The sequence below is a fragment of the Leucopleurus acutus genome (assembly GCF_964270905.1).
Source record: "Leucopleurus acutus genome assembly, chromosome: 5".
In the NCBI taxonomy this organism is placed as follows: Eukaryota; Metazoa; Chordata; class Mammalia; order Artiodactyla; family Delphinidae; genus Leucopleurus; species Leucopleurus acutus.
The window spans coordinates 18,218,124-18,362,302 of NC_139147.1; the positions used below are offsets into that span (position 1 = coordinate 18,218,124).

At 38.0% G+C, this 144,179-nt stretch overlaps 1 protein-coding gene across 1 annotated transcript; it reads left to right on the plus strand.

Annotated features, from left to right (window-relative positions):
- Positions 1–2,218: 2,218 nt before the first annotated feature.
- On the plus strand, positions 2,219–106,190 carry CYYR1 (cysteine and tyrosine rich 1; the record flags this gene model as incomplete). Its single annotated transcript, XM_082839491.1, has 4 exons — positions 2,219–2,291; positions 7,523–7,625; positions 92,692–92,849; positions 105,445–106,190. 4 exons carry the CDS (start codon positions 2,219–2,221, stop codon positions 105,567–105,569), a joined length of 459 nt encoding a protein of 152 aa, XP_082695617.1. The 3' UTR covers positions 105,570–106,190.
- Positions 106,191–144,179: the final 37,989 nt, after the last annotated feature.

Consider the following 144,179-nt stretch of genomic DNA (forward strand, 5'->3'; position numbering starts at 1 on the left):
TCTCTTCCTACACACACCCTCAGGCAACCATTCATCTGCTTTCTGTCACTATAGATTAATTGTGCCTTTCTAGAATTTCATATAAACAAAATAACACAGTAATTTGTTTGTGTCTGGCTTCTTTGCTCAGCATATTGTTAGCAGAGATTTATCCGTGTTGTTGCATGTACTTCAAACTTTCTTTTATTGCTGAGTAGCGTTTCATTGTATGGATATAGCACAATCTGTTTATGCATGGGTTACTTCCAGTTTTCCTTTCCCATTTTTCCTCTTAACTATATATCTTATGGATTTTCCCCATCATTTTAAAGTTCATATATAACATGCACATATCCTAATTTACTTAATTGTTTTACCTCTGTTGGACATGTAGGCTTTTTACTGTGTTTTAAAATGATAATAAACACTGTTATAAATATCTTCATGAATTCAAATATTAATGGAATCCAATTTGGGAATATGATTCTTGGACTATAGTCTTTATCTTTCAATGGTTTAGAAATATTTTCACTCTCTTTTAAATTCCAAGGTTGCAAATGAGAAGTTTAATGTCTGTCTGATTCTTTTTCTAAGAGACTTTTTTAAAATTATATATGAAAATTTATATGATTTTAATTTATACAAGTTCAAGTAGGTCTCAGGGATATGTATATATGCATGCCTCTTTAAAAGAAATTTTGGAACTCACCATTTTACATCAGAAAATTCAAATATTATTATAGCTCAGAATTTTAAAAAATATCTTTGCTGTTTGCTTCTTCATTTTTGTTTCTTCAAAAACTGCTTCAAGCCTGCATATTATTCTCATTTGGGGCCTCCTCTCTCTATGTACCTTGGAGTTTATTTAATATTTTTATCCATGATTTCCTCATCTTTATACTTCTTCTCTATGTTACGAATATGTGCTCTATTTGATTGAACAGTCTAAGTTGTTTTTGAACGTGATCATTTTATAATTTTTCTGTAATTTAAAAAAAAAAAAAACTCAAGTCAAGCTTTATTTTACTTTCCAGAAACTGTGAGGCTGTAGGACCAAGGGATGAAGTTTCTCAGAAGCCAAGGATTAAATGTTTGGATTCTAACTTAAGGGCAACAGAAAGCCACTGAGTTTTAAACAGGTGAATGAATGTGATTAAATCTGTAGTTTAAGAAGAAATAATCTAGCTTCAGTCTGGCTGATCTCCCTTGAGGCAGGAGAGTGGTTATCATGGAGACTACAAGAGCCTATATTAGGGCAGAAATGGAGGCCAAAATGCAAATTCATTTGAGTGGGTATTAGGTGTACAATCAGTGGTACTTGGTGATAGACTGGTTATTGCGGCTGAGGGAGAAGGAGAAATTGACCAGGCTTCTTGTTGGACCTGGTGGATGGTTAGCTCTGCAATGATGCATAAAACACAGTAGGAAGCTCAAGTGATGTTTATTTTGGAGGCGATGTATCCTTGCATCCTCTAATACACATGTAGCAGTATATTTATAAACTCCTAGAGGAGGACTGACTAAAGTGTTTGTGCATTTGAATTTTGATACATATTGCCACAGTGCTCTCCTTAAACCATTCACTGTTTCTGTACTTTCCAATTCTCCTAGGTTTTCCTCACTGGTTTTCTTTGTCTAACATCTTAAACCCTGAAAATTCCCTTCATTTGTGTAAAGATAAAATACAAAGCTTTTCTTCATCCATTACTTCCAAAGGAAAAATTGGAGTGGAGAGCAGGGCGATAAAGGAGCTTATTAAACTACGTGTCGATAGCCAAAGCAAAGGGTTAGAAAAAGTTCCTTCAGGAGAGGACCAAGCTCCTCGAGTCACTCTATAGAAGGAAGAACTGGAGCGTGGGGAGGAGTCGGGGCCACCCCCGCCCCCAGCCTCGCGTAGGTGCCACCCGCGGAGATGAAATGTGAGCCCGGGTGGCCGAGGACGCTGGATCGGCCGCTTAGCCCGCCGCCCGAGCGCCGCGGGGACAGACAAAGAGACCTCCGCCCCAGCGCAGCCCCGCGCGGCGGCCCGGGCTCCCCTCGAAAGCTCCCAGGGCGATGGCCAGGTCTCCGCGCCACCCGGCTCTCCAGAGCGCTGCCCTGTCCATCTGACCGCCCTCCAGCTCCCCCATCCCCTCCCGGTGCCGGGCTCTCCCTTGGCTCCCAGCCCTCTCTACAGACTGGTCTGTCTGTCTCTCTGTCCATCTCTGTCCAGGCGCGCAACCTCCGGCCACCGGCTTGGATGGACGCGCGGAGGGTCCCCGGGTGTCCAGGGGTCTTGCTTCCGAAGTTGGTCCTGCTCTTTGTCTACGCAGGTCAGTGACCTAGGGCGGCGGGAGAGGGGAAGGGGGCTCGGGGCGGCGCTGGGGTCACACTCCGAGCAAACACGGGTTGCGCGGGATGCACGGGACCATGGTGGGAGGTCAGAGCCTGTGTGGTCCCCGCAGGCAGGAGCAGAAGCCCGCGCCCGCGCTCTGCAGCCCTGGGCTTGACCTCCACGCGGTTGTTTCGTCCCTTTCCTTACACGTTTCCTTTTTTTTTCTTTTCCTTTCTCTCTCTCCGCGAAGCAGCTACCCCCAACCCCACATTTAGGGGTTATTGTTTTTATTTTCTGGATAGCGTGCATTTTTTCCAGTCGTATCCAGGACTCGGGAATTTGGGGTGAGGGTGGAGACTGAGCTGTGCGAGGAAAGCATGTTTTTTGAAAAGCACCTGAAGTTAGGGAGGCATCGCTGAGGTTTCAAATAAACTAATCTGATGACTTTTCCATTTCAGTAAATGCTACCCACTGGCCCCTCCACCTCCACATTACGAATATTCCGGATTTTCCCTTTCAGAAATAAAAAAGCCTTAGACCTCTGTTTTTCTTCTTTAGAAGATGATCCTCAAGTGTGGTGGACAGGGTAATTGGAAGCTCTGAGTTGAAATATAGGGTTTTCGAGAGGCATAAATTCACCCAGAATCTGATCTGTTTTCGCTGAATTTGTTAAGCGCTTGCTTATAGGTGAAGGGCATCTCATTTCCCTCATCCTAATTATTCTTAGAGAGAATTGCTAATAATTGATGAAGCAAAGCAGTTTTCTTGTTTTGTGATGCTGAGCCCAAAATGGCCTTTCATTGGTTATTCATGTATAAAGTTAATTACACATGAGGCTTTGCATCCGCTTCATATTTTTAAAAAACAGGATAAAAGCAGAGTTCTTTGTAAATGTTTTCATGTCTCTAACTTCCTATGACAAACACCACAGGCTTACCTATGACCTTGCAGTAGTAAGTTTATGTATAGCACTGTGCTGGCCTTTTGATACTTACAATGATATTGCAACCAAAATGAAGACATTCTTCAACATTCTTACCTGAGCATCAGTAGAACTGAATTTCTCATTCAACCTTGCCAGAAATGAATCACAATAACTTCTATAGAAGTTTCCAATCTGTTTATTAAAATGTAAATTAGTGTCTGTCTATAAGTTGTTTTAAAGATATTTTATTGTAGGGGAATAGCTGACCTTCAAATACAGAAATTTATAAAATAGAAAAAGTACTTTCTATTTAATGAGGAGAGTCCACATTATAATGTTTTTCCAGCACTACTTAAGTCATATAATGTTTTTAGAATTTGAGAGTCTAACAGAATCAATTGCATTAATATTTGTGTTATATTAAAATCTTAATGTTAAATTAAAATGTTAAATTAAAATTAGTTCATTTGAAACAATAATTCTTTCCACTTCCTCTGTTTACCGAAAGAAAACAAAAATAAGAAAATAGAACACAGCAAATGAAACTTTAATTCCCTTACTCATCTTTAGTCACACCACTGAACAACTTTTTCTTGTTCTTTTGTCCATTTTATTCTCTTTGGTGAGCCGAACGCTTCTAATTTGCACTTTTCCTTCCCTTCTTCCTGTTCCCCCAATGTTAAGTGCACAGCACCCCCAGGATTCAGGAAACCCACCCAGCTGGCCAGCAGCAAGCTTGATCAGTTTAAAAAGTTTTTGTTCCATTCATTTCTTCTCTCCATCCGCATCCCTCCCTAGTACACTACAAAGTCATTGCAAGCCAATACTAGGTCACGTTATCATCTTTGATAAGAAATGATTAGCTAATGTGCTTTTGATATTAATTTCTGAACTCTATTTCAGAGGCCTTTTTATGCTTGCCGTATTCACTCAACTAATATTTATGGAATGAGACGTGTTGAATGATATGTAGGACAAAGGCCATGCTTTGAGTCTTGTCTGGGAGATCAGGTGTGCCCTCTACTCTAAGGTATAAAAAGCTGTATTATAGGAGAGATACACCATGTGCTCTAGGTGTTTGAAGAAGACCTTATTTCTGGCTTAGGAGGATATGCTCCATGAAGATGATGTCTATTTTGTTTAGCATAATATTCTCAGAGACTAGTGAAACACCTGGCCCATAAGAGGAACTCAGGAAATATTTGCTCAGAGAAATTAAATTGAGGAGGACATTTTAGGACCTACACCTTTGAAGTAGAGGAAGCCTTGGACATAGGAGATATAGTAGGATAGATGTGAACAAAGGCAAAAATCATGAGATTTGTATATGCAAAAACAGATAACACAGTTGGGTTGGAACTAAGAGATAAGGCTGGAAGTGAGGATTGGGATGAGACGGGGGAACACGGAAGACATAGAATTAATCCAGATATGCTGTTAAATAAATTGCCAGCTTTAATGGGACAAAAACCTATGCAGATGCACTGTCCGTAACCTGAATTATTTTCTCCAAGGAAAATGCATTAAATACAGGTTCCATTCGTTAAGGAAATAACAGCAAGGTTTCTATACCTGAAGCATCGTGTCTGACTGTGGAGTCACTTTGGGGAAGGGATTCAATGAAGTGTTTATATTATTATCCAACTCCCACTGCAGGCTACAAAGACAGGATTTGGCCAAGGTTTTAACCTTCCCAACCCTAGCCAGTGATTTCTGTCTCCTCCTTTTCCTTCCTTTCTGATCCTTAGCTATAGATTACAAGAGCCAATTCTGAGCAAGTGCTTCGAGCCAGATGCTTTCCTGTACTACACATTTCTTAAGATGGGAGTAGGGAAGCTTCTTCCAGATGCTACCTTTAACTAAAGTCATTGACGAAAATTGGAACTAGCTAATTTTCAAGGATGTTAACTTGAATATTAATAATAATATTATTTATCTTCTGAGGGCCATTGGGATGTTTCATTCTTTCACACGTGAGAAAATGCTTCTGTACTGTCCAAACTGTGATCTTTATAGGATTGTTCTCAAATAAACCGGAGAAAGCAACTAACATATCAAAATAAGTTTGAGGTGTGGTTGACCCCCCAATTTGGAAATGTTGTGATTGTGAATGTATTTGCCATACTATTAAACCTTCCCTTTTCAGTTGTTTAATTCTGGGAAGTAGACAAGAGTGCTGGAAAATGCCATAAAAATAATGAACAATGTGTGGCAGGATCTAGATGTTTGCTGCAGGTATAATCCAGCTTCTTGGCTACAAGATTTGGGGCTTGGTTTCCTGTAACATTGGCTCAAAATATTTTGATAACACCATGTCCTTACAATAGCAGTAATTGAATCTTCGATAATCATGGAGAGCTTAATAAGATGTCACTGTCTTGGGCATTATGCAAAAGGCACCCCATGAAGCTATTTAAAAATCACTTGTCCTGCTCTGACAGAATAAGGCGGGGGTGTCAGCTCTCCCACTATCTGAACGGCTTTTAAAAGCATAAAGCAAAACATCCCAGCTAAGCTCTTGAGATAACTGACTAGTCTAAATATTTGACTTAATTAAACAGTACTAAAAATAAAAGCTATAGAAATTCCCTGGGAAAATGATAAAATAAACTGCAAAAAGCAGACACTGTCAATAAATCATTAGATCATGTTTTCTGCCCTCAAAATTTTGGATTTAAGTAGAGTTACTGAATCTTACAAAGGTAGTTATTTTTCCCTTTCATGTCTTCTTACCACATCCCAGAAGAAAACATTAAGGTTTGTTCATTTATGAAGTAGAATAAAATTGAGGAAAAGAAAACATGAACTTTTGACTTGTTCCACAGAGGCCATGCATTATTGATAAAGGTGAAAGAACTTTGCTGGGTTTTGATCGCATCAATTTGTAAAGAATCATCTTGTCAGGGAGGTGATTTAAAAGCAAAATCTGTATTTTCCTCTCTAGACAAATCAATTACATGGACATGTAGGCATATATATAACATTTGCACTTCTATGTTATGACTTTGACAGAAAAGCAAAAGTCTTACATAATTTAGATAGTAGTTATTGCCTTCAGAGATTGAGTTGGAAATGACCTATTTTGTGATTCTTGAACATGTACCTTAAATTATCAGACTGTACTTAATGTTTTCCTACATGTACCTGAAACTCACATATCCATTGTAATTTATACCACTGATTATAACTAAATGATAACCTTAACTTGTTAAACATAAATCATTTAGGAAGAATAAATAATTTTTTAAAGGTAGGGTAATTTTTATTTAACATTTTGGTATAATTTTCCTTGCCAAAAACATGGAAAAAAGACAGTAATTTGGTTTTGTCAGCTCTGGTATGTCCTTTTTAATCAGAAAATACATTTCCCTTTTCACATAGTGCTGTTTCATAGCTTATTGATTCTTTTTTTTTTTTTTTTTTTTTTTTTTTTTTTGCGGTACACGGGCCTCTCACTGTCGTGGCCTCTCTCGTTGTGGAGCACAGGCTCCGGACATGCAGGCTCAGCGGCCATGGCTCACGGGCCCAGCCCCTCCGCAGCACGTAGGATCCTCCCGGACCGGGGCCCGAACCCGTGTCCCCTGAATCGGCAGGCAGACTCTCAACCACTGCGCCACCAGGGAAGCCCTCATAGCTTATTGATTCTTAAATCTGGCGTCAAATAAACTCTTAATTATTCACCAGTGAATTATCTATAGGAACTTTCCCCCACAGCTAACTAACTCATTATCTTCCAATCCAAATGGATTAACAGGATATGCAGACTCATCTGTGGTACCTTATATATACAAACTGTAATTACGAAGGTAAAAAAATGGTAGGGAAAGGGAAGCATATAATGCATTGTGGTGAAAAATATACATTACTTAAATATTATCTCCAGTTGATATTATTCATGTCAACAACACTTTCCATTAAATGTAGTTGAGAGTAGCACCCTAAAGTCAAAAGACTTTATCATTTAAAAATTATTGCAAAAACTCTGTTGACGAATTTAATGTCTGATTAGTTGGATCACTCATTCCTCCCTTCAATGTCTCATTCAACCAACTCTGACTACCAATTATGGTGCTCGATGGAGGAGGTTCAAAGACTGGTCTTTGCCTTTTCCAGATTTACGTCTAATAAGGAAGGAAGACTAATTTAGGTGCTTCCAAATGTTTTAGAATTGTGAGCACATAAAATGAAAGTCTAAATGTGCTAAAGAGTGGTGGTTGACCGATCAAGATGTGAAATAGAGTGATTTATCATGAAGGTGGGATTTTCAGAAATGTAACTGCACGGATATGGTTTTTATTTTGTAGAGGATTGCCTTGCTCAGTGTGGCAAAGACTGCAAATCTTACTGCTGTGATGGAACCACGCCCTACTGTTGCTCCTACTATGCCTATATTGGGAATATTCTCTCGTGAGTATTAATCGAATTTGGCCATATTGATATTTTCCCTTGCCCGGTTATGTTTTCAAAAAGTACTAAGTTATAGCTATGAGTAGGAAATTCTAAGATTGGTTGTTGACATAAAATCTTTACTGGAGACACTCAACACTCATCACTATCTAGTGTATTGTATTATTTAACTAAATGTGCAAATTAGTATACAAAATAAATTGCTTTTGTTAGAAGGGAGTTTAAAGAATATTTTTATTGTCTAATTTGTTTTATGATAATAATAATGTAATAGTAATAATAATGTTTTAACTAGACCATATTCATATATTGATCATTTTTTAACATTGTAAACTATATTTTTTGTCCGTTTGTTGAAGGATTAGTAAGTTAGAATTTGTCATTTAATGATAGCCAGTTTATTTTGCCATGCATATATTTGTCTGACTCAGCCAGTAGATATCAGGGAAAAGAGACATTATGAATAAAAAACAGTTGAGATATGAAACGTCAGTTTTCTACATGATGCATCTAAAGCAACTTTGGGAAACAAGATTAGATCCCAAGAAATCTAGCCTCAACAGGGTAAAGTGATAACCAACTACAAAAATCAATGAAACATACATGCAGAGAAGGTGTTAAGTATTTCTCTCTAACAAATTAAGGATTTATTTTAGAGATGCTTCTAGGCGAAGGGAAATGGACGAGCAGAAGTTGTCTTCAGGGTTGTATGTCTGAGGACTGTGCAACTGTCTGTTCCTCTACACACACCTTCAAGTTGAGAAATAGAAGGTAGAGAATAGGAACATAAGAATTTCACCCATGGGTGACCATCACCCATGGCTTTCAGGAGTCTGCATTTTGTATTTTTCAAGTGACTGTCAGGATGATTTGAAGGCTGCTCCATTGTGACTTAACTTGTGTTTTATGAAGGTTTACGTGGAGCCAGGAAAGATTAGGCAATAAGTGATGTGTGTCTGGCTATTTTAAGCATATACCCATTGAGATGGCTTATAAGTCATCCTCGGTTTCCTGAGAATAGAAAACCTGGCATCGCATAGACTTTCTAGAATCAAAGTGGGGCTGATCTTAGAGATCATGTCTCCATGAATAAGGCCAGAAAGAATCATACTTCAGGATATTCTTGAAGACTGTCATGGCGATGGAAGAAATGTCAGGCTGTAATAAAGATTGATGAACAGAATTTAAGCGTTCTTTGAAATGCAAATAAACTCTAAAATGTTTTAATTTTTTCTCATAGAAGATTTGGTGGAAAAACATTAAGTCTCTTTACATTTAGAAAACAGTCAGAATCAGCTTAGAATATAAATACATAATGATGTTTTTCATTTGTATATCACTTCATACTTTTTAAGTAAATTAAAATACTTCATTACTAAATTCAAATTTGATTCTTCCAATGATCTCCACATGCCAGAGGCTGTTGTTACAGGTAGATGTGTGAGTGGGCCCCAAAGGTGGTATAGATTTGAAGAACCTGGTGTCAGAATGACTCTGATTCTTTGGTCCTGTGGCTCCTGGCCCATTTCTCTGCCCACTAACTACATCACAATGTGTGTGTTGTGCCCTTTTTCTCACCTCATAGATACCTCCAACCTGATAAATATATATAGAAGACATAATTACTTACTAATCAAAGTAGTTAAATATTTTTTAATTTACAGTTGTGCTTTACATGTTTTATATTTGCAATCAGATTCATTTTTTATGGTACCTATTCTTAGAACTAATTTTATCACTTGGTTAAAGTAAAGAATTCGTTGAGTTATATCTTTATCTGGGTTATTAGGGCCATGTACTTGCTATGTTTGAAAAAAAGAATTGTGTTTTTTGGAGGGCGGAAATAAACACAGATGGCATTATATTTCAGGCAGCTAAACTGAATTTTCTGTTCAAAATAGAAACCACTAAGTAAATCCCTTGCTAAACAATTCTTAGAGAAAAAAAAAGAGCTTTAAAGTGTTTTCCCCACTGGATAAAGGAGAATACATTTTCAGGATTTCCAGTTATTGTTTAAGATTTGAAAAGAGTTAACTCCACCCAAAGCTTTTCTCTTTTTTGAGTTAGGGTGGGTGTGTGGGGTAGAGAAAGAGAAAATAATTCCAAGAATGCTTACAAAAGTTCTTTCATACACATGTTTTCAAATATTGCTATTTTGGAACTCATACGCTATGCTTCTTCTCTTCCAAGCATCCAGGCACATTCTTAGTAAAATCATTTTAATCATCTTAACAGAGAACTTAATCTTCATGGTCATCAGTAAGGTAATAGGGAAGAAAGCAATAAACAGAGTGGAATGTTTTGTATCCTAAATGAATAATTTTATAAATCTGGCTTCGAGTCTTGTTTATTTTCAAATAGAAAATGTCTTGGCTTAGCCTAAAATGAGCTAAAGAAAATACAAAACACGATTTGGGTCATTCTAGACTGTGTGTAAATTGGTAAGGTAAGGCACACTTGATCCTTCTTGCTGAGGCCTCTCTAAAATAATGAGTAGAGGTATTTAGCCCTTAATTCCATTTACTTCAACTGCTCTTTCTAAACTTCTGCAAATTAATCGTTAAGATTTGTTTTCAAAGATATCACAAGAGCTATCTTTCAATTTACCTTTTATATAGTTGAAAAGTATTATTTTACTCAGGTCTCTCCCTTTTACCCCCTTTCTATCAGTTAGGAATTTGAAAATTTATTTGTGTCTTGTGAAAACAATTTAAAAATTAAACTTTAAAAATAACATATATACTTTTTAAAATTAAGATGTAATTGATGTGTAACATTATATTGGTTTCAGATGTACAACATAATGATTTGATATTTGTATATACTGCAAAATGAGCAATACAATAAGTCTATTTGACATAAATCTATTTAAAATGGCATGCCTACTTTTGCTCATTATGGTCACAGACATTGACTTCCATATAGAAAAGTAACAGTATTATTTTCCAGAATTTAAGAATAATTTTTGCAAAAGTCAGCATATACTATGCAATCAGTTATTTACAAATTCATATTGAGTGCCTGTTACCATGGCAGCATAGGATCCAAAGATGAATAAATGATGTTCCCTGACCTTTACAATCTCACAATCTTGTAAGAGAAGAAAATGTAGACAAATAATTCTTCATAGAATTAATCTATGAAGTGTTATTGAAGGGCTGAGAAGAGAGAAAGCAGCTAAATGTGTGTGTGTGTGTTTAGAAAGAGATGTTTAGAGAAAGTCTCATAAATATGAAATTTGAACAGAGTTTTAAAGAAAGAGTAGATATTTACATAAGTGGACAGTGAAGAAAGGGAAGAGCATTCCAGACAGAGACAGTGTCCCCTACAAAGGCAAAGATTTAAGAAAGAAAATGGTCAGTTTGGGAAAACCCATGTTGTTCAGTGTTGCTGGAAAAGGAAGGTTAAACTTTGAATATAACATACAAATAAATAGGTAAGACAAAGATACATCCTTATTTTACAAACTTTTATTGGTAGACTACATTCTTTTATTGGTCATGTCTAACAAAACTAAAATAAAATAGTTCAGTATTTTTCTGGAAATAAGAGCTGGTTTTATGTAAAACGGACTCACTCTTAGATACCACTAAGAAAAGGGACAAAGGTGAGAAGGCATCAAATGAAGATTATTTTTACTTATTCCATAGAGAAAATATTTAGAGTGAACACTTTGAGATGTTACACTATTTAATACCATTTATGACAGAATATGTGACTGGAAATTTTTCCTCCATTTTTGATCAGGAGTGTAACTACCTGACAATTAGAAACCTCACTGTGTTTGAAAATGAGAATTGGGCCAATTTACAAAGTAAACAATTTCTCATCAAACTGATTCTCAAACATTTCATCCAGCCACTTTTCTCCATGGAAAATAAACATTCTGTCATGAATATGGAAATGGGTATTTCAGTTTTGCTGTTGATGAAATTTGACTGACATTTCCTAGAGATAGGATCCAACATAAAGATAAGGTTTATGGAGTATTCTTTAGAACTAGTAGAATTCAAGGGCTCAGAGGGTGCAATTGAGTGGCTAATTACCATTAGTAATGGGACAGACTAAAAGCAGGACTTTACTGAAAACAAAGAAAGACTGTTATGTGAATAGGAGAATAATTGTACAATATTGAACATGAACCAAATAATGACTGGGTTGGACGTGGTGAGCCAGATGATAAGATATAAAATTTAATCCCCTCATTCAGAAATAGATTTTTGCTTTTCCATGTTGCTTTCATAGAATGCAGATATGTCTAGGGATCCTTCAGTGTGCCATCTGGCCAACACAAAATTCCCACGGGGAAAAATCAAAAGAAAGAACTAATAATGGAGATGCTGGTAGGATTAAGTTTCTTTTCTTCTCAACGAAATGTAAAAGATGTATTGCCCAAAGTTTTGCAAAGACAGCTAATAAATATCACAACTGTGATGTTAGAACCATGTTATTCATGAAAGCAAAACTGAGTTAAAAGATAAAGGTTTCATATTTCCAAATGGCATTTGAGGTCCCAATACTCACTAAGTAGCTGAGCATTCCGAATAAAATAAGTGAGGCTGTTCAAATAAGGACAGAAACGTAATACAGTTTGAAAGGCCTTTGGCATTGGTAAGAACATCATTTAAATTAAATGAATTAAAATGTTCTTAGGACTTAGATATGATAAAACACCTCTAAAAGGTACATTCTGAGCAAATCAAAGTTTGTGGGAGTCTTGTTTTTGTTTTAATAATGACAGAATGATAAATAACTAATATAATGTTAAAATGAATATGAACTTGATTTTAATGTTAATGAGGTGACTTTTGGAAAGCACCTGGGGATGGGGGCTGGTTACCAGGGAAACCAACCATGTGATTAGGGGGTTGGGACTTTCAATCCCAACCCCTGGACCTCTAGGGAGGGAAGAGGGGCTGGAGATTGATTTCAGTATCAATGGCCAATGATTTAATCAATCGTGCCTTTGTAATGAAACCTCCATGAAAATGCAAAAGGACAGGGTTTGGAAAGCTGCCAGACTGGTGAATACATGGAGATTTGTAGAGAATGGCGTGCTCAGAGAACATTTTTTTTAGTTTAAGTAATTGAATTAAAAAAAAGTTAATGTAGTAACAGATAATGTTTGCTATAAGAAGAAAGTCATTGTTTCTCAGAAGACATGTATTTTATGTATTACATAAATACATTTTATGTACTATTAAGAGCAAATATAAAGGTGTAGACATCTAAATATTTTTGAATCTACTCTATTCAATCATAATTGCCTTTGTAAATTAAGCTTCATTGTTAAAAACATAATTTGTTTTTAGGAAGGGCTAGATAAGTTTCTAGAACATGTTCCCAGCAATTTATTTCTATAATATGTACAGAGATATTCTATGTTCTACAGCTGGTAATGGAGGACATAGCCATGAATCAAACACAGTACCTGCCCTTGAATTGCTTATAAGCTACTGTGAAACATGAACTTAGAAAACAGACAGTTTAGTAGGCTGTGGAAAGGACTAGATGTAGTGGAATCAGAGAGAAGGAGTTTTTAGTCCAACTTTAGGGTGCTAGGAAGACTTCTTGAAGGAGAGCAATTCTAAGAAGATCCTTGAAAGAAACGACAATTGATGAAATCCATCACTCACTTGAGTTAAAAAAACACTTAGCAAACTATGAATAGAGGAAAATTTCTTAACTGAATAAAGATCTCAAAAGAAAAAACAAAACCTACCTCAAGAACCATACTCAATACTACACTGTTATGACCATTCCCTTTTAAGGCAACTATAAGACAAGCTAGCACCACTCTATTCAGCATCTTACTGGCTTGGTCAGTGTAACCAACAAGACAAGTTAAAAAGAGATGATTCCAATTGGAAATGAAAGAACTAAATTGTTATTATTTACCAATGATATGATTGCCTATACTCCTCAGACTATAAAAACAAATAAGAGAATTCATCAACATTGCAGGATGTAAGATCAGTGTACAAAAATTAGTGCATCCCTATACATCAACAACACTCAGAAAACGTAATATATATGTGTGTACACAAATCTCACAACACCAGAAACAAAGTACCTAATAAGAAATCCAATAATATGTGCATGGCACTTATGGAGTAATATAAATACATAAAAGTTTCAAGAGATTAAAGGGAGACTTAAAGAAATTAAGAGATACCGAATTGTGGATGGGAAAATATTGTAAGGTTGTCAATATTGGGATATGTCAATTCTTCCCGAACTATATGTAAAATCAATACAATTCTAATAAAAACCCACGGAACCATTTTTTATTGAGTTTGACAGACTGAGCCTAAAATGTATATGAGCAAGAAAAGGGTGTAGACAAAAGAAAACAGTTATGAAAAACAACAAAGTGAAAAGACATGCCTAGGAGACATCAAGATTTATTATAAAGTTATGGAAAATAAATAGTGTGATACTGGTTCACAGATATATATACTATATTTATATACTATATATATATACACTATATATACTTTTATTCTATATACTGATATAGATATATATATATGTCTATATATATATATTTGATATATAATATAAAGTTGACTCATGTGATAATGGAGATGATTACTGATTACAAACCAGTAGAGGTGGGTGGATTATTTAATAAATGGTGCCAAGACAATTAACTATCCATACAGATAAACGTTAAACTAGATCACTCCATCACACCACACCCCAAAATCTATCCTAATGGGTTAATTACATAAAGGCAAGAAGCAAACATTTACAACATTTTTAAAAAGAGTAGAATGGCATCATAGTATCAGAATAGGAAAGATTTCTAAAATAAAAGCTAGAAAGCACACACTGTAAAAGAAGAGGTATACTAAATCACTGAACTCTACACTTTAAAACAATGAATTTTATGGTATGTGAATTATATCTCAATCTTTAAATTTTTTTAAAATATATAAGGCAACAATTCCATAGGCGAAGTGTCAAGCAAATTCCCCACTTGGAGAAGATACTTGCAGTTCATATGATTCACAAAAGATTAGTATCCATAATGCCTCAATAGGAAAATGGGCAATGTGTGTGCTCAAAAGTAGTAGAGAAGAAAACCAGAAGGGCAATAAACACACGGAAGATGCTCCCCCTGGCTAGCTAAAGCAGGGAAATGCATTTCAAAACAGTACAAGACTGTTCAGAGCTGTCAGGCTGGCAATACTCTGTAAGTCTGATAGCACCTAGCACTGTGGGCCAACGTGAAAAGGAACTCACACTGCTGGTGGGAAAACACAAACCGTTATCAACACTTGGGAGCAATTTGACCACATGCAGAAAAGATGAAGATGGGCATCCTTTAGGACTTGGCAATTTACCCCTTCTACATATATTCCCTAGAAAATCCTCAAATATGCACGGGAGACATCGTAATGTTGGTTGATATTATTTAAAATAGCATAATATTGGAAGCAACCTAAATTTCTATCAGAGGAGAATGGATAAGTAAATTAGAGTATATTCATACAGTAGAATGGGATATAGCAATTAAATCCACGCATGTTAGTGTATCATTAGAGTAAATCTCAAAACTGTAATTCTGTGTGAAAAAGAGCTAACAGGAAAAGAATGTGCCAAACATGATGCTATTTGCATAAAGCTAAACACATAAAATAATTCTGTATATTATAGAAACATGCACATGTGGTAAATGTGTGGTAAATTTGTGGGGGAGGGAAAAGTACAGATGAATTTCAGTATTTCCCAGAACTGAGGGGTTTCCTGGGGTGCAGGACTTTCAGTGCTACAATTTGGGACAGTCCTGGGACAAGTTTGTCACCTTAGGCACAGGAGTAGGAAGGAGACCTTCAACTCTAATATTTTATTACTTAAAAAATACAAATCTGAAACATATTATAAATTATTAACATGCAATAAGTATAGGTAGTGGGTATGTAGGTGTTTTATACTAGTATCTGTAATTCTTATGTTTTGGAAAATCCTTATAATTAAAAGAAAGAAAGCAATGGAAAGGTTTGATGAAGACAGTAAGAGATCACGTGGACACCTAAGATTTTAAGACCAATTTCATTGTGTGGGTTTTCCAACACCACAAGCAATTAACTCAGTTCTGACACTATGTACCTGGAGAGAACATCAGATCCACAGGTTACTGGTCCAGTCCTATAAAACTGCTCCCACCTTCCCCAACTTTAGCCACCAGTTGCAAGTCCATGGTGTCACCTGAGCTTTTGAACTATAAATTAGAGGTTTCAATGACCCTAGGATTCAATAAATTTGCTAGAGCACTCACAGAAGTCAAAGAAACATTTTACTTACTAGAATAAAACATTGTAACTAAGAGACAGCCAGATGGAAGAGCTGCATAGGGCAAAGTATGGGGAAAGGTTTGAAGCTTCAGTGCTGTCTCCAGTCATGTCCCTCTCCCTAATTCTCCACATGTTCACCAACCCAGGAAGCTCTCTGAACCCTGTCCTTTTGGGGTTTTATGGAGGCTTCATTACATAGACATGATTGATTAAATCATTGACTGTTAATGATTTAACTCAACCTCCAGCCCCTCTCCCCTCCTTGGAGGTCTGGAGGTTGGAATGAAAGTTTCAACCCTCTAACCACAAGGTTGGTTTCCCTGGCAACCAGCCTCCATCCTCAGGTGATTTCTAAAATTCACCTCATTAACATAAACTCAGATGTGGTTGAAAGGGGTTTGTTATGAATATTAAGACACCTTTATTATTCTTATCACTTAGGAAATTCCAGGGGTTTTAGGATCTCTGTGCCAGAAATGGGACAAAGATCAAATATTTATTTGTTAATATAAATATCACAGCATCTTGTTAACATGTGGATTCTGATTTGGTTAGGTCTGGTGTAGAACCTGAAATTCTGCATTTTTAACAAACTCCCAGGGGGTCTGATGCTGCCCATCCTTCAGGCATGCTTGTAGAGAGGGCTGGTGCTCTTTGACAATGTCCTGTACTGCAGGGCAAAGTGATAAAAGAGACAAAGAATTGGGGCTAAACAAGAGGAACAAGTACAAATCAAGTCTGAAGTTCTGAATGTTTGTGTAGATAATGTGTTCTGGGAACTAATGAGGAACATTCAAGAAGGTTCAGAGAGGGAGATGAATTCCATTTTTAATATGTTGAGTGGTGGGGAGTGGGGGTAATAGGCTTTATAGCCTATAAGACAATTTCAGTGAACCTTTAGTGGGTGGGATGCACCAATTGAACCTCATTGGAGAGCCTGGAGCATCACATCTAGATTTGGGAGTAAAAAGCCTAGAGGTGCTGGTTGAAACAGGTGTGGGGGGAGTGAATGGGATGTTCCGAAGAGAAGTGTAAGAAAGAGAACAGCAAGCCCACCATGGAGCCCGTGACAATTCGGGAATACACTGTATTTCTCCCCTTTCTAGATCTGATCAGCCTCCTGAAAAGTGTTCTACATCTATTTCAGCTTCCCTAAAAGTGTTCTCCAGCCCTTCAAAATTCCTTCACTGTTAAAATTGATCTTTCCTTCACTAATCAGCCTGAATATACCTTTCATGGTGGCAGGAACAGTGAATCCCTTAATTCTCTTCTACATGCTTTTTGTATTTTAAATTATGTAAAAGATAGGATTTGTGGTATTTTGGTTCATTCTGAATTGAATATGTTGCCATAACAAAGCAGTTTATGTGAGGATCCATCTTTATTTATTCATCCATGAGATTGTGTCCCAAACAACTCACAGCTGGTCATATATTCCAGGTTTTAGGGGCTACCTTCATTTGATAGAAGTCAGAGTTGGATATTAAAAGGGAAAGAGTGTTTAGCAGTGGCAGAAATTATTAGAGTGAAGGGAATTATCATTTATTTAATGCAATCTCTGTCCCAGATGCTTAAAATATATTAGTTTATTAATCTTCAGAATAGCCCCCATTACCTGGGTATTATTAGTCTTCTCTGTACAGATGAGGAAGTTGAGACTCAGAGTTAAGTAATTTGTCTAATTTCACACAGCTACTGTGTAATAAGCTGGCATTTAAAACTATGTGTGCTTGACCTTTTTCTGCTACTCCCCACTGTCTCCTGAAGAACTGATGATTTCAAGATGGTAAGAATGAAAACTATTTATTGCTATAAGAACTTATGAATATCTAAACATCATATTTTGGGGGGAGCTTTTTCTTAACTTCAATCTGGATTAAATTCCCTCCTATATGTTGCCATATTAGTATCCTTTCTCTGCCCTGCTATTATTTATCACTTTATTCAAGTTCCTAAGTGATCTGTCTGTCCTTCCAAGAGGACAAGAAGCAGGTCTGCCAACCTACCATGGAAGGTACGGGGCCTGAACAACTGAATGATCCAGAGTGGATCATTTAAACACAAGTAATCCTCCATTTAAGGATGAAAAAGCTGACATTTTGTGAGTTCTAAATAAATATGTATCATCTGGGTAAATATTTGCTTAGAAATATCAACTCATAATTCAAATATTTTATTGATTTCAGAGAATTTCTTTCATGGGGTAAAAATCAGGTATGATTACAAAATAAAAGGAGTGATTTCTAGGGAGTCAGCCATCACTTTCGAATCACACTGTTTATAATAAATTATAATCAGATGATAGGAATTAGAACTCAAAAGGCAATTTGATTATAATGATTTAACTTCTTGTCGTATTTCATTGTACAGCACATATTTGAATGTGCTCTATCAATGCTCAGTGTTTCAGTGGAAAAATTTGAAAAATAGCTCCACTACAGAAGATCCAGAACGCAAAGGTAGAAGGTGCTTTGCACTGAAGTTTGCCTCAGGTATATACTAGGAGGCCTAGTTTTGGTCCTACCTACCTCCCATCCAGGCTTTCGCACAATTCACATGTTTGAATATGTTCTATCAATGAGACAGTATGATCTGCCAGCCTGTGACTCATCAGGCAACAGGCTCCTGTACAACTCCATTCAGTTGCATAATTTTTAGAGATAAAATATTTTATCGATAAAATTGAGGAGGCAAGATTATGCACACACAGTGATTTTTATTCCATTATATTGGAAGAATTCTGATGGACAGCTGCTGGACAGAGCACACTATCTTCCAGCTGTCTCCCAATTGCCAAATGTTAGGATGAACACACTCATAACTAATGCAAATTTCAGAGGGAGATGATAACCACATAAAGTATAATAGGATTCCATCAGAATGTTCCATGGGTGAAAGCTTTGGCTGTTTAACCCACAGTAGCTCAGAGATAAATAGAATTTATAGTTTGGATATGCATTCTTAAGGAAAGAGAAAGAAGAAAGAAAATCTTACAGATAACAAAAAGAATGTTTTTTATGCCTTTGGCCAAATCTGACAAAAATAAAGAAAAACATGACAAATTACTTCAAACATACTCTGTATGAATTCACAGTCAAAAAAGGTAAACAGAATGTTATCTCTCTGTGCTTCACTTTGCAAAAAATGAGTGATACCAGTGCTTGCAAATAACCAACTGTACAGGGAGACCTTCAAGATGGCAGAGGAGTAAGACGTGGAGTTCACTTCCTCCCCACAAATACATCAGAAATACATCTACATGTGGACCAACTCCTACAGAACACCTACTGAACACTGGCAGAAGACCTCAGACTTTCAACAAGGCAAGAAAGTCCCCAAGTACCTGGCCATGTGGCTGAAAGTGTCTTGGTGCTCCGGCCAAGTGTTAGGCCTGTGCCTCTGAGGTGGGAGAGCAGAGTTCAGGACATTGGTCCACCAGAGACCTCTCGGCTACATATAATATCAAACGGCGAAAGCTCTCCCAGAGATCTCCATCTCAACAGTAAGAGCCAGCTCCACTCAACAACTAGCAAGCTACAGTGCTGGACACCTTATGTCAAACAACTGGCAAGACAGGGACACAACCCCACCCATTAACAGAGAGGCTGCCTAAAATCATAATAATTTCACAGACACCACAAAACACACCACCAGACGTGGTCCTGCCCACCAGAAAAACAATATCCAGCCTCATCCACCAGAACACAGGCAACAGTCACCTCCACCAGGAAGCCTACACAACCCACTGAACCAAACTTAGCCACTGGGGGCAGATACCAAAAACAAGGGGAACTATGAACCTGCAGCCTGCAAAAAGGAGACCCCAAACACAGTAAGTTAAGCAAAATGAGAAGACAGAGAAACACACAGCAGATGAAGGAGCAAGGTAAAAACCCACCAGATCAAACAAATGAAGAGGAAATAGGCAGTCTACCTAAAATAATTCAGAGTAATCATAGAAAAGATAATCCAAAATCTTGGAAATAGAATGGAGAAAATACAAGAAATGTTTAACAAGGACCTAGAAGAACTAAAGAGCAAACAAACAATGATGAACAACACAATAAATGAAATTAAAAATTCTCTAGAAGGAATCAATAGCAGAATAACTGAGGCAGAAGAATGGATAAGTGACCTGGAAGATAAAATAGTGGAAATAACTACTGCAAAGCAGAATAAAGAAAAAAGAATGAAAAGAACTGAGGACAGTCTCAGAGACCTCTGGGACAATATTATATACACCAACATTCAACTTATAGGTGTCCCAGAAGGAGAAGAAAAAAAGGGATTGAGAAAATATTTGAAGAGATTATATTAGAAAACTTCCCTAATATGGGAAAGGAAATAGTCAATCAAGGCCAGGAAGAGCAGAGAGTCCCATACAGGATAAATCCAAGGAGAAACACGACAAGACACATATTAATCAAACTATCAAAAATTAAATATAAAGAAAGATATTAAAAGCAGCAAGGAAAAAGCAATAATTAACATACAAGGGAATCCCCATAAGGTTAACAGCTGATCTCTCAGAAGAAACTCCGCAAGCCAGAAGGGAGTGGCAAGACATATTTAAAGTGATGAAAGGGAAAAACCTACAACCAAGATTACTCTACCCAAAAAGGATCTCATTCAGATTTGACAGAAAAATTAAAATCTTTACAGACAAGCAAAAGCTAAGAGGATTCAGCAACACCAAACCAGCTTTACAACAAATGCTAAAGGAACTTCTCTAGGCAGGAAACACAAGAGTAGGAAAAGATTTACAGTAACAAACCCAAAACAATTAAGAAAATGGTAATAGGAACATACATATCAATAACTACCTTAAATGTAAATGGATTAAACGCGCCAACCAAAAGACATCAACTAGCTGAATGGATAAAAAAACAAGACCCGTATATATCTTATATACAAGAGACCCACTTCAGACCCAGGAACACATACAGACTGAAAGTGAGGGGATGGAAAAAGGTACTCCATGCAAATGGAAATCAAAAGAAAGCTACAGCAGCAATTCTAATATCAGACAAAATAGATTTGAAATAAAGACCATTATCAGAGACAAAGAAGGACACAACATAATGATCAAGAGTTCAATCCAAGAAGAAGATATAACAATTGTAAATATTTATGCACCCAACATAGGAGAACCACAATACATAAGGCAAATGCTAACAGCCATAAAAGGGGAAATCGACAGTAACACAATCATAGTAGGGGTCTTTAACACCGCACTTTCACCAATGGACAGATCAACGAAACTGAAAATCAATAAGGAAACACAAGCTTTAAATGGCATGTTAAACAAGATGGACTTAATTGATATTTATAGGACATTCCAGCCAAAAACAACAGAATACACTTTCTTCTCAAGTGGTCATGGAACATTCTCCAGAATAGATCATATCTTTGGTCACAAATCAAGCAAGGCTTGGTAAATTTAAGAAAAATGAAACTGTATCAAGTATCTTTTCCAACCACAATGCTATGAGACTAGATATCAATTAGAGGAAAAAATCTGTAAAAAAATACAAATACATGGAGGATAAACAATACACAACTAAATAACCAAGAGATCACTGAAGAAATCAAAGAGGAAATAAAAAAATACGTAGAAACAAATGACAATGAAAACATGATGACCCAAAACCTATGGGATGCAGCAAAAGCAGTTCTAAGAGGGAAGTTTATAGCAATACAATCCTACCTCAAGAAACAGAAAACATCTCAAATAAACAACCTAACCTTACACCTAAAGCAATTAGAGAAAGAAGAACAAAAAAAACCCCAAATTTATCAGAAGGAAAGAAATCATAAAGTCAGATCAGAAATAAATGAAAAAGAAATGAAGGAAATGATAGCAAAGATCAATCAGACTAAAAGCTGGTTCTCTGAGAAGATAAACAAAATTTAGCAACTATTAGCCAGACTCATCAAGAAAAAAAGGGGGCAAGAGGAAAGAGATATGGGAACATATGTATATGTATAACTGATTCACTTTGTTATAAAGCAGAAACTAACACACCATTGTAAAACAATTATACCCCAATAAAGATGTTAAAAAAAAAAAGAAAAACAGGGGGAAGACTCAAATCAATAGAATTAGAAATGAAAAAGGAGAAGTAACAACTGATACTGCAGCAATACAAAGGATCATGACAGATTACAACAAGCAACTATATGCCATTAAAATGGACAACCTGGATGAAATGGACAAATTCTTAGAAAAGCACAACCTTACGAGACTTAACTAGGAAGAAATAGAAAATATAAACAGACCAATCACAAGTACTGGAATTGAGACTGTGATTAAAAATCTTCCAACAAACAAAAGCCAAGGACCATATGGCTTCACAGGCAAATTCTACCAAACATTTAGAGAAGAGCTAACACTTAACCTTCTCAAACTCTTCCAAAGTATAGCAGAGGGAGTAACACTCCCCAACTCATTCTACAAGGCCACCATCACCCTGATACCAAAACCAGACAAGGATGTCACAAAGAAAGAAAACTACAGGCCAATATCACTGCTGAACATAGATGCAAAAATCTTCAACAGAATACTAGCAAACAGTATCCAACAGCACATTAAAAAGATCATACACCATGATCAAGCGGGGTTTATCCCAGGAGTGCAAGGATTCTTCAATATATGCAAATCAATCAATGTGATAAACCATATGAACAAATTGCAGGAGAAAAACCATATGATCTTCGCAATAGATGTAGAAAAAGTTTTCTACAAAATTCAACACCCATTTATGATAAAAACCCTGCAGAAAGTAGGCATAAAGGGAACTTTCCTCAACATAATAAAGGCCATATATGACAAACCCAGAGCCAATATCATTCTCAATGGTGAAAAACTAAAACCATTTCCACTAAGATCAGGAACAAGACAAGGTTGCCCACTCTCACCACTATTATTCAACATAGTTTTGGAAGTTTTAGCCATAGCAGTCAGAGAAGAAAAAGAAATAAAAGGAATCCAAATCAGAAAAGAAAAAGTAAAACTGTCACTGTTTGCAGATGACATAATACAATACATAGAGAATCCTAAAGACGTAACCAGAAAACTACTAAAGCTAATCAATGAATTTGGTAAAGTAGCAGGAAACACAATTAATGCACAGAAATCTCTTTTATTCCTATACATTAATGATGAAAAATCTGAAAGAGAAATTAAGGAAACACTCCCATTTACCACTGCAACAAAAGGAACAAAATACCTAGGAATAAACCTACCTAAGGAGGCAAAAGATCTGTATGCCGAAAACTATAAGACACTGATAAAGGAAATTAAAGATGATACAAACAGAGGGGGAGATATACCTTGTTCTTGGATTGGAAGAATCAACATTTTGAAAATAACTCCACTACCCAAAGCAATCTACAGATTCCATGCAGTCCCTATCAAACTACCACTGGCATTTTTCACAGAACTTGCACAAAAAAATTCACAATTTGTATGGAAACACAAACCCCAAATAGTCAAAGCAATCTTGAGAAAGAAAAACAGAGCTAAAGGAATCAGGCTCCCTGACTTCAGACTATACTACAAAGCTACAGTAATCAAGACAGTATGGTACTGGCACAAAAACAGAAATATAGCTCAATTGTACAGGATAGAATGCCCAGAGATAAAGCCATGCACATATGGCCACCTTAGTTTTGATAAAGGATGTAAGAATATACAATGGAGAAAAGACTGCTTCTTCAGTAAGTGGTGCTGGGAAAACTGGACAGCTACATGTAAAAGAATGAAACTAGAACACTCCTTAACACCATACACAAAAATAAACTCAAAATGGATCAAAGACCTAAATGTAAAGCCAGACACTATAAAACTCTTAGAGGAAAACATAGGCAGAAAACTCTATGACATAAATCACAGCAATATCCGTTTTGACCCACCTCCTAGAGAAATGGAAATAAAAACAAAAATAAACAGATGGGACCTAATGAAACTTAAAAGATTTTGCACAACAAAGGAAACCATAAACAAGACAAAAAGCCAACCCTCAGAATAGGAGAAAATATTTGCAAATGAATCAATGGACAAAGGATTAATCTCCAAAATACATAAACAGCTCATGTAGCTCAATATTAAAGAAACAAACAACCCAATCCGAAAATGGGCAGAAGACCTAAACAGACATTTCTCCAAAGAAGATATACAGATTGCCAACAAACACATGAAAGGATGCTCAGTATCACTAATCATCAGAGAAATGCAAATCAAAGTACAATGAGGTGTCACCTCACACTAGTCAGAATGGCCATCATCCTAAACTCTACAAACAATAAATGCTGGAGAGAGTGTTGAGAAAAGGGACCCTCTTGCTCTGTTGGTGGGAATGTAAACTGATACAGCCACTATGGAGAACAGTATGGAGGTTCCTTAAAAAACTAAAAATAGAGCTACCATACGACCCAGCAATCCCACTACTGGGCATATATCCTGAGAAAACCATAATTCAAAAAGAGTCATGTACCAAAATGTTCATTGCAGCTCTATTTACAATAGCCAGGACATGGAAGTAATCTAAGTGTCCATTGACAGATGAATGGATAAAGAAGATTTGGCATATATATACAATGGAATATTACTCAGCCATATAAAGAAACAAAATTGAGTTATTTGTAGTGAGGTGGATGGACCTAGCGACTGTCATACAGAGTGAAGTAAGTCAGAAAGAGAAAAATAAATACTGTATGCTAACACATATATATGGAATCTTTAAAAAAAAAAAAACAGGTTCTGAAGAACCTAGGGGCAGGGCAGGAATAAAGGCACAGACATAGAATGGACTTGAGGACACGGGGAGGGGAAGGGTAAGCTGGGACGATGTGAGAGGCATGGACATATATATACTACCAGATGTAAAATAGATAGCTAGTGGGAAGCAGCCACATAGCACAGGGAGATCAGCTTGATGCCTTGTGACCACCTAAAGCAGTGGAATAGGGAGTGTGGAAGGGAGACGCAAGAGGGAGGAGATATGGGGATACATGTATATGTATAGCTGATTCACTTTGTTATAAAGCAGAAACTGACACACCATTGTAGAGCAATTATACTCTAATAAAGGCGTTAAAAAAAAACATAGCTACCACAAATAATGAAAAAAAAAACAACTGTACAATGTTAATACAACATTTTTCCTCTATAAACACCAGGAATAATGCAAGGTCAACTTCCAAAGTATTACATATAGGCAAATATTTGAATTTATATTTATCAAATAAATGGGGAAAACTCTTCTTTATGGTTTCAGTCTCAAGTAATTCCCATCCTCACATTAAGAAAATAGACCTTCTTGCCCTTTGTCAGGTGAAATTAAACAGGAAACAACTCTCTATGATTCTATTCTTAATTAATAGTTGTTTTAGCAATAGGGGGTGTAGAAGAACAACCAAGTTCACCAAATTGGTCTTGAATTCCTCTTCTTTTTTTGCTGTGTAAACTTTATTCTTCTAATATCATTGAGCCTCTTTATTAATTTGTTAAGAGGGTATAAGAGTAACAACTTGCCTATCTCCCAGAATAAGACTGAAGGGTATATTAGCACATAAAAGTACTTAGAAGAGTTTTGAAATATGTTCCTGACATTGGGCTTTGAAAATGTTTGGAGTCTGGGAAAAGAGGAAACAAATGGGGAGCAAAGTGACTTCTCCAAGGTCATTCAGAAAACCTATGACTGAGCTGCAGAGTGCCCCTTCATGTGCGAGGCTCTTTTTCTGGTTCTCTGGGCCAAAACATGGGCATCTCTCCTCAGGAGAGCTTTCTCAGCCTTGAGTGAAATAAACAGCCTTCTTAATCAAATGTGATTGCAGCCTGATAACTGCAAAGGCAGCTAATTAAGTACTGTTTCCTGCTGCTCAGCCATTGCTATAAGCATAATACAGCCAAAAAAGTCATGTGCCTTAAGTAGCAAATCTGCCATGTTGCCCTAGGCTGACCTGTGAATTAGAGAAGCTGACTCAAAAACAGGATAAACAAGTCTAAATAAAAATATATAAATCAGGTTTATGAAAAAATCATACATGTAATCCCAAAATCAGAGGGCAATGATTTTGCTTTACAAAAGGATTCATTGTAGAGTTCCAATTAAGTTCCTTTTCTTAATTTATTTCATTCATAACTTTTCAGAAATATGTAGTGTGCATATGACTGGTTCATCTCTATTGATGACATGCCAATAATTAATGCAGAAAAAGTATCCTAAGTGCTAGCCATTTCAGTGGAGTGATCCCAGTACACTATAGAGTTGAGCATGCCTTTGCATATAAAAGTTTAGAATTGCCCTGATTAGACTTTTTTTTTAATTGTTAATCAGCAGTTCTCTCAATATGTCAGTGTTTATGACTTACAAGAATGAAAAGGGGGATGAGTTTGCCTCCGATGATATCATACCTAACCAACCTTAGCAACTACTGCCAGACAAAGTGTTTTCAGTGCCAGCAAGTAAATGCCAGATGGCATGCTGAATACAGTCATTGATCATAGCATGGGTCAGCTGAGGTCTATCAGTTCTAAAATGAGTTTCCTTTTACTCAGCGTGTTGGCTTTAAACAGCCAGCTTACTATACATGCTATGTGTTTCACTTAGTGTTTGCTGTAAACTTGTTTTTGTCTCATTACCTTTCTTTGGGATGATTGGCTCCACTTCTGCATAAGACAGAGAGAGCACACTCCACTCTCTGCTCCCCACTGAATGCAGCTATAGAATTTGGATGGAATGAGTGGAACAGCTATTTCAGGTGGATGAAGAGCAATTTTATGCAGATTAAGGAACAAGACCAAAATTCAAAGTACTACCCAACTAGCTATGAGTTTACCAGTTTTTTCCCCTCTGTTTATTCCACTCTGGACCAAACACAGCCCAAAATACATAAGTAGGCTTCAGGACATGGGCAGAGAGAGATACAGGAAAATCTCTCTAGTTATGGCTAAATAAGCAAGATCTCTTCATGCTCAAAGACAGTGGGGGAAGTACGCCCAATAGTTTTCTTTGTTCTCTTGTGTAGCTCCTAAGTGACCTTTTGGTTGCCACAGTAGTGGCAGTGACACTGGCAGCAACAGGAGCTGACAGGAGCCTAGAACTCTGAGAATGGCGAACCTTCCTTTCTGATCAAAATGATGTAATACTAGGAGAATGGGGTGAATCCCCACAGCTTTTTTTAAGCTTTGTCCTCCAACTATTCAACCCTGGAAATGAACCCATTTGAGCAGAGTAAATAAAGCCCCTGTTTCTGACCAGAGAACCACAAAGGGTGGCCCCAGGGAACCAGATCATCAAGACAGAAGAACTTGAGAAAATGACCCCTAAAGTTGCTTGTGAACCCCTGGGCTCACCTCAGGTTGAATATGCATGGATCTGACCCTAAACAGTACACCATAGAACTTAAGAATTGAATACAGCATATACAACCACCCAAGTCCTAGATTGGCATTTGAGTGGTGTATGCATGGAACAGATCCAAACACGACTACAGAAGCTTTGAAAATGGAACCTGCATTGAAACCACAACCCACAGAAGTCTGATTGGAATTTGTGGTCTAAATTGAACCTGGCTGGTTGCCAGCTAAAACTAAATTATCAAAATTCCCCATAGATTTAAACAAATCCCAAGGTCTCATAACATAATATTCAAAAAGTTCAAGATATAGTCCAAAAATTACCCAGCATACAGTGAAACAAGGAAATCTCGACTCACAAAGGAAAACACAATCAGGCAACAAAGATGTTGGATCTATCTGATAGAGACTCAGAAGCAGCTCTTATGAAAATGACCCAGAAAGTAAGGGTGAGCACTATTAGTGAAATTAATAGTGAAAAGACTGAATTAGAAAAAAGGAAATAGAAAATATCCAATCTGAACACCATTTTTCCAACAATTGCTCATTTCATATTTCTGTATCATTCTCTCGATATTTAATGTAACTCTTTCAATATTTCAAACCTTTTCATTATTATTACATTTGTTATAGTGATCTGTGATCAATGATCTTTGATGTTACTACTACGACTTACTGAAGGATCAGATGAGGGTTAGCATTTTTCAGCAATAAAATATTTTTTAATTTAGGTAGGTATATTTTAGACATAATGCTATTGCACACTTAATAGACTAGAGTATGGTGTGAATGTAACTTTTATATGCACTTTGAAACTGAAAAATCCATGTGACTTGCTTCATTGTGATATTCACATTATTGCAGTAGTCTGGAACTGAACCCAGTCTCTCTGAGGTATGCCTATAGTCAAAAGAAGGCAGGTAAAGGGAATGAATCAAAGGAGTGAAAAATAGAGAAAATAAGCAGAAATCACTAATAAAATGATGAACCTAAATCCAAACAGATCGATAATTACATTAATGGTCAAAACAACACCAACTGAAGGACGGAGAATGGATTTTTTTTAACCGACAGAAATGTATCCTATCTACATGAAACTCACTTCAACTATAATGATATAAGTAGGTCAAAACTATGGGAGGTAGGGAAAATGGAATTGGTCAAAGGGTACAAAGTGTCAGTTATGTAAGATGAATAAATTCTGGGGAACTAATGTATAATAATGTTAACAATACCATACATGTAATTGAAATTTGCTAAGAGGGTAGATCCTACTTTTTCTCAAGACAGCACAGGCACACACACACAAGAAAAAGGTAACTGCGAGGTGGTCAATATGTTAATTACCTTGATTGCAGTGATCTATTTCACTATATATGTATATAGTCATCAAGTTGTACACCTTAAAGGTAAACAATTTTTAATTGTCAATTATACCTTAATAAAGCTGGGGGGGGGGGGTGAGCAGAGATGAGCTATCAAACCAAGAAAAGAAAAATAAATTAAATGGTTGAAAAAAGATTTACCATGCAAACATTAGCCAAAAGTAAGAGTGGTTATATTAATATAAGACAAAGTAAAGTCCAGAACAGAGACACCAGAGATAAAAAGTGATATTGCTTAATGAGAAAAGGGTCAATCAACCAAAAAGGCATAACAATCAAAAGGAGAGTTTCAAAATTTTGATATTTGGTTTTTACAAGCAGCAAATAAAGAAACTAATTTTGTTTTTTGAAACTAATCTTCCAAGAGAAAAATAACAATATGTGTATGCTGACTTACATGTAGGATTAAATGAAATTATTTACATTTTCTTTTTCTTTTTCTTCATTTTTAATTATGTCGTGTCAGTGAATTGCAGATAATAGCATGGAAGTTTAGATTTACTCTATTCTAATTCTAAACCAACCTAGAACTTAACAATCCCTGGCGTTTTTATGTGTAAACACCTCAACTAGGAAATGAGATCTTTAAGGAAATGGCCCACACATAATGCACCAAAAAGCCATTGGAGTGATGGTAGAAATATTAATTTAACTTACAGCATGGAGAGTATGCCCTGTAGATGACATAGAATAAAGATCAAGACATGAGCAGCAGAAACTTGTATTGATAACTAAATTTTGTGATGAAAATGACTAAAATGATTAATTTCAACTTAGGTTTATTTAGAGAAATATATTGTTTCATGAAATGTGGAAGAGAATTTGTGAAAAGAAAATGTAATATTAAACCCAAGACCCTTTAATCATTGGCAGGATTTCCCACCTATGTTCATACATTTTAAAAAATTCATTAAGCTTTTTAAAAGAATGGTCCTGGCTTTTTTCTTCTAATCTAAGTATTTATGAGAAGAGAGAGCTTACTCAGAACTGCAAGACCCCAAAATTCATTCTTTTCTGGGTGCAGGAAGGAAGTAGTTCATAAGGGAAAAGAGCTTATCCTCAAACAATTTTTCCAAAGCCAGTAAAATCTGTTCTACTTTTTAGATTATGCTATTAGGAAGACTAACCTCCCAGGTGTTTCAATTAATCGATGGTCTGATTTAAAGATCTGCAAAATCTTGTAGTTCTTTTTTTTCCTGTACTGCATCATTTGTTTCAAATAACGCTTTCAAGCCTATATTAGCATACAAGAAACAAAAACATATTTATTCATTTCCTAAATCACATTCAAACTTTTAAATGTCTTGTGATTATAAACACTAGACAATTAGTTATATCTGCTCACTGGAAAGTAAAGTAGAGATTTCACAGCATTTAAATTACTTTAAATTAGGGGTTCCCAAACTTCAGTATGCATTATAATTACCTAGGAGTGCTTGCTAAAAATCCATTTTCTCGGAACCTAATCTAGAAATTCAGATTCAGTAGGTCCAAAATAGGGGCAGAAAACATATTTTTATTAGTCACCTCCCATTAGGAAATTATGGAACAGATGGCCCTTGGACCACACTGGTCTAAATAAACCATACCAGGGCTTCCCTGGTGGGGCAGTGGTTAAGAATCTACCTGCCAATGCAGGGGACACAGATTCGAGCCCTGGTCCAGGAAGATCCCACATGCCAGAGAGCAACTAAGCCCGTGAGTCACAACTACTGAGCCTGCGTGCCACGACTACTGAAGCCCGAGCACCTAGAGCCCATTCTCTGCAACGAGAAGCCCACGCACCACAATGAAGAGTAGCCCCTGCTCGCCGCAACTAGAGAAAGCCTGTGTGCAGCAACAAAGACCCAACACAGCCAAAAATAAATTAATTAATTTCAAAAAACAAAACCATACGAAAAAACATTTCATTTTGGACTCCTATTATCCTGTTTAGTAATCAAATTAAGAGATATAATCTGTGCTTTCATGAACTATGACTTTTTCATACATACATAGACACATAAAGAGTTATATTACTATGGTGAATATATTCAGGAGTCTTGAAAATAAAATCTTATAAAGATTTATTTATGTTTGATCAAAGTAATTGGACATAGGAGGAGATCAATGAGTTCTCAGTGACCCCATGGACAGTCAAATTTACAAAGCTTTTAGCACTGCCCAAAACAGGGTCGTAAAAGGGTGAGAACATTAGAATCTGTCCCATAGGTGGCTACAAGGAGTAAATTTGTTAATACTTGAGAACCACTTTAGAACAGCAGCTGGTGCTCAGTAGTCATTAGCTACCATCTATTCTTCTCCAATGTGTGTTTCCATTACATCAGTTATCTCATACGTGATAGGCAAATCAGGGATTGGTATTAGTGTAACAGGAAAGTTATGTTGGTTCAAGCATGATTTTTCCTTGGCAAAGAGAGTCAAAAAAAGTGAGAGTAGAATTACAATCTTCAGCGGGTAAGGACAAGACCTTTAGTTTAAATCAGCAGTCCCCAACCTTTTTGGCACCAGGGACCAACTTGGTGGAAGATAATTTTTCCACGGACCGCTGGGGGCCGGACGGGGGGGGGAGGGGAGCGGGCGGATACGGGGCGGGGATGGTTCAGACGGTAATGCGGACGCTAGGAGCTATGGGGAACATGAAGCTTTGCTGGCTTGCCCACCACTCACCTTCTGCTGTGCGGCCTGGCTCCTAACAGGTTGTGAACCCCTGGTTTAAATGCTGCACAGGCGGGATCCTTTCTTGTACTATTTTAAGCAATATAAAAATGAGTGCTCACATCTGGGGCTCCCTAACCCAAAAAACACACCCTCAGCCTTACTCAGCCCTTGACTTCTGCCAGATGACATTTCCATCTGCATTGTCTCAGTGCTGGGAAGCTGGCATTTCCACTAGATTGTTTTTGTGCGTTTTTAATATCCTCTGAGGCAGCCTCAGGCCACAATGAGCTTCCTCCTGGAGTTGGGCAAGTTATTTCCTGAGTATCCATCCATTATTGCTGCTGGACTACTCTAAGCCCAGTAGAAGCTATTGTGACATTAATGAAGCGGTCTCTTCAGAGCTCTTATCTTGCAGGGGCCCCTACATTGTATCTAAGAGCGAGTACTCAAATGGTCATGCATTTTTGTAACACTTGCAAAGTACGATATTTTGACTGTCTCTTTTAAGACCACAGTCTCTTTCCACTTCAGTTTCTTCATCATCAGGGGCTTTGGAATGGCTGCACCATTTGGGGGTTCCAGATAGGAGAAGTGGAATTGTGGATGCATTCAGTCTAAGTTTAGTATATATTTAGGTGATTCCTAGTCACTTCCATGTGTAGCTAAATTATTGCAAGTCATTCCACTACGGGAAGGGTTCCCCAGAATCTCCCACTGCTGAGCACAGGCTCCAGACGCTCAGGCTCAGTGGCTATGGCTCACAGGCCTAGCCGCTCCACGGCATGTGGGATCCTACCACACCGGGGCACAAACCCACGTCCCCTGCATCGGCAGGCGGACTCTCAACCACTGCGCCACCAGGGAAGCCCTGCCCAGTGCTCTTGCAGGAAGGGTCAAAGCTGGAGGTCCGGTGGCAACATGAATGTGTAACTGAAGTGTATCTTACAACTATGCAGAATGGAAGTTTATGAGTAGTGATGGAGAAACAAAATTTGACATATAGGAGCCAGAAGAAAGTCTGTGGAAAATTCTTCCAAACACAGTTATACTACTTGTATATGAAAGAAACCGAATAGAAGTTGTCTTAAATTTGATGAGTCCTAAATATTTACACAACATTATCACCAACGAGTTGTGAGGCTAAAGAAAATTTTTACACCAAGAATAACCCCAAGCAAATCTCAATCCCTGCACTAGAATAAAGACTGCGTTATCCTTTTCTTCTCTGTTTGTTTCAAAGTTATTGTCATGTGAAGAAAAGCTGAAGGAATTTGCAGCCAAAAAATATAGTAAAACATATGGGAATTTACCCTGCTGAGCTGTATCAGGCAGTTAGGTAATCTAATGTATTTTCCTTAAAAAGGGTCCTCAAAATTATACAAGTGTCAGACTTCAGGAAACACTGATCCACCACTGGCTTTGATTACCAAGCTGCATAGATCTTAACTGGTCTCTCTCTAATCTGTTTTTCCCATAAGTCCTATTTTTTTTTTTTTTTTTTTGCGGTACGCGGGCCTCTCACTGTTGTGGCCTCTCCCGTTGCGGAGCACAGGCTCCGGACGCGCAGGCTCAGCGGCCATGGTTCACGGGCCCAGCCACTCCACGGCATGTGGGATCCTCCCGGACCGGGTCACAAACCCGTGTCCCCTGCATCGGCAGGCCGACCCTCAACCACTGTGCCACCAGGGAAGCCCAGTCCTATTATTTTTAATTCATGATATTGTAGAATTATTTTTTCAAGAATGCGTACATCTTGTTATAACAGAAACATCTGTTGTTGCTGTTGTTGTTATTATCATCATCGCTACAATTATTGGACCTTGGGATGAGGAGGGAGGGATACATTTAACCAAACCTCTTCAATAATAGTTTTAAAGTATGACTTTTGTATTTTACATTTTATTTTGTAGATTAAAAACTTTCCATTTTGTATTTTAAAAATTGCATTTTAAGAAAATATCAAGAGAATGAAAGCCCACAGAAATTTTGTTTTATTTATTTGATTGTTGTATTGAGGTATTGTTGATTTACAATATTATATTAGTTTTAAGTGTACAACATAGTGATTCAAAAATGTCATAGGTTATACTCCATTTAAAGTTATAAAATGTTGGCTATATTCCCTGTGCTGTACAATATATCCATGTAGTTTATTTATTTTATACATAGCAGTTTGTACCTCTTAATCCCCTACCCCTAGGAGTCTGTGAGTCTGTTTCTGTTTTGTTATATACATTTGTTCACTTTATTTTTTAGATTCCACATATAAGTGATAACACACATTATTGGCTTTCTCTGTCTGACTTATTTCACTAAGGATAATACCCTCCAGGTCCATTCATGTTGTTGCCAATGGCAGAATTCTTTCTTATGGCTGAGTAATATTCCAGTATATATATGTGTGTGTGTGTGTGTGTGTGTGTGTGTGTGTGTGTATGTGTGTGTACACACACACACACATATATATATACACACACCATATCTTTTTTATCCATTCATCTGCTGATGGACACTTAGGTAGGTTCCACATCTTGGCTATTGTAAATAATCCTGCTATAAACATTGGGGTGCATGTATCTTTTTGCATTAGTGTTTTTGTTTTCTTCATATATATACCCAGGAATGGAATTGCTGGATCACGTGGTAGTTCTATTTTAAGTCTTTTGAGGAATCCCCATACTGTTTTCCACGGTGATTGCACCAATTTACATTCCCACCAACAGTGTACAAGGGTTCCCTTTTCTCCACACCCTCACCAACATTAGCTAATTGGTAAACCCACAGAAATATTATCCCAACTTTTTCTGAAATTAGAAACTAAGCAGATCATTGTTTTCTTGATATAGTTACTGAACTTGCATTTTGTTTTAAAAGTTACAAACCATTTCTTCCAGCTCTGTTTTATAAATGTCTGATATCTAAAGGTAGCAAGGGCCATGTCCCAACTAAGGAAACACCTTATTTATGGGCTTATTTATCTGTTTAGTTTTTCATTATTGAGAAGTGAATAAAGTAAACCATCTTTAAGTTTTTTGGGAGTATCATGTTAAGCAGAAGATAGAAACTTTACAGGGCTGCTGTTTGCCTGTGCTGTCATTCATTAACTTTCCCATCTTGGAATTAAACTGACAGTTGTTTATTAGCATCTTTCTGTGAAAAAAATAAATAAAGCTGCCTAAAGGAAAGAGAGTGATGTGGGTACCCCTTTAAACTGGATGGTCAGTGATGATCAGATAAGGGTCCCAAGGAGGTGATATTTGAGCAGAGAACTCATCCAAATGGGAAAACAGCCATGTGAATATTTTGACCAATACCACTTCCCCAGGTGGGAGGCAAATCCAGAGAGTCTAAACAGGATCTGCCAAAGGAGAAAATAGAAATTTAAAAATAAAATATTTCAAAATAGCACAAATATCTTATATCTGTAATGAAATATATTATGTGATTTTAACATAAAATTATTTGCCAAATTAGAAATTTAACACAGACCAGGATTTATAGTAGAGAAATTTTGTCATTTAATGTGTCCTGGAATATTTAACCTGTTCTGAAATGGTTTTGGCATTTAAATTATTTTTTTCATGTCATTTTATAAAGTATAATTTATTTTATTCTCGAAATATTCAAACCCATAAACATTCAAATCTTTGTAATATAAACAAATAGATTTTTGTTTTAATTATAAACGTATCCTTTAAAATTTACTTAAATAATGTTAAGCAATTTTAATAAAATTATCTTTCCTTCTGACATTGTCATTAATCAGTGTATCCTAAGCATCAGCAGGGTACATCACAATGTGTACCCATCAAGAGTGTCATTAGAGATGTACCATGACTACAAAAGAATTTATAAAATTTAGTTTTTTAAGTCAGAAAGGAGATTTATAAACATTGCATTCTTATGGTAGACATTAGGCTAATAAATCCTAAATAAGTCTTGATTTATAAATCCTTTTATTGTCCTTAGGATTCAAGTGACTGATTTATGAGTCAGTATGCTAAAATCTATAATTTGATCAGGCACAAATCTTATTCTGTGATTTCTGTTTTGACATGTAATTCATAAATCCTGGTCAGTGTAGTTTTTAGTTTTCTAAGTGCTCTGTATTTAGCAGTGTGTCTTATAAGTACATATTTTAGGATGTCGATAATTAAAAGTGATAATTTGCACATAATTCAGTTAAATAAAAACAGCAGCTAAGCAGAACTTTCTCTGAAGTCTACTGGGTGCATTGGTAAAAGTGAGCTCTAAACTTATTGGTGATTTCCAAATACTTTAGCTTTAAGAAGAGTAAAATATTATAATTAAAATTATCGTTGACTGTAGCTGCCAGGTTGGGACTGGTGTGTCAAAACCCACTAGCTGTCTTCTAATATGCAATCTCTTTTTTTCTGCAATAATATAATTTCCATAGAGCACAACATCTGCCCAAGATAAACACTACATTTGGCAGCCTTCCTTGCAGCATGACCATGTGACTAACTTACAGCCAATGGTCTATGAGCAGAGGCAATAGGCACAACCTCAGTACATATACTCTGGTTGGAATGCAAAAGTAGCTCAGGAAAGAGTATGGCCTGTGACATGAGGGTACCATCCTTTGAGCCCAGATGCACTTATGCCATGACAGATAGATGAGGGAGAAAACAACTTCTCATATTTTAAGACATTAATTTAAATCTCTGTTATAGCAGACAAATGTTCTTTCATTTTTCAACAAATTTTATTAAATGTATTCTTTGTCAGCAACTCTGCTAATCATTGTGGACATAAAGGTAAATGTGATTCAATCCCTGCCTTTGTTAAATGTATTCCTAAGCAGTCATTTGTTTCTTAACGCTTGAATACATAAGAATTGTTTTTAATTTTGTTTTCTGTTTGCTGCTATAATATAAAAATATAATCAGTGTTTATATATAAATCCTTATACAATCTTGCTAATTCACTTAGTACTCCTAGTAATTATTTTGTACATTAGTCAGGATTTTCTATGTAAAAAATTGTCTTCTGCAAATAGAGTTATGCTTCTCTCTGATCTGTATGCTTTTTATTTCTTTTTCTTACTTTGTTGCCCTGGAAATATTGAATATAAATTATTAGAGTAGGCATCTTTGCCTTGTTCTAGAACTTAGGAGTAAAAATATTCCATTAAGTTATGATTAATTTAATTTTGTTTGTTGATCCTCTTTGTCAGATCGAGGAAATTCTGTACTGTTCCTGATAATTGGGTGTTGAATTTCATCAAATACTTTTTTGCATGTACTGAAATGATCATATGCTTAGTTCTCTTGTAATATGAATTATATTGGTTGATTTTCAAATTTTACACCACCCTTGCGGCCCTGGAAGAAACCCTACTTAGTCATGATTTTTAATTTTTTTTAATATATTTCTGAACTTAATTTGGTAGGATTTTGTTATGGATTTTTGCATCTATGTTCATGAGGGAACTTGGTCTGTAATTTTACTTCCTTGTAAATATTTTTAGTTTTGTTCTCAGTTACACTAACTTCATACAACTGCCAAGGAAGTGCTCATTCTTCCTCTGTTTTCTGAAAGAAAATGTGTGAAACTGATTTATTTCTGCTTTAAAAGCTGGATGGAATTCATCAGTGAAGCCTCCTGGGTCTGGAGTTCTATTGGGGGAAATATTTTTGATAATGATTTTAATTTTTAATAGGTATGGAACTATTTAGATTTTCTATTCCCACATATATTTTTTTCAAAAATCTTTTTCATTCCACCTAAGTCTTCAAACTTAATTTTATTAAGTTCATAATATTCCCTTATTGTCCTTTAATATCTCTAAGATCTGTAGTGATAAACCCTCTTTTATTCCCAGTATTGCTAATTTGTATTCTTGTTCGTTCTTTCTTTCTTTTTTAATCAGTCTACCTTATCTAGAGGTTTCTCAATTTTATTACTAGTTTCGAAGAAGCAACTTTGGGCTTTGTTGATGTTCTGTATTTTTGGTTACCTAACTCACTGATATCTGCTCTTTGTTATTTCCTCCTGTTTATTTTGTTTTCACCGCTCTTCTTTTCCTCTTAAGATGGAAGCTTAGATCATTTAATGTCAGATCTTACTTCTTCTCTAATATAATCATTTAAAGATCATAAGTTTTCTTTTAAGCATTGTATAGTTACATCCCACAAATGTTGCTATGAACTTTCATAATCACTGACATGAAAATTTGTTCTAATTTCCTTTATGATTTCTTTTTTGATTCATCAATTATTTAGAAGTGTGTTTCTTAAATTTGAGATATTTGGAGTTTTACTCAATATCTTATTACTATTGATTTCTAATTTATTTCTGTTTTTGTTGAAGAACATACTCTGGGATATTTCAAATTTTGTACTTTAATGAGATTTGTTTGGCCCAGCATATGGCCTCTTTGGTGAATATACGTGTGTACTTGAAAAGAATGTACCTTCTGCATTCCTTAGGTGTAGTGTTCTATAAATGTCAAGTAGTCAAGGTGGTTGACAATGTTCTTCACTTGGTCTGTATCCTTACTGACTTTTTATGTAGTTGTTCTATTAATTGCAAAGAGAAGTTGTTAAAATTCCAACCATAACTGTGAATTTGTCTCTTCATCTCTTTAATTCTACCAATTTTTACCTCATGGATTTTGAAACTCTTTTTGTTCCTAAGTGCGAATGTTCTTCTGAATGTTAAGTCTTCTGATGAATTGGCCTTTCAACATTATGAAAATGTGTACATATTTTCTTCCCAGCCTTTAAGGGAGTCTTTGAATTCAGGGTGCATCTAACAGAATTTTTGTATTTAAAGTACCTCGGATATACAAAACATATACTTCATGCCTTTTAAGCTATTCTGACAATCCCTGCCTTTTTATTGGAGTATTTAATTTCCATTTGATGTAATTATTGATGTGGTTGGATTCAGGTCTATCGGCTTCCTCTTTGTTTTCTATTTGTTCCTTTTTTGTGTGTTCTTCTATCCCACCTCTCCTATCATTTTGAGTTCATTGAAATTACTTTTAGAATTCCGCTTTAATTTATTGTCTTTTTCATTTACCTATTTCTATTATTTTTGTCGTGCTCTACAGATTACAATATAATCCTTAATTTTCAGTATGTTGGAAGTTAAAATGTAATAATTTTACAATCTTTATATATAAAGTGTCTTTTTTCTCTGGATACTTTCAAGATTATCTTTTGTTTTTCACATTTCCAAGGTGGGTTTTGTTTTTTGTTTTTCCTATTTATACTATGTAGGATTCTGAGTTTTTGAATCTGTTAAATTTTTGAAAATTTTGCCCATTCTTTCTTCAAATGTTGGGTTTACCCAGTTCTGTCTCTCATTTTCTAGAACTCTATATGTATATGACCTTTTGATATAGTCCCACAAATCACTGAGAGTCTGTTATTTTTTTCCTTTTCGTTTTCTTTCTGTTCTTCACATTGTATAATTTCAATTAAAAAAAATGAAAAAAAATTTTGATTGAGTTGTCTTCAAGTCACTGACTCTTCTTTTACTTGCAATATGCTATTAAGCTCACCCAGTGAATTTTTTGTTTTGGATATTGTATTTTTTTTTCTAGAATTTCCATTTGGTTCTTTTTTCTTTTCTTTTCTTTTCTTTTTTTTTTTTTTTAGTTACTATCTTTCTGCTGAGATTTTCTGTTTATCCCTTCATTGCAAACATATTTCCTTTGTATCCTTGGGCATAGTTAAAATCCTTATCAGCTAATTCTAGCATCCGGGTCATCTCAGGATCAATGTCTTTAATTGCCTTTCCTCTTGACTATGTATCCAGTAATCTGAGATGTATCCTCTTTCCTCTTGACTATGTATCCAGTAATCTGAGATGTATCCTGAACACTGTGAAAAATACATGGTAGAAACTGGATTTTGTTATTTCCTCGTGTTGATTTTTTGTATGTTTGTTTGATCAGGTAGTTAATGTGGCAAGACTCAAGTCGCAGTCCTTGTCACCTCTGCAATGGATAGTTGCTAAAATCTCTGTTCAGTTCTTTTAGCCTTATCTGACCTGCTGGGAGTTTGCCCCATGCATGTATAGCTCAGAGATGATCCTGAGATTTTCCCACAACTTATGTGCAAAATTTAATGTCTCCTTTCCTCCATCATTTCTCCTTTCCCTGATTTCCACCCTCACTTTCCATTTACTTCGATAGTCCTAAACTCTGTCTTCTGTTTCTTAAAACCAGTACACTACAAGGGTTTCTATCTAAGAGTTAGCTAATTTGCTCAATCTGATTGGGGCATGCTTTGAACAAAAAGTCTTATCAACAGGAAACACCCAATCCCATTTCCTTGCAAGTTTTGACTCAATTCCAATTTATGTCTGCTTTTGGTTTCTCTCCAGTGACTTCAGGGAGTTGCTTATTTTGGGTTTTTTTTAACATCTTTATTGGAGTATAATTGCTTTACAATGTTGTGTTGGTTTCTGCTGTACAACAAAGTGAGTCAGCTCTACGTATACATATATCCCCATATCCCCTCCCTCTTGCATCTCCCTCCCACCCTCCCTATCACACCCCTCTAGGTGGTCACAAAGCATAGTGCTTTTTATATTTTGTCAAGAATTCACAGTTGTTTTCTGTGGTAAGGTTGGACCCATAGGAGATACTCTACTTTTACCGTTCTACTGGAAGAAGAAAATGTCCACTCCCTGTTTGTTGCCTTTGAGGAACTCATAGTCTAGTGTTATAAGCAGAGAGATGAAAAGCATCTAGGCAAAGTCTAAGAAAAGTTCTTTAAAGAAATGATTTTCTTGAAACACAAAAGAGATATCTTCCTTAAAGTTGCATTGCCTATAACCTTGTTTTCTCACTTTTATATTAAATAAGAAATAAGGAGATATGCTATTATGAGAGGACAAAAAGATGTGAATCCCAGACATAATAAAATGCTCTTTATGAATGCATCAAAGCTTCTGATAAAACAGCATTGAATGCAAATGTCTGTTTCTTCCTGAAGCCTCACAAAGCAATGACAGTAAAGAAATTAAGAGACAAGGACAAAGAGAAGATAGCAGACAACAAAAGTAACATTTTGAAATCTGGGAAATAGTCTAACTGCTGGCAACTGCTTATACTAGAGAAAGCAATGATCTGAGTGTGTTGCAGCAGAAAGCCAAAAAGCTAGTCATTTCCACACGAAACTACAGAAATCTTCAGGGATTGGAGACAACTGGTGCTTGAAAAGCAGGTGTGCAAAAAAAAAAAAGCCTGAAAATTGGAATGTGGACTGAACATCTTTAAAAGAGAAGGTAGACTTCCCATATCCCCTCTCTACCCATGCTTCATCAAGAGAAAACCTGGGGTCGATTTTATCTAGAGCCTCTGGATTTGGAGACTGCAAGCACAGTTGAGATTGGAGGGTGAGTTACTGTGCTGAAAACAGAGGGATTATGGGAAAATCTTCCCACTGCAGAGAGATTTGTTCTCCACCTGGCTCCCGAAAGGCCTGCAACCAGGCCCACATACTTGAGGCTGGAGATTGGTGAACTGCCTTCTGCAAAAGAATAGACCCACCCAAAAGTAAAGACCTACAGTAGGGATTTTTTAACCAGAGAGTCTATGAACATGAACGAGAACAATAACTCATTTTTGTTTTCACTAACCTCTGAAAGTTAGCATTTCCATCATTTCTGAATGTGGGCAAGAAACCATCGTAGTATTAGCAGTATCTGTGACTTTGTCACTAACAGGAATCATAGATATGTTCTTGTCACATTACTCATTGCATATATCTTGAAAGAGTATTTACACTCATCGTTATTTCAACAGTTATTAGACACAACTCTAAAGCTTATTACATGATACATTAATAAGCACATATTACTGTATCACAGATTTAATTTTTAATATTTTGATATAATTGATTTCTTGCATTTAAAAACATTATTCTGAAACAGGCTTCACCAGACTGCTATGGCACCAAAAATGTTAAGAACCTCTAAACTATGGATACAGGCATTTGGAGATTTCCTCTAACCAAATGAATGATCTCATGATAGCAACCTTACAGTGAGACTCACAAAGTGATAAGCCACACTCATGTTTCTGAATAGGGTGTTTTTGGGACTCACTTTTAAATATGATTTGACAGTTAAGGAAGACCAGACATTTGAGTACAACTTCTGCTATGAAAGGTAAAGACAGAACAAAACAAAATAGAATCAAATCAGAAACAAAGATGGGAGAGAAACAAAGTGGTGAGAAAATGAACCCATGAAAGTAGAATCATAATTAAATCCTAAGAGAAATAAGAGACTGTATTGTGTTCATAAAAGAAGACCAGGACACTACATACAAAGGAACAAGGAACACGAGGGAGCTCTTAGAAATTCTATTAAGAGAACTTCAATAAAAAGCTCAACAGACATGCCGAAAATAATATGAAGGACATTTCTGTTTTGCTTCTTCCAGGAAGTAGAGGAAAAAGTCAAAGAGATGGAAATGGTATTTTATCCACCTTACCTATTATCCATTTACAAAACACCTCCTGATCTCCACTTCTGTACACTATCACTGCACTACAATGCCTTCACCCACACCCACCCACCCCTACAGTAGCACATGAGAGAAGGTGAGAAAATGTGTTGGTTGTAGGTAGGGCATCAGTTATTTGCTCTTTCCATAGGCTGCAATATCAGATCAACGAAGGTTCATCTCTGTAGTGATCATTACTGCTGCTCACCAAATACTTCTAATTTTCTACTTACCAGCCTCATGGTAGTAGGCTGCTCCCACTGCTGTAGTTTGAAGTTGAGCATTGCTCTGCGACTTGACTTGGCCAGTGAAATGTGCAACACTTCTGGAGAGAAGCTTCCAGAGCTGGTTTACTATTTGGCCTATGTTCTTCTTTGTATTTCAGTGAAGCCTCTGCCAGTCTGGGTCACTGAGTGCAGATACAGGACAAATACCCCTTCCTGCCAACCTCATGTTGGATATAAAGCTTGAGCACTAGATAAACCTTGCTTGGACCAAGCACTGAGAGCTTGAGGTTGTTTGTATTGAGTAAAAACTAGAATCTCTACCGTCTACCTCCCTGCATAGCTCTTTAAGTGTTCTGAGTTGTGAACCAAAGGGAAATTCTACACAGAAGAATAGGATAAAGAAAGCTGAGTTGGACCCTTTAATAGCCTTGATATTTTGCGTATGTTACCTGGGTTGCAGTGGTTTCAAGTCAAACACTGCATAGACCCATACCTGATTCCAGCACCACACAGCCACTGAGTCCCTGCACATGCCATTCTTTCTACCTGATGAACTCTCCCTAGACCTTCTCCTATACTCTTCAATCAACTAATTAACTTGTGTTCACCTATCCCAATCCCCTCCAACATCATTTCCCATGAAAACTTCTCTAAACCCAGATGCCATGCAAGGTCCCCAGGCATTATGCTCCTACACTTGTCCTTTTCCTTCACAGTGTTTACAATGATCAGGGTTTACAGTTACAAATTCTTGGCACTTTTGCTTGACTTCATGAGTGCAGCATCTCTGTCTGGGCCTGGCACACAGTAGGTGGTCAATAAATATTTTTTGAATGAAGGAACACATGAAAGTAGCATCCAGAAAGCTGAGAATAAGTCTGGAGAACACAGAAATTATGCGGTATTGGGGAAAATGCAGAAATAAAGGTCAGGGCTGGGATGAAAACAGAACCAGTTCAACGCCTGCAATTTAGTGGTGCCCCGGTAACATCAAGAAGATCCATTTCCATTCTGGTGTCTCAGGGCTGCTAGTGTTATAAAAATAGTGACTAAAAAATCAAAGGGAAAAAGTTATCATTTTCTTTCTACCTAAGTACTGAATTTTAAAAGCAAAGCTTCAGGCCCTTTGTAGTCACATTAGAGTGACTCCTGCCATGCTTTTCTAAAATGAAACTTGAGTATGGAGGAAATGGTGTTTAAAGTGTACTAAGGTGACTTACACAGTCCAAAAAACATCTTAAGTTCCTGCCATACCTGATTTTGAAATGTTATAATTTGACATTGCCTTCCTTTGATAATATACACAATTTCTTCATTCACATAGACTATACCTATACCCATACCCATTTGTTAAAAGCATAATAAATCATCATACAGAAAAGCAGTGCTTAATACCTGTAGGGATTTCAAGGATATATCACTTCTGCATTTTTCCCCCCATGTTTCTCTGGCAATTTAAGGCTTATGTGGCGAAGAAGACATACCAACTTACCGGTGGTCTATTGGATAGGCAAGTTGCCAATATCCTCTGGTGGAGATCCCTCAGAGTTCACTCAACTCCTGAACCTGATGGAGAAACTGAGGCAGCCCTTGGAGGGTGGCATCTGAGAGTGGCTACTGAATCACCATGGCATCACATGCAGAGAAAAGAACCCTCACAAAGCAGCCATTGTATGTAAAACAAATGAAATTAGAGAGTCCCCTGGATTTTAGAAAGAACTGTAATAAGACCTGGTTGCAAACCCATTAACTTCACTCCACAGCCACTGAGTGAGGTACTAGTAAAAGTTTCTCATGTCTGCTTGCCACCCACCCCCGCCCTGATCCAACAGAATGAGCAAAACTTCAACAGAACACTTCTTTATAATAGCAAAATTATTCTGAGCTGAGATGCCTCCATTCCTCCTTTCATAGTTTCCCTCCTCCCTCTTTTTGCCATCACTTAGCAAAGAGCACCTTTCAACTGTTTTATTCTTTTATCCAACATGACACCCACTCTGGGCCAGGCTGTCTCTGGGGCACGTGCTCTGGCAGGGACTACACCTCAGCTGTCGCATTGTCAGTAGACAAATTTCCAATGACTTATGGGAAACAAAACGAATGAATGGAAGTAATAAAAGTACTAGGGGTAGAATGTGTTTCTATCACAGTTATTCTGTAAAATGGGAATAGTCTTATTTTCTTTGCCACTGTGTGGAATAAAATTAAATATGTAAGACCTATGCAAGCAGCTGGTACCTGACAAGTTCCCAGAAGGAGACAACACACTCAAACTGGAAAGTGAAAAGAGTTGAGTAGAAGGACCTTCAATAAAGCTGCAAGCAGGGACTGGAGAAACCAAGAAAAGATGGCGCAGTATTATGGACTGTCAACAGCAGAGAGCTTCTATCATCCCTAACTGGAAAGGGACAAGGGGAGGGAGCAGTAACCAAAATCCAGAGAGACTAGCTCCCATCAGAACTATGGCTGCCTATCGAAGACAGCCAACTGGCAGGAACTGACTGGATGGGGAGGCAGAACATCATGGGCCCCATTCTCACGCTCCTCTCAGCCTCCAATCTCCCACATCAGGCTTCCATTGGCCAAACCCAAACAGAGGTCAGAGGGCACATTGATCTCTGATGCAGTCATTATGGGTCAGCCTTCCTGATTACTGAGCAAGATGGAGAAGGGTGGAGGGTGGGTCAGAGGGACAAGAAGATAGTATCTAGCACATTGACACATGATAGAGACTCAGTGTATGGTCACTGATGCTGCGGCTGAGAAGTGAGAATCATCGATTCACTCATTTAACATTAACCTTTTGTGAAGCCCTTATTATGTAAAGGAAGTCTGCTAGTTCCTGAGAATACAAAGAAATAAGACATCATTTCTGCCTTGAAAGAGTTGTAATGGAGAAATCAGACATGTAAACAGGCAAAGGACAATAACTCATAGTGATATTAGTGAAATATTGACAGTGTCTTCTTCTAAGGTCATTATTGTGAGATTCTGGTTGACAAATTGCCTAAACTGAATTGAAACAAACACTGACAGAGTGCCAGAAATACTGGTGAAGAGCTTACCACATGTGCTTGAGGCTCCAGGTATGTGGTGCAATGAGAATTTGATCCTGAATTTTACATTATTAGAATCAACCTTGAAGCAAATACATCTGAGTCCTAAATTCTTAACAAAAGCTTGTAGGCCTTTTGCCATGAAAGAATATGTTGGCTGGCTATGTCATGTACGCCAGTGCTGGCTGAAGTTCACTTTTACAGGTCTTTTCACTCTCAGAACCAAGCACTGAACACAAAACACACACACACACACACACACACACACACACGCACACGCACGCACACACACACACACACCCCGCCACCACCACCACCACCAGCAATGGTAATAGCAACAGCCTGGTCAATGTTTTGTGATAAGTGCTGCCTGTAGTGTGGCCAAAATAACAGGATACTCAACTTTTAGACACCAGTAAAATTTCTCCATTAAAAAAAAGTAATTTTATTATAATGAAACAATAATGCTGGATGATTATGAACAGCTTGGATCCCATAAGCAGTTTTCCAACTCCAGTGACTTCCATAACACACAAATATAGGCAAACTGGCTGACAAATCTAAGCTTCACAGCACACCCCAAACCCTAGAGCTTGGGTTTGCTCTGGTCTCCAAAGGAAGACCTGATTATTTACTTACCACGGTTATGGCATTGCTCACCAACACTAGCAAGTCAGCATTCCTGTTGCTAAATATTAGTGTGGCTACACAGTTCATCACTGTCACTGTCACTGGTAATGACGGGTTGGGCACAATAATATAAAATTGTCAAGAAAGAGCTTTCAAAGAACCTTTGTTTCCTTCATTTTGAAGATTCGCTGTTACCATACGTCTAAGGGTTAACTCCTTAGCCACTCCAAATACACCTCTGCCCTTCAGTCTTTCTAGCAAACAAACTTGTTTGTTTTAATAACATAAAATCCAATAGCACTGAACCACAGTGACCTCTGTCAAAAACAATGCTACCTATAGTTGAGATTTTAAATTAAGTGAAATAGAGACTAATGATATTGTTTATGACTATGCAACCCATGTTCCCCTTTGCCTTCAGGATCTGTGTATGGACATGCCATGCTATTGGTCTATCCATCCTCCAAGCCTGCAGTACTGTGCTCTTGTTCCCAAATTGTGCTAACAGCTGCTGCTAGCTCCAGCAAAACCATGTTTTGTATAGATTTAAGCAAAGCCAAGAGCGATCATTTGTATTTAAAATATATGTATTTAACATATATATATGTTAATATATGGCTCAATTTATATAAGGTAATTTATATCCAGTTTATCAGAGACTCAATTATTTCACAAAACTCTATATACCTTTTAAAAAATATGCGAAGGGAACATATGTAAGAAAATCTGATGTGATAGACACATGATGGGTTTTGAACTAAGCATACTTCAATTCAAACTGTCAAAAAAAATATTGCCACCTCTGCCACTTGTTAACTAGGTGACCTCAGGCAAGTTAATAAGCCCCTCTGAGCCTTTACTTTAGGTTAAGTGGCAATGACAATATGCATCTATTGTACTGTTGTGAGAAATAAGTTATATATGTGAGGTGTCTTTGTAAAGTGTCATTGAGAAGGACTCAATAATTGTTTTAATCTCACCTATGCCCCTTTGTTTGATCTTAATAGTGGATGAGATGTGTGTGAAATAGATACTAAACCAACAAAACTTTACAGTGTTAGCCTGCCTGCCCCAGAAAAACCTTTGTTGAAAAGGCTCATGAGAGATTTATTTCAATGTTCTTTCTTCTCTTGCACATTTTCTCCTCCAATGGCCACATATAATCAGTAACTGAGCGCCTCAATAACTGTAGGTCAGATTGATTTCTGATCAGGAAATTGCTTCTCTCTGAGTACATAAATAATGGTACCATCCCAACAGATTGAACTGATTCTTAGATTTTACTTACACTTTTTTCCTCATTTTAAAATCTTTCCAAAATTGCATCAACAAATTTCTGGAAAATATTACTTAACAAGAGATGTCTATAAAGAAACCAAAGGCTTTTAAATGTTAACCTTTGGCTCTGAAAGCAGAAATCTAGCTATTAATCAAAATGATAGTATTTTGGCATAAACTATTCCTATTTCTATTATGTCAAAATGGCTTTTCTGTAATGATATTTGTTTCTTTTTGATTGACACTTGACCAGATTTCTAACAGAACATTTCTGGATTTTTACTCATTTTAAGTGTTGCTGAATTTTTTCCTTGATCCTTTATAGGATTGCTAGAGTTGATTTCTTGAGCTTTCTATGTGCTGTTTTTATAAAACAATTCACTCTATAATTTGCACTTTTTTCCCCAAAAGGTAATAATAATGCCTTAACCTTCAGTACCTCTGACTTTGTTGAGTATCGTATTTCTGGAGCCCCAACAGGTGAACAGAACTTCTGATCACTGAGCTATTATATTATTTGAACAAAATATTCTCCTGGGACCTGTAAAATATTCTGATCCCTCAAACCTGAATTTAGTTTTGAAGTTGGCAGCAGAACTCTTTGTAAAATAACAGTGTTCTGGAGGAGCTGAGCTTTCTTTGTATATGATTCATCTGGCCATATTCATGCAAAATAAAAGAAATGTACAGAAGCAGCAATCAAACAGTATATTCATCCCAACTTAGGCCATTTTTACCTCATGATGAAAACAGATCTATTCAACTATCAGCAATTGTTATATAATGAAAGATTCCTAAATTTAGGGAGAATATAAAAAGCTACTTATTAGATCTTCTTTTTCAGTTGGCCTTCTAAACTTCGAGGTTTATAAAACATTCATTGGGAAAAAATAAGTGATTTGACTTCATGTGGTTATGTAGACTGGATTATTTTACATAATTAAAATATGCTGAGTTTACACAACTTCATGCCTGCAAAAACAAAACAAAACAGAAAGCCATAAAATTTCAGAAATTTGGTTAATTCCAAATTCTAAGCCCCAGTTTAATGACAGGACTACTTATTTTGGTAGTATTTTGACCTGTGGAGAAAGAAAAGAGGAAAACTGGCAGTGCTTCTGGCCTTTACTCCGGCTCTAGTTTGCTCTAAATGTACTATTATATGTTTCCTTGGCAGAATAGAGTTATGTAAGGGCAGCTACTCCCTGACATCTGATCCTTCATGTTATGAACACACTGCTATATTTGCAAGAAAAAAACCTAGAAGAGTCCAGAGCTTCTTCACCTTTAGGGTCAACTTACTTTATTGTCTAATTCATTACGAGTGATTGACCTGAACTCTTGGCTTCTTTTATACAGGGATAGGAATGCTTGGCAGAGGGCAAGAGGGCAGAGTTTGAGAATTAACAAGGCCATAGTGTTTGGAAGACATGTGATATGTTCCTAAGTGGGGTTCTTGGATTTTAAAACATGTTCACCTTGCTTATTTCCTTTAATACCTAGAACCCTGAAGTAAGGGCAGGAATTATTCTACCAAATCAAATATGAAAACAAATAAAAACCAAGAGCCAAAGAGGTAAAGAACCTTACAGAGGATTTACACAGTCCATCAGCTAATAGAAAGTTGTAGTAGGTCTCAAAAAGAAGATAAATATCTCCACAGACAAAAAAAAAAAAAAGGAATAGAAAATCACAGGTGTTTGGGCTGAAGCCTCTGGAGAGGACACAGGCAGAGATGACTAGATTGCTGATCTGAGATGGGAACTTGGTTTTCTGAACTTAACACTAGGATACCAAGGTGGAATATATGTTCGTGGAATCCTGAAGTTGGAACTGGAATTCATTTTTTCATTTAAACACTTATAAATTATTTTAAGTATAGTGGGGATTATCATATTCATCAAATAAATTATAATTAAAAATGACTGTCATAGTTTCAGGTGCACAGCAAAGCGACTCAGTCATACGTATACATGCATCCATTCTCCCCAAACTCCCCTCCCTGAAACTATCACAACATTGTTAATCAGCTATACTCCAATGTAAAATAAAAAGTTTAAAAAAATTTTTTAAATGATGATAGTTTAAAAACATGGCTGTCATGATCTTAACATGGAAGTAGCTTTTACATTACAATAAGAGGTTAAAATGTAACTTTTGTAAAACAGTTTAGCAATAAATTAGCAGCTGCCTATAGTTAACTTTCAGCAAGGTAATAAAACACCTACAAAGTTAGCAGAGTGAAATGGTTTTAAACTGTAGGCAATGATTATAGAGGTTCACGGGGGTCAGAGAGCCTAGAATAGCTTTAATGAATAAGTGGATTTCTTCAAAGAAAGGAATTAATATAATGCTATAAATCACTCATTAAATATTCCACATACACACTAGAATAACATTTTTTAAATTTAAAAGTTGTTATAGGGCTCAGAAATAAAATAAATAGCTCTCCGGATAAAAAATGAATAGAAATACACAGATGTTTAGTCAGGGCTGAAAACTTTCAGGAGGGAAGCAGGCAAGGATGTCTAGGAATTAGTTTCCAAAGTTCTGTACTCATTGTGGGGACCACAGAGCTGGGGGCTGAAACCAGACTAACTTCTTGAACCTGCAGGCTATTACGAAGCTAAGGTCAGCTCACCCATCTATCAGAGAGGCTGAAATAGCTGCAATAAAATAACATGATAGAGCCATTGAAAATGGTTCAGAATAAATATTATTTTAGAGTCTCAAAGACATGAGGAAGGACATTAAAAAATTTGGAAGAGGAACAAATACAAACAGACAGAAACAGAAAGAAAAGTGAAGAAGGTGAAGAAGGAGGAGGAGGAGGAAGAGAGGGAGGAGGGTAGGGGAAAGAAGAAATAATTAGAAATCCTGCAAGTTAATAATGTGGCATTGTCATAAAAGAAAAATTTCATAGAATAAGCTCTGTGTAGAATAAGATCTGTGTAGAATAAGATTCTGTGTAGACTAAGATCTGTGTATGGTTGAAGAGAGATTTAGTGAATTGGAAGATGGTCTGGAGGAATTTATAAGGGACACCAGAAAGGAGATGACAGAGGGAATATTCTAAAATCTTCCCATGTTGGTTATCAATTTATTGTTTCTTAGCTCCAAGTTCACCCTTCAATATATTCTCTGTGAGAACAGGTGGCATTCCTTTAAGCTTTGCCCTTATAAAGTGAGTGTGATGTTAAGCTTTCTCAGTAGAGGGCACTGGAAGTACATGGAAGTGGGAGGAGGTCAGCAGTGTGGGTGTGAGGACATAAGGTGGAGCTCTGCTCCAGCCAGCCACCCAGAATGCAAGATCACTCAATACCTCTGCAGCTTTGGCCTGACAATAACCTTTCTCTTGGGGCCTTTAACCACAGAAACCAGAGCCCTGAGAGCTTTCTGCCTGCACAAAAGTTCTCTTGCCCACACAGGTACCTGGATTTCTTCTGCAGGCTCCCTACTTGGCAGAGCATTCCCACCCACCCTCCACTCTCTCTGCAGATGCCCATGCAGCCCACCATAGAATTCCCACTTGCTCTACAAGCCCAGCCCCCGGTTTCTGATCATCTGGCCCAGTCTGCTCTCCAGAGGCGGCCTCCTCATTGCCCAGTGACTGCAGACCACCTCTGGCCAAATTACAAACTTCTCTGCTGTCCAGGGACTGAACTACACCTCCAGCAAGTGAAACTTTCCCAGTCTGTCCTTCCTGGGTACCCTCCCTCAGCCCTAGCATACCATATAGAATTTCCATATATTTTATAGCTATTATTTTATCAACCTTAATAATTCTTTATGTATATACTTCCCCTGTTTAAAATACTGTTTGGTCTCTATAACAGAATACAATCTCTGTACAGTTTTTAAAGTGAACGGAGACATGAATTAACTTTAGACTTACTTATGCCAGCTCTACATGTTAAACCCACTGAAAGAATAAAAATAGAATTTCTGAACTAGCACCAAGAAAAAGGCAATACATTGAATCAATTTAACCAACCTATGAGAAGATAAAAAGGAGGGGGAAAAGCAAAGGGGAACCATGATTATAAACACACACACACATACGTACACAATAATGCAATAGAAAGGTCCCAAATTATCATAATCACAATAAAGGTGAATCGACTAACTCACATGTTAAAGGACAGAGATGTTTAGGTTGGACTTTTTTCATTTAATCCAATGATTGGATTTTTACAAGAGAAAAAATGATGAAAAAATATTTGCATATAAAGGAAGGAAAAAGATACATCATGCAAGTGTTAATCAAAAGAAAGCTTAGCATTATAATTTTAATCAGTAAACAATCTTTAAAGCAAAGAGCACTGTTAAGCAAACTTGAAAGCAAAAGGCTCCATTTTATAAAGAGACTTATGGAAAAAAGGAACAGTGCACCATTTCAGTTATCATGAGGAAGATACACAATCCTACTCCTATGCATCTATCAACATAGGCTTAAATTATATAAAACTAAGGGTGACGGAACTACACTGATAATGCCCTATAATGACAATGGGAGATTTTAACACCCTTCTCAGAAACTAGTAGACTTTTCAGACATATAATATATAAAGATCTAGAAGATTAGAATACAGGTGAATATGTTAGAAAACAGAAAATTTACTTTCCCTTGAAGAATATATGTGAGATTTACAAAGCATGAGTACAAAGAAAATTTAAACATATGTCAAGAAATAATGTCATACAAACCACTCAAAGTACAATTAAAGTTAAATATCAAGCACATAAAGGTAGTGAAAATACAGCAACCTAAGTTTAGCATCACTCCTAAATAAATTTTGGGTTAAAGAGAGAATCTTACTGGAGATTATAAAATGATTTGTACTTAATAGCATTAAAGGTACTACAGAGTTTTCTGAAATGCAAACTAAACTACTTAGAAAAAATATATAATCTTAAAAAGATTAAAAATAATTGAGTTAAGCACTCATCTCAGGAGGTCTTAAAACAGAAATGGAGGTTCAAATAAAGTAGAAGAAAGGAAATAATAAAAAACATCTTTTCTGCACCACTAATTGGAATATAAATTGGTAGAACCTTTGACACATGGTGAAAGGGGCATATTCAAAGATGTTTCTTGGAGTCCTATTGTCATGAGAGAAAAAAACAACTAAATAAACCCCAAAATGTTCATCAAGGAGGGAAAAAGTAAATAAATTGTGGGCTATTCAGGCAATGCAATAAGCACAGTGGTTAAGAAGAAACGATTTTGAGTAAAAGAAAATAACTTGTAGAAAGATACGCATAAGTAAATTTTTAACAATGAAACACTCTATTATTTATGGATACATATCTTTTAAAAAGTATAAAATGTGAAGATCTGGCCCAGCTAGAGCCCAACCTCATAGCAAGGGTTGTCTTTGGAGAAAAACATAAAGAAATAAGACTGTGGAAGGATATATCATAGACATTATCTGCAATTATTTATTTTCTCAGAAAACTGGCTGAGGCAAAATGACAAAATGTTCATGGCATTTTATTCTGGGTGATGGGTACATGGTTGTTTGTTGAGTGACCCTCTGTATGTTTATGCAGAATGTTAAATTGACAAAATTTTTAAAATTACGGAAAATAAGAAAGGGAGAGGGGAAGGATTGGGGGAGGGGGAAGGGGAGAATAGGAGGGAAAGAGAGAGACAGAGGGAGGCAGAGGGAGACAAAGAGAGTGAGAAAAAGAGAGGGAGGTGGGGAGGAGAAAGGCATCACTGGGCTGCCGACTTCCAGGTTGATGGCCAGGCACCATAAGTTTCTAGGCATCTGGATCCAACAGAACTGCCTAAACCTCAGTTAAGCCTTTATTTCTCCACCACACAGTGCTTTGTTTCAGAATGTCTTGTAGAGTTTGTTGCTGAGGAAAGGAGACAAGGATTTTATATACATAGGCCAAATATCTTTCTGCTTTCCACAACATCAGCTAATGACTGGAGGGACCAAAACATTGAATGTAAGCTGTCTGTGAAATTGTTGGGTTAAATTCAAGAGTAGCAAATTTGAATATCCTCTTGGATTCAAGTTGAGTGTACTCACTTTTTAATGATACTGAGTTGCATTTAATTTCTGTCCAAACTTACATTTTAAGAAATAAAATGGCTAAAGAATAAGAATGTCAAACGGACTATATACAGATACATACATTGTTTGAGGTCTAAGAATACCCAAAACACAAAGGAACCCTCAGTATATGAAATGTTAAAACATAACAAGTATAGGAAACCCCTAACCTCCAAGTGGAATACAAATGTGTGTGCATTTATTTGTCTTACTGTCTAATCTGGATCTTAGAACTAAGACACCAACACACAAAGTTTTTGCCAACATTCATTGCTTTGAGGTCCTGCTAACCAAAGCAACAAATGTTGGTGAAAACTTTGTGTGTTGATGTCTTAATAAGCTTGAGCTTTTATAATAAAATATCATAGCCCAGCTCACTTAAACAACAAACATTATTTCTCACAGTTCTGGAGGTTGGGAAGTCCAAGATCAAGGTGCTGGCAGATTTGGTTCTTGGTTAAGGACATCCTGCCTGTCTTGCAGAGGGCTATCTTCCCACTGTATCCTCACATGGCAGAGAGAGGAAGCTCTGATATCTCTTCCTCTTATAAGCACACTAATTCCATCATGGAGACCCCACCCTCCTAACCTCATCTAAACCTAATTACTTCCCAAAGGTCCTTCCTCCAGATACCATCACATTGGGGGTTAGGGCTTCAACAAATGAATTTTGGGGGAACACGAGCATTCAGTCCCTGACAGTTGGATATTTATATATTAAAGGTAACAATACTAGAATCTTACAGAATTTTTCTTATTTGAGTAAGATACAGAGTTTTGATTAGTTTCTATGAAATGAGTAGCCACTTACAATGAGGTCAAGTTGAGCAGGTGCTAGTACTTTGCATTTCCCCTTCAACAATGTGTTCTTTTCACAAATATTTACTGGCTCTTTTGCAATGGTGGAGATGTTCTGTCTCTGCTCTGTCCAATATGATAAGCACATGTGGCTCTTGAGCACTTGAAATGTTGCTAGTGCAAATGAGGGACTGAATTTTTAATTATATTTAATTTTAATTAATTTTAACTAATATTTAAACACCACAGGTAGCTGGTGGTTACTGGATTGGACAGAACCACACTAGACACTCTGCCAGAAACAGAGCAAGAAACAATCCAATCAAGATTCCCTGCTTGCTATGGAGCATTTATGGGTGGGGGCACAGAGGGAGAAGAGTAGAGATATCAAACATGCAAATGAATGCACAAAAACATTTATTAAAGGCAGAAGGCTGTAAAGAGATTGGCAACTTCCTTAGAATGAGGGTCAGCAAGACTTTTCTGACAAGGGGACATTTGGTCTGGAACCTGGAAAGTCAGCCATGCAGAGGTGAAGGGCAAGAGCATTTCAGGAAGAGGATTCAGGCAGAAAAAGGTTTGGAATGGTCCAGGAATGCGAAGAATATGGGTGTGGCTGGAGCATCGTGACCCAATGCAGGGGTCCTAGGGAATGAGAAGGAGATGCAGAGCATGTTGGCATGGGTCCAATCACGTAGGGCCTGGCAGACCACAGTCAGAAGTTTGGATGTGACTCCTAAGTGTAGTGGGGATTTTACATAAGGGAATTAAATGATTTCATTTGTATTTTATTTTAAAGGTCATTTGCTGCCATGTGAATAATTGTGAGGGACAAGAGAGAAAGCAGAGACACAACTCTGGAGCTGTCTCAGGGGCAGAGGAGAGAAAAAATGGGGGCTTTTCCTCAGATAATGGTGCGGGAATAAAGAGAAGTGGACAGATTCCGTATATGTTTTGGAGGTAGAATCAATGTAATTGGGAAGGAAGTTAGAAAAAGAAAACTTCTAGCTAGAAAAAGAAAACTTCTGGATTTCTAAAATAGAGGCAGGAACAACTGTATTATTTTATTAATTTAACAAATTATCTTTTTTCCCACCAGCTTCCTATTTTCTTTTATTTATTAAACTATAGTTGATACACGATGTTGTGTTAATTTCAGGTGTACAGCTTCATATTCTTTTCCATTATAGGTTATTACGAGATATTGAATATAGTTCCATGTGCTATATAGTATATTCTTGTTGTTTATTTATTTTATATATAGTGGTATGTATCTATTAATCTCTTACTCCTAATTTAACCCTGTACCATCCCTTTCCCTTTTGGTTACCATAATTTTTCTGTCTGTGAGTCTGTTTCTGCTTTGTAAATAAGTTCATTTGTATTGTTTTTTTAGATTCCACATATAAGTTTATATCATGTAATATTTGTCTTTCTCTGCGTGACTTACTTCACTTAGTATGATAATGTCTAGGTCCATCCATGTTGCTGCAAATGGCAATATTTCATTCTTTTTATGGCTAAGTAATATTCCACTGTATATATAATACCACATCTTCTTTATCCATTCCTCTGTCGATGGACATTTAGGTTGCTTCCATGTCTCGGCTAAGCAGCTTCCTATTTTCAATCTGTCTTTATTTCATCCACCAGAGTGAGACTTCTAAAATAATCCAAATTATAGCTCTCTTTTTTCTTACCCTTTAAATACTTCCTCATCACATTACATAGACAGGTCTAGACACTTATGATGGTCCCAAGCTCTTTGCAGTCTGGTCTGACCTTCCCAGACTTCCCCTCAGCCAAGCCCCTTCCCAGCCTTTGTTCCCACCAAACTGAACATCCATACCTTCATGCCTGTTGTTCTTTGCGCCCAGGACAGTCTAGTGCTCCTCATGTACCTAGAAAAATTTACTCATCTTTCCAGTCCCAGTAATCCCTGGCAGAATTCAGTATCCCAAGGATAACACTGCCCTTGAATTCATTTCCCAAATGATGTTTTTCACCATATATGATCATTAGCTGTGTCTATTATGTCTCTCCTGATAGACTGTGAGCTTCTCATTGTCTTTTTATCTTTTTTCATCATTATATCTCCCAATGTATAATGGATATCCAAAAATATTGGCTGAAATAAAGTAAGGTCTATTCCAGTATGAAAAATTATAACAGGTAAAATAAAATATTTTCTCCAGAAAATCAAGATTTGGAAGCAAAAGGTCCATTTCAATCAAAGCAGAACTGATTTTGTGAGTAAATTGTTCACAAATTGGGAGAGTGTTCTCCTGATATATCAATAACCCTTAAAAAATACGATTTGTGCATTTTTCTAAGTCAGTGTGTCTTAAGTTCTTTTTTTTTTTTTTTCCTGAGGGGGAGTGACATCACAGGTGCTTTGAAATTGTGATCAAAACTGTTGGATAGGGCTTCCCTGGTGGCGCAGTGGTTGAGAGTCTGCCTGCCAATGCAGGGGACACGGGTTCATGCCCCGGTCCGGGAAGATCCCACATGCCGTGGAGCGGCTGGGCCTGTGAGCCATGGCCGCTGAGCCTGCACGTCCGGAGACTGTGCTCCACAACGGGAGAGGCCACAACAGTGAGAGGCCCAAGTACAGCAAAAAAAAAAAAAAAAAAAACTGTTGGATCATCTAACAGATTCATATTAATATACAACTTTGCAAATAATTTTAGAGGTTTCCAGGCCAACTAAATTATACTCTTCTGTGAGCTTTTTAAACATAATATACAGTAAATATTCTCAATAGTTGGAATATTGCCCACATTGTCAATTATTACACTACAAGTCTCATAGTGTGTATGTCTAATACTACAGTTGGTTTAAATGTGCTTTGTTCTCGATGGCATAGAGCTTTGACAGAAGACCACACAGGACAATACAACATCAATGTGAAACTGTTGGTGAATTTCACTTCAGATAGAATTCATTTGTACAATAATGACAGGGTACCTTTTCAATCCACACCACCACAGATCCTTTCCTGAAGGACAAAACAGCTAACAAGGAGCTCCGTTAAAGAGGAAAAACATTATATATGCTACCATAGCCCACTAAAGAAATGGACATAACTTATTCCTAAACATGAGCAAATATTTTATTCTGTCTCTTCATGTTTTCTTCTTTGAAATATGATGGTCCTGTTTTTGACTCCGAGGTGATGTCAGATGAGATGTGGGTAGGTATATTGAAAAGTATAGCACATATCCCTCATCCAATGAGACAATATTTTGTTGATTATTCTCTTTGGAATGAGATAAACTCAAGAGTTCAACAGAGGCAGCAGTCCATCAGAAATTCTTTTTAAAAAAATAGATGGAAATTCCATTACTTGGTCAAAATTAAAACAAATTGAAGGAGGCCATTATTTGCTATTATTGATTGATGTGAATTTGAATGTTCCTTTCAGATAAGTTAGTCCTGATGGTTTTTATTGGAAATTGTTATTGAATTCAGTGTCCATTCAGTGTACCACTGATTTACAAAATTTAAGAATTAAGAAAATACCTGAGCATATCTCCAGGTGAAAATTTATTGGCGGAGCTGTATCTATGTAACTAGATTTCATTAGTATATGTATAAGGTACTTCGAGTCTAAGCTACAGAGAATGATAGGTTAAGTCCCTCTTAACTTCATCTCCCTACTATATCCTCACTCCTGGAAGTCTCTTCTCAATCCAGCAACCAGACTGATTCCCTTGAAAAATCTAAGGTTGAATCATGTCACTTCTCTGCTCAAAACCCTTCAGCAGCTCCCCATTTTCATGCAGAATAACAGCCAAAGTCCTTAAATTGCATACAAGTCGCTCCATGACCTGACTGGCCTCTTGACATCTGACCTTGCTCCTACCATTTTTCAACTTTAGCTACCTTGACTTCCTTGCCTGAGATGTGCTTTAGGCTCCTGCTCTGGCTGTGCCATCTGCCCGGAATGCTCTTGCCCAGGTGTCTTGGCTCACTCCTTCACCACCTTCAAGTCTCTGTATCTCAATTCACCTGCATCCTTTCTCTTGATTCTCCTTATCCTGCTGACTTATTCTTTTATTCCTTGTAGAATTTAATACATTCTGACAATACTTATACTTTATTTATTATGCTTATTGTCTTTCCCCCATTCCTTCCAGAATGTAATATCTTCAAGGATGAGTATCTTATCTGATAATACATTCCAAACATCTAAAATAGGGCTTGATATATGGTAGGGTCTCAATAAATACTTGTTGAATCAAACAAATGAACGATTGGGTGTACAGCCTAAGTTTTACATATTAATTTATTCTGAGGGTACAAAAATGAATAAGAAGACATGATCCCGCTCAAAAGCTAACTGACTACCTCTAACATTTGGAACTCTGTTAAAATGTTTGCCATTGATCACAGGCCTGAGTGATAGAGCAGGGATGGTTCTACCAAATCTATTCAACTTTGGGAGAAAAGACATCTGTTACAAGGATTTCAGGGATACTCCAAAAATGTACATTACTGCCTATATTTTTTTTAACTCAGAGTGATATCCTCTTCTTGGGCCCTTTACTTTTCTTAAGGTAATCACTTGGCAAGAAGTAAATTGAACCACTGGTTTGTGTATCAGAAAGCTAAACTTTAGGTAGATGTGCTATCTGGGAGCATCGTAAAGTATGGAGCTACAAAGAATAAAGCAGCATAATTTCTGCAGAGATTAAAGCAGTAGGTTCAAGAAGTTATTGTCCTGGACAAAATTGTCAGGTGTCTAAGTCTGGATCTCAGATGGCTGCAGATACATAGGAGCTGATTTCTGCTTTCATGACCCAGACACTGTCTCAGCATTGCCCTTCCAAATGCTCAGGGAGTGGCTCCACCCCATTTGAAGTCAGCCCTTCCTTATTAAGGATCCAATGTCTTCATCATGGCTGTGTAGGTACTGAGACACAAATATTCAGTGATGTTGTGGGCCAAGACCTCAGGGCCATGTGAGAGGAATACTGATATACCTTCAGGTCACAGTCTGTTCAGGCTGCTATAGCACAATACCATAGACTGGGTGGCTTAAACAACCAATATTTCTCACAGTTTTGGAAAATAGGAAGTCAAAGATCAGTCAGCATGGTTGGGCTCTTGGTCAGGGATCTCTTCCTGGTTTACAGACAGCTGTCTTCTTGCTGCAAAGATGGAGGGCATGGCAAAGAGAGAGCCGGATCTCTGGTCTTTTTTATAAGGGCACTAATCCCATCATGGGGGCTTCATCCTCATGACCTCATCTAAACCTAATTACCTCCTAAAGGCTCCACCTCCAAATATCATCACATTGGGATTAGGGATTCAACATCTGAATCTTGAGGGGACACAAATATTAGTCCATAGCAGTACCCAAGAAATACCTGTATGTGCCTGTTTGGAAATCTTCTGGGGTCTCTTAGATGTTTAATGAAGAATTGTCTGGGCTCCCCCTTTCCCACACCCTCCAACCTCCAACATCTGTCAATATATCTGATTTCTCATCTCTCTGAATCTTCTCATTTTAGAAAAAAGAATAAAGAGAAAAATATTTTATATAAACTAAATATACCTCATGGATGAATACATTTTTCTGCTGCATTTTTCTTCCAGTTGTAAGCCACTTCTGGGAAATAATTAGGTTTATCTGACAGCAGTACTTGAAAGATTAGACATAATACTGTATTAAAACTGTATATAATAACATGAAAAGTAAAAAAAAAATGGATTCTTGAAGGAATACGTTCAGATAATCCTAGTATAGGGTGTTCTGTTTCTTCCTTGTATATCACTTTATTCATAGGTACATATTTTTAGCCTTCATCATAATCAAAATTATAATTGGATAGACTATCCTAGTAAATTTTTAAATCCTGGCTAAACATTTATTTTATTATTCCCTAAAATCCCTTCATTACTTACTAGCTTGTAGACTAATTTTAATTTAAGCAAAGAATTTTAAAGCAAATATCCCCTAAAGTATATAACATATTCTAGAGGCCAGTAAGTGGCTTTATGCTTAACCATTATCATACAGAATAGACACAGCTACTATTGTCTATTTGCAGAGATAATTAAGACTAATTATATTTGGGGAAGCCTCTGTAAATCTATCAAAACTAGGGAACTTATCATCCAGCAGTCCATTAGTTTGGTGTCCTGACATCAATATTTTTAAGCTGCAATTTTCAGAAGATATGTATTTCATGCTTTTAGCCTCAATAATGGTGAATTTTCTTGTAATCACTGCAAACTCAAGATTATTTCTTCATAATTTAGTACCCTTCAGTCATCCATTAATAAATGCATTAATATTTATCAAATGAGAAGAAAAAAGTCTCTCTTAATATGCTTGTTAAATGCCTTAAATATAAGTTTTGCCCTCCAATCCAAATCAGTTGTCAAAGGGCCCTTGTGAACTATCAGAGTGTCAGAATTATATAAATTACGTAGTAAAAGAAATCATGCAGTTATTTAAGTAGAACTTCTTGGAAGTATGTGATCGTAAGATGCAAATCAGTGTATGTCATTAAAGACTTTGAAAAACAGATTGCATACCATAGGCCTGTACGTACTATTGGTAGTGGAAAGTATTTTTAGAATCAGATCTTCACATTGGCTTTGCAAGTGGTATAAAACAAAATTTACTGTAAACCCATAGTTTACCTTCAGTACCAACTTCTTCTATTTCATACAACTGCTTCATTCTAAAGAATTCCAGTGACCAGAAAGGATTGTATTAGCTGGAAAGAACCAAGTCAAAAATAAGGGGGCGAGAGAAAGTTCTGAGGGGAAAATTGCCTACACAGAGGAGCCTAAGAACATGAAATTTCACTTACACATTATTCTTTAGTACTTACAGTTTTTTAAACACCTCTTTTGTATGACTGACACTATCAGGTACTGTGGGGAATAAAAAGATTTGTATAAACTCTAAAGTTCATAGAATTTATAGTAGGCACACAAGTATTATTTCAGATCAAATATAGAATCACATAAGTGGTATAGAAAGAAATGTAAGAGTGGGAGAGAGAGCGTGCAAGATCATTTCTGAATAAATAGATAAAGGCAGATTTTATTGGGGAGGTAACGTTTAACATAGAGGGCACAAGGTGTACAGCGGTTGATCGGAAGACAGTAAGTAGCCCAAGAGGACTGAACAAAATAAAGTAATCACGGAAAGGAAATATATACTGGTTTGTGAAAGGCTTGGAAGGCCAGAAATCCAAAGCAACCAGAAACCTAGAGCAACCAGCATGTTCTTAGATTACTGTATGTACCTGTTTGTACATGGGACACAGAAATTCCATGAGTTGTAAGTCCAATGGGCCAGTAATAAAAGAGACAAAAGCTGTGTAACTTCCAAGGAAAAAAAACTAGAGAAAACATGGGAAAAAAGATTAGTACTATCATACTTACCATGTTGAACTGTAAAAAAGACTGTCCATTCATAATTTTTCTATCTTCATTATACATTTAGTAAATATTTATTTGAGAGGCATGACGTAGTGGTGGGGAGCAGAGGGAATTGGTTTGGGTTCACTTAGATGTGCCTTCAAATCTCAGCTCCACTAATTGCTTATTTTTCTGAGCCACAGTTTCCTCATCTGTAAAATGGGGATAATGCTGCTTCCTTGTAGAGCTCCTGTGCATGTTAAATGAGATATTGTAAGCAAAAGCCTTATCATCACAGGGCCTGGGGCATGGTTAGTATTAAAGAAAAGTTAGTTCCCTCCCACCATGGCCCCTTCCAGGCTCTGTTCTGTTCCTTCCTCTGTGTCTCTTGCCTTCCCCCAGAGCTAGGGCCACTTAATCCTTCTTTATAGGCTTTCCTGCTCTATAGATCCTAGAATTAAAGCTAAACCTGGGCTTCCCTGGTGGCACAGTGGTTAAGAATCGGCCTGCCAATGCAGGGGACATGGGTTCGAGCCCTGGTCCATAAAGATCCCACATGCCACGGAGCAACTAAGCCCGTGCGCCACAACTACTGAGCCTGCACTCTAGAGCCCACAAGCCCACAACTACTGAGCCCGCACACCAGACCTACTGAAGCCTGGGTGCCTAGAGCCCACGCTCTGCAACAAGAGAAGCCACCGCAAGGAGAAGCCCATACCACGACGAAGAGTAGCCACTGCTCGCCACAACTAGAGAAAGCCCATGTGCAACAACGAAGACCCAATGCAGCCAAAAATAATATAAATAAAATACATATATTTTTAAAAAATAATAATAAGATGGGGCAATTCCCTAAAAAAAAAAAAAAAAGCTAAACCTAAGCAGGACTAATGTAAGGAGCCCTTACCCAATATTTGGGACTCAGCTCGGTCACCCTATTAGTAGGAGTTCAGCTCTGATCTTGAGTGTTGTTTCTGTCTTTGGCCTTTGGCCCAGTCACCTCCTCGGAACCCCAGTCTTTCTAAGACCAAGTCTCTATCTTCTTGCCAAACTCCACAGCCCCCACTTTATTCTCTTTTCTGTTGTCTCTACTGCCCTGGACCCTGTTCTGGTTAATAGAATCTTGCTATTTATAATGAACATCACCCAAGTTTAAGGCCTGACTGGTCTTCAGCGTGAGAATGCCTGCTTCTGGATTGGGTCTTCGGCTTGTGCCCTTCAAAGCTCTTGTTTGTTTTTTATGGAACTGAGCCACCCCTCCCCGCAGAAGCTTTTTTAGAGCACTGACTAGGGTCTTCTGCCATGCCACTGGAATTTCCCTTGGACCCTGCAACTAAGGAAGTATGTGATTGCATGTGTACTCAGCCCTGGTGTGGTTCCTGGCACTAGTCCCTTGGTCTACAGGGATCTGTACCAGGCCTGTCCACTTCCACACCATTTTTAAAGGTACAAAGATGAGCACAAGTCTTATACTTAAGAATCGTATAATAGAGTAGGGAAAATGAAACAAGTGCATGACGAAGCACAGTGCAAGGCAGGATATGGTAAGTGTGTCAGAGAAGCGAGAATTCCTAGAAGAAATCACATTAGGTTGACACATTTCTGAACTGCCATGTTGAAAACATGGGTTCTAAGTGTTAGATATCAAAGAGGAGCATGCAGCTAGAACAAAGAAGCAACATAAACAGACAAAAGGTATCAAGGAAAGGGTAAGTAGTGATGTGAAGGCTAGAGAGATCTGGTCTGGAACTAGTATTAGAGATCCAGGCTGTAGTATACAGCCATACAGGCTATGCACTGCCCAACTCCACAGGGTCCCATTCTTACACATTGGGGATTGACAAACGTTTTCTGTTTTATCTGGCCAGGTAGGAAATATTTTAGGCTTTGCAGGCCATGTAGTCTTTGTTGTAACTACTCAACTCTGCCTCTGTAGCTCAAGAGAAGGCAAAGACAATATGTAAACAAAGGAGCGTGGATGTGCTCCAATAAAACTTTATTTATGGACACTGAAATTTGAATTTCACAAAATTATTCTTTAGATTTTTTTCAACCATTTAAAAATGTAAAAAAAACTGTTCTTAGTTAATAGGCTATACAAAAATAGGCAGCAGGCCAGATTTGGCCCTCAGGTTATAGTTTGCCAACCCTGAGATAGACTCAATGTGAATGATACTCCTGGATTGTAAGACACAGTGGCCATGTGGAAAGCCATTGGTGGTGTTTATTAAAGGCAAGCATAATATTGTCAAAGCTAGATAAGAGACAGATGTGAGATAGAAAACCAATTCTTTTCTTTCTTTTTTTTTCTTTTTTTTTAAGGAGGCTAGTTCTGAGACTGCTGTCATAGTTCAAGCTGTGCGTGTGTGTGTGTGTGTGCGCATGCGTGTGCATGCACTATTTTTGACACATTTTTGAACTGCTATGTAGAAAGTGACTTTTGACCTAGACTTTGTTTTTCTACACTCTCTATTCCAAAATGACTATATGGTGTATGACCTGGCACTGTGACCAGCTCTCTGAATGTCTTTTATAAAAGAGAATGGCAGAAGTGTCTAAAGAGAATAAAAGGAGAAAAGCAGTCATTCTCAAGGTTGTAACAGTGGAGGGGGGGGGGTACCCAAACCCTTGAGTCAAAGCAGTAGTGTAAGTTGTCAGCAAGAGGAAACAAAGGAGCATTCACTTTACAATAACCTGGTCCTATTTTATCACAGCGTCACATAAAACATCTTACAAAATTCACCATGCTTTCTGTTACTCTCCATTTGAAAAGCCAGCACTTCAGCAGGTGTCAGAAATCTTGGTTCAGTTACCTTCTGCTTCAGAAAGCTTTATCTCACTGTAGATATGCTGTCTGCATTCCAGCACGTGGCCATGGGTATCTATTTGTGGCTGGCCTTATTGGATCCATCTTCTCTTGCTCATTACAGCAGAGTTATGTGGGCCAGTGACTAGGCAGGAAAACTCCACGACAAGTTTCAATTAGAAAATTCTCATAGGGATTTTTATATGTTAGTTACCCTAATACCGACTGGTTTACAGTCTTTAACATTTCAGGCTAGCAAGCTGTAATCTTTAAAAAATAGTAAAGATGTTCCTAAAAATGTTTAGTATCTGTGTGTGCAGTAATGTTACTAGCAGGAAGAAACAGCTTCTAAACTACAATAATGGGTGGAGGTCATACCTAGGCAAATATATGCTTAATATGGGAAATACTTTTCTATTAGATATAGATACATACAAATGGAATGAATTTTCTCGTAGATAGAAAACGGGATGCTAAGTCAATAAGAAATTCTCCTTAAGGACAATGTGTTAATTTGCTAGGATACTGGAACAGGTGACTTGGACTCCCCTTATCATAATGTTGTAGGAGTCCACTGACTTTTCCAGAGAACACAAAGCATATTTTAATAGTAGAATCTACATCTTTGAGTATTTTGCATTAAATGTATTTAAAAGATTACATTTGTTATTTAAAACATTTCTTTGAATAGAGGAGATGGACAAATAGGTATCATTATTAACATTTTATCATCATCAATGATCTTGAGGTACTAACAAAATAATTATGTATAAATTCAGTATCTTTTTGAAGTCTGACAACACAGGTACTCATGAATTACCCAAATCTAAAAATACCTACTAAAAGATTTTGATAACTTCCTAAATACATTCCAATGCGATGTTTCAAATAGCTGACAGTTGGCCAGTATTACACCTGATCCTCAATACACATCAGTCCTTGGAACATAGGGTTGATGTTGTCGCCCAATAGCTGATCCAAGTGTGGAGGCCACATGTGGAGACCATGGAACCATAAGATGCAAAGGGGCTGGATTACTTAGTCACTACATAGAGGAGAGCCGTCGTGGTGAGTCACCTAACTTAAGCAGACTTCAGTTAAGGAAGAAATAAACTTTCTCATTTAGTCACTGAAATTTGGGGGCTTGTCACAACGGCACAAACTCAGCCTATACTAATGTAATTCATCTAGATCTTTTCTGCAGCTCCTATCAGCACTTTACCATTATGTCCTAATACGCCATGATCTCTAATTAAGATGTTTAAGAAAGTACAAAAACTGCTCTTTGGTGCTATGGAGAAAATAAGGCAGGAGAAGGTGATAGGGACTGGTTAAGGTTTCAGTGCCTTTAGGTGTTTACACTGAGTGGTCAAGGAAGGACTCACTTAAGAGAGAACTTTTGACCAGTGACTCAAAGCCATGCAGATATCTGCAGGAAATTCATCCTAGGCAAAAGGGAATATTCAATCATCTGATGTTTTAGGAGAAACAAAGAGACCAGTGTAGCTGAAAGGCAGTGATTGGAGGAGGAGGAGAGTAATGAGAAATGAAGTTAGAGGGGGGAAAAAAAGCACATTATAGAGGGCATCGTGGGCTGTTATAAGGACTTTGGCTCTTACTCTGAGTGAAATTGGAAGCCACTGGAAAGTGTGGTGCTGTGTCGTGACATGGTTTGATTTCTATTTTTAAAGAATTGTCTTCTAAAAGCATATTTATGACACTAAAACGTTATTTACAATGGATGATGTTGTTGCAATATAATCCTGGCTTCACACATGTGTCGTTACAATCCTTGACTAATTCTCACCAGTCCAATACTGGTGGGACTAACATACAGTGCAGACTATATTGATGACAATCAGACTTCCATCTAAGTTTCCCAATGATACCCTAGGCTGCAGTGACCTGATCTGAAACACTGCCATAAAGCTATCAAAGAAATCTTTGCAAGAGTCTTTATTCTCCTGAACCTCCACTGTAAATTGTCAAAAAGAGTTGGATATAATTTCATAGCATATGAAACCAGCACTTGGAGTATCCTAGACAGAGATGCATTGATCTCACAAACTGATTACTTCGTCATTTCCACCTGGATACCCAAAAGACATCTTTTGGCTCAGTATATCTAAAAATAAAATCATTCCCCACTCCCATCTACCTACTCCAGACATTACGTTCACTGTATTCCCGTTTTCAGTTCAGAAAAACCCCATTACCACAGTAGTTCAAGTCAGAAAACCCAAATATTGGTAACCATTTCTAAAAGTTCCTTCTCCTACACACCTTTCAAATTCACCCCTTCCCCTTTCTTTCCCAACACACCTTCAAATCTAGCCCCATTCCCTCTCTTGTGAACTGCTGAATCAGCCCCTAATGCATCTCTCAGGCTCCATCCTCTCATTGGGCACTACTAAAGGGGCATCTTTCTAAAATGAAAATCTGGTTGTGGGATCCTCCTCCTTGTAAAGAATGAGCTAAACTCTTTGGACTTAAAGATCCCTGACCATCAAGTTTTTTCCTGCATTTTACCACATCTAGATTGCAATTTTTGCTGCGCCACACAAAACTGCTTGCTGTTTTCCAAACATCACAAGCAGTTTCACACATCTGTGACTTTGCGTATGCCCTCTGCTGGAATATTTCTTCACCTTGTCTAACTGCAAAATTGCTCCTGCTTTCAGCCTCTGCTTATATGCTATATCATTTGTGAAGTCTTCCCTGATGTCTCCTCCAAGGACCCTCATGTGTAACTTTATTTCAATGGTGACTTTGAGCTTACATCTGTCACCCCCATGAGACAACTCTTTGTATGTCGAGCCCCTAAGACAGAGGCATAGTAGATACATAGTAAGTGCTCAGTCCATGTTGAATGAATTAATACTCCAAAATACCAATCTGGCTCTGTTGCCTGGTGCATAAGGAAGAGGATGTCATGTCTGTACCCCAACATCCTCTGATGCTCAATGGATAGAAAGTGGCATTATGCTGTCACATTGTTTGTGAAGGAAAATGTAGTAATTTCTTTCAGCAGTTTTTTGGATAAGTTGAACGTAAATGATATTTTAATATTGAACTTGTCCTTACTGTTTTTTTTTCTGGCATTTTATTGCTCCAGATTGATTTATCTTTGTAACTCTTCTTTGGCTTGCAGCCAGTGTTATTAAATGATTACCATTCTCCTTAGGGCTGACCTCATTTTCTTGTTTACTGGATACTTTGTCTATGAAAGGGAAACGTGTTGAGAAAAATCAGCCTTTGGTTTCTTGGTTCATATGGGGATCTGAATTCTGAAATTTGTGTCAAAATAGATTTTATTTAAGAGAGCAGCTATCTAAAACTAATAATCTTTTTGATGCGATGGTAAGTGGGATTGTTCCCTTTATCTCTCTTTCTCATCTTTCATTGTTAGTGTATAGGAATGCAAGCAAATAATGGAAAAACTAAAGATGCCCGATTTTCTTAAGAAATTACATTTCAGTAATACAGCATTGTTCAGTGTTTGTATTTGGCTCTTTTATTCTTATTACAGGACAGCATATGTTCTGAGTTGGGACATTGCTGTTCTTGCCTGATCAACTTGAAAGCCCTCTCTAGTTGGCATAAGGCATGTTTGGTTGAATACTGCAATAATATGCTGATATAACTGGTGGCTGAGTCATCGGTTTTTACAGGATTGGTACTGTAAAGAGCTGAGTCATATGTCTTGTGTCAAAATGAAGTGTGAATTTTAAAGCCAAAAGTAAAATGAACGCTTGAGCGTACTCAAGTGAAAAATCACAGCAACTTGTGGGCTGAGGGTTTTCATAGCTACTATTTGATTTTTTTTTCAAGGTGCATTATTTTAGTCTTTGTATTTTCATGCAGCAAGTGGAAAAATCCAAGCTCAGAGCTCACTGTTATTGTTATGAAAAGGATTATGCTAGAAATGAGTCTAGTTCTCTGTGATTAGCTATAAACCTTGATCCCCTGTTTATCATGAGCTTCATTTGCTTATAGAGTTTCCAGTGGCCAAGTGCTCAAATGAGGGGCCAGGGTTATTTTTGCAAGTGGGCAACCACTGAGATTAGGTAGAGAGCCAACAGAGGTCTCAGAACTTATTTTCAGATAAATACCTAGAAGTGGAATTGCTGGATCTTATGGTAGTTCTATTTTTAACTTTTAGCGAAGCCTCCATACTGTTTTCCATAGGGGCTGAACCAATTACAATCCCACCAACAGTGGACAAATGTTCCCTTTTCTCCACATTCTCACCAGCTTTTGTTAGCTCGTCTTTTTGATGCCAGACATTCTAACAGGCATGAAGTGATATCTCATGATGGTTTTAATTTGTGTTTCCCTGATGATTAGTGATGTTGAGCACCTTTTCATGTACCCATTGGCAATTTGAATATCTTCTTTGGAAAAATGTCTCTTCAGGCCCTTTTCTTATTGGAGATATATATGTGTGTATACATATATATATATATATATATATTGCTGTTGAGTTGTATGAGTTCTTTATATATTTTGGATATTAACCTATTATCAGATATATTATTTGCAAATATTTTCTCTGATTCTATAGATTGCCTTTCCATTTTGTTGATGTGTGTGTGTGTGTGTGTGTGTGTGTGTGTGTGTGTGTGTGTGATATGGAATTCTTATAGCCACATTTACTGTTCCTTTATTGTTGACTTTTTTTGCAGTTGTCTTCATGCCATTTCGCTGACCTTGCTGTTCAAAAGTCCTCTAGACTAAAGAGAATGTTAATAGACAAACAAGAGCTAAAAAATACAAATATTAGAGCCTTTTAGAATAATTTTGAAAATTAATATAGATAAGCAATGGGGGGGCTTGAAAATTTCTCTTTTTTTAAAAGAAAGTGGACTTTTAATTTTTTTGCCCCATCTCCCTTTGGCATGGATTTGTAAAATTTAGAATTTTCCAAAGTTTTTTTTTTCTGTCCTTTGCACCCTACACTTTAGCTGTTATGATCATCTGAATGGGTAATATCCAGACAAGTGTTTTATTGTGACTTTAAAAAAATTTTACTTGATCGGGTGCAAGCTGATGATTTCTGTCAACTCCTTATTAGAAGTCTTAAATCTCCAAGAGGCCACGGCAGTGAATGTTCTTCAAGAGTGGTCTCTAGGCAACAGGATTCCAAGAGGATACTGCAGAGGACACAAAAGTGAACAGAAATAAGATGAGACAGTGACTTTGTAAAAAGGAAGAATTCATAGAAAATATAGATGTATTTGAGAGATACATATCAGAACATTCTAGTGTCTTGGAGAGAGGAGTTAAAATGAAAAAATATAAGGCATAATTCATTTCTTAAATTAGAACATGGGATTTTTTAGTTATTGATTCAGGACTTGTTTAATAACATTTGAATTTTTGTCAATAAAATGTAAAGCTCATTAACATACTCTTAAAATATAATTTTGGTTCAATTTTGATAGTATACCTCACATTACTGATATAAGTGGTTAAGGAAAGCAGGACTCAAATACCTGAAAGTCAAGAACAGACTCTAAGTTTTCTCACTAATATCCTAAATAAATGAGGTCCCCGAATATTCTCTCCATTATAATAGTATCTCCCAGTGCTTTTTTTTTTTGCGGTACGCGGGCCTCTCACCGCTGCGGCCTCTCCCATTGCGGAGCACAGGCTCCGGACGCACAGGCCCAGCGGCCATGGCTCACGGGCCCAGCCGCTGCGTGGCATGTGGGATCTTCCCGGACCGGGGCACGAACCCGCGTCCCCTGCATCGGCAGGCAGACTCTCAACCACTGCGCCACCAGGGAAGCCCTCCCAGTGCTTTTAATGGTGATGAAATTACCCTACTGAAATTAGAATTAATGTCATAGAGACTGTTTTTGTGAACTCCAGTGTAGCTCTAAAATTGAACCTTGTGAAAATAAGAAAAAGTAAGGTTAAGTCTGTTATGAGTTCCACCTACTTTTATCTTCCTTGTCCCACCTGCCTCCAGAATCAAGTATAAAACAGACACGTTTGACTACAGCAAATACACTCAGACCATATCTCTATGGAAGAATAAACATTTGGGCAAAAATAAACAAGCACATGGGAATCAGGAATAAAAAGAAAAAATCATCATCAAAAATATTCATCTATAGGAACAGAGCACCAGCTGTTTCACATATGGTATTAAAGATAAGAAGAACTTAAATAAAATGCCTTAGCTTTAACATTAGCAACAGCTGACTGGTGTATTACAACATAAACAATATGAAATAGAAAATATATTTGGAGTTAAATATGTTATAAATAGACTTATGACACCTGTTTTATGTGTACAAGGAATCAGAGCCTTCTAAAAAGAAAAGACAGACACTGTAATATCTTGTCCTTGTAGATACAAAGACCAAGAGAAATTGAAAGGGCCAAAATAATGTAACTATTCCCTATATGCTGGAAGGTTTACAGCCTGAAATAATTAGTGTACAGGAAGGAAACAGTGACATTAACTTTCTCTAAAAATATTTAAATTCATAAATAACTTGTTCTTTTCTTATTGCTTTACAAATGTAACTTACTCTTCTTATCAAACTTGCTATGCATTTTCATCTGCTCCCTGAATATCCTTCAAAGCAAGCAACATTCAGATCCCCATTTCATCTCTATTTGCAAGACTGAAAAAAAAAGCAGTTATCAAATTTATACATAGAGAATGAATTCTGCCCCATGCTGCATTTTGAATTGGGGAGGAAAGTATCCTTGATCTCTTAGCTTTGGCTTTATTTCTGAACATTTCTGTCTTTAGTCCTTTGCCTTCCTATATAGACTATTCTAAATTTCCGAGACATGCTGCTTGACTTCATTACATCCCGGGTGCGTAAATCAATGCTTTATTTTAAAAATTTAGCAGGATTTTTTAGAATGAAAAGAATATTTCACTATCAATGGGTTTATGGTCTTGGAATGTCAGGTTTTGTTATTGCTTTTATTTTTCTACTCAGATATTATGCATATTCCTTTCTACCCTAAGGCCTTGAGGTACTAGGGCAAGCAAGCCAAGCTCCTTTGCTGGATGTTTTTTCCATATTCATTAAAATATACTTATCCATTGACACTTAATAATCAGCTCTCTCTCAGGATGTGCTCTTCATCCTCAGTACATTTTCCTGACCATCATTAATTCTTACAACACTTCAGAGAGGTAGCTAAGTGGGCATGACTGGTCAGATTTTCATTCAGTCTAACTGGGAATCCTTCCATCAAGGTGACAAAATGAAAGTGGGACCCATTATCTCCACTGTACAGATGAAGGAAATGAGCACAAAAGATTAAGTGGTGAAGCAAGGGGAAAGAGAGAGAGGCTGTGTGAACAGAGTGGAAACGCCTTTTCAATCCCAGCTCCCAATCCTAGCTCGTTTGTGTTTGATCTTGTTACAAACCTCTCTCTCGACTGGGGAAAACAGATGGAACCAGATGGGATGCTTTAGAAACTTCTGTATAAACCATTCTCCAAGAATTAATAAGAAGTGATACAATTAAAGGAAAACAAATAATCACACCATGATTTGTGATTCTCAACTGAGCACTAGGGAATTGGTTAGCATCTATTCAGAACGGGCTTTTGCCACCTTACTGATATGGTTCTGCGGGAAAAATTGATTACTAGGATTTCTTAGAAGAAATATCCATCGTTGTTTTTGAATGTCTAAACAGTACATTGAAAAAGCACGGTCCCACTGCCATTTTACAGGAAGCTTTCCCCTCTGATGGCTGAAACTTTGGCACATCTGTGGCTTTCCCGCTCACAGGTAGTCCTTAAATCTTCTAAGTCTCAAAACACTCTCATTTGGAAAGGTTCAATGTCTAATTTGAGATGTCCGTAAGCATTTCAGATTTCATGCCAGACTTCTCCCCATCTTCTAGCTGAGAACAGTCATTGGTGGGTCACCTTTCTTAAGGGAGAGGGGCATGGCCACCTCTGGCCTTCCATCATCCACTTCACACACAGACTCAGCAGTCTCCCCTGTTGCAGCCCTGCTGCCCCCTGGGGGTTCTCTTAGGATCTAGAACAGCTCCCAGCTGACTCTATCCCACATAGCCCACATCTAGTCCATAGATAGATAGTCACATTCCTTGCCTGTTCTGGACTGAATGTTTGTCCCCTACCTCCAATTCATATGTTAAGCTCTAGTCCCCAGTGTAATGGTATTTGGAGTTGGGCCTTTGGGAGATAATTAGGGTTAGATGAGGTCATGAGCCTGGAGACCCCATGGTAGGATTAGTGCCCTTCGAAGAAGAGGAAGAGACACTAGAGCTTTCTCTCTCTGCCATGTGAGGACACAGTGAGAAGGCAGTCATCTGTAAGACAGGAAAGGGCTCCTTGATCTTGGACTTCCCAGCCTCCAGAATTGTGGGAAAATAAATGTCTGTTGTTTAAGTCACCCAATCTATGGTACTTCTTACAGCAGCCTGAGCTGGCTAAGACACTGCCCTGTGTTTGGCTGGGGTATAAATTCCCCAGCCCCAGCGCTTTTACCCCTTTTCCCTTCACTGCCATAGACCCCTCCTCTAACCAGAAAATACTGCATTCTGTTCATTTTTCCTCCCTTTCCAATTTTCCTTCAAATTGCTCAAGACCATAATTCTTCTCCTTCAGCCAGTCTGGTCCATTCACTGGTATTTTGGCATTCCATGTGCATTCAGACCAAGCAGCTTTTCACTAATACAACTTCCTGCCTGTCTGCCCAACTTCATTTCCGGTTTCACTCATGAATGCCCTTAGATCCTGCTCTACTGGATTTTTGCAGTGTCCCAAATGCCCTGTGTTCTCTCCCTCCTCCAGTGTCTTTCTCTTGCTTTAATGCATTTGTTTCCTATGGCAGCTGTTACAGATTACCAAAAACTGTAGCTTAATACAATAGAAATTTGTTCTCATAGTTCTGGGGGCAGAAGTCTCAAATCAAGGTGTCAGCAGGGCTGTGTTTCCTCTAGAGGCTTTAGGGAAAGGTTTTTTTCTCACCTTGTCCAGTGTCTAGTGTTTGTTGACATTCCTTGGCTTGTGTTCAGACTTCTGCCTCCGTGGTCACATTGCATTCTCCTCTTCCGCCTGTCAAATCTCCCCAGTGTGTCCTTCATAAGACGTTTGTCATTGGAGTTAGAGTCCACCCAGATAATCCAGGATGATCCCTTGATCTCAAGATCCTTAATTTAATTACATCTGCAAAGGCCCTTTCCAAATAAGGTAATGTTCACAGGGTCTGGGAATTAGGACATGGACATATCTTTTGGAGGACCACCATTCAACCCACTATGCTTGGCAGTGCCTTTTCTCACCTCCCAACTGGTGTCTGGCCTTCCAGACACCACTTCCAACTGTCTCCACTCTTGTCTCAGGCAATCCCTTTGTCATTGTCCCTGACATCCTCCTGCAACACAACTGTCTTCTTGCCACTGATGCCCCTGCTTTATGGTCTCCCTTTTACCATGGTTTTCAGGGCCCTTCATGACCTCATTGCTGTTTAGCTCCCCAAACCTATCTTCAGCCATTAGTCAAACACCTTCCTACCATCAAAGCTGTAGACAGTACTTGCTCTACGGATCTTGTCTCTCTTAAAATGTGCCCTACTCTCTCCCGATTTCCCACAGGTTGTTGCCTCTTCATGAATCCTTTGTTTTCTTTCTTGACTAATTCACCTTTCAAATCTCATTTTAATTACAACTTCCTTAATATTCCTAAATATCTTATTATCTGTCTTTCTTCCATGGTAGAGGTCAAAGCAGATGTTTTCTGGATCACTGTTGTGCCCACAGCTCCTAGACAAACAGATGAATAGGTACTTCATCCATAGCTGATGAATATATGAAGAGATACGTTCCTCACTCTATTTTCAATAACTTATCAAATGTAAAAGATGGGAATCTTGTCAAACTGATGCCAAATTTAGCTGCTTGGAGTTTAAAACCAAATGAAAATATATGATATAAATGAAATGGGAACTCAACTTGAGATCCAGTTTAGATATTTTAATTAGGCGGAGGGCATAAAATCAATATTTACACGTGGGTCTCCTGAAAGACGCATGTTTTGCTTGTCTTTCAGTGTAGAAAAGAATGTCTGTTTCCTACGCATTTTGAAACATGTTTAGGAGCCTTGATATTAAATTTATGAATTCCCCCAAAAGCAATTAGTTTCATATTATCATGTTGTCAGAGGGAGTATGTACGATGCTTTCTGAGGTTGGTCTTATGGACGTAAGCCACACTTCACTGAGTCCATAGCATTTAAATAACTTGAACTTAAAATAGTAAAAGATCAAATTATATTTCTTAGCCCCATGTGATACTAGAATTTCCCTAATGGAATAGTAAAGGAAGCAAAGTAATAGCAGAAGGGAAAAATAAAGGTCAAGATTTATAGAATAGAGCCCAAAGTTTCTGTGACCATTTTTCTTTGTACACATGCTTCTGATAGCCCTCTTGCTAGCTGATTTGCTTTTAAAAAATGACCTTGTCTTTCTTACAGAATCAAATCCAAATTCTTGTTAAAGGGTCTATTTTATGTTCTATGAATTGAGTAATACAAGATTGATTAAACAATCTTTGAAATCATGTACTAGTGAATTGATTGGCATAATTCCAAACAGTTTACATAAAATAAGTTATTGGAGTTGTTCCCTGGAATTTTTATGATTTAGATTTCCTGATGAGGGTCCATTGGTTAGGAAAGGCTCATTTGCAAATTAATGCTGAGCAAATGTGAGAATATTTTAAGGGCCAGTCAAAATTATTAAGACTGTTGGCTTTGATTTCAAGTAAAGAAGAAAAAAACAAAAAGCCTTGATGCCAGTAAACTGAGTACTTTTAGTAACCTTCCTACATCATCAAAACCAAGTAATTAATATGCTAGTGTCCAACAAATGCCTTTCATTACTAGTAGATATTTTCAAGTTTGTCATTCCACTGGACTGTAGCGGTCCAAAAACAGGAGAAATTTGAGGAATAGTTATTGATGACTAAAGGAAATTAAGGTACACATTGCCATTAAGATTCACTCACATCTGAAAGGAAATTAATCTTTCTTGCTGAATGTGGGGTAGGTCAGCAATAGAAAAGGGCATTGGATAAATAAGAGGTCTGAACCAACTGGCAATTTCTAGGTTGCTGAACTAAATTTTCTCCCTATTTGGGAAGCACTGATCTGCCTATTTTCACAGAATCAAACATATATCAATTGTTCAGTTTCTTTATTTCTATAACATTTTGTTAATATTTTACTAGTTTTGTATATTACCAATCAGAAATATTTTTCTATGCTGAATATTCATGTGTACACCCACGATTTCTTCCCTTATTTTAAGTGCATTTAGTAGATTGAGAATATGATATGGAATGAGGACTGAAAAGAAAATAACAGTAATATTCATAATGATATTTATTCTGTGTAAGTGCTGTAGATGGAAATGTTTAAATGTTTAAATCACTATCTCTTTTTTGTTGAGAAATTGCTGCTAAAATCACTTCTTTTGCCAATTTCACGTATCTGAGTCCACTTGGTGTTTCTTGCCCCTGAGCTCTATCCTTCGCCTCCTGAACCAATTTCAACGGAGACAGAAAGCTTTTAGGCAGTTTTAGGTCTCTTTGTTACTCCAACTCATTGATTCCTAATTCTGGCTCTATATTAGCACAACCAGGGTAACTTAAAAAATATAATATCTGGATCTCATCCCCAGAGATTCTAATTTCATTGATTTGGTTTACAGGTGTCAATATTGTTGTGTGACTTAATTTCAATCTAACATGAAGCCAGAGCTGGGGACCAGCCTTCACTCTGAGGCTCTCAACATATGACAGCCAAGATGGGATTGGCTCTCATATTCTTTACCAAATCAGGTGCCTTGTGGGGCCCATTCAGCTCTGTTACTCGAGGAGCCTGAGACCCACACCTGATTCCTTACAAGTTTCATCCGTTTTAGGAGGCAGTATTTCCAGGGCCCACCACGGGACTTATATTTTGTTGCCTGAGTTGAAACCACTTATGATGTCTCATCCTGATAACAAAATTCTTGTGCTCAAAACTGAAGCTCAGAGACGTCAGGTCACAGAGGTCGTCAGTGATGGAAACAAGATTTATACATTGGTATGCTGAATCCACATCCTGTGCTCTGAGTCACAACACCAATGCCTTAGTCAGGATAGCTAGGCTATGCTGCAGAAACAGATAAACCCTGAAATCTCAGTGGCTCAACCCAACGCCATATTATTTTTTGATCACATCAGCAGCTCACCTGTGTGGCTCTCCCTGACGCCATGGCTCAGGGACTCTGCCTCCTTCCATATTGTGGACTCACCATCCCAGAATCCTTTGCTTCCAGGCACCCAGGCTGGGGTAGTGAAAGGAGGTGAGGAAGGAACACCACCTCTTCACCGATCTTGACAGGAAGTGACGCATCTCTTCCTTCAGTATTCTGTTGGGGAGAATTAGTCACACAGCCCCTCCCTTCCAAGATGCATGGACAGCTGGGAAATGTAGAGGAGCAGGTAGCTCTTACTGTCTCCACAGCAACGCTGCTGCCAGCACTCACCTGCCTTAGATGGACCTGTGGAACTAAAGATTATGACCCCCTTAATTCTCTGTTTCTGTGTTTCTTCTTGTTGGATCCACCTCTCTGCCCACTCTGCAGTAATTTGGTCAGAAGAATCTTGACTTTATGGTGATGACCCACACTGTAATTTGCTCTTCTGCCCATCCACACAGGTAATATAAGTTACTTAAATAACTGCTGTTTACCTCATCCCACCAGACTATACAGCTTATGTTGGCTAGTTATCTTCTCCCCAGTAAGAGAACTGTCATTTTGGGGACCACTCCTCCTAAATTTTAGCTGTACTATTAGATGCAACAGGATGAAGTCTGCCTAAAGAGACAATACTGATATAATACCACTCTAGTGGTTCAAACCAGGCACAATTCCCTCCCTGTATGTTGCATGGCTATAAGAGTGGGTAGCTCCCTGGCCCATTGGAATTTCAAAGAATACAGTGAAACATTCAAGCACATTATAATAGCTGCTCCTAAAATTGCAAGAATCCATCTGATTTTTTAATCTTTTATTCTCTCCATTTTAAAAAAATCAAGTAAAATATCTTCCAAACCAACTGTTGTGTCATGGTATAGCTATTTTTGCCAAGATCTTTGAGACAAAACTATGACTTTCCAAAGTAGAAATAATTAATAAAGAGTTAGCTTGATAATATGCATGAGTGCATGCATTTATAGTTACTCACTTAAAATACTGAATACTACCTTGATGATTTTTACACCTCCACAGACTTGAGATTGTTGCTTATATTGACAATAAATGAGATAAGAATTATTGAGAAGAGGTATTCTCTTTCTGTCTCAGAATTGGAGGTGATGTTGTGGAAGAGATTTGCATGAATAAATATAGCTTAAATTACAGTTAGCCAATATTCATTTTCTTGGACCTTAATTAATTATCACACTGAATTTTAACTTGCTTCTAATCTTTCTTCAGTGTTCATTAGGTTGAGATTTCCACCTCTGTTTTGCTTTCCTTTCTTTAACTGCAGCAGCTGTATTATTAAAGTGGAACTTCTGCTAATTAGTTGTGGTACTGGGGAGCTGGAGGGGACATCGGGCATCAGCTGATCCAATTAAGATTCTAACTGCACAAAGACTTGGATCGGAAGATCAGACTGCATGAAGCAATCTAAGAATAACTCAAAGACTATTATTTTTAATTTATGTTTTACAGAGGTTTAAGGACATGCATTTCAGAGAAGGGCAATTAAGAGTTCATTGATTATACAAATAAAACAAACCTCCTATCTATGCATGCTCACTATGCAAAAAGTTTATGTAATGCAATATTAAAGAGTACACATGCTTTTTATAAACATACTCATCTTTGGAAAACACACTTGGTTGAAATCAGACCAGTAGACAACAAGGGTAAGCAAAGTTTATCTCCTGCCCTCTGACACCTTCTGGGCCTGACACTTCCCTTCTTTCCTCTGAAAGGTCAGAGCTTTCCCTCTGCAGAGGTCCCTTCTTTGAGAGAGATAAGAGATCTGGTGAACTAAATCTACTGAAGTGTCCCACAGTTATAGGGAATTATTCAGTAATGGAAAAGATGCCTCCAGACTTAGTGACTTTTAAGTGCTGGGAGTGTCCAAGAACTTTGCCTGCCTGCAGATAGCACAGAGTTATAATAATCTTTTAGGAGTTTGAATTTGATGACATGAAGGCACCGCTAACTTTACCTTCCATGTTATATGTTCTGAGTTTTTGAACTCCCTCCTCCCCACCTTCTTCCCTGCCCCACTTTCATTGTCAGGTTCAGTCTTTCACCACGGTTTGCCCGGATAATTACAATCGTCTTTCAATAGGACCACTTGGGTACGGCCTGGTACCCATTAAATCCACTCTTCACATTACTCTTAGATTGATCCATGCTTGCAGGTTTTCACTTATTTTTCCATTAACTCCAATAAAAAGGTCAAGTTCTTTACAGTGTTATTGAAGAACCTCCTAAATGCCACTCCCAAACCCCTGCTTTTACTCCAGCCTCATCTGCATCTTTTCTATTTCAGCAACTCTCAATTTTTCATGGTCCCTTAAACATGTCACAGTATCTTACATTCCTATGGCATTTATACCTTGTTCCTTTGATCTTAAATGTGTTTCTGCTCCAATCTCCTCAATCTCCATTGATTAATTCCTCATCTTCCTTTAAGATTCAGAAGGAGTTACCTCCTTTAGGAATCCACCCATCCTCAAGCACTCCCCAAACATGCATATACACCTGCACCTTCTTTCAGTGATATACATTCTCACACACACCCATCTCTACTCACACACACACTCGCACATTTTCTATCCTCTGCTGTCATAGAACCTACTCCATGCTTCCCCTGTTTGCAATCAATGCTATGCATTATAATTATTTACATACGTGCAAATGTGTCTTCCCCAGGTTCTATCTTCCTTGAAACACTAACATATATCTAGGAAATACTCAAATATGTTTAGTGTTATATAATTTAAGATTCTTTGAAATAAGGTCTTTCAAAACATGGCCACTAGAAATCCTTATAGTCCCAAACCTCTGTATTTGTCTAAAGTTACTTTTCTGACTTTCTGGTAACACGTATATATTTAGGTGAAGGATGAACAGAACTGAGATTTGTCTCTATCTGTCCTTCATTCTCTTTTTTTAATTGGAGTATAATTGCTTTACAATGGTGTGTTAGTTTCTGTTGTATAACAAAATGAATCAGCTATACGTATACATATATCCCCATATCTCCTCCCTCTTGCGTCTCCCTCCCACCCTCCCTCTCTCACCCCTCTAGGTGGTCACAAAGCACCGAGCTGATCTCTCTGTGCTATGTGGCTGCTTCCCACTAGCTATCTATTTTACATTTGGTAGTGTATACCAAATGTGTATAAGTCCATGCTACTCTCTCACTTCGTCCCAGCTTACCCTTCCCCCTCCCTGTGTCCTCAAGTACGTTCTCTACATCTGCATCTTTATTCCTGTCCTGCCCCTAGGTTCCTCAGACCTTTTTTTTTTTCCTTAGATTCCATATATACGCATTCGCATACGGTATTTGTTTTTCTCTTTCTGACTTACTTCACCCTGTATGACAGACTCTAGGTCCATCCACCTCACTACAAATAACTCAATTTCATTTCTTTTTATGGCTGAGTAATATTCCATTGTATATATGTGCCACATCTTCTTTACCCGTTCATCTGTTGATGGCCACTTAGGTTGCTTCCATGTCCTGGCTATTGTAAATAGAGTTGCAATGAACATTGTGATACATGACTCTTTTTGAATTATGTTTTTCTTCATTCTTTATTATCTTAGCTTACAGCCGTAAACTCAGACTTGGGCTTGGAATCCTAATGTCAACTATACAAAGTTATCTTGTGTGTGAATGACTGTGTCATTGTTTGCCAAATTCTTGCCTCTGCTCCTGAATTGACCAACTCTATTTCCCCCACGTGTTTCTGCATTGGTTACATAGAGCAGGTCTGGGGACAGGCATTTGACCCAAGCTGGGCTAATCGTGGTATTCTTGGCCTTGGCCAAGTGGACTGTTCTATAGGAGGGTCCCCAACTCCACCTGAGCTATTCACATTCCTTCTCTGGGATTGAATCTACTGTAATGAGACATGATTGAAATCAGTTTTCTTCTCATGTATAATTATATGGCATAAAACTCAGAAACTGTTTGTAGCTATTTGATTGATGAAGAAAGCAAGAATAACTCAAGCCAAAAAGTACCCTTTGAGAACTGGTTGGTTTGCAATTATCTCCACTGATCAAATTTTCTGAACAAATGCCCAATTCCTATGTTAGATTCGTAAAATGAGTTCAGTGAAGATCAAATGCATATAATAATAGTAATATTAATAGTAGCAATTAGATGTTTTTTCCAGATATATATGATCATATATGAACATATTTAAGTTTAATTTAGGAAAACAAGAAACTGAGTGAAGATTCCCTGAACTATCTTACTTGACATACTCTGTATACTGGGTGGATTCCAAATGTCATGATCTGATTAGCTGTGATGAGGATGTATTGCTTGTTAATGACTTTAAGAACCATTAAAGTGAGTGTGAGGCTAGATTCTCTGAGGCAGCCAAAGTGTAACAGCTCTGATCAACCACATTAGGCTGGTGCAGGTGAGGTTGTGAACAAGACTTTCAGAGAGGTGAGATCAGGCAGCCTCCCTTGGGTCTGAGCAGCCCCAGCCTGAGGGAGTTGTGTGCAGATAGTAAACGTCAGAACTGAGCAAATCATTGGCAGAACTAGAATGGAGACCTACTCGCAGATGGTGATCAGTTGCAGGTTTGTCTCGGCAGAGGATGGGGACTTTCTAGGGTCCAGGAAGGGACCACAGTTGTCTGAGTGGGCTGGCTACCTTGTAATGTATAGACTAGCAGTTGACGGAGCCACATGTGAAAATACTGTATTTGGTGGCCCATGGTCTCACTGCCAGGGGTCCATTACATCATCAAGGTCTGTTACCTGTTTCAGCAGTTAATCTGGAAAGGTTTACAACCTCCACCCCAGTCCTATGGGAACCTTATTAAATTTTCAAATGTCTAGGCCTAAAAGGTAGTTGCTGTTCTGCTAGATCAATAATTATATAAGCCTCCATATTTATTTGAAACTCTCCATGCTGGTGTCAATGGAAAGGAAATCGGATTATCCTGAGGGTTCTGATTTTCATAATCAGATTCAGTCTCTTAAATCTTACATGCTCTCAGGACTTAAATCTCAACAAATGGATTTTTAATAGAAATCTTTAGAGTTAGTGTTAAAAAAAAAACGGGTTCGTGATTTTTTTCTACTTAAAATATGATAAAAAGGTACAGGAAGAAAAAGAAGAAAGTCCTGTCTAAAGTAAACATCATAAGCAAGTTAAGGTAATTAGCTTAGTGTGAAGTTTCAGCAAAGATCACTTCAAAGGGTGAATTGTGCCAAAGCATTATAAACGTAAGTCTAGAAGTAATTGGGAAATTTTTAGGTTTAGAAGGCAGAAGGCAAGGAAACCTGTGTGGCTTGCCTTCTGCCTGTATCTACTTAAATCTAGTTTATGATTCCCTGTCTCATTTATTCTTCATTTCAAGACATTTTTAGGGACTGTATATGGTACAGCAAGGGGCAGTCATCCACATGGAAGATATTCCGCACTCCTGCCTCTCATTTACTACCCAATTCAGTCAGTCATCAGGTCTCAAGGTTTCAGTTTCCCAAACATTCCAGGAATCCTTTCTCTCCTCTTCTCTGCTTCCTAAGGAGACTTTGTTCATCTTTATATGTCTAGTGCTCACTAGAGTATCTGGCACAGCAGACAGACTCTGTAAATGTTTGGTGAGTGGATGAAAGAATATGAGCAGGGCAGTCCACTGCCATATAAACAGCTCTGGGGTGAAAATTAGGATCGCTGAGCTCTATTCTTTACCACGAAACTAACTAGAAGATCGTTATTTTAGCCTCCCATGGATTTGATTTTTTCACCCACACAACAAGTGGGTTGAATTCTATTTCACAAAAGCATCCTCTGGGTCAAAAAATTATTATATGCAAGTAAGAAGTATTAAGAAATCACTACTATTCTCTTGAGTTTATTACATTCATTAAAAAAAATGTTCTCTTTTGCTGAGTATGATCAAATTTTTAAATTATTTTATTGACTTAGTCTTCTATGCCTGGGGATAGTGGCCTTTCAAAATCTCTCTTTTTGTTTAGTATCTCGTACATGTCTCTAAAATCCTTGAAGACAGATACCATGTATCATTCAACTTTGCATCCCAGCACCCAGAATAGTGCCTAGCACATGGTAGATAACCGATATATATTTCATCAATAAAGTGATGACTCTTAATTATCTAGCGATAGCTGTTTAAAATTACAGGCATAATGACTGTGGAATAAATCAAACATCTCAAGGCCATGACTGGAAAATTCAACCAGTGTTAAGTGTGGGTCAATACTACTTTTCCAAATATTGTTGTTAAATAAACAATGAAATGAATCACATTTGTGAATATTGTGCAAAACGTTTCTGGAAACTTCTGTAATCATGAATGACTGAATTTAAATTTTGACTTACACTATGTTACGCTGTGCTATCTCACGGCTATACTGACAGCTAATCAGATCATGACATTTGGAATGCACACAGTATACAGAATATGTCAAGTAATATACTTCAGGGAATCTTCACTCAGATTCCTGTTTTTCTAAATTACAGTTAAATATGTTCATATATGATCATATATATATGGAAAAACATTTAATTGATATTATTAATATTTAAATTATTTTATTATATGCATTTGATCTTCATTGAACTCACTTTACGAATCTAACATAGGAATCTAACATAACTTGTTCAGAAAATTTGATCAGTGAAGATAAGGGCAAACCAACCAATTCTCAAAGGGTACTCTGGCTTTAGTTATTCTTGCTTTCTTCATCAATCAAATTATTTACTATCGCACTCCAGTGATAAAGCGCTATTGTGCAGGTCACCCTAGCGTTCACAGCACATTCAAGACCATTTTTTATTCTCATTTTGTATACCTCTTTGACATCTAGGCAACGTAGGGACTTTTTGACGGTCTTTCACTGAATCATACAAGTTTAACTCTACCTAAGATGGAAGATAAGTGATCCCAATTTAATAGAAGTTGAATGCAGTCTCATGCTTTCTTGGTTCTGGTATGCTTTTTTTTTTTTTTTTTTTTTTTTGCGGTAAGCGGGCCTCTCACTGCTGTGGCCTCTCCCTTTGCGGAGCACAGGCTCCGGACGCGCAGGCTCAGCGGCCATGGCTCACGGGCCCAGCCGCTCCGCGGCACGTGGGATCCTCCCGGACCGGGGCATGAACCCGTGTGCCCTGCATCGGCAGGCGGACTCCCTACCACTATGCCACCAGGGAAGCCCCCTGGTATGCTTTTTTGGAACCTTTACCCGGGGATCTCAGAGTACCTGTGTGCTCCTTAGAACTATTTCCACGTGAAATATTTCTTTTTGTTTACGCAGTGTGCTTATTGTAGCAAAGAAGTTGTATTAGGTAAGATTAGGTCAAGCAGTGTAGCTCTCTCTCACACGCACACTTAAACTAAAATAATAGAGGTTTTAATAAATTTTTTAAAAAACAGTGTGTTTCTGTCTCATGTAAAGGAAACCTAGAGATAGGCAACTTGGGAGTGATATAGCATCTCCATGTAGCTGTTAGGGATGCATACTCCATCATATTCATACCTCCTGCATCGTTACGTTGACTATCCTCATGGTTCAACATGGACACGAGAGCTCAGCCACCACACCCACATTTCAGAAAGCAGGATGGAGGGTAAGATAAGGAGGAAGGGACAAAAAACCCATCCCAGCCATCTTTCAAGGAGGTTTCTTGAGCAATAACACAAAACATTTTATTTACAACTTATTTTCTAGAAATTTACTGCTAGGTTTAAGGGTATCTAGAAAAAATAGTATTTATTTCAAGTAGTCATGTACCCAGTTAACCATCAAGAGTTCTTTTATCAAGGAAAATGTAGAGAATAGATACTGAGGTAGACAATTGTCTACCACAGGGACTGAGTCGGTAAATGAAGTAAATTTAAACATTTAGAGAAAAATTAGTTTCTAATTTTATTATTCTGAGGACTACAGAAAAGTTACCTATAAAGCCCCAAGAAGGAAGATATGTTGAATGATGTTATTAGAGAGAAGGACTAAAATGAAAAAAAAAAAAAAAGGCAAAATAAACATCTTTAACGTATCTGAATTTTACAGGATTTTTTTGCAAGTAATATAGACTTATTGGGAAAATTACATGGATTGGTGTTTCTACTCTTCATAAGCATTTAACACGTTGAATTGTAACAATATTTAGCAATAATTTAACCACTTGAAGTTATAGTCATCGTATTTGATATATATATAAATGTATATGTATATAAATAGGTAGAGATAGATACAGATTCAAAGATAGATACAGAAATAGATATATTTAGTTCTGGGGACCTACTATTATTCATTAAAGTGAAGGAACTAAATACTCTCCATATTGAAAACCATACTCCATTGAGCTTGTTTTTCTATTCTTACTCTTCTGTATTGATTTATTAAAGCAACAACGAGGAAAATGCATCATTTTTAAATTAAGCCCGTAAGAGTTTTGCTAAAGTTATAGACTTTATAAATTGTGAATAGGTGTAGAATAAAATATGGGTTTTGAAGATTTTGAGCATGAAAATATTGTATTACATATTTTAATGCACTGGCTGAAAGAACAATTATTGAGCTAATGAAAGAGTCTGAAGAAGAATTTTGCCAAGTTTTATTTTTCTCATGTGTGCTTTTTCCTTTCAGCCCTACAGTTGAAATGATATTTTTTCATTGCTTTAATTAATCACTTATGGATTATTATAAATATATAGAATTATTTAATATTTCCTCTTTAATAGATAAAATGCTTTTGCTGTATTTATGACTTATTTTTCATTCTAATAGTAAATGAACTCATTTTAAGTTTATTCTTTTGAAATTGTAGGCAGTTATTCCAGAAAATTCTCTTCTAAAAGTTTTCTCACTTAATGTACTTCTTAAAAACTCTTATGTTCATTTGAAAAGTTTCTCCTAATGGAAATATTCTATAATTCTTCCTGCATCTTATGTAGGCATCAAATATCTCTGTGGCCCTTTTATCCTATTTAATAGAGATATGTTATTAAATTATTGCATGGAATATTCATAAGTCCTTTGTATAAAATGCATTTATAAATTGGTCATGTCAGAGAAAGAACAGAAATAATCTAATGGCATTCTTTGCATATTTACTCTTTACCTTAAACATCAATTAATAGTAAAACCATGTCAAGGTATCTGTATTTTTAAGTTGCTGTATAGCAGTACCAAGGTTAAAATGTGTTGTAAATATTATTGTAAAAATTGCAACATTATCAGAATCATTTTTACTTATGAAAAGCTATTTATGGAATGAAAAATATTGTCTCTGAGCCTTGTTATAAACCCCGGGTTCATTGTATATTAAAGCCACTACATTTAATATCTTGATTATAAAGTCTCATTTTGGTACACATTTCAATCCATAATTTTGTTCCAAATTTTTTTATTATCTGCAAATGGTCAAAAACCATCCATGGAGCTAAACCATACACACTGATACTTAGATGTGTCCACAAAGACTTTTGGAGAACAGAGAAGAAAGCCTGTGGGGTGTCTTTCCTCTTGACACCAACCAATCCTCATATCAGCTGGGTGTCCTACAGTTCAATTTAATTCTGATGCACACTACCTGGAGTGAGTGTCAGACTCCACAGGTGTAACGGTTCGGTCCCATAAGCCTGCCCTTATTTAGGATGCCAGTCACAAGTACTGAGTCCCCAGGTTATACACCCATCCATGCAACTTGACTGCAAAGTCAGGGATCCCCCCAACCCCTTCCTTCAGGTTTGACTAATTGTTAGAACAACTCATAGGACTCAGAAAAATGCTTTACTTACTATTACCAGTTGATTATAAAAGATACAACTCAGGAACAGTCAAGTGGAAGCGATACATAGGGCAATGTATGTGGGGAGGGGCATGGAGCTTTCAGACCTGCTATGCCCTCTCCATGCTCTACTCTATGCTCCCTCTCTATGCTCCACTCTCTGGGCACCATGATGTGTCCATCAACCTGGAAGTTCTCTGAACCCCATCATGTAGGGGTTTTTACGGTGCTATCCTTGTGTAGGCATGATTGATTAAATCACTGACCATTGATGATTAACTCACTGACCATTGGTGATTAACTCAGCCTCCAGCCCTGCCCCCATCTCTGGAGGTCAGAAGTGGGAAAAGTTCCAACCCTCTAATTATGCTTTGGTCTTTCTGGAGACCAGTGCCCCTGTTAAAGTTATCTAGGGCCCCCCAACCACCAGTCATCTCATTAGCATACAAAAGACACTTTAATCACTTCAGAGATTCTAAGGGTTTTAAAAGCTTTGTGCCAGGATCTTGGGGCAAAGACTAAATATTTATTTTCACTATACCACAAAACATGAGTAATTTTTGTATTGAAATAGCATCAGAAATATACTAGAGTAAACAACATTAGTAGTGGTAATCAAAAAGAATATTCAGACCTTGCAACTCTTGTGAGTTTCTGATTAATGGAATTAAAAGAGCTTCCAAATACCATTAAATGTTAGATTTTTCAGTACAAATTGTCTGGCCTGTGCTACCACTTGCTTTGTTACAATATCATTACTGACATCATGTTTTAGAAAACGTCATCTAGGGAAAGGCAGCATTAATTTATTCACAAGTGAAATAAATCAGAGTTCAGTACTTTTTCTACAAAGAGCAAGATGGTAAATATTTTAGGCTTTGTGACCATGTGGTCTCTGTCACAACTACTCATCTTTGACATTATAGCACCAAAGCAGTCAAACAACAGGTAAACAAATGTGTTTGGCTTTGTTCCGATTAAACCTTATTTACTGAAACAACTTGTGGGCCCCATTTGGCCCATGGCCATAGACTGCCTACTCTTGGACTAAAAATTGATCGAAAAAAGTCATTCACTATAATAAATAATTATAATGGATAGTTTAAAAGAATAATTTGTTTATATAACCTTGGATTTTTTGCCTGGTGATTCTTGTATGTAACCAAAAACCTAAATGCTTTTGTTTAGAACTGAGCTCACACAAAATTATTAAAGGCACAAAAAGATAATTACTTGTGAAATTGTAGAATTCATAAAAGGTGTTGCAGTAGCCTCCTGAAAACAGAAATTTCTCTTTGCATATACATTTACATGAATTATGCTTTATAGTCCAAAATATCAGAAGTTAAAAAAGAAAGAATTAACAACACCAAAAAGAAGTTATATTTCGTTCTTCTCCCAACAGAAATGCCCTTTCAGGTTTCATTTGAATACACATGCCTTTAGGAAATACTTTCATTACAGAGGAAGAATTTTGTGCGTGATAGTTCCTAACAGTTTAATAATTGTGGCTAAGGTTAGCTTAATTTGTGTATTTATTAAAGATTTTTGAGCACTTTTAATACGTATAGGAAAAGGTTCAAAATCATAGGAGATATATATATATGTAGATCAATGGCAATGTTTTTCCCTAAAAACCCAACTATATTTTTAAGGATATTCATCACATTTTTTATCTCTTCTATGAAAATGTTTTTATATTATGCTTTAAAAATCACTTTACAATTTTAAACAATACCATTTATTGCAATATTTTATTTTTTCAGAGTAGATGTACATTTCCCTATTCCTCCCTCTGTGTACAACTTTAAAACCCTAAATATTATCTATAAAACAAACAAGAAAATTCTGAAAGGTGAAGAGAAGAAGGCAGAGCAGCTAGGAACTTCATGGGCTGAAGAACAACATGACATGACAGTGAGCTCCCTGGGTTTTCTTTTTGCCTCATTTCCCCCAGGTTTGTAGATAAAGAAGCTGGCAACCCATAAGCACCAATAGGAGCAGACAATAAAAACCCCAACAAAGGCCTGATCTCTGCAGCCAAAGTCCCCAGAAAGAGACAGCCTAGCAAAACAGAAAACTTTGAGACAGTAACAATTTAACTAATTTTAATATAACCAAACACCATAAGAAAAAAAAAAATACAGCCTCATCCCAATGCCTATCAGCACAGGTCAAGTGCAGAGCCTAGACAGAACAGAAAAGCTGCAAAATATATGGAACAATACTGATAGAACTGAAAGAAGAAACAAACAAATCCAAAATTATAGTTGGAAACTTCAGCATCCCTCACCAACAATTAGTAAAACTAGATAGAAAATCAACAGGATATAGCAGAACTGAACAATATCATCAACCAACAGAATCTACTCAACATTTATAAAACACCCTATCCAACAACAAGAAAATATACAGAACCCAAAAATACTCCCAGACAGCATGGCCAGCTGATTTTTGACAAAGGTGCAAAAGCAGTGCAATGAAAGAAGGATAGTGTCTTCAATAAATGTGCCAGAGCAGTTGGCTATCAATGGGCAAAATAAATGAAACTCGCTCTAAACCTGACACCATATACAAAATTAAGTCAAAGTGGATGATAGATTTAAATGTCAAACATAAAACTATAAATCTTTTAGAAGGAAACATAGGAGAAAACCTTCAGAAACTAGGGGTTGGTGAAGAGTTCTTAGACATGACAAAAAAGCACAATTCATAAAAGAAAAAATTGATAAGTTGGACTTCATTAAAATGAAAAACTTTTACTCTTGCAAAAGACTGTTAAGAGGATGAAAAGACAAGCTACAGGCTGGGAGAAAATATTTACAAACTACTTATATGATAAGGGAGTCATATCTAGAATTTACAAAGAACTCTCAAAAGTTCAACAGTAAAAACACAAATAATTCAATTAGAACATGAGTAAAAGATATGAGACATTTCACTGAAGAAGACATATAAACGGCAAATCAGTTCATGAAAAATGTTCACTAGCTTAAGGTAAATGTAAATTAATATTACAAAGTGAAATCACTATGCACCCATTAAAACAGCTAAAATAAACAATAACGACAATATCAAATGCTGACAAGGATGTATAGAAACTGGATCTCTCCTATACTGCTGGTGGGAATGTAAAATAGTACAGTCACTCTGGAAAATAGTTTGGCAATCTCTTTTAAAATAGAACATATGCTTATATATCCTAGCAATCCTACTCCTGGGCATTTATTCCAGAGAAATGAATACTTATGTCCACATAAAAACCAGTACATGATTGTTCATCGCAGCTTTATAAATGGAAAAACCAAAACTGGAAGTAAACAGAATGTCCTATAAGAAGTAATGGTTAAACAAAGAAAAAAGAAAAAAAGATTTATCAAAGGTGATAACTTGAAATTAAAAAAACTGAAAGTAATCTGGAAACTTCTTTTTTTATTGTAATTTTCAGGTCTGGTGTTATATCTATACCATGGAATACTACACAGTAATAAAAAGGAATGTATTGCTATACAGAAAAGCCAGTATGGCTTCCAAGGACATAATGCTGAGCGAAAAAAGAGCATTTCAGAAAGTCATGTACTATGTGATTCCATTTGTATAACATTCTTGAAATGACAAAGTTATAGAAATGGAGAACAGATGAATGGTGTCAGGGGTTATTGATGGTGGTAGAGGTTGGATATGACTGTAAAGGAGGAGCCCAGGGAAATATTTTGGGGTGATGGTATGGTACCTTGCTTGCTGAACTGGTTGCATGGATCTATGTATGTGTTAAAATGACATAGAACTGTACACACACTTTATACCAATGCCAATTTCCTGGTTTTAATGTTGTACTTTAGTTACCTAAGATGTAACCATTGGGGGAAACTGGGTGAAGGATACACAGGACCTCTCTGAATCTATAATTATTTCAAAATAGAAGTTTAGAGAAGAGAAAATATGCAAACCTTGTAATGCATTCTTTCCAAAAAAAAATACATTCCCTGAATAAATCTTTTCAAGGATTTTATGATGCCAAATTTCTCAACTTAATAGCTTCTCTCTTTCCAACAGTTGACTAAACCAAATTATTTATATACTGGAAGATGACTACTTATTTTTTAAATTAATAACAGGCTAAATAATGTTATAAATTTTATACTTGCCATGTCTTAAATAACTAATTTACAATTGCTAATGGGTATCAAAGGATCAAGGACATGAAAATCATGATTTAATCAAAAACCTCATTTAACACATTAGTTGCAACCTCATTATTGACCTCAAGGGCAGGTACTTTTGCTGAAGCTGCCAACAGGAAAACAAAATGTGACTGATTTTTTACTTTTCTCTATTTAAAAAGGAATTAATGAATATAAATATGTCCCAAATTGATAACTTCCATAACACATACTTTGGAAACTCTACACCTGAATAATTAGACCATCGATTATTTCTGGAACATAAATTAAGTCCTCCAATTTAGTCTTATTTAGACCTGAAAATTACAATAAAAAAGAAGTTTGCAGATTACTTTTAGTTCTTTTTAATTTCAAGTTACCACCTTTGATAAATCTTTTTTCTTGAAAAGACATATCTATTGAACTGCTAGACTCTGCCATTCTTTAATTGCTAATAGCAGCCCATCCAAATATGTCTCACGTTCTACTTTCATAATTTACTAACAAAGTTAAAATGCATGTGGGAATATTTTAAAGGAGTCTATTGGAATGCATAATGCAAAAACAGAATGTATTCTGTTTTTTTAAGTGAGTAGGGAAAAGTCAGAGAGAGAAGATTTCTTCTGAATTGTATAAATATACGTTCACAGTCCCTTATCTGCAATTCTGAAGTCCTCAAAAACTCTGAAAAGTAAAGGTTTTATACAACTCAATTGGTGGCAGGACTGAACCTGAATGAACCTGGGGCTTTTTTTATAGCTTCTATGTAATACACGAGTGTTAATATTCCTACCTTTACTGCAGAAATGTACATGTGTTATGCTCAGGATGTTGGCCCTGGGAATATCATATAATATACAGTATATGCATGTACCCTTTTCAAAATCTGAACATTCCTGACTTACAAGACACATCTAGTCCCAAGGCCTTGGGATGAGAGAGAACCTGTCCTAGAAAAGTACACGATAGATGTTCATATAGCACTTGAGAACAGGAACTTATTTATGTGGCAAATGAATCTAGGAGCACAGTTATTTCATAACATTAAATTTGGGAGGAGAGTCAGATAAGCACCAAGCTGACCTTTATTTCATTAAGAAGCAAACTGGGGCATTGAGCAACTTGCCCGAGGTTACCCAGCTACAGTTGGAACCATGGCAGTCTGGCTTTAGAAGTCATGCTTTTAAACCACAAAGATTTTGTTACTGAAGACTTAACCTGAAAGCCTCCTCTGTCACAGCAGAATGAGACTGAGTCTCTGAGCTGAAAGCAGGAGGATTTTGTGAAAGTCCATACCCTTATGGATAAAACCCCAGGCTCCAGGAAATTGGCAGCCCAGTTCATATTCCCCAAGTATGAAACTGGAGGATCCTTTTAAGGAGTAAAAATAAACAGCTACAAAGAAAAACAAAACTATGCGAACTGGCCTCAGTTGATCCTCTACTGCAGGGTTTACTTGTCCAATGCTAGCTTTGCACACTGAACTCCCAACCAGCTATTACTAAATAGCAGCTTATTACATAGGAATAGATTCAGGGATCACCAGACATTTAAGGAAAATGTCAAACATGAAACAGATTAAAGTAAACAATCAATAAGAAGGAGCCTAGACAGGACAGAGGAAACACAAAAAACAGATAAAGTTTCAAAGAATATGTCATGAGTACTGTTAGAGATTAATAGAAGAAATTACATCCATAAAAGCAGAAAAAGGACACTATAAAACAGGTGTTGCAATAAAGGATAAGATAGAGCACGTGGAAGTTAAAAATATGATAGCTGAAATTTAAAAGTTCAATAAAAGTTTGGAAGATAAAGTCAATGAAGTTCCCTGGAAAGTAGTTCAAGAAAACAGAGACAGGAAAAATTAGAGAAGTTATCCAGGAGGCTCAGAGGTTTATTTCAGAATGGCTTTCAGAAAGAGAAACAGAGAAAATGTTGCAAAGGAAATTAACTTATGGAATGGTTTCAAGAACTGAAAAACATGAGTCTTTTTTTTTTATATAAATTTATTTATTTATTTTTGGCTGTGTTGGGTCTTCGTTTCTGTGCGAGGGCTTTCTCTATTTGTGACAAGCGGGGGCCACTCTTCATCACGGTGCGCGGGCCTCTTACTGTCACGGCCTCTCTTGTTGCAGAGCACAGGCTCCGGACGCACAGGCTCAGTAGTTGTGGCTGACAGGTCCAGTTGCTCTGCAGCATGTGGGATCTTCCCAGACCAGGGCTCGAACCCGTATCCCCTGCACTGGCAGGCAGATTCTCAACCACTGCGCCACCAGGGAAGCCCAACATGAGTCTTTTTTAACATTATCCTTAAGAACATATTTAAAGGGGCACTTGTCATGTTGTCATGGAACTACAGTTGAAAGGCTGAGGAATCTTTATGAGCCTTTTCAATAAATGTACTTTCGCTTTTCCTTTTTAGGGGCACAGCAATTGCTGGCATAGTATTTGGAATCGTATTCATCATGGGGGTCATTGCTGGAATTGCCATATGTATCTGCATGTGCATGAAAAACAACCGTGGGACACGGGTGGGTGTCATCAGGACCACCCACATCAATGCCATCTCCTCCTACCCTGGTAAGCAAAACTGCTTACTCTTTCTGAAGGAAGAGTCAGATTTGTTAGTTATGCTGTCCTCCTGGGGTAGAAGACTCTCACTGGAATAATCTCCAAGTATGTAGGATATTTCTAAATTAATGTAGATTGAAGCTCTAACTTTCAATGGAGATTACTTAGATCCACATAATAAAATCTACCTCCTATTTGAATACATTCATATTTTCAGTGGTTGTCTTACTGACTACAGTTGCCAATCAGCCATAGTGAAGAGGAATAGACAATTCACACCCACTGTGTCTATTTCCTAGTGAGTTCTGACAAATAATTATAGAGAAAGAATAAGTTACATGGCTGAATTAACTGGCATCTGATTCAATAGGTATGTATGTCTTGAGAAAAAGTATTGAAGAAAGTTTTTATGTGTCCCCCTTATGCAAAGAAAACAGTCTTAACATAATAGTAAAATTATCAGCAAAAAGGTAATTTATTAATAATTTGACAAGTATTTCTTGAGAATTTACACATATAAATATATTGAACACATAAACAAAGTGCTGCATTTTGCCTTGATTTCAATAGCATTTTTAAGTCAACCTGTATATATATAATTTGATATATAAAAAGGAGTCAAGTTCTAAATTTAACAAATCCTTAGGAAGATAATTTTCTATCCATACTCATGTCCTCTCTCTCAGCCTCTATAGGAAAGGAATAAGGTAGCTTCTACGTCCAGTCTGCCCTGAGTATCAATTCCCTAGTAATGTCTCTCCTCTCTTAACTTTTTCCCTACCATCTTCAGCTTGAGGGAGCAAATTTCAGATGAGTGTGAGCATGGTCATTTTCCCTGTCCTCTTTTGTCCATTCTCCCTCTTCTCCAATATCTCCATGTTAGACTGCTTCCAGGCTCACTCTTGTGTCTTCTTCCATCCTGTATCAACACTCACTTCTTTGGTTCTATCATTTGGCCTCATGGTATTAAGTACCCTTTACATGCTAAATGCCTTCCAACGTTATATATCTCCTTTCCAAACCTCTTTCCTGAATTTCAGACTCATTTGATCCCACTGCCAGTTGAACATCTACACTCGGATGTCTAACTGATATATCTCAAATTTCACATGTCTAAAGCTGTACTTCCAAACATCCCCCCAAAGCCTCCTCCACTCACCATTCACCATCTCAGTTGATGGCATCTCCAGCCTCCCAGCAGCTCAGGCCAAAGACCTTGGCGTCATCCTGGACTCCTCTCTTTCCTTGACATCTACACGCAATCTAACAGGAACACTTCTCAGCTCTATCTTCAAAATATAAGAGTATCTGACTACTTCCCACTGTTCCTTCTCTGGTGGGAGCCACCATCAGCTCTCCTACTCATTCCTGTGAAAACATCCTAACTGCTCTGCCAGCATCCACTCGTGCCTCCCAGGGGTCTATTCCAAACACAGTAGCAAACTGAACACATTTAAGATGATTAAATGTCAAATCATATCACTTCTCTGCTCAAAATTTTCCAGCGGTTCCCCATTTCCCCCAGGGGAAGACTTAAAGCCAGTGGTTTCTCATTTTATCCAAAGTAAAAGACAAATTCTTTACCAAGGCCTGCAAGGCAATGCATGAATTGGTCCCTCTTTTTTATTTCTCTGACCTCACTTCCTTCTACTCACCCTCTTGCCACCTGGCTCCACTCATACTTTTTCCTTGCTGTGCTGAAGATACAGGGCACACTCCCATCTAGGTTTGCCTAGAACACTGACTCTCTCACTTAATTCAAGTCTTTGTCAAAGGTCACTTTCTGAATGAGGCCTTCCCTGATCTCCCTACTTAAGATTGTAATGTGTCCCTCCCCCATAGCATCCCAATCCTCCTTACTCTACTTTTTGTCCAGAGTGCTTCTTTTAATCTTCTAAGATACCACATTGTTCACCTAGTGGTTAAGTTTATTATTTATTGTCTATCCCCACTTTCTGGAACATTAGCTCCATGAGGCAGGGATTGTTGTCAATTTTATTCACCACTCAATCCTAAGCATACAAGACTGGAACTGGCATGTAACGGGCACTCAGCAGACATGGCTGAACAAATGAATATCATGACAAAATCTGATTTAATTATATCAATGCCTAGAAATTTTACCTTCAATTCCACCCTGGAATGTATAGCTTTTACTCACTACAAAAGCAATTCACTATTTTGAATCTTTCCAACTTACCAAGAATATCGTTAGGGTTAGTATAACAATGTTAAAACTATGGTATAAGGAAAAATTCGGGGGAGTTATTTTTTATTCTTCTGATCTCCCTATTTTCACCTGGCCAATCCATAACCCAAGAGAAGAAGAGGAGAGTCTGACAGAGACATTAATTGGAGAGAAGATGAGGAGAAGCAATCTGTACATAATGCTCCAGATTCACTTTTCTTGATCAAAAAGTGTAGTTAAAATTAATTTTTTAAATATTTTTATAAAACTAGACTAGAAAATGCAAAATATTTTAATGTGTTTTCTGGAGTCTGAGGTTTCTATTTCATGCATGTAAACAGGTTTTCAAAAACTTTAGTAGCATTATTATTATTATTATTATTATTATTATTATTTTGTGGTACGCGGGCCTCTCACTGTTGTGGCCTCTCCCGTTGCGGAGCACAGGCTCTGCGGCCATGGCTCACGGGCCCAGCAGCTCCACGGCCTGTGGAATCTTCCCGGACCGGGGCACGAACCCGTGTCCCCTGCATCGGCAAGCGGACTCTCAACCACTGAGCCACCAGGGAAGCCCTAGTAGCATTATTTATACTGGCAGATCACAGCACCATGTTGCATTTTCAGTAAATGCATTGTTCTGGGAACTGAATAATGCACAAACATCATAAACCTTATGATGGAAACATTTTCACTGCAAAAGACTAGGTCATCAAAAACATGATTTGCTTGATTATTTCTCATTTCCTTCTCAAAGTCCCTAATTAAGCTTTTACTTAAAGGATCAGGAAATAACACAGAGTAGTACTGACTGCTTTTCAAAATCTTTCATCTATGGAAATAAAAAATAATTTTACCCACATTAATTAATTAACCCTGTGCTAATTGAATAATCACTCAAGTTATTGAATAGTCCTACAGCCTGAAGGCCACATAAATGGGTAGAAAATAATTTAGTCAAGGTTATCTCATCCCTTGGTGAAAGCACTCAGTGGGGAACCCTACAGCAAACATGACTCTGCACTGGGAGTAGATTACCAAGAACAGGTAATATGCCACACCCAACCTAGTGTTGGACAGTGACCATCTGAAATAGTTTTTTACTCCTGCCATGTTGGGTGGCATGAACTGTGTCCTGTTTAATGACAACTATTTTTAAAACCATCAGTGTGAAAACAAGAATTATTTGTCAAGTCTTACGTTTCCCCTACTTTCCAGAACTTCAGTATAAACAAAAGAAAGTGATTATATTAACTCTTTTTTAAAAATGGGTTTGGATGACACACATCTGAAGGAAAATAACGCAGAAAAAACAGAAGAAAAGGCCTGGCAAAGATATAAAAATCAAATGCCATGAAGTACATTACTGAGTCCCTAATGGTAGGTAGGTAGGTAGGTAGGTAGATGATAGATTGATTGATTGATAGATGATAGATAGACAATATAGATAGGCAAATAGACAGATAGATGATGATGATGATGAATTTAGATAGATAGACAGATAGGTAGATAAACAATGAAGGAGGATCTGAGTTTCTTGATAACAGAAAAATGCCAAAAGATGCAGGTAGAAAGAAGTTGTGGAACTGTAAAAAAAATCATCATTTAAAACCATCATAAGAAAAATTTAGAACAAGATTCATCAATTGATGCTAAATTTGGGGGACACATTGCTGAGGAAGAGGATATTTGCATACTCTCAACCTGTCTACCTCCAGATTTCTCATTAGTTACAAGGAGAATAATAGTGACTACATAGTGGAGAAACCAGACAACATCTTGACGAAGAAGTAAAAATTAATATCAACAAAGAGGGACAGATGTACATCTTGCACCTTTGGGTGTTACTTTGAAGATCATACAATTTCACATGTGTAGTGTTCTGGCTGGAAGCTCATAGCCTGAATCTTAACATGAGAAATTATCTGACAAACCCAAGCTGAGGAACATTCTATAAAATAGCTGGCTTGTATTCTTTAAAATCTCTTGGAAATATTTCATTAAGAAACCAAGGGGCTTCCCTGGTGGCGCAGTAGTTAAGAATCCCCCTGCCAATGCAGGGGACACGGGTTCAAGCCCTGGGCCAGGAAGACCCCACATGCACGGAGAAATTAAGCCCTTGCACCACAAATACTGAGCCTGTGCTCTACAGCCCACGAGCCACAACTACTGAGCACCTAGAGCCCGTGCTCTGCAACAAGAGAAGCCACTGCAATGAGAAGCCTGCACACCACAACGAAGAGTAGTCCCCGCTCACCACAACTAGAGAAAGCCCGCGTGCAGCAATGAAGACCCAACACAGCCAAAAGTAAATAAATAAATAAATAAATTTATTTATTAAAAAAAAAAGGAATCCAATCTCCATTTGCATAATTGAATTCACAATTGAGGGCAACCACATTGAACATGAAGACTCATGCACTCAAAGGATTTGGTGATATGAGGATGGTCTCTTCTGATTGTATCTATTTTTTAGTGAAATAAGAAGCAAGTCTTAGGCTGCAAGCGGCTTGAGGAGGTGTTTGTAGCTAAAGAGAAAGAAAAAAGCATGAAACAGTAATCTCAGAGAATGGAGGGGTGGTGAAATGCCTAATGCGCAATTTCCAAGCAATGCCAAGGGCCTCCACACTTAAGAATATGGTCATGCATTTGAAGTGAAATGAGACAGCATGACTGTGCATTTTGCTCTAAGCATATTAAGCTCCTAGATACAGATCTGGGGTAGCCAAAATGCTGGACTGGAGCTTTGTGAAGCAATGGGGAGAGAAAGAGATGAGAAAGTTGATGATAGATGCACAGGAATAATTTTTGTGATGGACCATAAATCTAAGCTGAATGTAGAAAGACATGAAGACAGGAAAGAGGTGACATCAGTTTAAATAATTTTTTTTAATGCCATCAGTAAATCAGAAATCCAGGTGAGGTCCAAGATGTATTGGGATGTATATTCTAGAAAGATAAGTGGGTGGTCATATTTACAAAATGGTACCATAATTGGTTACAGTAAGGGTGAGAAAAAGATTTTTGAAGGCAAAAGGCTCAAAGGACTGAGAGGCAGGGTTACATGTGTTAAAAACGGATTAAAGAAGACAATTTAGGTGATGCAAACTTCATGAATCAAAAAGTCTTCATGGGGAGAACAGTAAAATGGACAGAAGGCAGGAAGCTTTTATAAGGTGAAGAATAAAGAACGAAGAAGAGAAAAATAGAAACTATCTGATTGGCTGGGGCCACAGAGGCAGCCTTGTTTGGGGTGAGAAGGAACCAGGAAGTTAAGTATAGTTGGCTTGGCGTTTGGGGATTAGTAGACTGGATATACTGAGTTTCTCATTAAGCGGAGCTTTTCAATGACGTGAAAGTTACCTAAGCTTCAGTTTGCTGATGTGGCAACCCAGGCAGTAGTGGCTCCATCCTGGAGCTAGAAATTTATTTCAGCAAGTAGATGTTGAAATCACCTAGAATGATAACAGAAGTCGTGATGCAGAGAAGAGTAATGGGCTTGATACTAAAATTTCAATAACTGAGGGCTTCCCTGGTGGCGCAGTGGTTGAGAGTCTGCCTGCCGATGCAGCGGACAAGGGTTCGTGCTCCGGTCCTGGAAGATCCCACATGCTGCGGAGCGGCTGGGCCCGTGAGCCATGGCCGCTGAGCCTGCGCGTCCGGAGCCTGTGCTCCGCAACGCGAGAGGCCACAACAGTGAGAGGCCCGCGTACCGCACTTCAATAAGTGAGATTTTGGGGTAGAGAGAACCACAGCTATGGATAACAAGGAGGAGCAGAAAGTAGCAGAATCTCATGGCATATGCTACAAAAGAGCTCAGGTTTTTGTTTTTGTTTTTTAACTTTTAATTTTATATTGGAATATAGTTGATTAACAATATGTTAGTTTCAGGTGTACAGCAAAGTGATTCAGTTATACATATACATGTATCTATTCTTTTTCAAATTCTTTTCCCATTTCGGTTGTTACAGAATACTGAGCAGAGTTTCCTATGCTATACAGTAGGTCATTGTTGGTTATCTATTTTAAATATAGCAGTGTGTGCATGTCAATCCCAAACTCCCTGTCTATCCCTTCCCCCCACCCTTCCCCCCTGGTAACCATAAGTTCTTTCGGATGGACCTAGAGATTGTCATACTGATTGAAGTAAGTCAGAGAAAGAGAAATATCACATGATATCGCTGATATGTGGAATCTAAAAAGAAATGGTACAAATAAACTTATTTACAAAACAGAAACAGACTTACAGACTTCAAGCTCAGGTTTTTAAAGAGGGAAATTAGTTGTTTAAAAATGGCTGAATCACAGGGAACACCCTGCATACCTCCTGGTCCCATAAAATGTAGGATGTGGGAGAGAAAAAGGATAGCTCTGATTTAATAGTGCTGCAGAGGAAGCTGTCCTCTCATGGAAAACCAGATTTTAATTAAATTAGAAAGGTGAAGCAAATGCTCCCTTTCACTCCCTGAGATAACTGTGTCATGTATTCTCTCTTCTCAAAGCTCGAAAAAAACCCAACCCTCAGCCTTTCTCTCTCTCAGCCGATGTTACTTCTCTGAGAAAACAGACACAATTGGAGAAGAACTTCCTTATATTCCGAGCTGGGGTAACATGTAAAGGGATGAAAAGAGGGTGAGGGTACAAAGGGCTCTTCTGATGACAGATTTTGTGTTCCACTGAGCACAGTGAAGGCGGTGGGGAAACTTGGGAAAATTAATTAGATTAGATATGTAAAGCCTTCCAGAGCTAAAGAGCTACACTGAAGGGTGCTCTAGGAGCTTGTCCTTCTCATGCTAACAGAGGGATGTAAACGTGACAGGACGTGTCCTGATGTTATCTGAGAGGAAGGGGGACGCTAGGTTCTAATGATGTCACCCTTTCCGGAGGTGCATCTCGGGCCATTGTAGAGGAAGAGACGGACAGGGCTGTACTGTGTGGTGAGGGGCAGGCAGTGGAGGACCTGCCAGGAGCTCTGTGGGCCTCTGCTCTGAGTGGGGTTCAGGTGAATTGTGAGTAGTGGGGTTTGGGGGAGGGTGACGAGAAGGTTTGCTCCTAGTAATAATGTTAGAAGTTGTCCTTTTTTTTTTTTTTTCTGGAGTATAATTGCTTTACAATGCTGTGTTAGTTTCTGCTGCACAGTGAACTGAATCAGCCATACGCATACACACATCCCTCCCTCTTGGACCTCCCTCCTCCACCCTCCATCCCCCCATCTAGGTCATCACGGAGCACCAAGCTGAGCTCCCTGTGCTATACAGCAGGTTCCCACTAGCTATCTATTTTACACATGGCAGTGTATTTATGTCAAACCTAATCTGCCAATTCATCCCACCCTCCCCTCTCCCCACTGTGTCCACATGTCCATTCTCTATGTCTACGTCTCTATTCCTGCCCTACAAACACGTTCATCTGTACCATTTTCCTAGATTCCACATATATGCGTTAGTGTACGATATTTGTTTTTCTCTTTCTGACTTAACTTCACTCTGTATGATAGACTCTAGGTTCATCCACATCAGGTTCCTTAAAAAACTAAAAATAGAACTATCATATGACCCAGCAATCCCACTACTGGGCATATACCCTGAGAAAACCATAATTCCAAAAGATACATGCACCCCAATGTTCATTGCAGCACTATTTACAATAGCCAGGACATGGAATCAACCTAAATGTCCATTGACAGATGAATGGATAAAGAAGACGTGGTACATATATACAATGGAATATTACCCAGCCATAAAAAGAAATGAAATTGGGTCATTCGTAGAAGTTGTCTTTTAAAATAAGTCATGAGTGATAGAAGTGTCAGCTAATGCTAAGATGTGTTAAAAGATAAACTGAGGCATATTAAAATCTTGAAGAGTTTATTTGAGCAAAAATGGGGCAGCACCCAACCCAAAGTGGTTAGGGGGGCCCTGCCTTATACAGAGGAAGCATGGAAGCAACAAAAGGAAATTATTTGATTTCCTTTAACTTAAAGCCTAGTTGGCTGTTTGTGATTGGTTGTCCTTAGCATTTTGATTTCATAACTTTGAGGCACTTGCAGCTTAGATTTTGGTTTGCTTACATAGACACCATGGCATTAGAGCCACCTCAGTCTAATAACCTCCTTGTTTAATTAATTTAACAGGTGGTAATCATATTGCAATATATAAATGTATCAAATCAATACATTGTACCCCTTGAACTTACACAATGTTATGTCAGTTGTATCTCAACTGAAAAAATAAATTTAAAAAGTGTTAAAAAATAAGTCATGAATTTCACCTGTTCTATCAGATAGTAAAATCATTGAAAATCAATAATAATTAAAATCAGGTGTTTCTGGTAAAAAAAGCTATGCCTTGGTAATTGAACAGAACAAGTGATTAAAATTTCACAAACTCTAAAGGAGAGATACAAAACAATGTGAAAAGTGAGGATTAAGAGGCAACGCTTCAATACTTTGGCTTAATCAAAATTTAAAACTTAGAAAAAATAAACTCTGATGTAAAATAACAGATGTAAGGAAGCACCAAATATATAAATTTACATGGAAAAACTCAAAAATAGATTGGTTATGAACCAGATATCTGAAAGACAAATGTTTAAACTTGGAAACAATACAGAAGAGATAAAAAGGATGAAAAGCCCACATATATTTTCTTAGATACAAGTTTTAAACTTCAGGATGTCAATAAGGTAAAAATACCATAGCTAATCATTTTGACAAAGTTATTTTTAGAAAGGTATAGAAAAGATAAATAACTTTGTATACATATTTATATCTTGTTATCTTAATTGTATCTTAATTCTAATTAAGATCCCAGTTTGTAAATTATCAGCTCAAAACAAACAAAAAAATCACAAAATATGAATTACAAATAATAAACAAGACGTAAAACTGTCAAAGAAATGTAAAATTAAGGGATATTTTAATAGTGAGATTTTTTCACTATTAAATTACCAAAATATTAAATGATAGCCAGCTAGTTGATTCCTGGAATTTTATTCTAAAAAACTAAATCAAAGTAATAAAAAGTCTATATGTAGAAAGACATTTGTCACTCCACTATTTATAATAATAAAAAATTGCTAATCTCAAAATAAGTGAATGGTAAGTGGAATAATGTACAGCTGTTAACAATAGAGTTCATGAAGAATATGCAGCAGAATGAAGAAGATTGTTACAATACAGAGTGAAAAAGCATAGACTATTTTACATAACTACAAGGATATAAAAACACAAGTGACTAGAAGGGAGTATATAAAGATATTGTTTGTTAAACTGTGGTGACAGAATTATGGATGATTTTCCTCTATTTCCACATTTTCTAATATAATGTTGTACAATTTTTATTAACACCATGCACCTTCCCTTTATATTTGTTTTAGAGATGTTATCCTGAGTGGGTAAAAAAACATTAACTTCCTCCTATGAATTTCATAGCATCCCTAAATTTTGCAAAATTCTACACAACTACATTGACATACATGATAAATGACATATTTGCCCTACTTAAGTCAGAGAATTAGAATTATTGGTTATGCAAGAATTTCAAAAGCACCATATCTCCAGCTGCATCCATGTATCTTTTAAAGATGATTTGACCTTTAAGAGAGAACAAAACCTCTTAGGGTTAATCAAGAATTCTAAAATTGATACCCTGAAAAGTTTACTTCCTAGTGAAACATTTTTATCTGTAAGAAAGATAGCACAGTCCACAGTTACACCATTATTATTTCGAAATGTCTTCCCACAGCTGGTACTATAAAAGATGTGCCGTGTTTATTTCATGATGGATATAGTCCTCCAAATACCACTTTTCAGCATTATATTATCACCTTATCAAAATAACAAAGGCTACATGAATGAAAGAACACTGTTTCATATCTTAGATTTTCATGCTCAACATGCAGCTGTATAAACCATAGGGAATCTCCCTGAAATGTCCTCCAGCAGTTTATATGCAGATGGAAAAATATAAATGCTTTGTTACTGAAGCATAAAGACACACCACAGCTTCATGACAGAGAAGGATGCAGAGTCGATCTGTAGAATCATCTGGTGTGTGCTTCTCAAGTGGGAGGCAAGGAAAAGCTTCATCATAAAAACAGCTTAGAACCCAAATGCTTATAAGAAACAGTTCAATGGGAACCCAGCTGTAACTTCCTGTTTTACATGGAGGCTGCATTTCTTGCCTTGGATAAAGTTTATTATAAATCTCTTTGTCTCAGTCCTCTTGGATATAACGAAGCAAAGGAATAGGCATAATGCAGAGGGAATGTGTGTTTAGACTCTGGCAGGAGTTATTCCATTTTGCTGTAGAAAACAAAGCTTGGAATAGGCCAGCCTCCCCAGGTCTAAAGCAGCCGTGGAGAAGCTGCCTTCTCCACAGATCTGTGTCCTCTGCTCTGAGCCCTTGGCCTGCTCAGCCCACGAGAGACTTGCAAAGCCTTTGCTCACCAGAGCATCCCTCAGAGGACATCCCACCCAGTTCTGTATCTCCATCTTTCTCTTGTGTCAGGTGCCTCAATTCTGCTTCTTCACATCCCTAAGTACAGGCAGATCAGTAATTGGTTTAAATCATCAAGCTCCTGGTAGAGAGAGCCAAGTTAACGAGATACAGATGGGAAAAGAATCTAAAAAAGAGTGGGTATATGTATAACTGATTCACTTTGCTGTACAGCAGAAACCAACACAGCACTGTAAATCAACTATACTCCAATACAAATTAATTAAATGTTTTTTTTTAAATAAAGAGATTCAGAAGAAACTTTGTGTTTGCATATAGGGTGAGGCCCTATGTTTATACATGCATATTGATCAGAATACCATCATAATCTTATTGTAAGAGTACAATTTAGAAGACGTTTTAGAAATAAGTTTGTTGAAATGTTGCTTGTTCTTTTCTTCCATTCTAGAAGTAAAAGCTTGGCTGTTTATTTGCATTACTATAACACTAGTCTTGTGGTTTAGGCTACATTCACAGTAAGCAATTAAGACATGTCAATTTCCAACTAGAATCACAATCTTGATGATAAATCAATTACTGGAAAATCATCAGAGGGGTTGCTGAGAGGTTGCTCAGATGTTGTCGAGTGATTTGGTTCTTAAAGACATGGAGTGCTCAAGGAGTACCTCTCTTCCAGCCCTGGAGACGGGGTGGAGAGCACTACAAAATAGTTGTCTATATACAGTCATAACAAATGTATTAAATGTGATTTTAAAACACATTGTCATATAATAGTACAGTAAAAAATTAAAGACACTTTTTCTAATAAGATTTAGAAAACTAAATTCTCCATCCCCATTTCTAAACCTGCTTGTCCTCCTTTTTTTTCTTATTTCTCTAATGGCTCCATGACCCTCCAAGTTACAGGAGCCCAGTACCAGGTACCCGATACCTCGACACCTTCTTACCCTCGACCCCTTTTCCACCTACCCAGTCATCACTTAAGCACTCAGCTGCTCAAGGGCTCCTATAATCCCCACCCCCAACTTCCATGAGTCCTTTATCATCCCTCACATATGCTACTACATCATCTCACCTGTTCTTTGCTCCACCTGAATCCATACTGCCGAAAGAGTCACCTTCCTAAAGCATATTCACTAGCATATTCAAAAAATCTCTGATGGCTGCATATCACACACTCCTTATGTGATATTCAAAGTGCAATGTCCATGTAGCCTATCTTACACCCAATAGTCTGTACCCCCCACTCCCCTGACCCCTATGTTATACAACATGGGAATATAGCCAATATTTTGTAATAAGTGTAAATGGAGTGTAACCTTTAAAAATGATATGAAAAAACATTTTTTTGGTTGTGCCACACAGCATGAAGGATCTTAGTTCCCTGACCAGGGGTGGAACCCATGCCCCCTGCATTGGAAGCACGGAGTCTTAACCACTGGACTGCTAGGGAGGTCCATAAAATTGTATGAAATTAAAAAAAAATAAATTAGATTTTTTTTTGAATTTTATTTTATTTATTTTATACAGCAGGTTCTTATTAGTTATCCATTTAAATTAGAATTTTGTAAAAGCCCACCATGATGGTGATACAATCAGATTCCTCAACATCTTTTCCCGTTTCTCTCCTCCATGTATCTTTTGCTTTGAACAAAAGTTCTCTCTTGCTTTGGTGCTTTTGCTCAAATTGAATCATCCTTTAGCCCCTTCTCTGTCTGCCCCTTCTATATCATCTTTCCAAGAAACTTGCCCTAAGCCACCAATTCTAAATACTTTGGCCAACGGCACCACTTTTTATAGCACTTGCCCTTCCATACATGTGTGTCGCCAGCCTGATAAAACTATGATTACTGAAAGCAAAACTTATGTCCTCCCCCAAAGTACCCAGCCTAGTGGCTCAAATATAGTGGACACTCAATTATTGCTAAATGCCTGATGCCCTTCTCCTTTTCTTTTCCAGTGGCACCACCCCCCTACAGTTACGACCATGAGATGGAACACTGTGCAGACTTGCCCCCTCCGTACTCCCCGACCCCAGCACAGCGTTCTCCACCCCCTCCATATCCTGGAAATTCAAGGAAGTAATCCTTCCCCCAGAACAGAATATGTGCCAATCAGAGATCTTGCCCGGGATGAAATGTCTCTACTCAGAAACAGACAGGAAAGGATTGCCCTAAGGAATACCTTTTTGGGTTAGACGATATGTCAAGTGGAATGTCCAGGCTAAGAGAAGAGATTCAGGGTTTCTACCCTACTCAGAGCTGATCCCATATGGGGTATTATGTTGGGTTCAACGGGACCACATTTGAAGAGTTCTACTGATCAACATAAGCACACTCAGAGAAGAGTAATGGATAGACAAAACATCGGAAATTCATGTTGCTTAAGGAACAAATGAAGGAAATTGCAATATTGATCCTGAAAAGGAAAAGATTTATGTAAGACAAGAGGATAACCTGGACTACATAAGGAAACAACTATACTCTGTAGCTTTAAAAGTCAGAACTAGAATTGTTCAGTCTTTTTGTTCATCAACAAATGCAGATCGAGTACCTGAAAGCCTACTCTGTGCCTTATATTGCTGGAAACACTAGATGGAAGTTACAGGAAGAGAACTTTGGTTTTAGTATACGAAAGGGCTGCTGAAGCTTTCATATTGACTAGATTGCTTTGTGAAGCTCCCTATCACCAAGACTCCAAACAGAACCTGGCTGACTACCTGGTAGAGACATGCTCGAGAAGGGAGAGCTAAATTAAATTGTAGATGGGTTCAACGGGCCCCAAAAGCTCTGCTCATGTTTTAGGTAGATGTGAGGTGAATTTCTATGCCATCAAGAATGAAAATAACAGAGATAGTTGAATCTATCTAATTTGAGACTTAAAACAATCAAAAGGACTTAACAGCTGCTTGAAGCCAAGAACTTGTCAATGCTCGATACTGCCACCTAAAAATCATCTGATTTTATTTAGTGTATTATGATAAAGGTTATTCCAACTGTGAAAAAAAAATTTACCAAGTTCCACAAGCAACAAATACTTCATTTCAGATTAAAAGATGAGAAGCCAGAATCCCATGGGATTTTACATCAGGGAGTACAATTTCAGAACCCGACCAGGAAGATATACAAAAGTTTACAAAAAGAAGAGGGAAAAATGAAGTTTGGATTCTGTTCTGTGTAACTCCACTCACATGCAGCTTAGACAAATTTCTGCTTTTCTTGTAATATTTTAATAATCTATTCTCTTGAAAAAGTTATACAGTTAATGGAAAAGTAAGATATTGACATCAAACTGTTGCCTTTTGCCAAAATCCATATTTTATGAAGTGCCTACCTTTAGGTGTAAAAGTTTTTAATAAATAATTCTAATATGCCATACTTTGCTGCCAGTGACCTTAATTAACATTTCTATTTTTATGAGGGTCCTTTCATGTATTTAAAATTGTACATTGAGAAACTATTGGGAATAGATGATTATGTTTGTTTGTCACTTTTCAATTAAATCTAAAATGTTTAATCCAACATCATCAACACAATTCAGTGAAATCCCAAAATGATGCTAAGGATTTTGCTGGACAAAACAACCAAAAGAAATGTCTTAAAGTAAAAGTTATAGTTCAGGAACTCAGTAGTTGTAGTTGGGAAACTCAGTAGCTCGTATAGGTAGCATATTTTACTTTCAAATACATTGATCTGACTGAAATACAGTCTAACTGCCAGTGAAATCTAGAAGCTAGATTTGTTTGGAATGACTTGCTTGATTTTTAGGCACTGGTGATTTTCTTGCTTATGGAGCCAGAAAGCATTCAAGCATTCTAGTCCATCCAAGTAACTGAGATTTTAGCACAATTTTAACAGTGCATATGCTTTAATTTATCTCCCTTCTGCAAGTGCGATCAGACCCAATTACACTGTAGCTACACAACTCAAAGTGCCAGAGCCTCTGTGACATTCAGAATGATGTTTCCCAATGCACTTAAGAAAAAATGGAGAGGAAGAGTCCAGCAGAAATGGAATTCTCATCATCTTCACTGTCAATAAATGTTTACTGTGCATACTTTCTCTGTCAATAAATGTTTACTGTGCATACCTTCTATGTTCTGCAAACATGACCCACATAGGAGCTATTACAATCCACACCATCTCTCTTCTTTGAGTTTTTTTATGGCCTCCCTTAAAGCATATCACAAAACCACACACCTACAACAGATGAGTATTTTTACTATTTGTATTTAGTGTCACGATCGCGTAAATGTGCACAGTATCAGTATAGCCTTTTGGAGTTCACTGATTATTTTCATAGATGACACATCTTGGGGGGAAACAGTATATGATATGAAAGCTTTGAATTATGGTTATTTAAAAACTAATGTATTTGCTATGTCCAAAGTGTTTATAATAAGCAATAAAATGAAATAACCAATTATAACAAGAGTCATATTTTAAATTGTCTTGGGTCTATTTTGTTTCACCCTCCATCTCTGCCAGTTTAGCCTCGTTCTTCCGTACAGGAAACACGGGACTGGAGCCAGATAAACTTTGTTTTGAATCCTGTCTCCTGCCTGTATGATGATTTGAGGCAGGCCACTTCATCTCTCTAAAATTCAACTTTCTGCTCTGGAAAATGTAAATAATAGAATCGACTTCATCAGGTTTTGTGAAAATTGGATGACTACACATAACATTCTACATATTGTGCCTGGCATGTAGAAAATGTTGTATAAATATTAGACAAAAATAAATTAACAAAAGAATAACATAAGGATGACAGCCTCTAGAACTGAGCTATCTAACACATTAGCCACCAGCTACATACGATTATTTCAATTTAAATGAATTTAAATTAAACTAAAGGAAAAATTTAATTCCTCAATCTCACTAGCCACATTTCAAATGCTACATAATCTCATGAGGTCAGTGGCTACCTTATTGGGCAGTGCTGCTCTAGAAAATCTTACCTATAGGGCTTCCCTGGTGGCGCAGTGGTTGAGAGTCCGCCTGCCGATGCAGGGGACACGGGTTCGTGCCCCGGTCCAGGAGGATCCCACATGCCACGGAGTGGCTGGGCCCGTGAGCCATGGCCACTGAGCCTGCGCGTCCAGAGCCTGTGCTCCGCAACGGGAGAGGCCACAGCAGTGAGAGGCCCGAGTACAGCAAAAAAAATAATAATAATAATAAATAAATAAATAAATAAAAGTAGAGGTAGGACGTCGGTCATAAAGATTCTATCTAGGTCGGTGACACAAATATACATACCTAATTCTCTTTCCAACCTTTGTGCCCCCAATCCCAGGCCTTACCACTTCTATAAGCAGGTGTAACAGTTATCCGTCACTGTGTAACAGATAACCCCAAAACTTGGTGGCTTGAAACAACAACATTTATTATCTCGGTTTCTATAGGTCCAGAATCTGGACGTCGCTTAGCTGGTCCTCCAGCTCAGGGACTGTCACAGGCTGCAGTCATGTCAGTGTGCAACAGAGGAAAGGTCAATCTCCAAGCTCACTCACATGCGTGGTCATTGACAGGAGTCTGTTCCTTGCAGGCTTTTGGACTGAGGGCCTCAATGACTCACTGGCTGTTGGTTACCCCTATTCTTCACCATATGGGCCTCTCCTTAGGGCAACTCAAAAATATGTCAGCTTGCTTCCCCAGTGCAAGACAGCAAGAAGAGCCATAGAGTGAAAGAACCTGGTAGCAAAACATAGTGCTAGCCAGAGGGGAGTCATAGACTTAAAACCTAATCTTGGAAGTGATATCCCATCACTTTTGCCATGTCCTATTCCTTAGAATCAGGTCCCTAGGTCCACTCTGTACAAAAGAGGAGGGGATTATACGAAGGTGCAAATACCAGGAGGTGAGAGCATTCTTGGTAGTCAGCCTACCAGAGCAAGGATAGTTCATCTCATTCCCTTTAAATTCATTATTTGAAGTTCAGGCAATCTTGCCTCAACCAAGAATGTGCCAACTCAGCAGCTGAAAGAATACCAGGGCCATGCTTGGCTGTGATCAAATTGCTTTTAGTGACCTGGCAGGGCTAGAATGGAGCCAGCAACAGAGGCCCATGCTAACTGGGTAAGCGCTGCATTCCTAAGGAATATTGAAAAGAGACACTACATTTGCATTTTTCATGAACTTCATTTACAAGCTGTACTAAAGTCTATCACATTTTGACAGGGAATGAAGTACAACACATACCACATACCTTCTGGACAAGTCTTAACGTGGTCCCGGTTCTAACCTCTGTTTCAACTTTGTTCCAAAATATTTAATCTTCATCAAGAAAAGAATTCCAAGACAAGTTTCCAGATGAGTGTTCAGTGGATCAAGTCGCTACCTAACCTAATCCTGAATACCTTCACTAAAAATGGAAAACAAACCCAACAAATGTTTGGGACTGCAGAAACATGTGCTGGGAATGTTTGCCTTCTCTGGATGCATTAAGGAATAACTGGTTTAAAACAATGATGCACAGGGGCTTCCCTGATGGCGCAGTGGTTGAGGGTCCGCCTAACGATGCAGGGGACACTGGTTCGTGCCCCGGTCTGGGAAGATCCCACATGCCGCGGAGTGGCTGGGCCTGTGAGCCATGGCCGCTGAGCCTGCGCGTCCGGAGCCTGTGCTCCGCAACAGGAGAGGCCACAGCAGTGAGAGGCCCGTGTACCGAAAAAAAAAAAAAAAAAAAACAAAGATGCACAGTTAGACTCTTCGATTCCTATTTCTGCTCTGTTCCCCCTCTGATACCCCAGTCGTGAGGAGCTTTTGAGTGTCTACCACTTGACATTTCTTAGAGAAGAGGCAGAGGAATCACCTTCTGAATCACATTTGGTAGTGAGTGATAAGTGAATAAGAGATCTCATAGTGTTTCCATGGCCTGAAAGATCGATAATTTTTTCTGATTAAAATCCAAAGAGAACCAAGTGATCTGATTTCCCCATTTTTGTACCTTGAAGTCAATGTCTTCATTATCACACATCTTGCATATTATCTTCTCTGTTAACTGGGAACAACTTGAAAGCAGTTCAGAAGAATGAAACTGTTGAAGTTCAAGTTCTGTTTTGCCTGTGAAAATGCACTTGGAGACCCACCCCTTGGGTCTCACCACCACCTGAACACACAAGACAAACTCCCTCACTTCCTTGCCTGGGAATAGGCCTCTCACTTCTGTAAAACCCCTGCTCTTCTTTCCAGATGTAGCTAAAGGGCTTATACTCTGAGAATTCTGATCATTCCTCCAATCAGAAATAATTGAGTCCCACCTCTGCCCCTTTTTGTACCTATCTTTGTACTCCAAGGACTATCTCTTGGACATCTGTCATCCCCAGGTGGTCACTCTACGATATTTGAAATATGAAATAGATGATTGAATATATTAGGTCAGCAAATAATATTTGGCATTAAAGAAAGTTAAAATAACTTTAAGAATGAAAGGAAGAGAGTTTATAGTGAGTAGCATATTCTAAAAGGGGTCCATAATCCAAGATATGGGTCAGGGAACGGGGAAAAAGGCTATATAGTTTTGTGGTTTTTAATTATGATGCATGTCAATCCAGATAAACCTGGATTGTGTTTTTAAGCACAAGTTAACACATGTTGGCTAAGGTAAATGCACACGCTAATCGTCACTGACTCAGTCAAAACAAAACAGCATGCTAGGTTGGGAGAGGCACTTTCATAATTCTTCAGATTAAAATTGAGCTTCTCATTTTTTCCATCAGAAAAATACCAACCAAATATCAGAAAAGAATTACCTCATAAATCACATTTCCATAGAATGGATCCTAATGTAATGTAGATTTCAGAAGCATTGTCCAAAGGATCCACTAAGGGCAGTTTTACTAAACTATGATGCCATTGTTTTCATATTACCATTCCTTCAAGGTATGTTGGAAGACCACTGAGTATTCTGAAATGAGACAAAAAAGACCAAAACTGCTGGAAATGGGTAATAAAATAGCTACCAGCTTTTGTGCTATTACTATTTTAATATGTACAGAGAGCAATAGAGCGTTTATCCAAGTCCTGAAAAGCAATAATACCATTGTAAAAAAGATTGATTCTCAATGGAATCCTCCCTAAAAATATCTAACTTTAAATAATAACAATAGTTTGGGGGGGTGCTGGTGCCAGGCACTGTTGTAAGCACTTTACATTTAATTACATTTAATCTTCCAGTCCCATGGTCTAGGTATTAAAATTATCCCCATTTTGCAGGAACTGTAGATACATCACTTCACAGTCCTAAAAAATATCTTTCAGTGACAATAAACCTTTAATGCCGCAAAGAAATATATCCATATTTACACTTTGCTTGTAAGAGCTACCCATGGCAATCTTGGAGCCGATCATAGAAGCTGCCTTTGCATGGCTTGAGTTCCAAGTGGATGATTGTACATGTTTGAACAATCGTGATGACTCATATCCTTCACTTGGTCCATCTGTTGCAATTCGTCATTTAGTCTCCATCGGTTCCAGTTCTTACATACACTGTGGCTGAAATAGAGAGCAACAGGACCCTTTCATTTCTGATACAGCACCTGGTCCCAGCAGATACTTTCACTCAGTTATCTCCCAGGTCATGACTTTTCACCTGTACAGAAACCACTATGAATTTTCAGTGGATGCTCTATATTTTCTTTTGACCAGACAAAGAATGAGTCAATATTTATGGAAAAGGGATAAAGGAAGGAGACATCTGCAAAACGATATGAACTTTTAACTAATTTTGAAGGGATAGTCATAAATATTGGTAAGAATGAATAAAAACTATAAAAATTGGTGTCTACATTGTACACATCTCATATTGTTATGGAATTGGTTGTTGGTTTTCTGTTGTGCATTTTTTTTAGAAACTCGAGAGGTCTACAGAATTTTAAAAGAAAAAATACATATAAGCAAGAAAATATTAAAGGACATTAATAATATGTTAGAATAGTGAGGGAAGGATTTTTAAATGAGAAAAAGGCAATAGTAGCCTTCCAGATAATTCTGCATAAACAGCAGAGTTCTATACCAATCAAAAAATACAATAAGTTTTGCCCAGCACACAGCTGTCTATACATGAATGTCAAAATTAAAATATTTATGAAGTCTGTGCTTCTCCAGGCCATACTAATCTAATAAATGATATTTCTCCATCTTGGGCCTCATTTGCTACTGTAGGACTTCTACACTCCTGCAAAGTACAACTTATAATTATATTTGGGAGTCCCTGGAGGATATTTCTTATGGCTTTTCAGTTACCAGGTTGCATCTCCCAGTTTCTTTTTCTCCAGCTTCCTTTTACAGATGTAATTGGCTAGACATTTGCCAACCACTAGATTACATGAAGGTCACATGGCACTGCCATGCTGCTGACAACCCCTGTTAAGATCTATGAATTGGTTTGCTGTGCCCAGACACCAGGATTCCTTCCAGGAGCTGCTATGTCGCAGTATCACTGCCCACTATTGCAGTGGCTGAGCTATCATGAAGAATAACCCCGGGGGCTGTGTCCACCTCCAGGTGTTGTTGAAAGCTATTGGCCTCAGGTGCCATTAGAGTTAGGACACACACATCCTGAGGCCTGGGCCACTAAAAGGGTAGAGAATCCAGTATGCTAGAGTTTCCTCTGTTCTCTCCCTCCCTCAACAAGCCAAGAAAATGTTGCACTATGAGATAAATAGGAAAACACTTCTTTTTCTTTTACTGAAGACTTTAGGCTCAAAGCAGCAATATTTCATGTTCCCAATATCTCAGGGGTTATTTTGTGAAAATAGATCTTTCAGTTTTGACCTCACATCTTCTCCTCTCCCTCAAACTTAGACATGGATCAATAAGGAAAGGATAAATTTTAGACAAATTCTAGTGATAGACACAGTGATATTATTATTAAAAAACATTCCACTCTCCTCTGAAGACTGAGACATTTTTGGGGAATATAACTCTGGCTCTTTCCTCCTTTAAGATGAACCTTACCCAGGAGACTTCATAATCTCTCATGGAAGTAAACTCTTCGTGGACACGCTCTACCACTCAGTCCTTCGGACATGTCGGAGTGAACAGTTTAAGCTCAACATGGGCAACTGCCTTCTGCACTACTTACAAAATCCTATGATGTCAATGACTAGCCCATTTCTCCCAGGAAAGAATAAGTGGCCAACAAGTAGCACTTACCTGAAACTATTGTTTGGCTGAATTCAAATGAATTGAGGGAATAATTTTATCAAACTATTTAGATGGACTCATCATTTATTTCAATTTTTTATGTGAATTGACTATCATTTTGGATATCTGTAGACAAGTTCTTAAAGATATGTCAGTAGACACCAAAATAAGGGCCAAATGCAAAGGTCTCTTCGTTGAATAATGATTTTTGAGCAAATGTATGGTACATGCCGCAACAAAGATCCTGCGTGCCGCAACTAAAAAAAAAAAGATCCCACATGCTGCAACAAAGATCCCGCATGCAGCAACAAAGACCCCACGTGCTGCAACTAAGACCCAGCGTAGCCAAATAAATGAATTTAAAAAAAAGAAAAGATACCTTTTGGGTATCTTTAGTGTTGGATGAACAAAGTATTGAATAGAAACAAGGTAAAAGAACCTTTTGCATTAAACCTTTCTGTACTACCTACCTTCCCCCTTGCCCCTCTGGATCCAGTCTCTACCCCTCTCCCCTCTATCTCTGCCCCAGGAGTATACACTGCATGACTGCATCAATGAGCTCTTTGCCTGCTAGGCTTCTGGTTGAGTCTGGTCAACAAGGAGCCCACTCAGAATATCATAGGAAAACAGGGATAGGGCATTTACTTGGGGTATTTCTGTGGGCTGTATCTCTCAAACAAAAGTCTCAATTCCCATGGGATGCCTTGTCCAAACAGCTATTTCTGTTAGCTCCCTCCTCTGGCCCATTCAGGACTAGGGCTAATAAAGCTTCCCCCTGATACTAGCCCAGGTGTCCTGCATTATCCCTTGTTGCTTCCCTACACTTACTTATGCATTTCACTAAACTCTCTTCAAATTACCCTGTTCCAGTGTGCCATTAGTTTCTTGCCCTGACTGAAACACTCATTCTTAAACAACAATAACAACAAATCTACACATGAGTCATTTAATGTATTAAAATAGACAAGAGTCTCTTTTCAACTGCTCTAGGTTTCATCATATATTTATTTGTGAAAGCAGGCAGGAGATCTGGGTTCCAGTCTCAGCTCTACCACTAACTAGCTTCAGGACAGTGAAGAATTCTCCAGGGCCACTATTGTCTTAAAAACAAAATGAAGGTGTTAGACTAAATGATCTTTAAGATCATTTTTAGCTTTCTGTCCTTTGAGGGACTAATAAATTACTATGTGGCAGCTCTCAAGAATGAAAAAGCCAATAAAAAGAATTGCATAGACTCAGAGCTATAAGGCACCATAGGAATATTTTTATGTAACAGCTTTATTTCTTAGGTGAGGAAACAGACACAGAAAAGAGAAGAGACATATTCAAAGTCACTGGTGATGAGCCAACTTGTTGGTGGCAACTAATAGGATCCCAAAGTCCTTGCTCTTATCCACTGCACAATGCCACTTCTCTACACAGCTGTTGGTTCAGATTGTTATTTCCATTCTCTTTCCAACCTCAGGGCCTTTGCACATGCTGATCCCTGTTTTTCTCATTGTTCAGATCTCAGTTTAAATACCAAACCATCAGATAAGGCTTCCCTGACAACCTGGTCCAAGTAAGTCTCCAACTACCCCTTACCATTACTCTGCATCACTATTTCCTGTGTGATGCCTTCATATCACTTATTCCAAAATGTAATTAAATGTTGTTTGTTTATTTGTTTCAATTCTGTCCCCTTTCTCCACTAGAATGTAAGCTCCCTGAGACCAGGGGCATGTCTGCTGGATGCATAACTCTATATGTGCCCCCCTAGTAAAATGCCTGGGGCAGTATAGGCATTCAAAAGAAAGTATATATTGAATTCACTATTGAATGTCTTTTACAAAACAACAAACTAGGGTATAGACTGTAGTTGCCCAAATCCTCTCATATGAGAAGAGTAAAGTTAGGTGTAAGCCCTAAATTCTCAAATTTCAAGGGATCATCTCAGGAAATTATCTCCCTCCCTCTCTACTCCTTTTCTATACTGCCTCCCCTAAAGGGCATGATTCACAGTGAGGTCTGGTGGAAGAGGAAACAGCAGGCCAGAGGCTCACAACTCTTAGCTAGATGAAGTAGATGAGATCTTAATCTACACATAAGAGCTCACAGGACCAATAAAGGGCAAAATGTAGCTGTGTATGCGCTTTATCTAAGGTCAGGCTTATAGCTGACATCATTACCACCGCAACCCAGGCCCAGGGGGTCTCTGGAACAACATGGTAGCATTTGAGTTGACACAACACCTAAGGAGATGCTACTGGCATTTAGTGTAGCACAAAAGACAATCCTGTAAAACAAAGAATTTTCCCACCCCAAAGGCCACAGGGGCCAACATTTTTCCCCAGATTTTGTTTCCTCAAGCACCTCAGAGTCAACCCTAAAGGTAAAAATGCAGAATTACATGAAGTATCATTAATTTAGAAAGGTTTCAGATAGTTAATGACCCCAAGACACGCCGTTAGCAGTGAATTGCTCCACTGACTGTGCTGGTCTGAGGAACAAGGGAGTATTAATAAATCTTCTACCTTCATTCTCTTCTTCAAACTTCAAAGACAGGTGGTTAAATAGCAAAAATAGCTCAAGTAGTGTTTTGGTCTCTCTGGGTGAAGTTTTGCTTCGACAGCTATGTTTCACCCAAGTCATGGACATGTGTTCTGGTCTCCCAGTGATGGATGCAAATATCCATTGTTCAAGTCAGAATATACTTCTGCCTGACAGCAAACTGTATTCTGTTCAGAATGAAGCTGCTGCGTTTTATTGTTGGTGAAGAGGCGAGTGGTAACTTGTATAAGTGTAAGTTGTTGGAGTATGAATAATTGATGTTGGACATAAGTCCTTTCTTTTATGGACTCCATTCATTAGGGGAAAATCCAACCAGGAAGCATGGTTTTCATGACACCAGGCTTAAGGTATGTCTTTGGAAATAAAAACATTGGCTTTTTATATGTCCTGGGGGTTTGTATTTAAATAAATCAGGTCCTGTAACTGTGAGAGACGATTGAAATTAAAATATTAGAGGCCACTTTTCTACTTATAAAAGGAGAACAAAACAGAAAATTACTAAATGGGTCAATTGATCTAATGACATCTCCAGGCCTAGGTTTAAAAATAAAATAAAGTTGGTAGATTTCAAAGGAAGGATATGATAACCTCTTTCCAGCAAGTTACCAAAAGTAAGCCTGGAACATTTGTGGACACCCTCTTTAGAATTACTTTCATTCACTTATTCATTCATGCATTTGGGTATTTTTTTCAATCAATAGATTTTTTCTTTAATTGCAAACATCTTTTATGTCAGGCACTAAATGCTGGGTTGATAGCAATGAAGAAAATGGACAAGGTCCCTTGACTTACAGAGATTACAGCAGTCTCTGCTTACTGTATATGAAAAATACCAGTCACTACAAAATCCATTTATCGGATCCAATTGTAGGAAGTGCTGTGAAGACATATCAGTCCAAGATGCAACCTTAGAAGTCATTAAGCTTGACCCCATTATCTCAAAGGTGGGAAGGATGAAGCAGAAGGAGAAGTGACTTAAGTGAGTGTATACAGGGGAAGCAGCATGCCGGCAGCTCACACCAGTGAAGCGATTTTCTTCTGAGCATAAGGCGGATAGGACCACTAATAGGCAAAATATAGCTGTGTATGTGCTTTAGCTATAATCAGGCTCATAGCTCATGTCATCTAAAGATTCTTCCTTAAAAACATTTGTCTTCTAAACATTTGTCTGAGAGTTCTTTTTTTATTGTTTTAATGTGAACAACACTGACTGTTTTCATTTAGTTTTGTTTATTAAGCCTATATGTTATATCTATCTATGATTTGTTTGCTTGTCAGTTGGTTGGTGGGCTAGTTTTAGCAAGGCTTAACTACTTCACAGTTGTAAAAAGCCCTTTGTACAAGCCAATCAGAAAAGGCTACCTATTGATGACTTCAATTATAGGGTATTCTGTAAACAACAAAACTACGGTGACAGTAAAAGGATCAGTGATTGGCAAGGGTTAAGTGGCAGGGAAGGAAGAACAGGCAGAACACAGAGGACTTTTAGGGCAGTGAAACACTCTATGATACCATAATGATGGTTACATGTCATTATACATTTGTCAAAGCCCATAAATGTACAACATCAAGAGTGAACCCTAAGGTAAAGTACGGACTCTGAGTGACAATGATGTGTCAACACAAGCAACAAATGTACCATTTTGGTGTGGGATTTTGATAGTGGGAGAGGCTGTGCTTGTCTAGGGGCTGGGAATATATGGGAAATCTCAGTACCTCCCCCTTGATTTTGCTGTGAACCTAAAACTGCTCTAAAAAATAGTCTATATTCTTTAAAGCCCTTTATAAAGAGACAAATCAACACTTCAGTAAACAAGGAAGAGACAAGTACTGCTATCTAGGCCTACCTTTACTGATAGGCCTTCATTCGTTCAACAGACGTTGACTGTACCACCTACTATGTGACAGTCACAACTCTAGGTGCTGGGCATTTAGCAGGGAACAAAAACTCCCTGGAGCTTCATTATAATGGGGGAAAAGGACAGAATAAATAAATACATAAATAAATAAGTATATAGTGTGTCAACTGTGGAAAAGCTCCGAAGAAAATAAGCAAGGTCAAAGAAGAGAGGACAGAGTTGGGTAGCAAAAGGTTTTTTTTCTGGTAGGAAGATCAGGGGACCCTTGATTCAATGCCATTTAAGTAGAAAATGTAAAGTAGTGAGGGACTGAGGCTTGCAAATATCTAGGGCAAGCGTGTACCAGGAAAAGGGAACAGCAAAAGCTAAGAGTCTGGGATGGGAGAACACTCAACCCATGTGTGGCAGAGCCAGGAGGCCATTGTGGCCGGAACAGAAGGAACAAAAAGGAGATGAGGTTACATGAGTATCAGAACAGATACGGGAAAGCCTTGTCAGCCATGCTAAAGATTCTGGATTTCATTCTGTGTGAAATGGGAAGTCACTGGAAGACTCTGAGGCATATAAGGTTACTAGAATGTGAGTGTTTAATTCAAATGGGAAAATGGTATGATATACGTTCGCTGTAATATTTAACACTTGTATATTGCTCTTCAGATTTCAAAGTGCTTTCATCTGCATGACTGCATTTGTATCCTCCTAGGGGTGTTTAACAGGAAAGTGTGAGGAAGAGCTGTGAAATAAAGATATATGTGGGTTAAGGCAAATATGGAAATACCCAGCCTGAGACCGTTTGGAATTGGGCCATGGTTATCTGTCCCATCATAGCATGGTTTCCTTTATCAGGACAGCCCTTCCTTTAGCACATCCTTAATGGATATTTGTAGACTGTAGAAGATAAAGAAAATTTTGGGAATTGGGTCACTGCCGTGGATCTTGAGGGGGCGGGGAGCAGAGCTGGGTTGTTGGGTAGCAGTTGGGAGTAGCTTATAGACAGGTGGTACTGGAATAAAATTAGGAGTACTTCAAAGTGGGGAGTTATGGTTCCCTGAAATTTTTTCGACCCCAAAATGTCCCCTAATGCCTGGAGAATACTGGTCAAGCTCTATCCAGCGCTTCTTAGCCTATCCACCAGAGGCACATCCAGAAATAAAACTTCCCAGCACAAGATGAGGTGTGAAAAGTTCATTTTCATTTTAAAAAGGCTGTAGGTCTATTCCTCTGAAATGTTCTGTTGCCCCATTTGTAGTTTCCTGGACTGTAAAATCTGGTTCTTCGCATGGTTCTGCCTATACTTCCTGATGTTTATTATCTCTATAGTACACAAAAATACACAGCCAATTTCATTCTTTTTTGGCTGGTGGGTGTGTACAAGAAGGGTTGTGTCAGATAATTAGAAGTATGAGGACGCGTAAGTCCTTGGTTTTTGTAAATGTTCTTATGGACAGTTTTACCACTTTTTTTTTCTGACAGAACTGGCATGTAACATAGGGCCTTTTACTTCCTAAAGGTATTGTAATTTATGAAGTGTATTTAATATCTTTTATGCATGCTTTGGGTAGATATGAAGTAAGAATGGGAAATATTATTTTACTGTACTTCCTCTCTAAAATGAATTTAAGAAGTGTGTATACTTCTGAAAGTAGAAAATTTTAGTTTATTGCTATGAATATTTAATAGTCTACATTTCCTATGATGAGTAATTTGATGTGTGTGTGTGATGCTCATTTAAGCATGGATAATAACAAATGGATATGGAGGTGATGTCTAAATCCAGAGAATCCATCATATATTTATAATACAAATCATTTTTTTCATCCCCCAATTAGTCCATTACAAAATAAAATTTACAAACCAAGCAAATGTTTCCCATGTCAATTACCAGATTTTAATCCCTTACCTACATAAAACATTCAAAGGAGGACCTCAAATTTGGAAATAGCTACCGTGTTTTTCATTATAAGATTAACATTTTCCTTGAGTCAATAATTCATGACATCTTCCAGCTTTCTCTCAAAGCTATTCTTACAAGATGAATCAAACAAGAGAAGATAAATGTGGACATTTTAAAGAAAACTGCTATCTCTGCCATCAAACTTCTTTTTTCTGAAATAATGATGCCGCCTCCCAACTCAGAGCCAAAACATGACGATTTAGGGGTTGAATGATTATATTCTAAGGAAGTAATGCTATTTTATTTCTGACTTTTCAAATTTCTCATTTTCTATTTCTGAGTGGCATGAAGGAATGCACAAGGAATGCACAAGCTTTTGGGTACATACAGAATAAAAATTAACTGAACTGAATATTGAAATTACCAAAGCACTCAATTTCTTAAGATGTAGCTGATCAAAAATAGAATATTCTAATTTCCTTAGAAATTAGGAAAGAGGGGAAGAGGGTGAGGAGTTTAAAAAGCTCTAAAATGTATAAATTGTATCTATATACACACAGACATACAACCTATGGTTCTGTTTTCTGGAGAACACTGACCAATACACTATCTCACGGTGTTTTTCTGAGGGTGAAAGCACAAGTTCCATATGGTGCTAGAATATCGTAGGTGTTTAATAAGTTTTCATTTTTTTCCCCATTACTCACACCCCCCCCAAAAAAAAACGTTACAGGGAGTCCACTCATAAGACAAGTTCTGCAAGCAAATTGGCTTTGTCCTCTGGGCTTTGTAGGAGAATCAGGGAAGGGGGTAGAAGGAGAGGAAGTCACAAGGGATGGACTCTCCCACAGGAAGGAGCTGCCTAAGACACAAAAATTAAAGTCCAGTGTGTCATTAGCTGTCACTTGGCCCAGATCCCAGATCCAACCCTAGGCTGGGTGTGATTCCACCAGAGGAGAACGCTCTATGCCCAGCCGGAGTCATTTTAAATGAGAGCTGTAGGCCTGGTTTCTGGAAACCATCTCACATCAAACCCAGAACCAAACTGTGTTTCACTTGAGCTCTGGCATCTAAGAAGCATGTGGAGAAAAAGAATTCAAAAATAACTCCATCAGAAGCAGCACTATAAAATGAAGCTAAGGTTTTTCTCTGTCACTGAATGTGATAAAAATAATGCAATACCTTAAATACCATCACTGCTTTCTATCAGAATTTCTAAGGGAGAAACTTAAGCCAAAGTCAGGTAAGTGAAAAAGTTGACACTAGTCTCATATGGTAAACTGATCATATTTCTCAACAACCAGACATATAATTCACTCTCATCTCTCTCTCTGGACTCCCTGACTACCTTCTACTATGGGTTGGACTGATTTCACCTGGGAAGATGTTGAATTTTATGGTCATTGCTTAAGCAGACACAATCACAAACTTCCACAGTCGAACTAAACTGTTACAAGACTAAAATTTTGGTGGTCTTCAAAATGCATTGATAAAAACTATTTTCAAAGATATGTGTCTAGTAAAGATGTGGGGTACAGGTACACTCATACTCTATGAGAACGTAAACTGGACAGCAGTTTGGCAAATTCTGGAGAGCACTTTGGCAACATACACCAAAATGCCAAAGGTGCATATCTTTTTTTTCTAATTAATTTTTATTGGAGTATAGTTGCTTTACAATTTGTATTTCTACTGTACAGCAAAATGAATCATCTATTCATATACATATATCCCCTCTTTTTTGGATTTCCTTCCCGTTTAGGTCACCACAGTGCATCAAGTAGAGTTCCCTGTGCTATACAGTATGCCCTCATGAGTTGTCTATTTTATACACAGTATCAATAGTGTATATGCCAATTCCAATCTCCCAATTCCTCCCACCCCACCCCTTTCCCCCTTTGTATCCATACATTTGTTCTCTACATCTGTGTCTCTATTTCTGCTTTGCAAATAAGATCATCTATACCATTTTTCTAGATTCCACATATAAGCGTTAATATATGATATTTGTTTTACTCTTTCTGACTTCACTCTGTATGACACTCTCTAGGTCTATCCACATCATATGTTTTTTTTTTTTTCGGTACGCGGGCCTCTCACTGTTGTGGCCTCTCCCGTTGCGGAGCACAGGCTCCGGACGCACAGGCTCAGCGGCCATGGCTCACGGGCCCAGCCGCTCCACGGCACGTGGGATCCTCCCGGACTGGGGCACGAACCCGTGTCCCCGGCATCGGCAGGCAGACTCTCAACCACTGCGCCACCAGGGAAGCCCCACGTCATATCTTTTGATTTCATGTTTTCACTCTGAGGAAATTATCGAAGAGAAATAATTGGACAAATACACAAAGGATGTATACATGAGAATCATAATAGCAATGTTGACTATAAACATAAAATAATATCAATATAATTATGAATCAAGGCTAAATGCATGATGATCACTCACACAGGAAATACTCTACAACTACCACAAGTGAATCATGTAAAGCTATTTTATGTCTACATTGTATTAGGCAAAAAAAGGAAGATTTAGAGTGTGCTGCCATTTTGCTTTTAACAAAAATACTATATGTACATAAAGTCCAGAAGAATATATACAAAAAGATGAAAAATTGTTATCTTTGGATTGTTAGATGAAAGGGTAGTACTATTTTTTTCTTTCTTTTCTTTTTTTTTACTTTCAGGATGAATAGCCCACTGATTTTTATAATCAGGAAACAACAGTAATTTAAAATTCTAACTAGATACAAATTAATATAAAAATTTGTTTCACATATTTTAAGGAGTTTTAATATATGGAGTTTCAGAAAATTGGTCAATAATTTTTAATTTTTGGAGTTTCAGAAAATTGGTCAATAATTCTTAATGTAAGGCAGAAGCAGAAGTGGATATTTTCAGATTCAAACAAAACAGAATTCTCTGAAAGCCAAGGAAAACACAAGACAATAGTTAAATGCTCAATAATCCTGCAAATAAGAGTGTAGGCTGAGATCCATGGTAACTACTGAATAAATATGTTTGTCAGTGTCTCTAAATCTGTGGTGCAGCATGAGAGTCTTGTCAATAAATGACTTATTGATGGTATCGTGAAGATGAATTCCAAGCACTATCATTGACTCTATTATGAGCAAGTTGACAAAGCTTTTGTTATCTTCTCAGCTGGAGCGATTTTCACATTGTAAGTTTGTGTAGCAATTTCTCTCTGGGTATTCAAGCCCATCTTAAAATGAAACTTCAGCCAGAATATGGTTTAACATGCGTTCAGTGATAAAGAGAGATCAATCATTTTTGAGGAGGGATGATGTGTAGAACAGGGAAATATACAGTATTTGTCTGTCAAGACAACAAAATAAAGGGAGTAAACTGACTTTCTGTTCAAGGACTCAGCTGTGAATAGAGAGTTGTGATCAGTCTAGTTTCTTCTAATTTATATGAAAAGGGTGCCAATAAAATAAATATAAGTAATAAAAATTAATAAATAATCATAGATAATACAATTTAATAATAGATAAGGCTGATCCTGGAGTCCTCTGGTTATGCCAGTTTTAATCCTTGAGTTTCTGCATAGTGAGGAGGTGGGAAATGTGTCCTGTGGAGGAGAAAGTGCAGAGTGGGAGAATTTGGAGGACTCAGAAAAGCACCTATTTAGCAACTGGTATAAATTATTTCCATATTTCACCCATGCTGCAGCCCTCTGTATCTTTGATTCATGCAACTGGAATTGAGACTAGCTCTAGAAATGATGCCCTAAATCAGGATTTCCCTACATGTACTCCCTTAAGCCAGTGGTTCTAAAATGTGGGCATTTTTTCCATCCCCCGCCCACCAGGACATTTGGCGATTTCTGGGGACATTTTTGGTTGTCACAACTGGGGGAGGGGGCTACCAGCATTTAGCAGGTAGCGGCCAGGAACACTGCTAACCATCCTATAGCCTCACAACAAACAATTATCTGACCCGAAATGTCAATAGTGCCAAAGTCGAGAAACACTGCCTTAAGCATTGAATATAAAAGTTATAATGAAGTTTTCTAATAATATTCTTTGAATGGGTTGTTTGATACTTCAAAATTTGGCACTTCTCAAAACAATTAGTCAAATAATGGCCATTTCAAATTGTTTTTGCTCCTGGAAATTTTCAGCCATTTCTGGAGTTCTAGAAATCCAGACATGACACCACCTTTTAGTGATTTTCATTCTATGGACCTGCAGAAGGCAAATTCACAGAAAGACTTCAAAATCTTTTGATACAGCAGGGGTCTAAGTGAAAAGTCAGGCATGAAACGGCAACTTTCAACATAAGCAAACATTTGAAAATTTCTACCATGCATTTCTTCTACAAAAGCTTATGAGGTTGCACAACAATGTGAATGTACTTAATGCTATTGAATTGTACACTTAAAAACGGTTAATATGGTAAACAGAAAATGTAGAAAACAAATTTAGGGTTACCAAAGGGGGAAGGGGGGGCATAAATTAGGAGTTTAGGATAAACATATTCACACTACTATGTATATAATAGATAAACAACAAGGACCTACTGTATAGCACAGGGAACTATACTCAATATTTTTTAATAGCCTATAAGGGAAAAGAATCTGAAAAAAAGTAGATACATATGTATGTGTAACTGAATCACTTTGCTGTACAACGGAAACTAACACAACATTGTAAATCAACTATACTTCAATTTAACAAAAAAGAAATAACAAGAACTTATGTTTCTTTTTTTCTTCTTTCTCAGGAAATCTCATTCTTGGGATCTGTTGTGTTACTACCACTGTTTACTGGTCCACAGAAATAGATCTTCTGAATTTCTAAAATAGATCTGCACCACTTATTCACTAATGACCTGTGATTATATGTGTGTATGTGTGTGTGTGTCTTGAATTTTTTAAAAAAAATGTTAAATTTTATGTTGTGTATATTTTGCCACACACAAGCCTACGAGGAAAGCCTAGTTAGTAGGCCATGGAGTGAAAATTCTCCAGATGAGTCTCTTTCTAGAATTACAGGAATATATTAAAATTGAATCCATGCTAGAATCTCAGTATCACCTGTTTCTTGACCTCTCTTTAAGTGTGACGGGCTGTGCATACTCATACAGAAATGGTCTGTGTGTTGGATATCTTTAGTGCCTTTTCCCCTGTCCTCTTGGTTCAACTGTTTTACTGCAAGCTGTTGCTCAGGGACGACCTCAGGTAGCCTCCCAGCCCCTCTCCTCAGGTGTGCCACCCACTTATCACTTTCTGCCCTAGGGCTTCTCTGCTGCTACTGCCTGGGACACCTTCGGGAAACCCACTCAGCGATTCTGATGCGTGCACAATGTAGAAGTAGGAGGGTGTTAACACCACATGGGAAATCGGGCAACTCTGAGTCACATTCTACACAGCTCATTAGAGGGTTCCCGGCATACAGTATATGTATATCTATAGATGTATATTCTTGTATATTCAGCATAGAATCTCTCTGGAAGAATACCCAAAGAACTAGTGTCATTCTTGTTTCCAGAAAATGAAACTGGGTGGCTGAAGGACAAGGGTGAAGGAGAATTTTCAATGATTATTCTCTTATGCCTTTAGAATTTTGAACCATGTGAATATACTGCTTATTTAAGAATTAAATAAAATTAAAATTTAAATAAATGAAATTATCCTTCATTAAAATTAGAAACTCTGGGACTTCCCTGGTGGCACAGTGGTTAAGAATCCGCCTGCCAATTCAGGGGACACAGGTTCGAGCCCTGGTCCGGGAAGATCCCACATGCCGCAGAACAACTAAGCCCGTGCACCGCAACTGCTGAGCCTGCACTCTAGAGCCCACGAACCACAACTACTGAGCCTGCATCCACAACTACTGAAGCCCGTGCGCCTAGAGCCCATGCTCCGCAACAAGAGAAGCCACCACAAGGAGAAGCCCGCTCACCACAACGAAGAGTAGCCCCCGCTCGCCACAACTAGAGAAAGCCCGCACAAAGCAACAAAGACCCAGTGCAGCCAAAAATAAATAAATAAATACATTTATTTAAAAAAAAAAGAGTTAGAACATCTTATTTGATGTGAGAAGACCTAATTATTCAGATTGATTCCAGTCCTATACATTGGGGAAAAAAATAGATTAGATATGGCAAGGTTGTCAGGTTGAGAAATTACCTAGAAAAATCAAGCTTGTCACAGATTATCTGCCCATAAAGGGGGCTTTTTATAGAGGAAATGGCATTTGTAGTTCGGAAAGCAATCATCATATTATTTTGGTCATATTTTAAACAGTAAATGTCAGAAATGTTGGAATGAAACTTGGTTAGAAGATATTTCTGGTGACTTCACATTGATTACATATCAAAAGTAGTGGAAAGGTGTGTCTCACACATCAGACTACTAAGCTAACTGACAAAGGCATTTTACTTTTCTGTGATATTTTAGTAGAAGCCTTGGTCTAGAAGCACAATCAGATGAATCCCGATAAATTCTGTGCGATCATTTCAGAGGAAGAATTCCTTGATTTTGGTAGACTTCTTCTCAAAATAGCCCCACCTGCTTCTACTGTCATATCAAACTTTGGCTACAAAACAGATTTTCTTATCCTAAAATATGGAAACTCTGTATACTTTCATTACTTCTATTATAAACACAGTGGCTTGCTTTATTGTTGGTCTCTGCTATGTTTTAAACAAGCATGAGATATGAAAATCTGTTTTATAGGAAGGTTAATCAATGAAATTTCAAATAATCAGTTTTCTATTCACATAATCTAGATTTACAATGAAAACTTTCAGGAATATTTTTATGCATAAAACATTGTTATAATATTTTATATTACCTTAGATAAACTTCTTCCTAAATACAATTTTTCCATTTTTATACATGGGAAACCTGAGGCTAGGAGATGGATCTGGCTTGCCTACCTCACACAGAGAGACAACACAAGAAAATATATACAAGTTCCAAACCTCTATCTGTCTACACAAAGAGGGTGCTTCTCATTTGCACAGGCCAAACCATAAGCTGTGTTTCCCCAACTTTCTTTCTGTGCTTTACTGATTAGCTAGGAATTTATTCTTGATAAGGTTACAAAATCAAATATGAGTTGGATCAAACTAAGGAAAATGATAAAACTATGATTAAACTAGGCATTAAGCACAACAGCAAAGCAAAAGAACTACCACGCCATATGACTACCTTAAAAATTACACTATTGGTTGCAGTCCCAAATGTTTGCTCACAATAATTCATGGGAAATACTATCACATGCTAGGAGAAAGCATAATTAAGTTTGCCTGCTGGCATTGCCCTACATAATATAATCTGTGTATTCAGAAGCACCACTCTGTCTTCCAAAGGTTGATTCAGGAGCTTCTTAATCTGACAAGATAAGTTTTATTATGTTTTCCTTTGTAATGAATATTGGAATAGTTAATGTAGGGGATGATTCTTTATTAAAAACAATATATTATAAGAAAAACTCTTACTCTGTCTGAGAAAGCAATCTCCCTGTTCCAGTGTGGGCTTATTAACCATCTAAATTTGATCTTCTCATGAAGCTAACTTTTACTTGTCATCAACAAATACATGCAAGGTCTTATATCAGGAAAAAAAGGTGACTGTTTTAAGCTAAACACTTATTAAGTAGCAAAAGCAAGGAACCTCACTTAGTTTGTATTTATTAGGCCTTATATTTACTGAAGCCTAAAACTCTGGTTATTACTTATATAACATTGAACTTGGTGCTTGTGTAAAAGCATGATAAAGGTGACATTAACCAAATTAAAAAAAAAGAAAACTCTCTATGAGAGATTATCTGCTCCTCATCAAGGGACATTTTAGAACTACCTAGAGATTTTAAATACTAAAGTCAGTTTCTAGGGTAGTTTAGAAAAATATTCCCTAGAATTCTGAGGATGAACCTTTCAGTTTTGAAACATTAGTTTCCCTTCCTATAACTGAGGTTATTATGGAAGAATACATTTTTAGTCTCACATATGTAGTTTCTGGACCCCTGGTAACAAATGTTTTCTTTCTTCACTCCATAGTTTTCCTGGGAACAATAAGTGATTTTTTGGTTTTATTTTGTTTTGTTTTGTTACAAAAATAGTGTCTTTTAAATTCCAAAGTAGTCAAGGCATTGCTTGGGCAAATAAATTAGCCAATTCAACCCAAATTAAATCAATGATATCATGTAAACAAAAACAAAATCGTTGGTGATGATATTTATTTAACCTGTCATTTGGTAATTTTATAGGTTTGAGAGCAAAAATATAAATTTATATTTTCAACTTTAACCCAGATGGAATTTATTCTCAATCCAACCTTGAACAGGTCCAGGTGAAATACCAAGGAGATACTTCAAGGCTAGTCTTCTAGTGTACATTTTAAGGAATGAAAAATCTGGACTTTTTTTTTTCTCCCAAACTCACCTGAAGCACCTTTAAAGTATGAACACATCTTATCCATGAACTTGTTCAAAAAACATCCTTCTGTTTGTGACTCTCAGTAGCAGACAACCCCCACCCCCAACCCCGGAGCTACTCTGGGCATGTTCGACATGATGCCCGACAATATATCGAATGAGAAATGACAGGCTGACCCTCCAGTTGGAATCGACCTGTCCTCTAAACTTCGAAGCTTGAAAAGTTGTCATTTTCACTCAGTCGGCAAGTATGGAATTCTCTCGTAACAGTTTATGGGGTTGAAGCTTTGGTGGCTGTGCAGGATTCGATTTCTTTTCCTACTGCAGGGATGCAAGGCCCCCACCCATCCCATCGGGTGAGCAGACAAGCCTCTTAGGTTGGTGAGTGCTGGTCGGCCCCGATCCTCTGTGCGGGAATCTCCCTGCTTTGCCCTCTGCACCCCTGTTGCTGCGCTCTCCTCCGCGGCTCCGAAGCTTCCCCCCTCCGCCACCCGCAGCCTCCTCCCGCGAAGGGGCTTCCTAGTGTGTGGGGAACCTTTCCTCCTTCACAGCTCCCTCCCACTGGTGCAGGTCCCGTCCCTATCCTTTTGTCTCTGTTTTTTCTTTTTTCTTTTGCCCTACCCAGGTATGTGGGGAGTTTCTTGCCTTTTGGGAAGTCTGAGGTCTTTTGCCAGCGTTCAGTAGGTGTTCTGTAGGAGTTGTTCCACATGTAGATGTATTTTTGATGTATTTGTGGGGCGGAAGGTGATCTCCAGGTTTTACTCCTCCGCCATCTTGAAGGTCCCCTCAGGCTCTTTTTTTTTTTTTGGTCCAGTTTTATTGTGATATAATTGACATACAGCACTGTGTAAGTTTAAAGTATACAGCATAATGATTTGACCTTCATATATTGTGAAATGATTTCCACAAGTAATTTAGTTAATATCCGTCATCTTATACAGACATAAAAAAGAGGAGAAAACTGTTATTTTCCTTTTAATGAGAACTCTTCAGATCTTTCTTAAAGGCTCTTGACAAGAGGAAAAAGAAAGAATCTTTAGGTGATGCAGAAAAAAATTGATGAGGCCAAGCAAAGAATTTGGAATCAAGAAAAATGTATACTCTTAAGGAACTATACAGACTTGAGTTATTCTAACCTCCCTTGCTCTCAGTTTTATCACTCACACAATGAGAGACTAAATGACATCTAATTTCCATTCAATTTTGAAATTCTAAGATTCTATTATGAAATTTGTCAAAGTGAATATTAGTTTCTTACCAAAATTACTTTAAAAATCACCACATTTTATAAAATTACCACATTAAACATTTTGTATAAAGATTTTTTTTTCATATTTAACCCTAAGCAACTCTTGAGGAGGCATTTGACAAAGACTGTCAAATACATTTCTTCATAGGGTGACCAGCAGTTAAAACAGGACTGTCTCAGTTTTACAATTCATAGGGCTGTGTCCCAGGACTCCCCTTGGTCACCAGCTCATCACCCTACATCACCACAACACTATACTAGTCACTCCCTTCCACCACCTCCATAGCTCCCTTCTCCTCCAGGGATTAGTTCCTTCAATTGTCAGATTCAGTCCCAGCCAGTTACTGATTCAATCTCAACCAAGAAAGACCTTCTATAAGGAACTATAATCTAGAATTGTCTTGGTTCTATTTCTCAGCTGCGATTTAATGAGCCTGGGAGAACCTTGGCCAGCTGCTTGCCCACTGAGAACTTGGTCCTGTATTGGTGGGAAATCCTGCTATAACAGCCTGACCTCTCATCTATGGCCTTGACAACTTGCCATGCCCTTCTCCCACTCCCATGTGGGAGCTGTACCTGCCATTTGTATTCCTTGATGAACGTCTGAACCTTGAAATTTGAACAATTCAACTTTCCACCTGGTAGTAATAGACGTGAATCTCACTTCTACTCCTTTCATTTCTACGCAAAAACTCCCAGACTGGGCTGCCCTCTCACTATCCCAAACCACCCAAACACTCCTGAAAGAGAATCTAGGCCAGCCCAAATCTAGCTAGATGGCCATATCCCTATGAGCACCATAATTTGTGCCAACAGCCATCTTTGCAACCATCCTTGGTTCCTCTCAATCCTAGCTTCCCTGTTCTCCCACTGGCTTGCCTTGTTGGAGGTTCCAGTATGAGGTATGGGGGTTCCAGTCCAAATCATGGCCAAGCTCACCCACAATGGGATATGGCCCTGTTATTCTAAATGAGTCGAATTTCTCATATTCGACTCCTTCAGCTTGAATTTACTGTTGAAGGGACAGGTGATGCTAATGCTTGAGGCTCTGCTCCTTGCCCACACTGGTACCAACTCTGTGTCAGGTTCGCTGGAGCACAGCTACAGAATGGATGAAGTCAGTAGGAGAATGAGCATGCTAACCCATCTCAGTCTCTTCAAATAATTGATGGCCAACTAGAATTTCATGCAATCTTTTTAATATATGTGGATTATATTATTTCAACACAGAAGAGTGTTCCTCAGAAAGAAATCAGGATCTTCAGCTTTAAATGATGTCTTCAGAGGATACTGGGGAGGAATCAGATCTGCTGTCAGCTGTCAGTCAATAAGCCAACCAGGAGTATTGTCTGAGTCTAATTCACTCTTCCTGTGGGAGCTCTTTAGTCCTTAGTGGCAAGACCCAGGAATAATGAGCACAAGCTGAGTGAGAAATTAAGGCCCCTCCCCCCACCACTCCCACCCTACGGTTAAGGTGGTGGCCATCTTCCAACCTTTAGGAAAGTAAGATCCTCACTCTAAGCTGAGACATGGACCCCATAAAAGGCCCAGTCAGATGTGGGAAGGAGAGGAAAAGCATGATAGTAAGTATTGTTCACTGGCCCTTTCCCCAAGAGTAGTTTCAGAGGATGGGATTCAAGTGCCTCAGAAAAGGGACAAATCTGACGTTAAATAGTGCAGAAGACCTGTGCATACTACCTGCAGGTAAGGAATGTCATACAGCTTGGGAAATCTGGGGTAGAACAGAAAACAGACACAGGGGCAAATTAAGTAGCAACAGGGAAGTGAGCGATCATTAGGCAGGAGGCCAAGAGCCGCTGGAGCTGGGAACTGCTGGAGAGGCAAGTTGGCAGCAACTCTGGAAAAGGGCAGCAGAGCAGAAGGAAGAGACAAATGGAACTAACCAAGTCAGAGCAGCAGCAGCTGAATCAGAGCAAAGCCTAGTTCTGTCTGGACAAGACAAAGCCAGACTGAGACCAAAAGAGGTGTCATAGAGGTGACTCATGAATGCAACAGGCGGGAAACCATGGAGATGGGAATCAGTGGGTTGGCTTGCCCATTATGACTTCATTGTTAAAACTCTTGACAAAAGGCACATCTTGTTAAGTTCTTGTTCCAGCTTTTCTTCACTGTAATCATTGCTTTCCAAATGCCAGAAGAATCAGTGTGTGAAAACACGTGACCAACCAGATATTTAAGTAGTCAACAAATGCACATCCAAGACTTGTATAGTCAGGGACCATGGAGGAAGAAAGTGATTACAATGACCTGCACCTACTGAAAATTTATACAGAATCTGAGAGTGATGAAATTGGCCAAACTCACTTTGCTCAATAGCACTCACCACTGCCATTGGATTTTGGGTGTGTGAGATGGAGTACAGGACAGGCAATTGGCTTAGAAAGAGACCGTGTGTTTCTCTACTAATCCTCCAATTACCTACCCACCCATCACCCCTGCCCCCCCGCCAAAAAAAAAATCTACATTGGAATAAGAAACCCTGAATCAATAGTTAAGAAACCAAAGGTCAAGATAAGAATATGCCACTCATATTATAAAATCTTATAAAATCTTTTTCATTACCTAAATGAAACTCAACTGCTTTATCTGTAAAATGAGGGTGATGATGCTGCTTTCAAAGTGGAATGTGAAGAGGGAAAGGTACTACAAATGTACACTACAATTATGACCATATAGAGATAATAGGAGAGGCATTTTTTAAATTTCTATTTCATTTCCTTTCTTCCTTATTTCTTTTTTTATTTCTCTACCTGAACAGACAGGGTATATTCTACTTTTTGACTGAACAACTTTCTAATTGTCTTCAAATAAGATAAAGTACAGAGAAGCCAGAAGGAATTTGGAGCATCAGGTTTATCAGAAATGCTATTTATTGTGGGATGAACTGGGAGATTGGGATTGACATATATACACTAATATGTATAAAATAGATAACTACTAAGAACCTGCTGTATAAAAAACAAATAAAATAAAATTCAAAAAAAAAGAAATGCTATTTATTAAGAAGAATTTTTAGATAACGTCTGCTTACTCATCATCGACAGAGGATTAGCATCAGCTCAATAGCACTAAGACATTACCAAGAGCCCTTCCTCTATGTTTTCCTTCCTGTCCTTCCCTCATACATCTTACTTTGTTCTCCCTCCAAAATGGTGTCACTTTCCTGATTTTCAGCCAAGTAAGTCTTCTTGTCCTCATGTATAGAATTTAAAGTCACTTGATTATACACAGAAACATTGTTAAAATAAACTTTGTTTTAAAATGTCTACATAATACAGTGACAATGTCTATTATTTGTCAGAGTCTCCATCTGATGGAGACAATTTCTGAAGCCACTGGTCTGGCTTTTTAACTTCCTTTACCCTCTAAGAAAAGGAAAGGGGACAGAAGAAAGTGAAATAGAGAGAAATTGGAGAGTTGGAAATATTAGCAAAAATTTAATTTAGAATTCAAAGTTGCCCTGTGCTATGAACTGAATATTTATGTCTCTGCCAACATTCACATGTTGGAACCTAATCCCCAATGTGATGGTATTTGGAGGTGGGGCACGTGGGAGGTGATTAGTTCATGAGGTTATAACCCTCATGAATGGGAGTAGTGCCCTTATAAAAGAAGCCATGGAAAGACCCCTTGCCCCTTCTGCCATGTGAGGACACAGTGAGAAGGTGCCTGTTAAGGAATCAGGCACTTAATAGACACTGAATATGAGAGCACCTTGATCTTGGACTTCCAGCCTCCAGAACCATGAGAAATTAATTTCTCTTATTTATAAGCCACTCAGTCGATGGTATTTTGTTATAGCAGTCTGAAGAGACTAAGATATCCTGGAATCCCTCCTCTCCTGTATCCTCCACATCCAACTGGTCACTAAACCTATTTTTTCAATATATTTCTATTCTAGCTCCTCCCTCTTTTATTGCCATTTCTCTATTCTATATCCTTGTGATCAGAGATCTTATAATACTCTTTTAACTGGTTCCTTCTTTCTGCCCTTTAATCTCCAGTCCATCCTCTAACTGTCATCAAGCTTCTCTGTTTAAAGACCTCTAATGGTTCCCTATTGCTTAGAGTCTGACATCAAGTCTCCAGAGCCTGGCCCCAGATCAAACATTTAGTAAACCTGTCTTAACACTTTTTCACCATGTATTCTTCTCTTCCATCAGAGTGGGCTATTTATAAATTATCACCATGGTGTGATTTTCTTTTAAATGAAGGCTCATAAAAAATCAGTTTAGAACAATCATATCTTTTGAAATTAGCCTTTCATTGAAAAGGTCCTTCTTTTCAGGAAATCACTGTTTTTCCCATAGAACTTAGACCTGAGGAGAAAAACATTACAAATCTAAATTTTAACTGATGTGGTTGCAGATTTCTTTTTATTCTTTTGACAAATATTTACAGAGTGTCCATCGTGTATTCTTCTGTGTTTGGTGCAGTAGACCGAGTGAATGGTCACTGTCAACTGTGACTATTAAGGAATGCTTTGTAGAAGAAACAGAAATCCATCTAAGGTCCTGTAAGTAGCAAGGAAAAGGACATTCCAAATGAAAAAGCCACAGGTGTACACGTGTATGGGGAAAAGGTTAAAGAATGACATGGTTATAATGGGCATAGTTTGTTGGAGAATGTAAAATCAAAATATAATACCAAGGTCTAGTTTCACCTAAACGTTAAGGAATTTTTATAGACATTTTTGGAGATAAAAGTCATTATCATCTGACTGGAAGGGGATAAAAATAAGGGTAAGCTTCATGATATACATGTTCAATGGATCACTTTCAGCACCCAGGCATGGCAGGGCTTATTGTGCAGAAAAATTATGATAGAGCACAGGAATGGAGAAAGATGAAAGAAAAGGAAGGTGCACCCCAGAACTGAGATGTATGTCAATATTTTTGAGTATTTGGATCTCAAACAAAATGATAGGTAGGCAAAATGGTACCATTGAATAGGCCTTTTGATGGCATCTTTTGCTATATCTGCAAAGAGATATGTTGGTAATATTAATTTTTTGTGTTTGACCGACTTACTGGGTCAAACCATTTCGGGTCTTTTAGGATTGGAGTTGGGTTTCAGTCATAATTTATTTGGATAACATACTAATTATTTATTCTCATACTACTCTTGGAGTAGCAGAGCATATGAAATACTGTTCCAAAACAGTTGAGGAGCAGAATCGAAAGTCCAGAAATAGACTCATGGATTTATGATCAGTTGAGTCGCAACAACTTGGGGAAAGGAGAGTAGAGAGTACAGACAATAAAAATGAACGACACAGGCAAAAAAGTGGGTAAATCTCAAAAATAGTATGTTGAGTGAAAGAAACTAGACACAAAAGAGAACATGCTGCATGATCCTATTTATATGAAGTTTAAGAAAAGTCTAATAAATCTACAGTGATAGAAATCAGATCAGTGTTCTGTCTGGAGTTGGGAGGAAGGGTGGAGACTGACTGCAGGAAGACACCAGGGAACTTTCACGGGTGATGATAATATTCTCTATCTTATTTGGAGTGATGGCTACAAGGTATATCAGTTTCCTAGGGCTGCCATCATGAAGAATCACAAACTGAGTGACTTAAACAAGAAACATTGATTGACTCACCATTCTGGAAGCTAGAAGTCTAAGATTAAGATGTCAGCTGGTCCCTGTTCCTTCTGAAGGCAAAAAAGGGATCTGATTCAGGCCTCTCTCCTACCTTCTGGTAGTTGCTCGGCTTGTGGAAGCATAAGTGCAAACTTCACATGGCATAATCCCTGCATGCATGCCTCTGTGTCCAAATTTCCCCTTTTTATAAGGTTACCAATTATATTGGATTAGGGCCTACTTAATTACTTCAGTTTAACTTGATTACCTCTGTAAGACACTGTCTCCAAATAAGGTCACATTCTGAGGTACTGAAGGTTAAGATTCCAACATAACATTTTTTGGGGGGAGGGCACAATTTAACCCACAGCACATGGCTTATATATTTGTCATAAGTCATAGAACTGTACACTTAAAATGTGTGCATTATATTGTATATAAATCATACGTCAATAAAGTCAATTTTAGAAAAGCTTGACATCTATGAAATTTTTTGTTGTTGCTGTTGAGAGTTATGTTTTATTAGGCGGAAGTTTTCAGGACTTCAAGCCCAGGAGGCAGCATCTCAAGTAACCCTGAGAGAAGTGTTATGAGGAGGTGAAGGGGAGAGCCAGGATATATAGGAGTTTTGCAACAAAGGGCAGGTAGTCCGAACATCAAAAGATTATTGTTAATTAAAGAAAACCAGAGGGCTTCCCTGGTGGTGCAGTGGCTGAGAGTCCGCCTGCCGATGCAGGGGACACGGGTTCGTGCCCCGGTCCGGGAAGATCCCACATGCCGTGGAGCGGCTGGGCCCATGAGCATGGCCGCTGAGCCTGCGTGTCCGGAGCCTGTGCTCCGCAATAGGAGAGGCCACAACAGTGAAAGGCCCGCGTACTGCAGGAAAAAAAAAAAGAAAACCAGATATGTCAAGTTAAGGAATTTAGCGCTTTTCTATGTATGGAAAGATGCAAGAGTCTGGGCTCACTGAAATCATGCCTTTGATAGGCACCTCAGTTATCTGGGACGAGTATCCTGTGTTTTCACATCCTGAGTTTCCTCAGGGAAAATTTTGACATCTGAAATGCATATTATAGAAGAGAACTCTTCTCTTAACCCTCTCATATTATAGAAGAATGCTCTTCTCTCAGTACAATAGTGTGTTTTAAGGACAAACCCTCATTTTGTCCTGCCTTTTTCCCAGCTATATTAAATCCAGCATATTAAACTTAGCAAAAAGACACCATTTGTGGGAATTCCCTGGTGGTGTAGTGGTTAAGAATCCGCCTGCCAATGCAAGGGACACAGGTTCAAGTCCTGGTCCGGAAAGATCCCACATGCCGCAGCGCAACTAAGCCCATGTGCCACAACTACTGAGCCTGGGCTCTAGAGCCCATGAGCCACAACTACTGAAGCCCGCAAGCCCTAGAGCCCATGTCCACTGCAAGAGAAGCCACCGCAGTGAGAAGCCCGAGCACCGCAACTAGAGAGTAGCCCTCGCTTGCCGCGACTAGAGAAAGCCCACGCATGGAAATGAAGACCCAACACAGCCAAAAATGAATGAATAAATAAATTAATTTATTTTAAAAAAGATACAATTTCCAAATGTTTCATAAGGAATATATATATATATATATATATTTTAAAAGACACCATTTGTCCCATTCATCCTCATGCAGGAAAGTAACCAACTCTTACTGAATGCTGCTTATACCTTACATAACCCAAGTGACTTCCTGATGAAGAACTCACTCTTTTAAATACAAGGGTATGAATACAGTTAGACTCGAGGTAATGAAAACAGTAGCCCACATTTAGGATTCCAAATGATTTTAAAACCCTTTACTTTGGTCTCATCAGTGTGGTGCAGTGTTGAAGAGGAGTATACCTCAGTGGAAAGAAATCTAGCCCTGGAATAAACTGGTGTGAACTTTATAAATCCAGAAACTTGTAGAGCAGCGGTCCCCAACATTTTTGGCACCAGGGACCGGTTTCATGGAAGACAATTTTTCCACGGACCAGGGTCGGGGTGGGGGAGATGATTCAGGCAGTAATGCAAGTTATGGGGAGCGGCAGATGAAGCTTCGCCCACTCACCCGCCGCTCACCTCTTGCTGTGCGGCCCGGTCCCTAACAGGTCACGGACCGGTACTGATCCACGGTCCAGGGGTTGGGGACCCCGTTGTAGAGTGAAAAACCATCGTAAAAGCCAACAAAACTACCCTCTTGTTGGAGACATAGACAGGTTAGTGCTTTGCCCAAGGTCACATGGCTACTCAGGGGTAAAACAGGAACTGGAAACCACATTTTCTGACAACTTGACTCATACCCTTTCCAAGTTCCTGCTCTTTCTACACTCAGTTCTTGTTACGCTCTGTGTGAAATGCAAAAGAGAGAAAGAAGAGTCTAACACAATCACCACACAAAGGGGAGGACAGAATTTCATGTCCAAGGAAGTAAAACTCTAATTTCTTTGTATGATAAAAATGCAAGAGTGGAAAAATACAATACTCCAAAATTGAATAAATCATCTGTATATGTCTTTATTGTGGATATGTAGTTTTTCCAGACATTTCTGTCATGAGGAGTTGATATGTAAAAGCTTGAAAAACACAGATAATTTTGCCTTAAATGGTTCTCCACCTACAATTTAAATATTTTTGCAAGAGTTCATATCTTTGGTTAATTAAAATACACTCAAATTTTCCTTTCAATGATAGAAAGTTCTTTTGCTTTAAACCTAGCTAAGTCATAGAGAAAGAATGTGACAATCAATTTAATACTTAAAGCAAAGTGAAATTATTTTGCCTCATTAAGTAATATTTTTAACATTACAGGCATAGTTGTTGCAAAATAAAAAATTATCTGAAGATCCAGTAATTTTAAAAATGATCTCTGTGTAACTCATGTACATACACACATATTTGTGTTCATTCCTTCATTTCTTAATTCATTTATTCAACAAAAATTTGTTGAGCACTTATTATGGGCCTAGCTCACTACCACAAGGTTTAAAACATAAAAATACAAAATGTTCTTTCTGTTTCCTTATCAGAAATAGTTACTTAGACCTTAACAACTGTTAGAGCAAGATAACTCCAGGCCATCTGTCAAATGTTTACCATTATCAAAACTCTCCCTGGAGGGAGCTGCAACTTTGGCTCACCTCGCCAGCAGTAATTTAATTTTTCCTAGGTTCAAAGTGTTCTAAATGCCTCAGGCACAGAAGAGAAATAAAATAAGATCCCTGACTCTAGGAAACTTACATTCCATTGGAAGGAACAAAAATAAACAAATAAATATACAATATAACTTCAGGTAGTACAGAGTTCAAAGAAGAACAACAAGTGTAATAGAAAGATGGCAAGCGTCGGGGGGAGGGGCGTGACTACTCAAATAAGGTGGTCCAGAAAGTCCTCTCTGAATAGATGACGTTTGCACAGAGACCTGAATAAAATAAAAGCAAGCCTGTGTATATCTTGGGGGAAAGCCGTGTAGCCAAAGGAAATAGCAAGGGCAAAAATGTGGGTAGAAACATATTTAATATGTTCAAGGAACAGCAAGGAGACCAGTGTGGCCAGGGTGCATGGAAAAGGGGGAGCGTGATAGAAAATGGCTTGAAAATGTAGACCCTTGTCTTTGTATTTTATAGTCACTGGGATGCAAAGTGTTTTGGAGCGTTCTGAGATAAGAACGGCATAATCTGATTGTCATTTCTAAAAGATCACTTTCTTTTCTGTATGCAAATTAGGCTCTACGAGAACAAGAGTGAGAGATGAGCTGAAGGCTTTTGGTGGCGGTCCAGGTGAAAGCTTTGACAAGGGTGATAATGATGAAGAATGGCTGGATTTTTGACATATTTCGGAGGTAGAGCCAAAGGATTCACTAGCATATTTGGGGTATAAGGAAAAGAAGCGTGATGGTTGAGGTTGAGTAACCAAGTAAGTGGTGGTGTCTTTCATTGAAATAGGGAAAACTGGAGAGAGGAAGACATCAGGCTTCAGCTCGAGGGCATTGGTAAGTTTGAGACACTCATTAGACATCTAAATGGAGATGTCAAATAATTGAACACTTAACTCTGGAGTTCAGGGAGAACTCTCGGCTAGAAATAAAGATTTGGAAACCACCATCCTATTGATAATTTTTAAAACCTCAGGATTGCATGAGTGCAACTAGGAAATGAGTGTTAATTAGAAAAGATGCGGGCCAAAGACTACATCCTCAACATCCTATGGACTTGAAAGAGGAAGAGCAGCAGCAAAGGGTTCTGATAAGGAACAGCCAGGGGTTGAAGCAGGAAACCTGGAGAATGTGGGATTCAGGAAGGCAACAGAAGAAAATATATCAAGATGGAAAAAATGATCAACTGAGTCAAAACTGGTGAGAGAACAAGGTGAGGACTAAACACTCATCCCATGGAGATAAAGATGGAGGCTAAGACCTTGTCAACGCAGAGGGCATTAGTGATCTTGGTGAATGCTAGCGACAACACCTGCACAGAGTAGGTGCGAGAGAGTATAGAAGGTAATGGTAATGTAGCTAACAAGTAGTAGAAACGTTTTTCAAGAGGTTGTCTATAAAGAACAGAGATTGGTGGCAGTAGCTAGAGGAGAAACCCATTCATATATTCTAGATTTTCTAGTTATAACTATAAAATAATTTCTGCCCTACAATCAATGTAATGTTGGCAGGGGTTTCTACATGCACAGGCCTTTTCTTAAATTAGAAAGTTTAATTTTCATAATGGCCATAATAAAACAAATTCAAGTTCAGGATGCACTTTTGATATTATCTGGAAATGTTCAGCAGGAAAAAAAAATGCTGAGAAATGCAAAGCAATATTTAGGTTCATTTAAGTTACCCAGCATCTGAGAGCTCTTCCGCATCTCCCAGAGGACATAACCGTTACATGCACACCAAAACTCGGTAAATACTATTTAGATTGAATTTGACACCACCAAATCCAGAGAAATTAAGGTTTAAAGAAATACCAGAACAAAATATCTGAGGTTGCCTGCAGATAAGGTTCTGCCAAGAAATCTTAATGGCCATTTTCATAAAGCATAGTACAAAGTCAAAGCAACTATGTGGGCAATTTGGATAAGATACATCGAGATAAAATCTGGAAAAGCTAGAAAAATGAAACCAGATCAACCAACAGAGAGAGGTAGATGCGGGGAATTTCTCTACATTTTTATTTTATCCTTTGGGTCTTGTACACTGGAAATAAGGAGTGGGTCCTTTTTCAAAAAGTTATATTAATTCTCCATATAATCATTTGAGTATTTTTCTGAATCTGGCAACATTTACAAGATCACTTCCTTTAATTAAAATGATTTTGGCTGTGCCCTCTGGGTTAAACATCTCCTCTCTATGCACCCAAGACTCCATCCTCAGGAGACGAGAAAGCCTCATGTCCTCAAAGTGAGACCACCCCTCCCTGGTCTCCACAGATCATTCAGAAGCCCTGAAGGGGGTGTCCCAGGCCCCCACTCCTTACTACCTCTCAAAATTCAAAGAATCAACCTTGAGGCCATGAGGATTCACCTAATTATGGTCCATCCCACTAATTATACGGGTCAACCCAAGAAGCTCCAACTCCTAGGTGACCTTTCATCTCCTCTAATCTAATCCCCCAGATCTCGCCATATCCCTGGGTCCGTTTCAATCCCTGACTCTCCCCTCAAACTCTTCCACTGTGCCCTCTGGAACTCGAGCCAGACACCCTCAAAACATCCAATCACCTCAACTCTCCACAGGGGCTTTATTGCCCTTCCTAGTCTAACAGATACCTGGATCTCCCCGAGGGCATGCTGCCCCCCAAACACTCTCAAGAGGTGGTTACTTTCTCCCACTGCCTCAGATTCTGAGTGGAGAGCTTGGGAAACGTCTTTCTTGATTCTCACGTCTACACCGTCTATCCTTCCTAAAAGCTTGGCTTTGAATTCCTCTTGTATCTCAAAAACTTTAGCGTCCAGCTCACTGTCATTCCCTCTCCAAAACTACTTCCATCTTTAATCCTAGTGATTTTATTACTCATATGAATGACGTTCCCAACACCCCGGACTCTCAGCTCATTAAACTCCTCTCTTCCTTAATCTTTCTCAGCCACAGACTCCCCTGGTCATAACCCAGGCCAAGTCATAGAAAATAAATGCAACCCCTCCTTAATATCAATTTCAAAAATTATATTCTCTGACATACAACAATCCTTCTGCTCCAATAAACAGTCATTCCTTTAACCCTGCCCCCTTTCCACTCATTCTCTTAGTGTCTTCCTTTTCCTCCTGACCCAAAACTTAAATTCCACTTCAATCATTGTAAAACCTCCCTGGTGAACAACTCAATCCCTTGCTCCTCTCTCACTTTGTAATACATTTTTAGCAAAACTTGAACCCTGGTCAAGTTCATCTCTCTACCTTCTCTACACTTGCATCTCTGCAACTAAACATGGCGAGGTTAAAATGGAAAAAACATGTTGGTTGGTCTCATTTTTAATTCATGACTTCCAACTTCAAGTGGGTTCTGCTGCTGCCCCAAAATTATGCTACACTTCCTTAGACCACCCATACTCACATTTATTCAATGATTGTGAGATACCTTCTCCTCTCTCCTGAATCTTTGACACCGTCCCACCCTTTCATCACACTTCCAAATAATCAGCTCTCTTTTCACTTCACTGAGAGTCTTTAAATCATCAGAAGAGAACTTCCTCAAGTTGACCCACCTACCATCATTAGCCCCCATACACTATAATTTTCTCCTATTACTATAATCAGTGATCCTTAAAGAGTGGTCCCCAGCCCAGCAGCAACAATATCACCTGGGATATTAGAAACACAAATTCTCAGATGGACTCAGATCTACTGAATCAGAAACTCTGGGGGTGAAGCCCAGCAATCTGCATTCTATCAAGTCCTAGGAGTGATTCTGACACGTGCTAAAAGCTTGAGAGCCATCTGAGAAACATTTTTTAAAAGTGTGTCTAAAAGTCCTCCCCCAGAGACTGTTTTTAAATTTTAGGGGATAAGAGGTGGACAACAGGAGTTTTAAAAGCTCCCCCAAGTGATTCTAAAGGGCAATTTTGAAAAACACTGCTATGAATGAACAGTCCACACTCATATCTAAGGACAACCTCTCAATATGATCAGTAGCTTCCCCCACCTTTGCCTCCTCAAAGACAATTCACCAGCAATTTCTTCTCTCTCCTGAATCTTTGATTTTTCTTCTCTGCTAGAGGGTTCCCATCTCCCTAAAACATGCTGTTCTACCTCGTTAAAAAAAAATTCATTTAACTCCACCCACCTCCAGTTACTGCCCTATTTTTCTACTTATCTTTACAACAAAACACCTCTTTTTTTTAAAATAAATTATTTTATTTATTTTTGGCTGCATTGGGTCTTCGTTGCTGCGTGCGGGCTTTCTCTAGCTGTGGTGAGTGGGGGCTACTGTTCGTTGCGGTGCACGGGCTTCTCATTGCGGTGGCTTTTATTTGTTGCAGAGCTTGGGCTCTAGGGGCGTGGGCTTCCATAGTTGTAGCTCGCAGGCTCAGTAGTTGTGGCACACGGGCTTAACTGCTCTGCGGCATGTAGGATCTTCCCGGGCCGGGGATGAAACCCATGTCCCCTGCGTTGGCAGGCGGATTCTTAACCACTGTGCCTCCAGGGAAGTCCCAAAACACTTTGAGTGGTATCTTTTTTGATACAAAACATTCAAGAGAAATCTATGCTAATTATTTCCAGTGCACATATTTCCATTCCTCTTCTCATTAAACCCACTCTAACCAGCTTTTCTCCCCACTACCCTAGGAAATCTGGACATGCTAAGGACACTAATGACCTCCAAGCTCCTCGAGCCCATGGTTCATCTCAATCCTCATTATACTTGATCTATCATCAGCAGCTGACACTGTTGATTACTCCCTCCCCCTGGAAACATGTTCTTCACTTTGTTTTCAGGAAACCATCTCCTCTTCTTGTTATTTTTTTTCTCCCTGCTGTGCTGGCAGCTCCTTCTCTGTCTTCTTTGTTGATTTCTCCTTAATGTGGGAGTGCTCAGGCCCCAGTCTTGGGTCCCCCTCTCATGTCTCTCCACACTCACTCTTTTGGTGATCACATCTCATTTAATGAAGTTAAAGACCATCTAACATTAACATCTACACAACTTCTATTTCCTGGTAAGACCTTACTCCAAGACTCATAATGCCATCTCTCTATTCACTATGTCCCAACAGACACCTTAAACTCAACATGTCCAAAACTGATTGCTGAGCTTTCCTCCCAAAATGATGCTCTTTCCAGTCGTCCCCAAATCAATCAACAGCAACTCTGTCCTTCCGACTAGGAGTCATCCTTGGTTCCTTGACTCCTCTCCTTTGCTCACACACACATATGCCATTCAGTCTGTCAGAAAACCCTGTTGGCTCCACTTTTAAATTTATTTGGAAACCCACCATTTCTTACAATCTCCATTACATCCACCTGTAAACTACCATCTCTCTTGCCTGAATTAGGCAACAGCATCCTCATTGGTCTCATGATTCCATCCTTGTCTCACCACAGTCTATTGTTAACCCAGCATCCAGAGAGAGAATTTTAAGATATGTCAGCCCTCATCATCTTTTCACACAGAACTCTCCACCAGTTCCCTGTTTTCATTCGTAGTAAGAGCTAAGGACTTTACAAGCCCCAACAATGCTATCCAATTCTAGTCTGCTGTTTCTCTGACTCATTTCCTGGAACTCCTACTCAATCACTCCTCTGTAATCACAGGGACATACTTGCTATTCCTCATGTCAGCCATGATCTCACCTCAGAGCTTGTGCTGAGTGTCTTCAGTATAAGCCCCTCCAGACGCTCTCCCCACCCTTCTCAGTCCTGCTCTGTACCCTGGAAGGATGAACCCCATGAATGACTGCAACAGTCCCCCTGGCCCTCTGCTTCCAGGTGTATTCAGCCCGGGCAGAGCACAGCAGAAGATCTGAAGGAAGGACGAATGCGAGGTTAGAG